The 133,960-nt window shown below is 47.9% G+C and overlaps 50 protein-coding genes across 50 annotated transcripts; 25 read left to right on the top strand and 25 right to left on the bottom strand.

Moving 5' to 3' along the window:
- Positions 1-887: 887 nt before the first annotated feature.
- Positions 888-3,741, bottom strand: FSUBG_3374 (2-hydroxyacylsphingosine 1-beta-galactosyltransferase; the record flags this gene model as incomplete). The annotated part of the gene is made up of 7 exons (XM_036681248.1): positions 888-1,003; positions 1,058-1,600; positions 1,662-1,736; positions 2,219-2,337; positions 2,389-2,648; positions 2,698-3,058; positions 3,104-3,741. 7 exons carry the CDS (start codon positions 3,739-3,741, stop codon positions 888-890), a joined length of 2,112 nt encoding a protein of 703 aa, XP_036541026.1.
- Positions 3,742-4,583: 842 nt separating this feature from the next.
- Positions 4,584-5,774, top strand: FSUBG_3373 (aminoadipate-semialdehyde dehydrogenase; the record flags this gene model as incomplete). The annotated part of the gene is made up of 1 exon (XM_036681247.1): positions 4,584-5,774. One exon carries the CDS (start codon positions 4,584-4,586, stop codon positions 5,772-5,774), a length of 1,191 nt encoding a protein of 396 aa, XP_036541025.1.
- Positions 5,775-6,034: 260 nt separating this feature from the next.
- FSUBG_3372 (Digeranylgeranylglyceryl phosphate synthase) lies at positions 6,035-6,804 on the bottom strand (the record flags this gene model as incomplete). Its single annotated transcript, XM_036681246.1, has 2 exons — positions 6,035-6,526; positions 6,577-6,804. 2 exons carry the CDS (start codon positions 6,802-6,804, stop codon positions 6,035-6,037), a joined length of 720 nt encoding a protein of 239 aa, XP_036541024.1.
- A 1,128-nt stretch (positions 6,805-7,932) lies between these two features.
- Positions 7,933-9,689, top strand: FSUBG_3371 (cytochrome P450 monooxygenase; the record flags this gene model as incomplete). The annotated part of the gene is made up of 4 exons (XM_036681245.1): positions 7,933-8,175; positions 8,223-8,722; positions 8,786-8,921; positions 8,973-9,689. 4 exons carry the CDS (start codon positions 7,933-7,935, stop codon positions 9,687-9,689), a joined length of 1,596 nt encoding a protein of 531 aa, XP_036541023.1.
- Positions 9,690-10,255: 566 nt separating this feature from the next.
- On the bottom strand, positions 10,256-11,291 carry FSUBG_3370 (epoxide hydrolase 2; the record flags this gene model as incomplete). Its single annotated transcript, XM_036681244.1, has 2 exons — positions 10,256-10,720; positions 10,770-11,291. 2 exons carry the CDS (start codon positions 11,289-11,291, stop codon positions 10,256-10,258), a joined length of 987 nt encoding a protein of 328 aa, XP_036541022.1.
- A 320-nt stretch (positions 11,292-11,611) lies between these two features.
- FSUBG_3369 (aromatic prenyltransferase) lies at positions 11,612-13,023 on the top strand (the record flags this gene model as incomplete). The annotated part of the gene is made up of 3 exons (XM_036681242.1): positions 11,612-11,697; positions 11,754-12,851; positions 12,897-13,023. The coding sequence occupies 3 exons, from the start codon at positions 11,612-11,614 to the stop codon at positions 13,021-13,023; spliced, it is 1,311 nt and encodes a 436-aa protein (XP_036541021.1).
- A 276-nt stretch (positions 13,024-13,299) lies between these two features.
- FSUBG_3368 (uncharacterized protein) lies at positions 13,300-14,962 on the bottom strand (the record flags this gene model as incomplete). Its single annotated transcript, XM_036681241.1, has 2 exons — positions 13,300-14,817; positions 14,870-14,962. The coding sequence occupies 2 exons, from the start codon at positions 14,960-14,962 to the stop codon at positions 13,300-13,302; spliced, it is 1,611 nt and encodes a 536-aa protein (XP_036541020.1).
- A 539-nt stretch (positions 14,963-15,501) lies between these two features.
- Positions 15,502-16,167, bottom strand: FSUBG_3367 (scytalone dehydratase; the record flags this gene model as incomplete). The annotated part of the gene is made up of 4 exons (XM_036681240.1): positions 15,502-15,873; positions 15,920-15,961; positions 16,014-16,069; positions 16,140-16,167. 4 exons carry the CDS (start codon positions 16,165-16,167, stop codon positions 15,502-15,504), a joined length of 498 nt encoding a protein of 165 aa, XP_036541019.1.
- Positions 16,168-16,643: 476 nt separating this feature from the next.
- On the top strand, positions 16,644-18,639 carry FSUBG_3366 (cocaine esterase; the record flags this gene model as incomplete). Its single annotated transcript, XM_036681239.1, has 3 exons — positions 16,644-17,625; positions 17,722-18,032; positions 18,082-18,639. 3 exons carry the CDS (start codon positions 16,644-16,646, stop codon positions 18,637-18,639), a joined length of 1,851 nt encoding a protein of 616 aa, XP_036541018.1.
- A 653-nt stretch (positions 18,640-19,292) lies between these two features.
- FSUBG_3365 (heterokaryon incompatibility 6 OR allele) lies at positions 19,293-22,397 on the bottom strand (the record flags this gene model as incomplete). Its single annotated transcript, XM_036681238.1, has 5 exons — positions 19,293-19,362; positions 19,729-19,787; positions 20,098-21,995; positions 22,054-22,146; positions 22,202-22,397. The coding sequence occupies 5 exons, from the start codon at positions 22,395-22,397 to the stop codon at positions 19,293-19,295; spliced, it is 2,316 nt and encodes a 771-aa protein (XP_036541017.1).
- A 566-nt stretch (positions 22,398-22,963) lies between these two features.
- Positions 22,964-24,082, top strand: FSUBG_3364 (uncharacterized protein; the record flags this gene model as incomplete). The annotated part of the gene is made up of 1 exon (XM_036681237.1): positions 22,964-24,082. The coding sequence occupies one exon, from the start codon at positions 22,964-22,966 to the stop codon at positions 24,080-24,082; it is 1,119 nt and encodes a 372-aa protein (XP_036541016.1).
- A 220-nt stretch (positions 24,083-24,302) lies between these two features.
- FSUBG_3363 (primary-amine oxidase) lies at positions 24,303-26,461 on the bottom strand (the record flags this gene model as incomplete). The annotated part of the gene is made up of 3 exons (XM_036681236.1): positions 24,303-25,865; positions 25,915-26,346; positions 26,405-26,461. 3 exons carry the CDS (start codon positions 26,459-26,461, stop codon positions 24,303-24,305), a joined length of 2,052 nt encoding a protein of 683 aa, XP_036541015.1.
- A 2,842-nt stretch (positions 26,462-29,303) lies between these two features.
- FSUBG_3362 (uncharacterized protein) lies at positions 29,304-30,982 on the top strand (the record flags this gene model as incomplete). Its single annotated transcript, XM_036681235.1, has 4 exons — positions 29,304-29,502; positions 29,555-29,655; positions 29,713-29,894; positions 29,950-30,982. 4 exons carry the CDS (start codon positions 29,304-29,306, stop codon positions 30,980-30,982), a joined length of 1,515 nt encoding a protein of 504 aa, XP_036541014.1.
- A 1,791-nt stretch (positions 30,983-32,773) lies between these two features.
- Positions 32,774-34,056, top strand: FSUBG_3361 (aldehyde reductase 2; the record flags this gene model as incomplete). The annotated part of the gene is made up of 5 exons (XM_036681234.1): positions 32,774-33,026; positions 33,085-33,453; positions 33,506-33,552; positions 33,608-33,686; positions 33,737-34,056. The coding sequence occupies 5 exons, from the start codon at positions 32,774-32,776 to the stop codon at positions 34,054-34,056; spliced, it is 1,068 nt and encodes a 355-aa protein (XP_036541013.1).
- A 409-nt stretch (positions 34,057-34,465) lies between these two features.
- Positions 34,466-36,415, bottom strand: FSUBG_3360 (heterokaryon incompatibility 6 OR allele; the record flags this gene model as incomplete). Its single annotated transcript, XM_036681233.1, has 1 exon — positions 34,466-36,415. The coding sequence occupies one exon, from the start codon at positions 36,413-36,415 to the stop codon at positions 34,466-34,468; it is 1,950 nt and encodes a 649-aa protein (XP_036541012.1).
- A 413-nt stretch (positions 36,416-36,828) lies between these two features.
- FSUBG_3359 (specific transcription factor domain protein) lies at positions 36,829-38,832 on the bottom strand (the record flags this gene model as incomplete). Its single annotated transcript, XM_036681231.1, has 1 exon — positions 36,829-38,832. The coding sequence occupies one exon, from the start codon at positions 38,830-38,832 to the stop codon at positions 36,829-36,831; it is 2,004 nt and encodes a 667-aa protein (XP_036541011.1).
- An 884-nt stretch (positions 38,833-39,716) lies between these two features.
- Positions 39,717-40,481, top strand: FSUBG_3358 (cysteine dioxygenase; the record flags this gene model as incomplete). Its single annotated transcript, XM_036681230.1, has 3 exons — positions 39,717-40,028; positions 40,077-40,332; positions 40,387-40,481. The coding sequence occupies 3 exons, from the start codon at positions 39,717-39,719 to the stop codon at positions 40,479-40,481; spliced, it is 663 nt and encodes a 220-aa protein (XP_036541010.1).
- Positions 40,482-40,877: 396 nt separating this feature from the next.
- On the bottom strand, positions 40,878-45,048 carry FSUBG_3357 (uncharacterized protein; the record flags this gene model as incomplete). The annotated part of the gene is made up of 10 exons (XM_036681229.1): positions 40,878-41,039; positions 41,089-41,253; positions 41,728-41,806; positions 41,988-42,271; positions 42,318-42,529; positions 42,576-42,812; positions 42,851-42,863; positions 43,307-44,296; positions 44,355-44,810; positions 44,860-45,048. The coding sequence occupies 10 exons, from the start codon at positions 45,046-45,048 to the stop codon at positions 40,878-40,880; spliced, it is 2,787 nt and encodes a 928-aa protein (XP_036541009.1).
- Positions 45,049-45,705: 657 nt separating this feature from the next.
- On the top strand, positions 45,706-46,833 carry FSUBG_3356 (alcohol dehydrogenase; the record flags this gene model as incomplete). The annotated part of the gene is made up of 1 exon (XM_036681228.1): positions 45,706-46,833. One exon carries the CDS (start codon positions 45,706-45,708, stop codon positions 46,831-46,833), a length of 1,128 nt encoding a protein of 375 aa, XP_036541008.1.
- A 1,263-nt stretch (positions 46,834-48,096) lies between these two features.
- On the top strand, positions 48,097-50,544 carry FSUBG_3355 (Disintegrin and metallo ase domain protein; the record flags this gene model as incomplete). The annotated part of the gene is made up of 4 exons (XM_036681227.1): positions 48,097-48,128; positions 48,314-48,451; positions 48,724-50,440; positions 50,494-50,544. 4 exons carry the CDS (start codon positions 48,097-48,099, stop codon positions 50,542-50,544), a joined length of 1,938 nt encoding a protein of 645 aa, XP_036541007.1.
- Positions 50,545-50,761: 217 nt separating this feature from the next.
- On the bottom strand, positions 50,762-51,469 carry FSUBG_3354 (Isochorismatase hydrolase; the record flags this gene model as incomplete). Its single annotated transcript, XM_036681226.1, has 1 exon — positions 50,762-51,469. The coding sequence occupies one exon, from the start codon at positions 51,467-51,469 to the stop codon at positions 50,762-50,764; it is 708 nt and encodes a 235-aa protein (XP_036541006.1).
- A 2,619-nt stretch (positions 51,470-54,088) lies between these two features.
- Positions 54,089-55,544, top strand: FSUBG_3353 (lipase B; the record flags this gene model as incomplete). The annotated part of the gene is made up of 2 exons (XM_036681225.1): positions 54,089-54,507; positions 54,560-55,544. The coding sequence occupies 2 exons, from the start codon at positions 54,089-54,091 to the stop codon at positions 55,542-55,544; spliced, it is 1,404 nt and encodes a 467-aa protein (XP_036541005.1).
- A 545-nt stretch (positions 55,545-56,089) lies between these two features.
- FSUBG_3352 (uncharacterized protein) lies at positions 56,090-57,788 on the bottom strand (the record flags this gene model as incomplete). The annotated part of the gene is made up of 2 exons (XM_036681224.1): positions 56,090-57,260; positions 57,307-57,788. 2 exons carry the CDS (start codon positions 57,786-57,788, stop codon positions 56,090-56,092), a joined length of 1,653 nt encoding a protein of 550 aa, XP_036541004.1.
- A 1,650-nt stretch (positions 57,789-59,438) lies between these two features.
- Positions 59,439-61,453, bottom strand: FSUBG_3351 (choline dehydrogenase; the record flags this gene model as incomplete). Its single annotated transcript, XM_036681223.1, has 2 exons — positions 59,439-60,849; positions 60,897-61,453. The coding sequence occupies 2 exons, from the start codon at positions 61,451-61,453 to the stop codon at positions 59,439-59,441; spliced, it is 1,968 nt and encodes a 655-aa protein (XP_036541003.1).
- A 2,865-nt stretch (positions 61,454-64,318) lies between these two features.
- Positions 64,319-67,450, top strand: FSUBG_3350 (hexose transporter; the record flags this gene model as incomplete). Its single annotated transcript, XM_036681222.1, has 6 exons — positions 64,319-64,470; positions 64,647-65,153; positions 65,712-66,521; positions 66,582-67,115; positions 67,165-67,233; positions 67,282-67,450. The coding sequence occupies 6 exons, from the start codon at positions 64,319-64,321 to the stop codon at positions 67,448-67,450; spliced, it is 2,241 nt and encodes a 746-aa protein (XP_036541002.1).
- An 893-nt stretch (positions 67,451-68,343) lies between these two features.
- On the top strand, positions 68,344-69,078 carry FSUBG_3349 (uncharacterized protein; the record flags this gene model as incomplete). The annotated part of the gene is made up of 1 exon (XM_036681220.1): positions 68,344-69,078. One exon carries the CDS (start codon positions 68,344-68,346, stop codon positions 69,076-69,078), a length of 735 nt encoding a protein of 244 aa, XP_036541001.1.
- A 306-nt stretch (positions 69,079-69,384) lies between these two features.
- On the top strand, positions 69,385-70,218 carry FSUBG_3348 (uncharacterized protein; the record flags this gene model as incomplete). The annotated part of the gene is made up of 1 exon (XM_036681219.1): positions 69,385-70,218. The coding sequence occupies one exon, from the start codon at positions 69,385-69,387 to the stop codon at positions 70,216-70,218; it is 834 nt and encodes a 277-aa protein (XP_036541000.1).
- Positions 70,219-71,758: 1,540 nt separating this feature from the next.
- Positions 71,759-73,468, top strand: FSUBG_3347 (proline-specific permease; the record flags this gene model as incomplete). The annotated part of the gene is made up of 1 exon (XM_036681218.1): positions 71,759-73,468. The coding sequence occupies one exon, from the start codon at positions 71,759-71,761 to the stop codon at positions 73,466-73,468; it is 1,710 nt and encodes a 569-aa protein (XP_036540999.1).
- Positions 73,469-73,768: 300 nt separating this feature from the next.
- On the bottom strand, positions 73,769-75,346 carry FSUBG_3346 (Allergen Pen n 13; the record flags this gene model as incomplete). The annotated part of the gene is made up of 7 exons (XM_036681217.1): positions 73,769-73,950; positions 73,998-74,211; positions 74,264-74,347; positions 74,448-74,687; positions 74,743-74,958; positions 75,008-75,121; positions 75,161-75,346. The coding sequence occupies 7 exons, from the start codon at positions 75,344-75,346 to the stop codon at positions 73,769-73,771; spliced, it is 1,236 nt and encodes a 411-aa protein (XP_036540998.1).
- An 894-nt stretch (positions 75,347-76,240) lies between these two features.
- FSUBG_3345 (uncharacterized protein) lies at positions 76,241-78,043 on the bottom strand (the record flags this gene model as incomplete). Its single annotated transcript, XM_036681216.1, has 3 exons — positions 76,241-77,268; positions 77,323-77,949; positions 78,001-78,043. The coding sequence occupies 3 exons, from the start codon at positions 78,041-78,043 to the stop codon at positions 76,241-76,243; spliced, it is 1,698 nt and encodes a 565-aa protein (XP_036540997.1).
- Positions 78,044-78,421: 378 nt separating this feature from the next.
- On the top strand, positions 78,422-79,181 carry FSUBG_3344 (uncharacterized protein; the record flags this gene model as incomplete). Its single annotated transcript, XM_036681215.1, has 3 exons — positions 78,422-78,445; positions 78,630-78,778; positions 78,821-79,181. 3 exons carry the CDS (start codon positions 78,422-78,424, stop codon positions 79,179-79,181), a joined length of 534 nt encoding a protein of 177 aa, XP_036540996.1.
- Positions 79,182-79,706: 525 nt separating this feature from the next.
- FSUBG_3343 (3-oxoacyl-reductase) lies at positions 79,707-80,499 on the bottom strand (the record flags this gene model as incomplete). Its single annotated transcript, XM_036681214.1, has 2 exons — positions 79,707-80,084; positions 80,137-80,499. 2 exons carry the CDS (start codon positions 80,497-80,499, stop codon positions 79,707-79,709), a joined length of 741 nt encoding a protein of 246 aa, XP_036540995.1.
- Positions 80,500-81,050: 551 nt separating this feature from the next.
- FSUBG_3342 (uncharacterized protein) lies at positions 81,051-82,727 on the bottom strand (the record flags this gene model as incomplete). The annotated part of the gene is made up of 1 exon (XM_036681213.1): positions 81,051-82,727. The coding sequence occupies one exon, from the start codon at positions 82,725-82,727 to the stop codon at positions 81,051-81,053; it is 1,677 nt and encodes a 558-aa protein (XP_036540994.1).
- Positions 82,728-83,787: 1,060 nt separating this feature from the next.
- Positions 83,788-84,969, top strand: FSUBG_3341 (uncharacterized protein; the record flags this gene model as incomplete). The annotated part of the gene is made up of 1 exon (XM_036681212.1): positions 83,788-84,969. One exon carries the CDS (start codon positions 83,788-83,790, stop codon positions 84,967-84,969), a length of 1,182 nt encoding a protein of 393 aa, XP_036540993.1.
- A 1,134-nt stretch (positions 84,970-86,103) lies between these two features.
- Positions 86,104-88,002, bottom strand: FSUBG_3340 (uncharacterized protein; the record flags this gene model as incomplete). Its single annotated transcript, XM_036681211.1, has 4 exons — positions 86,104-86,773; positions 86,825-87,425; positions 87,478-87,571; positions 87,619-88,002. The coding sequence occupies 4 exons, from the start codon at positions 88,000-88,002 to the stop codon at positions 86,104-86,106; spliced, it is 1,749 nt and encodes a 582-aa protein (XP_036540992.1).
- A 1,798-nt stretch (positions 88,003-89,800) lies between these two features.
- FSUBG_3339 (Superoxide-generating NADPH oxidase heavy chain subunit C) lies at positions 89,801-92,047 on the top strand (the record flags this gene model as incomplete). Its single annotated transcript, XM_036681209.1, has 1 exon — positions 89,801-92,047. The coding sequence occupies one exon, from the start codon at positions 89,801-89,803 to the stop codon at positions 92,045-92,047; it is 2,247 nt and encodes a 748-aa protein (XP_036540991.1).
- A 133-nt stretch (positions 92,048-92,180) lies between these two features.
- On the bottom strand, positions 92,181-94,143 carry FSUBG_3338 (phenol 2-monooxygenase; the record flags this gene model as incomplete). Its single annotated transcript, XM_036681208.1, has 5 exons — positions 92,181-92,260; positions 92,309-92,428; positions 92,482-92,647; positions 92,696-93,580; positions 93,634-94,143. The coding sequence occupies 5 exons, from the start codon at positions 94,141-94,143 to the stop codon at positions 92,181-92,183; spliced, it is 1,761 nt and encodes a 586-aa protein (XP_036540990.1).
- Positions 94,144-97,506: 3,363 nt separating this feature from the next.
- Positions 97,507-99,334, top strand: FSUBG_3337 (uncharacterized protein; the record flags this gene model as incomplete). Its single annotated transcript, XM_036681207.1, has 8 exons — positions 97,507-97,741; positions 97,794-98,072; positions 98,127-98,192; positions 98,247-98,612; positions 98,663-98,711; positions 98,769-98,908; positions 98,962-99,180; positions 99,234-99,334. 8 exons carry the CDS (start codon positions 97,507-97,509, stop codon positions 99,332-99,334), a joined length of 1,455 nt encoding a protein of 484 aa, XP_036540989.1.
- A 4,856-nt stretch (positions 99,335-104,190) lies between these two features.
- FSUBG_3336 (cupin domain protein) lies at positions 104,191-104,763 on the top strand (the record flags this gene model as incomplete). Its single annotated transcript, XM_036681206.1, has 1 exon — positions 104,191-104,763. One exon carries the CDS (start codon positions 104,191-104,193, stop codon positions 104,761-104,763), a length of 573 nt encoding a protein of 190 aa, XP_036540988.1.
- Positions 104,764-106,553: 1,790 nt separating this feature from the next.
- Positions 106,554-107,993, bottom strand: FSUBG_3335 (5-methylthioadenosine s-adenosylhomocysteine deaminase; the record flags this gene model as incomplete). The annotated part of the gene is made up of 1 exon (XM_036681205.1): positions 106,554-107,993. One exon carries the CDS (start codon positions 107,991-107,993, stop codon positions 106,554-106,556), a length of 1,440 nt encoding a protein of 479 aa, XP_036540987.1.
- Positions 107,994-108,415: 422 nt separating this feature from the next.
- Positions 108,416-109,939, top strand: FSUBG_3334 (fumarylacetoacetate hydrolase; the record flags this gene model as incomplete). Its single annotated transcript, XM_036681204.1, has 5 exons — positions 108,416-108,502; positions 108,561-108,668; positions 108,719-108,937; positions 108,992-109,499; positions 109,560-109,939. The coding sequence occupies 5 exons, from the start codon at positions 108,416-108,418 to the stop codon at positions 109,937-109,939; spliced, it is 1,302 nt and encodes a 433-aa protein (XP_036540986.1).
- Positions 109,940-109,991: 52 nt separating this feature from the next.
- On the bottom strand, positions 109,992-114,110 carry FSUBG_3333 (uncharacterized protein; the record flags this gene model as incomplete). The annotated part of the gene is made up of 7 exons (XM_036681203.1): positions 109,992-110,405; positions 110,462-110,588; positions 111,059-111,398; positions 111,461-111,693; positions 111,742-112,152; positions 112,636-112,848; positions 112,915-114,110. 7 exons carry the CDS (start codon positions 114,108-114,110, stop codon positions 109,992-109,994), a joined length of 2,934 nt encoding a protein of 977 aa, XP_036540985.1.
- Positions 114,111-115,646: 1,536 nt separating this feature from the next.
- Positions 115,647-116,380, top strand: FSUBG_3332 (uncharacterized protein; the record flags this gene model as incomplete). The annotated part of the gene is made up of 2 exons (XM_036681202.1): positions 115,647-116,176; positions 116,227-116,380. The coding sequence occupies 2 exons, from the start codon at positions 115,647-115,649 to the stop codon at positions 116,378-116,380; spliced, it is 684 nt and encodes a 227-aa protein (XP_036540984.1).
- A 1,600-nt stretch (positions 116,381-117,980) lies between these two features.
- FSUBG_3331 (asp Glu Hydantoin racemase domain protein) lies at positions 117,981-118,727 on the top strand (the record flags this gene model as incomplete). Its single annotated transcript, XM_036681201.1, has 1 exon — positions 117,981-118,727. The coding sequence occupies one exon, from the start codon at positions 117,981-117,983 to the stop codon at positions 118,725-118,727; it is 747 nt and encodes a 248-aa protein (XP_036540983.1).
- Positions 118,728-118,889: 162 nt separating this feature from the next.
- On the bottom strand, positions 118,890-121,356 carry FSUBG_3330 (uncharacterized protein; the record flags this gene model as incomplete). Its single annotated transcript, XM_036681200.1, has 3 exons — positions 118,890-120,904; positions 120,959-120,992; positions 121,054-121,356. The coding sequence occupies 3 exons, from the start codon at positions 121,354-121,356 to the stop codon at positions 118,890-118,892; spliced, it is 2,352 nt and encodes a 783-aa protein (XP_036540982.1).
- Positions 121,357-121,720: 364 nt separating this feature from the next.
- Positions 121,721-123,382, bottom strand: FSUBG_3329 (uncharacterized protein; the record flags this gene model as incomplete). Its single annotated transcript, XM_036681198.1, has 1 exon — positions 121,721-123,382. The coding sequence occupies one exon, from the start codon at positions 123,380-123,382 to the stop codon at positions 121,721-121,723; it is 1,662 nt and encodes a 553-aa protein (XP_036540981.1).
- Positions 123,383-124,159: 777 nt separating this feature from the next.
- FSUBG_3328 (major Facilitator Superfamily) lies at positions 124,160-125,782 on the top strand (the record flags this gene model as incomplete). The annotated part of the gene is made up of 1 exon (XM_036681197.1): positions 124,160-125,782. The coding sequence occupies one exon, from the start codon at positions 124,160-124,162 to the stop codon at positions 125,780-125,782; it is 1,623 nt and encodes a 540-aa protein (XP_036540980.1).
- Positions 125,783-125,853: 71 nt separating this feature from the next.
- On the bottom strand, positions 125,854-127,527 carry FSUBG_3327 (5-methylthioadenosine s-adenosylhomocysteine deaminase; the record flags this gene model as incomplete). Its single annotated transcript, XM_036681196.1, has 4 exons — positions 125,854-126,623; positions 126,699-126,998; positions 127,056-127,187; positions 127,242-127,527. 4 exons carry the CDS (start codon positions 127,525-127,527, stop codon positions 125,854-125,856), a joined length of 1,488 nt encoding a protein of 495 aa, XP_036540979.1.
- Positions 127,528-130,244: 2,717 nt separating this feature from the next.
- Positions 130,245-131,567, top strand: FSUBG_3326 (aspartic-type endopeptidase OPSB; the record flags this gene model as incomplete). Its single annotated transcript, XM_036681195.1, has 1 exon — positions 130,245-131,567. One exon carries the CDS (start codon positions 130,245-130,247, stop codon positions 131,565-131,567), a length of 1,323 nt encoding a protein of 440 aa, XP_036540978.1.
- A 636-nt stretch (positions 131,568-132,203) lies between these two features.
- On the bottom strand, positions 132,204-133,154 carry FSUBG_3325 (omega-amidase NIT2; the record flags this gene model as incomplete). The annotated part of the gene is made up of 1 exon (XM_036681194.1): positions 132,204-133,154. The coding sequence occupies one exon, from the start codon at positions 133,152-133,154 to the stop codon at positions 132,204-132,206; it is 951 nt and encodes a 316-aa protein (XP_036540977.1).
- Between the last annotated feature and the right edge of the window lie 806 nt (positions 133,155-133,960).

Raw genomic sequence — 133,960 nt, 5'->3', positions numbered from 1 at the left:
TCAGCGACGTTACCAGGCGATGAACCTATTCCCATCAATACCAGTCTTATAGACATGGTGCGCTTCAAATCCGTTCATGACGCGGGATTCCAGAAAGTTGTCAATGTAATGCAGCTGTGGATATCGGAAATTGGTGGGAAGCAACACCCTCATTCAGTCTCATATGATGCTTACCGTAACCAGAAGATATGCGAAACACACAGACACAGATTGATGGCTCCAATAACGACGCCATTCAAACCGGAAGGTCCCTGAACAGAGGCCGACTTTCACGCCGTGCGCTCCTTTTTCCTCCATCGGTCAGAGCACCAGTTCCACGACCTCCCAGCCCTCTCGAAAGCACCGATGTGCCCACAGAAAGGCCTTCCAGGTTTCGACGGCGACCATGCTATATCATGTGCTCTATCATGGCCCTCGTCGTTGTCGGAAGTGGTGTTCTGGGTATTTACTATACCATCCGTTTCGATAGGATGGGAGATGGCTTCACAGCTGCGAGCTGGATCGTTGCTATAGGCGCTATGGCGTTGGCTGGTCCGATGGCTCGACATTACCCCCATTGTTCATGCTGGCGCCCGATAACACCGTACTACCATGCGATGCATCGAATCAGCACACTGACAGTATCATGAGGTACATAGTTATGGGATACTGAAGGCATAAATAAATAGAACTAAAACTCAATACTATATTTACTTACCATAGCATGCTTCCTAAACCTTTTCCATCAGACAGTTCCATTGCACAGTTCCATAACGTACTTCTATAATAATATTAAGAACATAACTTATAGTTAATAATAATATCTTATCGCGGTGCATATTATGTCGTCCACCGATACATGTTGTTCATTTCAAGGCAAGGTGGCAGAACCGTCTTTTCAAGCTCAGTTAAGGCTTCCACCCAACCACCGCTCGAATAGCTTGAGTCATAGCACCGACTTGTTTATTCGTCTTGACCGATTTGCCTTTGTTATATCCCTCTCTGTACGCGATCCTGTCCTCGCCTACAATTCGTTAGCGTATGATATCAGGCCTCAAGTGACGGAGAGCGGTCTTACCAAGCAATGCTTTGACCCAATGCTTTGGTGCTGCCTTTTGTTGTTCATCCCACACAGTCAAAAGATAGAGCGCAGTAGTGCCGTATTCGGTCTGACGCTGATGCACGGAAGCATTAAACTCCGGATTGACACGTTTGGCGAGGTCGAGCCGAGTTTTGGTTGCTTTGGCCGCAGTTTCGATTGTTACGAACTTGTCTTTACGGCTGATATTATTCAGCCCAAGATCGCGTGACACGGGATCAAAGACAGTAGCATCGAAGTGCAAATCATCACCAAAGAAGATGTCGTTTCGAGTGAGAGAGCCATCGACCTCGATCTGGTCATGCTGAGCCAGGTCTCGGAGATGGAATGTTTCGCTGGGTCGGTTTGAGGTAGAAATATTGAGCTGAAACACCATGTTGACGGCATCGATGTAGAAGCCATCTTCGAAATTATAAGCGGCTTGGGCTGCATGGTTGATCATGTCGTAATTGATGTTTGCGCCATCGCGTGGAAGGTAACCGTGGTTGGCGAGAGCATTTAGGCCTGGGCATGGCGACCGACCTGTAGTAAGACACAATATTAGGATTTTGGCTAGATGTTCCAATTGATATGGAAGGCATACTGTCATAAGGCCCGGCGGCACGGAACTCATGGCCCTTTGGATCTGGCAGTGCAGAGGCCGCGATTGCGAAGAACGCTGAAGAAAAAAGAAAAGCTTTCATTCTACAAGACAGTACTACTTGGGGTTTCGAGTAATTATTGTTCTATAACCAGGGGGAAATGCACATATTTAATGCTTTTAATTTCTTTTATTACTGCGGTATCTTCCATTTTTGCATCTAATCCCGTCGAAAGAATACGCTGATCTTGGTCGGCGTATCGCGTATTCGAGGCGTATTACTAGCGGTAAGCGTATCGCAGGCGTATCGCCTCAGTTACGGGGGGGTTAGTGAATCGGACGCACCACTCTACAGGTAGTCCTGATTGAGGCGCGTGCATCCATTGTATGTACTTGAGTTCATCATTTCACGTACGCCAGTTTCGCAATCTCATCAGCTGCTACATCACGCCCCCTCTTCCCTGTTTTGATCCTATTACCCAGCCATTTTGCTCGTCGCTGTAAGAAACTCTCACCACAGCCATCTATTCCTCTCATGAAAGCACCCAACAAGCACTCACTCGTCCAATTGGGCGTTGATTCCTTGCAACCCCAAACCCCAATGCCTCTTGCCTCCGCTAGAGCAGCATAGTTGTAGAGGTCGGCCCACAGCGGAAGTATAACCTGCGTAACACCAGCCCTTAACATTGGTCAGTAATGGCCTGCCGTACAGTCTTGAGCATTTACTTACGCAAGGGCTTCATGGTAGCAGTTCGAGCCGCCATGATGCACTGAAGTAACAATATTTCCAGTATCGAGAAGTGATGACGGGTCTGCTACTAGCCAACTTGGCATCTTTAGTCGCTCGCTGTCGAGGTAGGGCTTCAAGTGCATCAGGAAATCATCAGAGAAGTCTCCTAGCTTGTTGAATTTCCACAAGACCTGATTCTCAGTAGATGATAGTAACGATGCTATGGCGACCGCCATAACTTCAGCACGGCTTTCGTCATACTACCAAACTTTAGCTGCCATTGCATTTCCTGTAACTTTTAAGACCTACAGCGAGATTACTGCCGAGGTTAATGAGCACTGTAGGAGCTTTCTTTAGCCAAGTTGCTGTTTCAGGATCCTGTTGCTCAGCCGCTGGTCCCGACAGAATAATCGGCCCAGCACAGGTGACGTTTGGTGGAAGAACCTCTACTGGGGTCATGGCGCCTTGCGTGTTTTGAGTAATCCACGGAACACCCGGTCGATGTATTCCGAACAAATTCATTGGTTCTCTCAGTCCAATCTGTTTAAGTCGAGCTTTCTTTTCTGACATATCTGGCGTAAACGTTGCGCCGTAGATATATCGAATATTCATGTATATGTTCTCCGGCAGCTTGAGCCAAGGAACTGGAAAGGGAAACCCTGACGACGGGCTATTGCTATTAGTGTGAGTTGATTTCTTGGATGAGATGACCTACGCAGGGTATTTCCAGAGCCTAGTAAAGAACGGCTGAATGCCCAAGAAGTGGTCTACAAGAGTATTTGGCGTGATGAAAGCATGTTGCCTATTTCTTGTGCGCGCGGCATCTATTGCTGGTCGGAACCAACTGTCGAGCACAATAACAGCCGGGTCAACCTCATCGATAATGATAACAAGCTCATTATACAAGTGTACATGATCTTCAAAAGTCCATGGCGATATCCAGAGCTGTATGTGCTCGGCCAAAGTAGCGATACCTCTCCATCCGGGCGGGGATATGAAGCTTCGGCCTTCTTTGGCGATTGCCTGCACAAATGTCAGACCTGTGAGACCGTGAAAGACAATGGTTCTAGCATGCGGAGTTTTAATCTTGGCGAACGAGGAAACCCGTTCCAGCTTTTGCTCGATGGCCGGAAATGAAGCAAAATGAACTTCTATATCTGAATAGTTCTCCAGTAATGCTGATGCAGTTGCAAGATGCACATTGGATAGACCATGCTCGCTGTTTGTGAGGAAGAGCACGGTTTTGTTTCTTCCTTGGACATATGGCGTATGTTCTGTTGAGGTCTGGTGGGATAGGAAGTAAGCGAGAGGCACAACGAGCAGGGCCGTGAATAAGAGAACACGGGCAAACATAGCGAGCCGTATGTTCACTGCAATTATTTCTGATACTATTCAGAGGTCAATTATAGCAGTAGTGATTTGCTTCATACTTTGCACAACAAGCTATGGCAAGTGTCTGCCTGCCCCCGCTTCAACTCATGTTCCGCATTGTACTTGGCGAACATCGTTTAGCCAATTCCACCAGCTCCTCCAGCTAGTCAGCCATTCAAAACACCTCGCTCTAGGAGCTCTGTCCTCTGAAAAGATTAGCTCATCCTTAAACTGCTGCCTTGCCGGGGCAGAGGAGGGGCACTGAAAACCCCGCACCACAGAGGAAGAGTAGGGAATGTAATCCTCTGCATGCTACCTTGCCATCTAGCTTGGCATTTCGCTTGTTATCATGGCGGCGATACGTACAGACCAACAAATTTCCCCCGCCTCATGGCATTCACTGCACCAATTTACGAAATCTGCAATCTCAACAGCAATGGCGGTTTTGCTCAATTACCTACCCTTCTTCAAGAAAGAAGAGCAACGTCCTCTCCCGGGCACTATTGAGTCAGATGACATCATTCCGGTGCATTTGTTCGACGATACTGCAGCGGCGCGGGGAATCGTGTTGGTATGGACTTTACAGTTCGAGGACGTATTATGCCCCAACAAACTGAACGATGCTTTATCCAAGCTCTTTGAAATGGACGGATGGCGGAGATTAGGTGGGAGATTTCGCCAAAGGGTACGGCTTCAAAACGCTCCCAAGTTTGTCACTATTGACCCGCATACAGTCAGACGGCGGACTCGAGATACATGTCCCGCGAGAATTTACAGAAGAGCGGCCAGCAGTTTATTTCACCAAAGAAGAGTTTGACACCCCAATGTCAGAACATCCGCTAGCTTCACGATTACCCAAGCCAACTGGTACTATGTCTACTTATACTGGACCGAAAGAATTCTGTGCTCTTGGACTCCGCCCTGAGACGCCTCGCAACATGGATGACTTTGTTCATTCTGATATACCTCAATTCTGTCTCCATGTTCAAACTTTCAAAGACGGCACTCTTGTCAACTTGACATTTTCCCATGTAACAACTGACCTGATGGGGCTGTCTGCCATATTCGAGGCTTGGAGTCAGGTCCTTGCTGGGAAGCCAGAAGCTGTCATCTCAATGCCGGGGTATCGAAAAGACGTGTTCGACGACATGATCAAATCGCCGCCCAAGGAGCGCCATGTCTTCGCAGGCAAGATTATTGATGGCTGGCGTTTCAAAGTCTGGGGCTTACGGAGCTTATATGAGTCGTGGAGATCCGGCAACATTCAGTCGCGGACTCTGTGTATGCCGAAAGAAACAGTTAGCAGGATGATGCAGCAAGCGAGAGGCCACCTGTTAGAGGAAACAACAAATGGCAAACCCTTTATCAGCGAGGGGGATGTCTTCGCCGCTCTCTCTTGCCTCATGTTAGCCAAGTACCAAGGCCGAGGTACGACTCGAGAGCTGGCAACTATCATGGCTGTCGACCCTCGAAGTCGAGCCCGATCAGTTTTCTTGCCAGACAAGGCATACGTACAGAACTCTCCTACCAATGCCTTTGTGTTCTGTCGCGCCACTGAGATCTTGGACCTGCCACTGGGGATCCTTGCTCTCCAAGTGCGAGAGGCCATACAAGCACAGACCACAGAGGAACAACTGAAAGCCTCCACGGCACTCTCAGTGGAGTCTATGAGGACAAACAACATGCCTGTAGTATTTGGAAGCACCAACATGGCTGCTCAGTTTATGTCGAATTGGAGCAAGGGAGATCTCGCTAAGAAGTTGGACTTCAGCCCCGCGATAGAGCAAGAGGTAAGCCCTGGGAATAGAAGGGGGAAGAGGGGACATCCTGTGTATTATCAAGCTTCTGATCCTGGACATAATACCGTCTCCGCCATATCGAGCGTGTTTGTGGTGGTTGGCAAGGATTATGAAGGCAACACTTGGTTTTCAAACTCGTTGCCGCAGAAGATGTGGACAGACTTGATGGATTACCTTGAACAGCTCAGCCATACTGATAGAGCGTCTAAACTGTGACCCTGATAGCTTGGATAGTTTCGGTTCAGCTTTTGGTTAAGATGAGAGAGCGGCTTTGTTTTGTTCAATGATGATCTTGATATAGGATGACACTTTCTCCGATGAAGACTGTGACACATTGACATGTGAGCGAACTGCACTCTATTCAATCGCTATCTATATCTAAGGACATTACCAGAACTCCCCGCTTGTTAGCACCACAGTGTTCATATAGTGTTGATAAAATTGCGCGATTTCCAGAATCTTCTTTGAGATGCTGTTCAGTCACGAAGGGCAGCCTGTGCAAAAAGCACCGGAGTCAGCCCCAGCAGTGACATAGATCCCCAAGCCCATGAATTCTGCCTGGGGAATCTTAAGACTTGCCAATACGCCGCCATCGTCAAACCAACTCGTAAGAATGCACGGGCAATCAGCGGGGCTTTCACGATAATTCCTGTGGCTGTTATATCGATGCCGTGCGTGAGAATTGATTCGGCTAGAACGCCAACCGTAGCCAAGAGTAGCACCGTGTTCTGCTTGCCTAGCTTGACAGGCAATGTTTTTAGGCCTTCTTTGGTATCTTCCGGAATATCTCTGATGTCGCAAGAGGTCTCACGGAAGAACTGGTACAAAACGGCGAGATAAAAGCTTCTCGCCCGTGTATTCCTGTCCGTATATTGGAACGCATCTTGTCGACAGTAATAGGCCATGCTGGCTTCAGAACAAACACTCGCCATACAGTAGGCCACAACCAATGACTTTGCCTCAAATAGCTGGGAACATTAGAGATATATAACAGATGAAAACTGAGTACTGTACTTACAAGAGTCTTGGGTTTGCTTAAAATCCAGCCCTTCGAGGTGGTGTACAATGGTACGCAGGGGATGCCCCAAGCCAAACCAAGAGGTAGGACACGGTATATGTCGTATATGGTGTGAACATCCAGCGTCGCAGTACAGACCAGGACGATGGACCAGAGGCCATATACCCAAAGGTTCCATATCCACTTTGCAGGTCGGTTTGATGGCGAGAGGTCTTTGTAGGTATCCATGGCTGGAGGGGAGGATGATTAGTAACATGTCCTTAAGATGGAGCTAAATAGGGTCAAGAGTATGACTTGCAGTCAACGACAGCTGATATAGTACCGATCAGTCCGAGTAGCCTCACAGGAAAGTGATACGAGCCGGTTGCAGTCTGTATAGCACCTATGGCTGGAGCCAGATGCCCCAGCCCCATCAATGCAGGCATTACACCGAGGCTATAGAAGGTATTCGTCCTGGACATGTTTGATGTTGAACAAAGCCGAGAGTGTGATCAGCAGATGGACAGGTTGTCAAAGAAAGGGTATTCGGTAAATAAACGTCATAAGGGCGAGAAGAAAAGGGAAATACAACTTAGGATGGGCTGCCATGATTTCACGCGCACAATCACTGACACCTCTGGGCTTAGGGTATCAGATAGCTAGCTTACCAGTGATCTACGGTCATTCCAACCCAACTCCTCTCGCCAAGCGGTTCCGTCATTGACCAAGAGCCATCAGAAGTCCCATCAGGCCCGAGCATCCCAAGCCTCCCACGTTATCACTGAACCTTCATCACACAATGAATGCCATCCAATCACTGACACCCTGTGACAAGGATATCTCCGAGCAAGGTTGCCCGCCCAAGGGCGTGCAATAAAGCTTAGGACCTCTATCTTAGGTGACAAAAGTCCTTAGGTAAGCTTAGATTAATTTTCTATAATTTAGTATAGATTTAGAGGATCTTAGACTAGATATTTTTGGCACCTCAATTTAATGTCAGAAGTCTTCTGGCACCCCGGGGCCGCCCTCGTGATGTAAGCGAAGTCGTGGAGCAGACTCTGAATCATGACAAGTTATATCCAAGAAGTCGATCCGACCCTGAATAAGACTCTTGCATACCGAACAAAATAGATCGTCACCAGGCGGCAGCATTCTCACAGAAACCATTGGCTACTCAGGTTCTTGGGGTTGGATCCTAAAAAGTGACGGTCGCATCCTCGAGGTGGGGCGGGGATTAACAAGATATTGTGGTCTTTACTCAGTCAAAGTTCTTTTACCCTTGGCCTCATTCCTCACTTTAGCGAGACCTTTACAAGCAGCTTTGACCTCCACTTTTGGGACAATTCATGATTCTTTCCAGTCCCAGGCTTTGTCACAATGGCCGTTGATCTCGCTACCACCGTCCGGGCATTTCTGCCTCGGATTATTGTTTACACAATCATTGGTACCACCGCAGCATGGCTGTTACACCTTATGCAACCCGCTTTTCAAGCGGCGCTCTCTAAGGATTACCACAAGTTCAACTGGGCTGGTGATAAGAAAGGTGTCGGTACATTCATGAAAGCCTCATATGAAGTTGCTCTCAAGTCTAGAGAGTACTTCAAAGAGACTCATCGCAAGGTCAGCTATGCCGTTTTTATTTTTGGGTCCAAAACTTATAAGATTAGATACTTGAAGCTGGCCATGGCGGTATTCAGCTCGTTCCAATCCCCCACTGCAGCACGGGCTTCATGCTCATGGTGCCCAAGCAGCTCCTCAATGAATATGTCAAACAACCCGAGAATGACATTTCTCTCAAAAGATACACACTACAAGCCCTCGTTCCTGATTACACTACCCTTGGTCCTCACATCGTCATTCATCCCGTCTACAGAAATGTTGTTCACAAAGAGCTCTACCAAAAGGTCGCGGATAAAATGCCTATGGTCAACGAGGAGATGAAGGCTGCTCTAGATGACAATGTCGCCTCAAAGCTTGACTCCAATGGTGTTGTGCAGATAAATATGTGGGATACAGCCAGTGCTATTCTCAGCAGATCTGCAAACCGGATTATCTCAGGTCAGCCTCTGTGTGACAACAAGGAGTACAGAGATGCTACCGCTGAATACGCCGCCACATTCTTTGCGTCAGCGCTGTACGCCCGCTTCATCCCACCATTTCTTCGCCCGTAAGCAGAACCAAGACATTGATTTCTTGTTATTTGTTATGATAGGATGCTGACACTCTACAGGCTTCTACTGCCTTACATGTGCCGCCCACTGTCGCGATGCATTGAGACCGCTGCCAAGCATGCGACGCCCGTGCTGAAGGAGCGTATGGCCATTATTGATGCAGCCGAAGAAAAGGACATTGAACCAGATCTGCCTGTAAGATTCATGATCTACCACTTATTCTTGACAGCGGCTGATATCTCCTAGAATGACATGCTGAGCGCCATCATCTTGGCCGCCAAAAAGGACCCCAACGGCCCGTCAGAGTACGAACCAATGGTCATCGTCGCCAGGATGATGGTTCTAAACTTTGTCCAATCGTACACTAACCTCGTGACAATGACCAATCTGGTATATGACCTCATCTCACTCCCCGCAGGCGACTACGAAGTCATGATCAGCGACTTGCGTGCCGAGATAAGCCAGGAAATGGCCAAAGGCGATGCATTTTCACATGAATTCTTCCAAAGGCTGACGCTAATGGACTCGCTCATCCGAGAGAGCATTCGCTACAACCCAATCGGCGAGACGGGCATTGAGCGAGCCGTGGGTAAACAGGGCGGCTTCACTTTCTCCAACGGCATCCATGTGCCGCAGGGTGCCATCCTTGCTGCACCTATCAAGGCCTATCAGAGGGATGAGCGGACATACCCTGGCGGGTTTAATCCCCGCCGATCAATGGAAGATCCGGAGCACCCTAAGATGACGGACATCTCACCGGATTTTTTGAACTTTGGGCTTGGAAGGGGAGCTTGTCCTGGAAGGTTCTTCACAAGTAACTTGCTTAAGCTTACGTTGACGCATTTGCTTATGGATTATGACTTTGAGAGACTGGATAAGAGGCCGGAGAATGTTCGGAAGGTCACTATTGACGAGCCATGCGGACGATTCCTCATTACGTTGAAGAAGAGGAACCATGCTTGAAATGGCATAGATAGATCTCGGCATGTGTATCTAACTAGAGAAAACTGCAGTAAGAAATTAGCCTCCTACACGGCTCGATACAGCAATTAGTGACCGAATCGTTAAGTCCGATCGCAGGTTACTACCAGATATGACAGGCCGAAGCCCAAATGTCTCAGCAGACAGACCCTCAAGCATGGACGATGATCTTGGAAGCTCAAAGCTTCAACTCCTCCTCTCTGGTCAATCGTTAGCCCCTCCAATGACATGATTCATTTCTATGATTTCGCTTTCCCAAGAGCTGGCCCCCGCTTACAACAGTGCTACCCCGCATACCTAAGGTAGATAAAACATGGGCGTTGATCCTTCACCCCGCATAGCACAAGGCAGCAGAATAAAAATCTTGGCAGAGAACATCAGAAAAGGACGAATGCAGCGGCCCATATGCATACTGTAATCTAATCCCTCAAACTTATGATCTTGATTGAGGATAATGCAAGCCAAGGTTCCAAGATAATTTGGTACTTTTGTAAATTCCCGCTTACTCCTCCCCTATGCCGTGGCAACTAGCATTGTAACCCAGCAGTTCATGATGAATCCTCACGGACAAACTCCAGCAGGGCATTTGTCACTTCGGCTCGTCTCTCAAGCATGACCCAGTGTCCTGCTCCTTCGAGAACCACTTCTTTGTAGCCCTTGCTCGCATATGGTGTGATACCCCTCCCAATCTGATCCGCCCGTGTAACCATATCTCCACCGCCGCAGATACCAAGAACTGGAACTTGGAGCATGCGTTGCTCATCTATCAGTGGATCCTCGTCCTCTGCTTGGATCCCACGCATGAGGGAGCGGTAGTAGTTGAGCAGGCCCTTGATGGTGTCCTTGCGTCTGTTTATCTCGAGCCAGCGGGTCTTGTCTTGGTCTGTGAGAAATGGGGGGAGGGGACATGTCTTGTCAGAGGTCAGCCATTCTCGTGTTCCGTTAATCGCTGCAAGACCTGTTATCCATAAGGCATTGTCGTCGGCGTATGCCAGGTGGAAGAATGACTCTAGCTACAGCAAGTCAGTGGATTAGTTCAACAGCACTGGGTCTAATACATACATGATCAAGAATAAGTCGCTCGGCATCATATGAGTTGAAGAAATACCAGTAACCCAACTGCATGTACCCAAGCTCCTTCTGACTCCAGACATTCAGCCCATCAATGTCAAAGAATACTCCAGGCGCTGTATAGCCAGCCGACATGAACACCAGCTTGGATAATCTCTCAGGATGCCAAACAACAACCCTAGACATGACCATAGATCCCCAGTCGTGTGAGACACCAATGACTTTGTCAATCTTCTCATGATCTAGCAATTCTATGAAGTGTCCACTGAGACGCTTCAAATTGTAAGCTTCGAGGTCAGCGCGCTTGTCGGAATCGCCGTATCCAAGACAGTCTGGAGCAATGACTCCATAACCTGCTTCTGAGAGGTCCTTAAATTGATATCGCCAGTCGTAGCGCGAAGACGGGCAACCGTGAATGAAGAGAAATGTTTCCTTGCTGTCTTTGGCGGGGATGTAGTCGTAGGCATAGGTATCACCGTCGCTGGTGGTGAATCGCTTATCAAAATTGCCCATGATCGAAAGGAAGTAAGCGCCAGCAATGAGATTTACGAACCAGAGGCGAAACGCTAATTGAACTGTGATTGTTTGAATCGCTTTGTCCGAGTCAAGAGAGCACTTAAAGTCAGAGCTATAAAAGCTGCGGGTAGCTATGCGCTAAATCTCAGTGAGCTGGTGCCTATTATTCACTGGCCCCGCCGTCAGATATTAGCCCCTACGGGTGTCTCGGACAGAGCATCACAGCAGTTACAAAACCATCCATCACCAGCAAAGCAGGCAGCGCTGATAACCTTCGCTCATGACCCAGTCTCGCTACCAGACTCACTCTTCGCAATATGGCATCAACATTAGAGCCTCCAACTCCTAAAATGCCTACAGCATCAACGGACCACGAAGAAGCTCTTCGAAGCACAGCCGAAAGGTGAGACAAAACTTCCGAGTATACCTCATATGCTGACCGAATTAACTTGCCAGTAGTAAGCCCTCAGATCTCAAAGCAAAAGAAGATGGTATAGTCTTCTGGACGAAGCACACCAAGCCAGTTCTCACCTCTCTTCTCAAATCCGTTGGGGATTACACTCCCGAACAACAAGCTGCTCATCTCGAGTTCCTTGAGAACTATATCATCCCTACCATGGGGCATGCGCCTGAAAAGGACCGCGCAAGATCACTCTTGACCCCAAATGGCTCACCATTCGAAACCAGCCTCAACAATAGTGACAGCGGCAAGTCATACGTCCGTTTCTGCTACGAACCCGTGTTTCCAGGCTCAGATGGTGTCACTGAAGATCCCATTCTAAGGATTGCCGAGAAGACAGGTGCTGATCTCCGCTGGTTCAATCAGTTTGCCGCGGAATTCTATCCTTCCGAGGAAGATGCTGTCATTTTAGCGGAGAAAATGCCCAAGGACACTATTCGCATCCCCAAGGTGTTTCTAGCCTTCGATCTCAAGGAGGACAAGCAGGCTATGAAGGCGTACTTCTACCCTGTTATCAAGTGGATGACAGCAAAGCAAAACTCAGATAGAGCTGGATTTGACCTCATCCGACGACTTGACCCTCTTGGTCCATCATTTGGGCCAGCTATCGACATGATCGAGCGGTACCAGAGCAAGCTGTACCAAGATCCACCATTAACCGTGGTTATTGGTATTGACTGCGTAAGTCCTGAAGAAGGTGCTCGAGTCAAGATCTACATTGAACCCCAGTCCAATACCTGGGAAGCAGTTGTACAGCACGTCACCCTGGGAGGCCAAGTCACAGATAAAACGACAATGGAAGGTCTAGCGATCCTTCGCGATATGTGGTATCTGCTCATAAACGAGCCAGAGGACAAGGAGTTTGATGAGAAGTTCTCAAAGAAAATATTAGAGGATAAACCTGATGTTAGCGGAGCGTGCTTCAGCTGGGAACTCAAGCCTGGCCAAGACATCCCCGATGTCAAGATTTATGTGCCTTTGAATCAATACTCCAAGAACGACAAGGACGCTACAGAAGCCATGGAGAAGGTGTTTCGGAAGAGAGGATGGGCTTGGGGCATAGAGGGCACATATAACAAGATTGTGTCGGATGCATAGTAAGTAACTACTGACAAAGACGGCTATGGAACTGACAGCTACAGTGGGAGTGATGTCATTGACGAAACGGTCACAACACCAACTGAGCATACCTTTGTCTCATTCAACTTCTCTCAAAAGAAGGGAGTGTACATGACAACATATGTGGCCCCATTTGTGAGGTTTCCTTAAATGGGCTTTATGACCTTGGAGAACAGTAGCTAGTAGTAAAAATATGGAGGTAGTAACTTTCATTACCGTATTAAGATCTAAAACTCTGAAATTCCCCTGTCACAGGATGTATGGCCACCTAAGCGGAGTTCCCTGAACTCTTTGTCCTATTCTCAATGTCTACAACATCTGTATCTGGTGAAATGGGCGCGTCGATCTGGGAAGTGAACTTTTCAGTTGGATCGCGGAGAAAGAAACCAGCTTAGACGAATAATTAGCAATAAACTCCACTGAGCTTCACTTGAAATCAATTATACACTCACCGATGCTAGCGACGAGACACAGACTCGCAGTGGTCAGCCAGACCCCGCGAAAGCTTACACGGTAAGCTTCCAGAAGACCATCAACACCAGCGCTAATTATCTCTGGAGAAATGCCGTTAATATTTCTGAGCGCCACTGTATCGTTGTGCGCAAGGGCGGGTATGAGTTGAGGCAACTCCTTTTCGGGAAAGCCAAGTGGCAAGACAGCATGAGATATCTTGGGTCCTAAGTTAGATGAGAGTCCATGAGAGAAGATGGCGTTGAAGACAGCCAGGCCAATAGATCCTCCCAGACTTCTAATAGAGATCATGAGACCGGATGTAATCGCGATCAGTTCTCGAGGTGTTGCAAAATGAGCTACTGTAATCAGCGCTGGCATGCAAACGCCCAATCCGAGACCTAAAGTTATGGGATATATCCAGATGAGAGCTTGAGGCGTGGACCTGGAGACAGTAGCCATCAGGATCATGAACAGGATCTTGAAGCCAAAAGCCAGGATGATCGGGAAACGTAAAGCCTTACTCATAGAACACCATACACCGCTCACGAGAGCAGAAATACCCAGAGCTATGAAGGCCATGCTGTACTGGGCACCGATGACAAGACTATCAGTTTCAAAGAGAACACTGACTTCAAAGGCGAAATAGTTGTTGCCACAGTGGAATGCCATGCCCTCGGCAAATATGCAGCCCAAAGCGAGTGCAAAGTTCCGATCGCGAAAGAGACGATGATGAAACATGCCGTTCTTTTTGACCACTGTCTCATAGACGATAAGGGCCACTCCAGAAAGTATGCCAATGAGGAATGTGGCCAGCACATGAGCATCAGTCCATGAATATGGATTCCCGCTCCAGGCGAGAGACATGCAGAAGAAGACAAGCGCTGGAGTCAAGAAGCCGTATCCAATCCAGTCTAGGTTTCTCAACTTTTCTGACACGCTGAGGACAATTTCCAAGGCTCTTGGAGGCGGGTTATAAAACAATTGACATGCGACTGTCGCGACTGCATATATGCCAGCGACCATGTACCAGTAGGCCCGGAAGCCATCATGATGTTCATGTCTAGTCAATACGCCACCTATTAAAAGACCAACTATTGCTCCTAGAGAAGCAGCAACATTGATACTTCCCTGTGCCCAAGGACGATACTTGCGAGCGACGACCTCAGAGGAAATGGCGTGGAGAAGTGGTTGCGCACCGAACGAAATACCTGAGAAGGCAAACCCAGCGATGGCCGTGCCGGAAGATGAAGCTTTAGCGATGATGAGGGAACCGATAAAGCCACAGCTCGTTAAGAAAACGAGTATCCTCTTGCGACCCCAGAGATCGGAGGCTTGAGAAGCGGGGATACCGAGAAGAGCTGTCAAGATTGCGATGACTTCACTGTACCAGACCGAGTCATTGGAGCCGCCAACAACAGCGGAGATGTCTCTGGTCAATGCACCAGATCCAACAACATTGGCAACTTGAACGAAGTAAACAAGGTTGATCGACTGAAAGTAGCTCGTCAGCTCGCAATTGTTCGAAGGATGAAGATGGACTTACAAGTAGTAACAGCAAACTCTTCTTAGAGACATTGTTCTTCTCCTTAGCTTCCCCAGCCCTTTCACTGTACTCGCACGAAGATCTGTCAGACATGATTAAAGAGTGTATAGGTTAAAAGAATGTCGTGGAGGAAATCAAGCCCATGAAGATTTCTGGAAACATGCCTTGGTAGTTATAAGCCATGAGGAGACGGCAAGCAAGGTCCTGCGCATTGACGTCGTATTTCCATCTTGAACCTTATTTTGGCGCATTAACGTTAGTCTCATGTGATTGATGTTTCGGACAGAAAAGGTCATGGCGCAAACTTGCCTACTGTGTTATGCCTTCTAGCCTGGGCGGGCGTAGTCTACGCGACGATAAGCAACGCGCTTTGACAGTCATAAGCTGTTTCCCTCTGTCCTAACTAAATTGACCAGCTTCAACTCTCTTTTGTTGATGCAATAACGATCCAGACCGTATTTACTCAAGCATGAAGTGAGGGAGATGAGTACCGCATTTTGTTTTAATCTTGAACGATCAGTCGCATCTCTCAATATAAGCGATCGGGATTTATCTGGCATCAAGAGCATGAACAACATTGATTAAAAAGGTGCTTGGACTCTATTTGAGCTATCGCGTGTTGTAAACACCCTTCACTGGCTTCCTTTGAAAATCTTGGAAAAATCATGCTCATTCCAGTACATGGTCGGCTTCAAGCCCGCCAACTTCCATTCCCCATCAACCTTTGCGTAAGTATGTTGCATAACGGCGTGGCAGTGGCCCTTGGCCTCAACAGTCTTCTTATCGGGCCCTGTGTATCGCTGGTGGGCAGCTCGGAGCTGGTGAGTGCCGATTATGCGGCCATCAGAGAGAGCTTCGTATTTAGAAGCTCCAATGAAATGCTGGCTGACAACAAGAGGGTCGCCGACAAACCCTGGGTCCGAAACCATGGCGACAAAGTCTCTGGCTGGCATGGCATCCCACTTCTCACCGGTTACGACGGTGTAATCAACCTTGAGGATATTCTATTAGCGGGAAAAATGGCTAAGTGCTTTTTTCAGGAACTCATACAACCAGTTCCGGGGCGACGATGCTGGCGAGGCGTTCCCAGTCCTGCGAGTCGGTTAGACGGGTTTGTTCTTGCCAATGGAATGGCTATACAAACCTTTGCGTCGAGGCTATCTCCCCAGTCGAAAGTGACTGCAGCAACCTGAAGGGCGTCTGTTTTATACCGTCTATTATTAGCGTTTGGCCGGAACGAAAGGTAGCCGATGGTTTGAGGGTGACTAACCGGCGGGATCAACTCTTGAAGCAACCATGGTGACAGTGGATGAGTGGTGAAAGATATACAGCTATTGATTATCGAGTATATATCTTAAGCAGGGAGTAATGATATTGATCAATTTAAGGACAAATCTGGGGAATTATCAGAAGTCAAGGAGAGAAGCAATCATTCTTATGAACTACGGAACTTCCGATCTCATTCCGTCCGTATCCCGATAGCCCATCTCCCCCGCCGCTAACTAAAATTGGTCAAGTCTGCCATACAACCTCATGTGTCCAGGCATGGGAAAACAAACTTTGAGCCGGCTTCGCAGTAACTGCCGAGAACCTTGGTATCAGCCCGGCAGGTCCGGCAGTGTAAGAGCGGAGAAGTCTTATCAGGACATGCCCAAATCAGAAGCATCTTATAAGATGGCCTTTACGTGCAATGGGTTATTCTACTCCATCTGTATCCTCAGGAGGATAGCACTAGATTAAATCAGCTCACCTTTGACTCTGTAAGTAAATCGAGATGATACCAACTACTCACCTACCTGCCAAACCCCAAAAAATCCAGGAATTATTCCCCGATGCCATCATATCCAAAATCACCCCAGCACCTGAGCATCCCCGTTTCAATTACGACGGCTTCGAACCAGGACGTCGAATCCTAGAAGCAGGCCATGTCCGCTATCCGGGTCGCCGGCCCTTCGGTGTACGAACTATGTACGAGCGAGACCAAGCCATTACGGTTCGCGATGGCGCTCGTTTATACGCAGACATCTTCCGCCCCGACTCATCAGATACACAGCCTGTCCCGTGTATCCTTCCGTGGAGCCCGTACGGTAAGACTGGTACTGGTCCTCAGAATTACGACTTCATGGCTCCTTATCGAGCCGGAATCGCGCTTGATCGCACATCGGGCTACGAAAAGTTCGAGGCTCCCGATCCTGCCGAGTGGGCCGAACGGGGCTATGCCGTTTTGAACATCGATGCTCGTGGTGCTGGGCATAGCGAAGGAGTTATTGCACGCTGGGGCATTCAAGAAGCAGAGGACGTTTACGACGTCATCGACTGGCTGTCTAAACAGCCTTGGTGCAACGGCTCTGTCGTTATGGCAGGGAACTCATGGTTGGCTATATCGCAGATCAACTTTGCTTCCAGAATGCACCATCCTGCACTGAAAGCGATTGCACCCTGGGAAGGCTATACGGATCTGTATCGTCACTATGTTGCCAGAGGTGGACGTCCCCATATTCCTGGCTTTCACCGGATGATCTCAAACGGGCTTGCGGGGCCCGAAGGCGTTGAGAATGTTGTTGCCATGCTTGAAAAACATCCGCTGTACGACGACTACTGGGAGGCTAAGAGAATTCCTGTTGAGAACATCGACAATATTCCTATGTACGTTGTTGCTTCGTACTCAAGTATGTTGCACACGTATGGCTCGTTCCAGACTTTCCGGAAAGCCAAGACAGACAAGAAGTGGCTTCGTGTCCATCCGTATCAAGAGTGTAAGGAAAGCTGGTTTCTTTAGTCCTTCTCATGGCACTGCGTGCAGTATGGGCCTATACTCATGGTTGAGCATCGCTAATCTGTTGACTGAAAAGGGTACGACATGTATCTGCCATCCGTCTCGGATGAACTTCAACGGTTTTTCGACTTCTATTGCAAGGCTGACATCTCCAAAACCGCCAACTGGGAATCCTCAACGCCTCGGGTCAGGCTTTCACTGCTTGGCTTCGAGGCAGATGGGAGTTCCGCTACGACTGTCATCGAAAGGCCTGAGGAGAGTTATCCACTTGCAAGACAAAGGCTCCGAACTCTATACCTCGATGGAACAACCGGAAAGCTCATGGATCTGAAGCCAGATCAGAAATGCATAAAGTCATATGAAGGACGGAGTTTAGGCGATGGGCTTGTGAGTCCTGTTATATCCAAAGCTTACGCAGGTACTTACCAAACTCTAGACCTTCACAGTTACCTTTGACGTCGCAACTGAGCTGGCTGGCTACCCAAAGGCAGTGCTACATATGTCATGTCCCGACTATGATGACTTCGACGTCGTCGTGCAGATCCGCAAGATCGACAACAAAGGCCGCCAACTCTCGCATCTCAACTACCCTTGTCCTGTTTCTATTGAAGAGGTACCCGAAGTAAACACAGCGAAGACTTTAGGTCCGCAGGGCTTCCTTCGAGCTTCGCACAGCGTCTCTCTACATGGAGATGGCGGGCCTGTTGTTTCCGACGATCTGTCGCGCGAGACAGACGTCTTGCACAGCCACCGCGTTCGAAAGCCCATCAGCCCGGGTACAATTGTCCGCCTAGAGATCCCAATTTGGCCGATTGGGATGGTGTTTGCTGCTGGAGAGGGGATAGCGCTGAAGGTTTCAGGGCATGATATGTGTCTGCCTGAAACTGACTTGTGTCGCTTGACGGAACCAGAGGATGAGAATGTCGGGCGACACTATGTTCATACAGGAGGTAATTACGACAGCCATTTGGTCATCCCTGTCATCATGGGATAGTGCAGTCAACTTCAGGTACATACATACATAGGAGCTGCTGCCTCTTGGTCTCGTCAACTGGGCGTGTTACAACCCACTATGTATCTGACTAAATAAGATATCTGTACCAGTGCAATTCACAATATTCACATTTCTTCCTCACTACCAAGGCAAGCCTCAGAAAGCAATGAAAAAAGAAGCCTGTCAGACGTCCATCAATGCCCGCCCTAAGAACGCGCCCGAAGGCAGACCATTCCAAGGGCCGAGATCATCAAGAGTAACATCTCTCTATACAGCAGCCACTCAAAAGAGCAACCACCGCCATCCTTGCGGACAGATCGAGAGGACCAGAAAAGGGTATTCACTCTAGGGCATCGAGGATATTCATTCATCAACCAGGGTGGGATCTGTGGCTCTTTTAGGGAACCAAGAGAAGGTCGAATACTATAGAAATGATTCTCTGAAGTATTGTCGACATGAAGAAGAAAAGAAGAAAAGTCCAAATGGTCGGCGGCAGAGCAGACTTTTATAGAGAGTTGTTGTGGATACAGTGACTAAGCGGTTTGTTTAGCGATTGCAGAGTTTTTTTACTGGGCTCGGCGAGATTGAGATGAGGCTGACTAGCCAACGTGCACGGTGGTGAAAACTCTTTCTGTCTTGCAAAAGAACGCTCCTTATTGGATACTTTGCTTCTTCTTGCTCATCTTGCTTGCTGTACCATTTTCTTTTTCTGGAGGTTTCCGGCTGTTCATTGTTTTCATTCGCCAGTTACCGTGTCTTAAGACAGGGCTCAACCTCTGGTTCTCCACTTTTAAACACTTTGAGTGCTGAGTGTAGGGTACCTAACAGTTAAATAATGTAACTGGGCACTTAGATATACTTTGTTCCCCATCCTTAAATGAATAAAATTTATATGTAAATTTTCTAAATTTGTTTCTCTATGGATAATACTAAAGAAAGTGACAGAAGGACATAGCTTGAGGAGGAAATGATCTATCTAAATCACGAATATATCTCTTAAGTAGCGACTGTTGAGACCTGGTGACATTTGGTTATAAGATTAACTTGGTGCAGGAGAGAGGCAGGAACACTAGTAGCTTTATGACGTACTGATCGTCATCATCACAGCACTTGAGGTACTGAGGTTTCCATGTTCCAATAGCGTCGCACTAGTAATAGGAAAGCACATAAGCTACGGGCTCTAGCCAAGTCAAAGTGTTGATCACCTGTCTCATATTACTATTCAGCAACCAAGAAATGATGAGTTTTAATCAAAGCATAGAGCAGACGGATAAGACCCTGACTCTACTTTAGAATAAATCGTCGTAAACTCGAGGATGCCCGTGCTTGGGACCTCCATTCCGACACGGCCTCTCCGAACATATATCCCGCGACATAGCACTCTCCGACAAAGTAGAACGTGTCATCACTCAAGGGTCGTAAAATATAAGGAACAGGGCCTCCAGCAACAACACATACCAAATCGCCTTTCTTGAGAAGATTAGGTCCAATTCCTAGCAAACTATTCGTCGCTCTGAATATCTGTCGGTCGCGACACACGTTGCTCACAGTCTGTCCGTATCTAATAGCCTCTTCATCGCAAAGCTTTGCGTTTTTGAAGTAATCCCGAATCCACTTTGAAAACGAAAAAATATGCTCATTTGTCTTGTTCTGCTCCCTCAAGATGTTACCGTACCAATCCTGACCAGCTGTCAAGACCAGAGACAGCCGAGCCTCTATACTACTATGGGTACGCACATGCACGTTCAGCCAGTGATTCAGCTCGGCATTGTGCTTTTTGAGTTTCTTATGACGGGATCGGCGATCCTTCGTGCTTGCTGTAGGGAACACCCGGTGAGCAGATGTTACTGATGCGAGGACAAATCCTTGGAGGATCAAATACCGCTCGTTTTGATTCCGAGTTAGCTTTGCAGGAGGATTCGGTTTCCAGCCAGCTGACGCATTAAACTTCATACTGGCTCTATGAGAGATACCAATGCTCCTAATCGGTTTCACGTGCCAACGTGGTATCCATGTTGGAAAATCAGGGTAAAATAGAGATGTATGCCGGACTGCAGAAAGGATTTCGAGCGGATTATCGTGAGTTTGATAGACCCAGTAGAAGAAGCGGCTGTATAAGCCATCTGGAAGTAGGCGATAATCTGGAGGTATGGACGTGCGCCCTGGCCCCGTATGTTGACTCGGAAGGCCCAAGATGGCGTATATTCGATCCAAACGTTCTGAAACGTCGAAATTTCGGGTTAGTCGAAGTACATCCAAAAATGACATTGAATCGCCCCGAAACTGATTTGAAGACATTCGGTACATGAGATAAGCGTTCATCAGACCCGTCCGAGCGTCTAAGCTTGCTTGGAAAGGACCAGGAGACTTCTTTGACTTGCTGACACGATTGAATATCGTCATCAATGTTTTGTTGTTCCTGATCAGAGTCGTTGCAAGCCCCAGCAAAGTCCAGGATATCTCGGCGTCTCCCCATCGAATGATCGCACGACGGGAGGAGACTAGCTCTTGGACAACCCATAATCGCTTCCAGTAGCCACTCTGAAATAGCTCAACGATTCTGCCCATAGAAGCCTCGTTCTGAACACAGCCATATATGTTATCGGGCGTCGCAGAGGACCTATCGTTCTGACCAAAGCTTTTCCGAACTTTGAACCATGCTGAAGTCAGAGCCTTGATGGCATTGAAGCACATACTCGCATGGGTATAGTCCTTGCCAACAAATCCGATCACTCTGGAAGCTTGGGAGTATATCCTTTGCATTATGCTAACTTGCTGAAGACGTTCCGCGTGGTCAGATTGGTTAATACACAATGCATCCGCCCATACAACCCGAATGTGTTGCTCGAGCCGAAGATGCAGCAGAATACCTCGAAGATACGCGTTGATAGATATGTTCTCGCCTACAAGACGCATAGACGCTTTCTGGCCACCACCCTCACTCCACTGATAAGAAATAGCCTCAAATCGAATGTTTGCTGCGTTCAGATCCAGGAGTTCGAACGAGGCCACCAGAGTGTCCTCAGTCAATCCAGGCTGGATGGAAAGCACCCGAATGTGCGAGGGCGAGGGTAAAGGGGCATATATATTTGGCTGGAAGAATGTACGTTGAAGGCGCCCTCCTAGGTACTCCAAGAACCCGGGATTGCGAGAGGTATCAACAAGTTGAGCAGTTGTTTCATAGTTTTGTGTTGGATACGGCATGCTTAAATGATCGAGACACATGTCATTGTAAACACTTGATTCCAACGCCCGTACAGCATTGGACAGTTGGCTTGCATGCAAAGCAGCTGTGTTGGTCACCGAGTGACTATCATTGCTACCAGGGTTCACATCGTCCAAGTCGTCTTCCGCGTCTGGCATTAGACTTAGACAAGGTTTAGCAAAAAGGTACAGGAATTGGGTTTGACATACCGGCAGTGTGGACCGTGGGCTGGTCTATAGTGTTATTGGTGTCGGAAGTATGGGCAATGGCACCAGTGATACTGCCGCCAGCGAAGAACAGTACTATAGTCCATTAATTTCCTCCCGATTATGGGATTGTGAACAGACTTATACACACAGTTGAAAGCACTTTCGGTTCCCTCAAGGAATACAGACTCCGAGAACTGATTGCCACCATCACTATCAGAGAACTGATGATCGATTTCGTCGAAGCCCGACTCTTCGTCCCCCTCAGATTCGCTGACAATGCTTTCGGTATCCGAGTCATCAGAGACAGTGATACCACTGTCTGAGTCATCATCTGAACTTGACATTTTGGTTGAGACGTATCTTGGGATGGCTGAGAGCTTAAATCAGCACAGCGAACTTAGATCACTTTTCGTGAGGACAGAGTTCCTTCTCATCTTCTTAATATCTCAGAAAAAGCGGGGAAGTAATTTCTTATCACAATTTTTCAGCTGAGCTGTAGCCTGTAACGCCACTTTCTGCCTCACCGTGGTTCGCAAATGAGGCTGACACTGCTGCATAAGACGAGACTAAGCAAGCAAGATTAGCCTTGTCCTAAGAAAACTTGTTTTTGTCTTGCCCATAGGGTTCATTCGACTGCACATCAAGGTTTGATTTTGGGCAATAACAGAGAGCCAATTTTTATAGAGCGCACATCTCCACAAACTTATAAAAGCGGACATCCTTCTACCTGCACATCTGTTCATCTGTTCATCTTACAACAACTCAAAGCAACAGCAACTCTTGAATACCTCCACAAGCTTTAGTAAGCATGGATGGTTTCTCATCTCTTCCCCCCGAGATCAGTGTGATGATCTTACTCTGCCTCAGGTCCAGATCGAGCATCAGACCGCTTCTCTCTGCATCACCTACAATGCTCCAACATTATCTTGGATCGAAAGAGCATATCCAACGGGCTCACCTTGAAGCTGAGCTTCCTGGAACCCTACTCCAAGACGCTCTGGCCGTTGCAAATTTCCCTTCGAAGAACCGACTCTTACACATCGAGAAATGGAGTAAAGGACACCTTCCGAACCCATTCCTACACCGCGATTCGGCTACCATCGATCGACTTGACAGGCTCTACGCTCAACTTGAGATATACATTGAGGACTATATCACAAAGGCCACATCGATCTTCCCGCCTCGCGCTTATATGTGTATCCCAAACCCTTACTCCAATGCCAACCAGCTGCAGTTTAGAGGTAACCCAATTGGCATCGATATCCTCAGGGTTGATTCGCTCACAGACGTTGAGAGAAATCGCCTATTCCGAGCATTTATCAGATATGAGCTGGCATCTAAAGCACGTGGTGATGAACTCTCGGGGTCGGTTACCTCAGCTTTCAAGAACTTGAGCCACGGGGAGGCTGAAGGACTTCGATGCGTTCACTATTATATGAGGGACCTTTGTGGTGGTGTTTTCGCTCATCATGCCAATTCTCGACTTCCCGACATACCAGCGAAAACAGCCGCGGAGAAAGGCAATTTAAACCCAGAGGGCGGATTGATATTCCCTAATAATATATGGTTTTCGCCTGACACATTTTTGAGGGATGCATTTGCTAAGAAACAAGTACCGCGTCAACTTGGATTCCTTGGATTTAATCTGATGACTCGGCTTCTTAGCGGCCCCAGAGACAACAGGGGATGTCCGATACGGTTGATGGCTGAGATACCCATGCGCCTACAGCAATTGGATTGGACTAGGGTTCCGCTAACGTCTGATATCTTCGAAGAAGGAGAATACTCCTCTCCGCTACATGACAGACAATGGGACGATTGGTCAGAGGTCGGCCAAGCACTCCGGGACAACGGTAGCATCACATTCGCTTATGGGATGCAGAGATTTTCTGTTTATTCTGCCCTACAGAGGAAAATCTACCGACAAAGAGCATGGGCATTTTTCGATCGTGCTGACTATTATCCGGATGGTAGTGTATCTCGACATTTTCCAACCCTGCGTCAGCTTAACGGTGGGTTAAGAACTTGAGCAACTAGGTAACATTTGTGGTATTTCTTTTTGAGGCTTAATTATAAGCTAGAAGCAAGGCAGAACAAAGAATATATCAAGTTTATCTAGAACTATTCTAAGTTACTCTAAGTTACCTTAAGCTTACCTAGATAAAATCCGAAAGACCAATAACTTCAATTTCGAAGCCTCTATTCATCAAGAATCCTACCCCGAACCGGATTCTAACCGTTGTCAGTCTTTAGAGTTTGGAACTACAGCATGCAGAGTCTTTCTTATCCTCTCCTATGTAGAGCACACTCTGATTCTTCTCCTGCGTCGAAGGCGCGACATCCAACCCCGGATTTCCAGAGAAGAAGTTCACGGGCTTCAAGCCAACCATCATCTTCTCACTCGGCATAACAGGCCAATCTTCAATACGCGGGTTATGAGTGGAACCGAAAGTATGCCAAATGACAATATCCTCGTTCCGCACGGAGTGAGCAACTCCGGTGTTTCGGCGCCTCGCAATTACAGATGCCAAGCCGTCGCCTCCGGCTGATTGCATCGTGTAATTTCCCGCAGGGAAATGATCATTGTCTTCATACCTGGTTACCCACACTGCATGCTCCGCAAACTCCGAGCGCTTGGCATGGAAGGATTCAGGGTGCGCCAGAAGCATCTGGCTGTAGAAGGGCATGAGCTTGAAGCCGACTGGGGTGCCGGTAATAGGATTGATCTTGTTCTCGTTGACGAATTTAAAGGTGCGCGCTTTCGTAAAGTCAAGATCAAAGCCTCCTTCCTCTTCGATGGTCTGACTCTCGGTGACGTAGCCTACGCCGAAAGGATTGTGCACGGCTGGATCATCGATGGGAAGTGGCTTGGACTCTTCGACCACGAGGGAGTTGATATGACCGTCAATCGCAGGGTCAATGCGAAGGCTGAAGAGATGCTGGTGGTATGGAGCTAGAACACCAGGTGCCACGATATTTCCATAAGGATATGTTCCCTTGTGATCCATGGAGGTTGGTGCCGTGGAGAGAATACCTGTTGCCCGAACCTCGTAGAAGATGGAAGCATCTTGACCGAAGTGCCAGGCAAAGATGTACTCGTAGTTGGTGACCGTTATGATAGTCTGCAGGACCAAAATTCGAGAACGAGTTACGACTGGAACATTCGTGCGGAAGTTGGTATGCTTCCAAAGAATTCCGTCGTCCTGTTCATGGCAGCAGACGACATTCGGTAGCTTTAAAGGCTCACCGGACGACGTATTGTGATAAGCATCGAAGTACTTAATTGTTCCAAGACAATCACAGCCAAGCTGGAGATTATTGGCATTGATACCAGCGCCATCGTTACCAAGATCGAACGCAGCCTTTCGTGGATATGGGGCTCGTGGATCGCCGTATGGTACGAACATCTCGGCCAATGAAAGGCGATAGAACAAGCTTCGCCCATCATATCGAACGTCATGGAGAGTGAGGCCTTCTCGGTAGTTGAAGCCAACTCGAAGTTCCCATTTCTCCCAAGTTAGACGATTGCCTTCAATATGGAATGAAGGACCTTCGGGCTGGGTTACATGTAGTGGCTTGGTGGTAGTCCTGGGGTTTGGTCGCAAGTCGGGATGATATTCGCTAGTGGCAGCAGAGTGGACTCTTCGACGATCAAACGGCCTTTTCTCGTTGTTTGCTCTTTCGTCCGGTGTAGTTGGTAGTCGGTAAACTTTCATGACCCCAAGAGACTCCGATACCTCGGCGCATACATCCAAAGGATAAGCGTAATAGTTCGCATTAGGGTTCTCCAACAATCGTACGTAGAACCAACACTGTTCAGATTTAGTATACCAGGCACCCACAGCGCAAAGAGAGGCTTACCATGCTGACTCGATGGGTCATATCATTCATTCCATCCGTCGCATAGGCCCATGGTTCAACGACAACAGTCGCTCCTTCAGGCAGATCAAGAGTTTTTATGAGAGCCTGGACCTCTTCATTGGCAAGACAAGCCGCTTCAACAGCTTTCATGTAATCAGTATCGATATATGAATGCTTCCCTTCAACATGCTGCTTCTTGACAACTTTGTTGGTGTCAAGATCGACAATAAGTTCAAAAAGGTGATTCCCTTCGGTTTCGGCCTTGATGGAAGCCTCCACCCGAGCATGACGAGTTGGCGCATGGTCGATGGGTTGATTGAGATGCTCTTTTTCGAGATATGCGATCATTTCCTTCTTGGCGGGCTCAAGAAGAGTGATGACGCGGAAGTTGGGGTCATGATCGCCAAAGTGGGGGCGCACGATCCGTGAAGCCTAGATATCTCAGCTAATTGTTGCTAAGATTGAGAATTATTCATTGATAAAGACTGACCCTCGAAATCTCCTCGGGCGACAGAGGGTCAAATGGGTGAGGCGATGCAGCGGTCATTGTTGTGGTGTCGATAGTCTACAAGCTCAAATGCAATGGCGGAGTGTTTCAGGATGAACATAAAATATCACCAAAGAGTCTGAAGTTTATATATGAACAGAAGAAAGTTGGCCAAGTGCGGTGGTAGGTAGCTGATCACGTTGCGCCTTCTAATGACATAGACGATGCAAGATAAACTTCACGACCGGCCCGGTTGGTGTTTTTTGAGATTTGTTCCTGATATGCCACCAAAGCCCCAATGTATTGCCCAAGAGAGGGGAAACGTCACCAAAGCCTTGCCTTTGGAGGTTATAAAACGCGGCTCTCCTCTTGCCTCCAAAGGTAACGCGTCGCGCTAGCGATTGTCATGTGTAGTGCTTTTTGCTGATCGAGCCTCTAAAGGAAATATCGGTTCCGGCCCGGAACCGATAGCTTATCTTTGTAACGGCCCGGCATCTTATCACAGATCATGAATGAACTGTGATAGATCGCTCTGACTCATTCTCAACACTTGGTAGAATGTTCGCAAGCGCTGGTGCGGTCGCAATGCCGACTTGATCTCACGAAGCGCGCTCCAAGAACAGCCTGGCAAAGCCCACTGCCGTGCATAAAGGACTGAGACAGTAGCTGAAAGGCTTTCAAAAATAGGTTTCCGAAATTTGCGCCGTGAAATTCGTATTAAAATTAAAATGTTGCACCAATTCAGCCTCGCTCGTGAGACCCAACTTCATTTCCAACCCTAACAGCCACGCTGTACAACATAAGCATTTCGCCAAGCCATTACCCAAGATCCCGTACCCATTTTTGGGGCTCATACAAGAACTTAATCTCGATACAAAGCAACTTGCTCCTAAACGTTATAATCTGGGGCAGATAAGCGGATTCCGTGATAGTGGACCTTCGATTTCGAGGGCCGTGCTACGGAGTATAAGTGACCGTCCCATCAGTTCATCACCATTTTTGACAAGAGCTTGGACAGTGAGATGGTACCTCTGCAACTGCCAATGACAAGACCCGGGGGCTATGTTGATATTAGGGGTTATTGCCAAGCAATGCATGTAACCTTGATCTTGTTGAGAAATGCATGTCTCACCAAGATATTCTGAATTCTCTAGACTGAGGTAAGCGCCCGTCAATTGGCTCACCGTAACTCCGAGTCCTGGATCATCACATCCGAAGGGACATGGCATGGATCAAGATTTTCATGTCGACAACTGCAACCCCAACCCTTGCCCCGGAAACGGTGAATGAGCCGTCCGGCGGCGATGGGGTCTAAAAACGCCGGTAACCGAAGACATGGATGGAAAATACCGATAGTTTGGCCAATCAGTATTGACGCAAACAAGGTGAGCGCGTTGGTTGTTAGGTGGCTGGCAGTTTGAACAGCTTCCAGTGAGTTCGATGTTATTCCCATGAGCGTGACAAGTGAATCATCAAGCCCTCAATCGGCAATCAAGAAAAAAAATTGTTGACTTTGATGGCAAATTCCGAATTTCCATTACAAATTGTATTCGCATTTTTTAATTTTTGGTGTATAGCAATGATCTACTGAGGGTGACATCTGTCAAATCTGCAATGTTGCGAATCTCACATCTCGACAACCAAGCATCATCAGCGCCTGGGCGCATTACGAAACAACCCCAACACTTCAATCAGATTTGATTTGCTCCGCTCGTCCGGGATCAAGATCTGTCCAAAACCTCGGTAACAAATTCTTGGAAGATGAGCGCCTCTCTCTTGGCTTCCAAGACAAACCCCAAGTCTGATGCTGTAATGAATGTCTGGGCTCTGCTATACAAGAAAAATTAAGGCTCAATCTAGGGCTCGTTTAGCGTCTCGGGCATTGATTGCCGGATGCGGAGAAGGCCAGAAACGTGGTCGGAGAATTGCCACCCGAGCCTTGTTTTAGCCCGCCCTATGAGGAGTTAGATCTTGCAACTCTCACATATAACAAAGATAAACTCATTAGCTAAAATGCTACCGAGAGACAAACCGGGATCGGAGAGGAGAAAGAATCTAAGCCACGCGGATTCCACGTGTCACCTAAAGGCTAAAAGCATCAGCGTGCATCGTTGGGACATGTCAAGAGGGTGAGGGGAAGGGGAATATCACATCCTTCCCAGCACGTGGAGGCAAAGATTGTCATTCTTGGAAGAGATGTCATCACTGACACAGCAGAGACTTTTGGATGCATATAACCGCCAAGTTTATTGACCATCTTGCCTAAATAAGAGTGAATTCCATTTGACCGAGTCATTGCAGCCAAGAGTAGCAAACAGCATCGACGAACCAACCAAGCTTACTCGCCAAGATTGGGATGCGTTATTATGACTTCCTCGTACAAGATGCCAAGTTCCGCCAAGTTGCTGGGGTAATGCTCACCTGATAACGAGCTCCAATGCTTTATATTTTGTGTGGGTATCAGATTCATATTCGTTCCCACCCACTAACACCTTGGCTATTGCTTGGCGAAATTGGTATTCCCGTCGTAACAGGATTTACTCCGCGTGCTCCGCAAAAGCTTAGCCCCCCCTATTGCATCCCTCTCTCTTCCCCAGCTTTCGACTCTTGTTCTCTCCCCCAAAAGACCACTGACGATGACTGCTTCTTCTTGGCGGTCTGGGGGATTCCAGGATCCTCCTTTGGACCGGGTTTCCTTCGTAATCTGGATTAGAATGTCTGGGCATTGATACCCCGCGCGGTCGTTGCTGTAACCATTACATTACGACACACGCGTTTGCTTATAAAAAAGGAGCCTGGTGTCCCAGTCGCGTGGTCTCGCTCTGCACCTGCATCTTCTCTTCTTCCAGACCCCTTCCTTGCCAATTCTCCTTCTCCAGCTTTTCTGTCTCATCTCTTCACCATGTCGATCGGATCTAGTGATCGACACTCTCCTTCCAAGGAGGAGGAGGGTGGCATTGCTACTCAGAGCGATGGTCCCACCAACGAGCGATCTGTCCCTTATGTCAGTGAGCAGACCGAGAAGCGTATTCTGAAGAAGCTTGATCGACGTATCATTCCTTGTGTCTGCTGGATCTACCTCATGAATTTCATGGATCGAGGTGAGTCTGATCTAAAATATTTAGCCCTACCGACATTGACAATTCTATATAGTTAGTATCGGCAATGCTCGTCTCTACGGTCTCGAGGATGAGCTTGGTCTCACAAGAGATCAATTCCAAATCTGCGTGTCGATTCTCTTTGTTACCTATTGTGTAAGTTGAAGCAACACTATACCAATCTCACTAGAAAGCCCACTGACTTGTGCTTAGCTGTTTGAAACTCCCTCCAACCTCATCATCAAGAAGTTGCAGCCTGCCCGATACATTGCCGGTCTCGTTTTCTTCTGGGGCGTTGTGGCCATTTGCACAGGTTTCGTCAACAACTTTGGCTCAATGGTTGCTTGCCGCCTGCTTCTTGGTTTCTTTGAGGCTGGTCTCTTCCCAGGCATCATGTGAGTGCTGGACTTCTCCATTTCGTGATACGCATCTGACCGTGACTTTTTCCAGGCTCTACCTGACCACCTTCTATCACAAGAAGCACATCTCACTTCGCAATGCCTACTTCTATTCTATCTCTGCTATCTCTGGAGCTGTCGGTGGTCTCGTTGCCCTCGGTATCGGTGAGCTTGACAACTGGGATGGAGAAGATCAGGGTGCTGCTGGGTGGCGAGCCTGGCGATGGATCCTCACCATCAACGGTATCCCCACCGTCGTGACAGCCTTTTTCATCCCCTGGATCCTGCCAAACACTCCTGCAACCGCCAAGTTCCTCACTGAGGAGGACCGACAGAACCTCTTGGACCTGCGAGCAGCGGAGATTGGTCAAACGACATCTGGTCAGGAGATGCACAAGGAAGACGTCATCGCTGGAGCTAAGGACTGGACCATTTGGGCACTCTCAATTGCTCAGTACTGCAGTCACTCTGTCCTGTACAGCTTCAGTGTCTTCTTGCCAACCATTATCAAGCAGATGGGTCAATGGTCCGACAAGCAAGTCCAGGGTCTTACAGTCCCTGTTTACGCCGTGGGCTTCGTTACCTATCTGATCTGTGCCAACATCAGTGACCGAACTCAACAGCGAGGACTTTTCTGCATTGGAGGAGGCTTGACTATGATGCTCGGCTACATTCTTTTAATTGCCAACCAAAGCACAGCCATGAGCTATGCTGGATGCTTCATTGTTGCTATTGGACTCTGGACCGGCTCTGGATCTGGTATGGCTTGGATAACTGTCAACCAGCCACGATATGGCAAGCGTGCCTTCGCCAGTGGTATTTTTATCACCATTGGAAACTCAGCTGGTGTTGCCGCCCCTTTCCTATTCAGCAACGATTACGAGCCACATTATCGTCCCGGCTACGGTGCCTCCATTGGCATGCTCGCCCTTGCTGTCTGCATTCACACCACCGTCTACCTCCACTTCAAGCGCCTTAACAAGAGAAAGCTTTCGGGTCAAGAGGACTGGCGCATGGAGGGCAAGACTGAGGAGGAGATTGCTGAGCTCGGCGAGTACAACCCTCGATATCTGTATACTCTCTAGAGACTTGAATCTGCTTTCTGTCTTGAATTGACTGGAAGAGAACCGAGTTAGTACATTTCATACCGTCGATACATTAGTTTGATGAAGTCTTAGATAGATATTTGAGCTAAATTGAAAAGTTTTGTCCAATCTCTAACTCGCATGTTATCCCGTCCCACCACCATCTTCGCATGCAGCATATACCGTTACTGTATGAACTTTCTTGTAGAAAATGCTGTTGTATCCAGACAAATCGACATGTATGTGATTTGATCTGGCCAATCTGGTACATGCTCACCCCCCTACTTAATCAAGATTCAGTACCAGCAAAGAAGCCATTAAGAATGAGATCATCTATGGCATTCGAATATTGATTCAAGCCACCCTTCAGGAGCGCTATGGTTTTACAAGATCGCTCCCTTCTCCAACCATATATTCAGCACCTTAGTTTCGCACCTTGATCATTCGGTGACCCGGATGATGCAATATAATCACCCTCATGTCAACTTTTGCTTTCAGGTCATCTGCAATGCCAAGCATTTACCGTCATCTCTCTAGGAGGTCCTATGTGGCAACCCTTCGTGCCATGACGCAATGAAGCTTAAGCCATGTCTTGGTGATTTTTTTGGTGACTGCAAATTACATCAATTGCAAGCCCTGATGCATTGTCATGCTTGGAAATTGTCGTGGCTTGAGGTATGATGAAAGCGGCGTAAATAAGCGTGGAAATGATCGAAAGCCAAGACTTGAATGGGGTCGCGGGGATCGCCTACGATCTGAGATTGGGGAAAACTCAAAGAGCGAAATGGAGAAGATGTTGAATGCGGAGAAACGAGACTGACCCAGATTCAGTATAGTCGCGAGCTATTAATATTTTCAAAGATTTCTCAGCTGATGTAGAGATCTCCTGGGGTTAGGATGACGAGTGGGGAGTCCGATGCTATACTCAGAGAGTGTAGTTTAAGTACAGGTTGTCAGACCGCGCTGTCAATTGAGTATCATGCTGCTTGATTGAATGACCTTGGTTTCGATTGTGAGGCTGACAGAGTTCAATGTCACTTGACAAAGGAGCTTTCCTTGCATGTTATCTAACAAGAGGTTAGATAAGAACGATAGGAAAGTCGACAAGTTGGACACAGTGCAGCCAGGAATGCTAGATCAACGGAACATGAACCCTACTGCTCAGACGTGTTGACACGCCTTTAGAGCCTTGGGACATACTCAAAGCTAAAGAAACGGCGATGCTGGTAGTAACTTGAGGCCCTATAGTATCAGCCCGTTGAGGCTGAATGTTGTATTGGTTGAGGGATATTGCTTTTTGTTACGACTCAGAACCCCTCCGACAAAGCATAAAAGTCCACTATTCGCTCGCCGCGGGCTCCGCCCGTCCCCCGGCAAAGCCGAGGGAGCGAAAATACGAAGGGAAGAAGTCGAAGTCGCAAGAATTAATGCTACAAATGGTTATGATGACCTAGAAGAGTTGATGAGTAATACTTTCGTTCGTGTAGTCATAACCCCGTCCCGGGTGTTTCAATCTTGCCGACCGAGGTAGATTATAAATTGAAACTTAGCGCGCAGCACCAGCACAAATCAGGCATTACGCCCGCGGATAGGGCTCCAAAACACGCGAAACTCTGAACTCTGAGCGGACTTGCGGACAATTCAGTCACACTAGGGCCATATTGCATCAACAGCCGAGCGGGGGTTATGCGGTGTATCTTTTGACAGCGAGGTATATAAATGCGCCAAGTATCCACACGATAGAGTCAGTTCTAGTTACTCTCATCATTTAGACAACCAACATCTAACAAAATGGCCCCTCTTGACAACCCCGCTATCCCCAAAGGCTCTCTAGTCCTCGTGACTGGAGTCAACGGCCTTCTTGGGTCTCATGTCGCCAAACAATTCCTCGAGTATGGCTACAAGGTCCGCGGAACTGTCCGAGATGTCGAGAAGAATTCGTGGCTCACAGCGGCGTTTGATAAACAATATGGCCAAGGAAACTTCGAGCTCGTTGCGGTGGCAGACTTGACAGATGAGAAAGCTTTGACTGAGGCCGCCAAGGGTAGGAAACCAGTTCTTTACGTCGATAGAGTGATATGAGACTAACACGGCAACTACAGGGACTGCTGTCATTGCGCATACCGCCTCAATCATGACCATGGATGCTGATCCTAACAATGTTATTCCTGCCGTCATTGACTTCGCCGTCGCGGCAATCAAGGCCGCTTATGCAGAGCCCAGCGTGAAGCGATTCGTCTTCACTTCATCATCCTCTGCGGCCGTCGTTTCTCAGCGCGATGTCCCTGGTGTCAAGGTGACTGAAGAGAGCTGGTCTGAAGGTGCCATCAAGAAGGCTTGGGCTGATCCTCCTTACACGCCCGACCGACGTGGTGCTGTGTATGCGGCAAGCAAAGCGCAGGCGGAACAGGCTATCTGGAAGTATCAGAAGGAACACCGAAGCGAGAAGCCTGAACTGGTCGTCAACGCCGGTAAGATATCCAACAGAAATATTTCTTGCTACCACTGACTTACTGATGATAGTCCTTCCCAACTTCAATTGGGGCCCTTCTATCGACCCTACCAGCCAGGTCAGTGTCATTTACCGAACTTCACCATGATTAATGATTAACTCTGGACGCACAGGGGTACCCTAGTAGCTCTGGCCTCCCAGTTCTTCTCTTCAAGGGACAAGTAACACCATTCCACAGCTTCGTCGTTCCTCGTAAGTCTCGAGTATCTCCCGAAACAGCTCATGTACTGACATCAGCTTAGAATATTTCATTGATGTCGAGGACACGGGCAGACTTCATGTCGCAGCTGCCATCTTCGACCATGTCAAAGAACAGCGTATCTTTGGCTTCGCCGGTCGCTTTAGCTGGGACGCTATCCTTGACATTCTCCGAAAGAACTTTCCCAACAGGACATTCCCCGAGAACTTCTCAGGTGGAGAGGACCCCAATGAGATCGAGCCAAGAGACAAGGCTGAGCAGCTTCTCAAGGATCTTGGCCGACCTGGTTGGACAAGCTTGGAGGAGTCTATTTTGTCCAACGTAGAAGCGGTTGCAAAGGCGGAAGAGGATCCCAAGCTTTAAGATTAATAGACCTAGTATAATAATTTACCTTTACAGAGTGTAAAGAATTAAATTTAAGTCCAGCCCGGCGGGCAGACGTTGACAAAACGGTCGGACCGTCGGATCTAAAAGCCAATTCTATCTTAACAGCAATAAATCATTGCCAAACACAAGTTCCTATTTCGTAGTGAAAAATGCAAAAAGAATGACCTGCGTATCGCAGGTGGCTGGATCTCTCCCGCCGGGAATTGAACCCGGGTCTCAAGCGTGACAAGCTTGCATACTGACCACTATACTACGGAAGATAACAGGCTAGAGCCTGCTGTAGTGGGTTGTGATAGAAAGTGGCGCGGTAGTATATATAATCGTAGGGAAAGCATCACGTAAAGTTCCAGTGGATGGATCTTAATTACAGAATACGCTCAACAACCTACACTAGATGAAACGTCTCGATACCCACCTCTTTATCCTCAACCTTCCTCTTGATGTACAAATCCGTGATTCCATAAGCCATACAGGGTCCAACATATTCATACTCATCTCCGCGTTGTCGCAGCAGAACAAGATCCTCATACCCATCGATAACGCAGATCACATCTCCAACCTTACAGTTCTGTGGCCCCATACCCAAATATCCAGCATTAGTCTCGAACAATTTAGTATGGTAGTTTCGCTTCATCATAAACACTTGTTGAGCGTCGACGTCAAACATCCTCGCCTTCAGTTCATCAGGTCCCCCTAAGAACGGCGAAATGCACCCCATCATGTCAGGGTTGTTCCCTCCATCTTGAACTATCATGACTGAGAGACCATCTGCCTCAGACGTCTGAAAGTATCTGGTAACACCCCGTGGCCGATCGCTTTCCGGAATTTGGAGATCTAGTCGCTTCGTGAAGTTAAGCAATAGCAACATGCTCGGTGTATCCAGTGCCAGTTTCTGCATCCTTGCAACAACTAAGAAAAGTGCCCAAATTGAAGGGATTTTAGTTGGATAGAATGGTATACGAGTGATGTAGTCTTGTACCCAATCGGCGAGACTACCTCCCTTTTGTAAATTCTGGATCTCTGGGTTTCCGCCGATCTTCTTTAATGTCTGCAATTTCACGCCGGATAAGTGTAACTTGGCATCCGAGATACTTGGTCGTGGAACTTTAGGGGCGAGACGAGAAAGCTTAAACTCTCCGTCAAATATCAGTGTCGGATTATCGGTCGCCCTCGATGGAAATTGCGGTGCCCATGATGGCAACCCAAGAGGATCCTGAAAAACACCAGAGCCAGCATCTCGTAGAAATTGCAGTTCTCTTTTGCCACTGTTCCCGATCATATCGAGCACAGCCTTGCAGTAGTCTACGTAAACGTCTCTGACGCTCTTGGTGTAGTCTGGGCTGAGGGGTAATGAGCTGAGGCCTAGGAGGCCATAGATGTGATCTTTCGGATCCGTAGCTTCAAGAGTGCCACCAAAGACCGAAAGTTGAACCGCCGTTCGTTGTTGCTCTTCTTGACTCTCTGTAAGCCTGTCCCTGTACATAGTCTTGGCAATATCGAAGCGCAAGATGTTTCGCAGCTGGATGAAACCGGTGCCCTTGGGTGGACAAAATTTCATCCAAATATGGCTTGGGACAAAGTTTGGTTTCGTAGCTTGCTTCTCACTCAGCTTGAGTGAAAGTATCTCGAACATATGGCACGCGTTCATGAGAGAGCTGTACTCGATGCAGACTCGCGGGGCAATGTAGAACAATGTAGAGGCCAGAACGTTTTCCTGCAAGATCCACACCCGCCGCCAATACGGTAATAACGCAAGGTCATCTAGGGATGCCCAGAACTTGTCACATTCTGGTTCTTTTGTAAGACCACAAGTTCTCAGCCACTCCAGATCCATCAGGTTATCAACGTCCCATCTTGCTGCCCTGAAGGCCTTATTCAAGACCATAATGGTTGTGATAGCTCTCAAGATCTTATCACTCTCTTCGGAACCCAGCCATCCAAGTACCAGATCAGCTGAGGAGTAGATATCGCGCATGAGCTTGACCTGCTCAGTCCGTTCTGCAGCGTCGGCTTGGTTGATGCAAACGGCGTCGACCCAGATTCTGAACTTGGATTGATCTCTATCGGGAAACTCGTATTGCCAATAGCCTCGAACTTCTTTCAACGCGCGGGCGAGACTTTTCGAAACGGGAACTTCAACGCCGTCGATGTTGATGTTGACCCTGTCAGCTGCACTCCCCCATACATATGATAGCGCCGCAAAGTGTAGTTGTTTGCTAAATGTGACTGTGTGCAATTTACAAGAGACGACATCTTTGTACTCGACTATTTCCAGTAGTCTTATCTCGGGTTTTGAGGTGTCGAGCGGGGTCTGATACAGGTCTTGAGTGGACATATCGGGAGGATGAAACGAGGACCGGGAAACACTGGCAAAGGAACTGTATCAGAGGACTACAAGTGCCTAACACCCATTAAATTGATTTCAAGCGATACGAAAACAAAGCATAGGTCAGAGGAGCCTTATGGGAAAATCCAAAGGTCAAAAGACAATGGGCTGTGATGAGGCTGTGAGTACGCCTGGCAAAATGCCTTCTGGCGCTTAGCATTATTAGGTACGCCCTGCGACCAATGAAATGGCCTTGAAAATTTGGTAGCTGCATGATGGTCAATCGGAAGGCATTTTCTGAGACATTCTTTTAGGAATTATTTATTGAGGAAAGATCACACATCGATGCGCCAAAAATGAGTAGAGTCAATTTCGCCTTGCAGGGTATCCTTTTTCCACTTTTCCAAACAGTAAAACACAATCTAAGAGCTATGAAAGTCGGGCAAAGCGCTGAACAACGAATAATCATAACAAACAGGATCCAGAAAAAGAGGATCAAACCGTGGCAATCCCGAGTCAGCGTTCCCGCGCGTCGGCGACACTAAAGTTAGATCACCTCCTTGGTCAGATGTTGTAGGCATTGAAGATGAGTTAGGTATTGTCTGTGATAAAGGCAGTGCATTCATCCTGTCCATGGCGTCGGCGATGAGCTCAGAAGCGCAGCAGCGAAGGCGGTCGTATTCTGCTTCTGCCATGCGCCACATGCGCCGGGCGCTCTTGAGACATCCGAGAACGAGAGTGACGCGGTTGTAGTGGTGTTCAAAGCATTCGTCGGGATGGCCTTGAGAGGTTGCTATTTGGATGAAGCCGCATAGTGCCAGCGCTGGAATGACAAATGGTGTATGTTTTGGGACATTAGGGCAGAGCGATATGCAATCTGATATCCTTCTTGAAGCGTCGGTTGCTTTGATACCTTGGATAAGACTCGTTGATGATGAAAGAGGATGGTTCTGGCCAAACGGCAGGAAGGGATCCTTGATATCTGCTAGCAGCGGGTACAAGTTGCTGCGCGGGAGATGTAATAGCATGCTGGCCAACGCTATAATCATATGTGCCTGGAACATCATCTCATCGATGTTACCATACGAGTCAACGATCTCCAACTTTCCGGAGGGCAAGTGGTTTGACCAGCTCAGGAGAGCGTTCTCGATGGACTGGGTATGATCGTGACTTGTGTTCTTCAACTGATTTAGGAGTAAGACACGCCCTAGAATCGTCGCAGCCTCGATGCGATAGCTGAATGACGAGAAAGCAACATCGCCGGTCGACAGCACCCGCCTTTTGAACTCAAGAACATGGTGTGATGGGGGAATGTCCAACCGACCATTGTAGAAGACTTCCTCGCATGGCAAGAGAACCTTTGGTGGTGTACTGCTGCATCGCAAAATCATTGTCTTGGGAGGAATGGCCATGGAGATGTCAGTGACGTAAATCTCCCACCAAGTTCTCCTCAAGCTTTCAGCCTCAATTGGATTATCGAGTTGTCTCGATGATGCAAAGTCTTCAAGATGCATGCCCAAGTCCATGGCCATTTGCGTACATTGGCCGAAAGTTCTGTTCGCGGTATCTAGGTCGCGACTGAAGAATAGGAGAATAGAGTAGATCAACAGCGACTGAACCATATATGTTGAGGTTTCAATGGCAGACATCATATCAGTCGCGACTTCGGCGCGTAGTTGCGCATCTGGCCCCGATGAAGCATAATGTGAACCTGCGAATTCAACCATTCGCCGCAAATATGGAGGGTAGTTCCGTGATGTGAACACCGAACTTGGAACGAGGAAGGGATGGGCATTGTGAAAGTTCTCGTAGTACAGTCGAAGGAGACGATCTCCATCTGAACAAGGCTGCACGGGAGCATTGAGACTTCCCAAACTATTGCTGCCAAAGGTTTGCGTAATGATATTAGGGTCAAGATGGGTTAGATATGACATGACATTATCGTTTTGGGGTTGAGGCTGTTGAGCAGGGGTTTGGTCGTCGCTAATCCGTCGTTGAGTCTGCACATTTTCGCCCCGAGGTGATTGTCGGGTGTGTCGGGTGACACTCCCAACCAAGTCATTGCTGGTAGCTGTATTCTGACTTATTCCAGATGACGGTAACTCCTGGGAAGACGACGTAGGTGTAATAGGTAGACTGATAGGATTAACAGTCACACAATCCACATATGAAGATTGCTGATCGCCTGGAGAAGCTTGAATCCCGGGCTGTCTACTCCTCTGCTGAAGCTCCTCAGCTGGCGAACGATGCTTCTTGCGACGTCCACCACGTCGCGATGGCTCGTAGTAGCATACTTGCTCTGTCTCTTTGCAACGCGAACACGAGGGTTTCCCCGCATCGCACTTGAGGTGCTGCTTTCTGCAGACGACGCAAGCGAGACTTGCTATGCCGGTCGCTTTGACTGATCCGTTTGTTGAGACTGTCATGATTGATCTGCGGTGAGTCGGTACGGATGCGATATCAGAAGGAGGTGGATTCGGGTGAGTCGGCGATCGAAAGATAGGCAGGGTTTGAGCAGGACAGATTGCGCAACCACGGCATGAGCCTCATGTAAGATCGTTAGATTACCCCAAGCATATGATCCAATCTTCAGCGGTCAAAATGAAATGGATGGTGAGACGAATGATTGAATGGATGTGCATATGTATCATGCTATCTCAACCACAGAAGCAAACACGAAGTTGAGGAATGTTGAGTGGAGACAGGATGATCTGACTCGAGCTTGTGAGTGGTCAATGCACTGATAAGCTGATATCAGGCCACGTCTTGACCAGTCGATAACAACCGATAAGCCGAAGATATCCACATGATCTACAATCTCAAGCCGAGAATCCCATTGTTCGTTCATTGTTCTCTTTCCCATTCATCGTTCTACATTGTTTTCATAGAAAAGTCAATCCCAAAAAACTCTTAGACTTATAACCCTCTCATTTTAAACGGAGGTAATACATCTCCTTTGTTCTATCGCGATGTGGCTTGGCTCAATGGACGGTTAGCATGTTTCTATTTTCGTGCAGGGTCTTCAATCGCCGAACAAGATCCAGGCGGGCATCTCCGTTATCTGAAGTTTGGGTCATTAGCCAATCAATGTAGCGCTTGAATCCCCGAACGTACTGACACAAAGTTAACCCTTGACTGACGACTCGGCGATTGAAGATGCGGCTCTACTATAGATAGCACGTTGATAACATTGTGCAAATCGGCCTGTAACTAAACAGTTCGCGATAGCCAAGTACACTTCCGCGCCTCAAGATCGAAGATTTTTTATCTGATATACTCATTTCATACGAAACATCAGAAATCTATCACAATGGCTGCAGTGTCAACAAGATTTGCCCCTCTGCCACTTACAACGTGTCAATCATCTCACCAAGGTTTTACTTCCTACACCAACTTTGAAGAGCCCGAGGTGTACTCTCTGGATGATTTCGTCCGCGATGTCAAAGCTCATTTAGGAAAGGGGGGCGGCATTGGCTGCGATGACATCGACGAGGATTACCTGATTTCCCTGGCAAAAAAGTACACATCGAACCCCAACGACTGGGCACGCTATTATCACAACTGCCCAGAGAAGAACTACACACGCAATGCGATTGTCAATATCAATCACAAAGCCAATATTGTGAGTATTTTCGATTAACAATTGTCTACAATGCTGACCTCCCCAAAGCTCCTATTAGTCTGGAACCCAGGAAAGGGATCACCAATTCACGACCACGCCAATGCCCACTGTATCCTCAAAGTGCTGGCAGGGGAGTTGACAGAAACTGTCTATAACATGCCTGAGAAGGGCTGCGAAGACCGTCCTCTGTCAATCAAAAGTGCCAACACTCATCAGGCCGATCAAGTCACATACATCTCAGACGACATTGGTCTTCACCGAGTGCACAACCCTCACCCTACCCAAGTGGCCGTCTCATTGCATAGTAAGTTCCAAAGCTTCTACGATTACCATTGATTCTCTTACTGACATTTATTAGTATACACTCCGCCAAATGCTGCTGATATCGGTTATAATGTCTTCGACGAGTCAACGGGTCGTGCAAGCTTCATGGCAAAAGCCGAAGCTCGTTAAGTAATATCTGGAAGAGTTTGAGATAGTCCTTACATACAGTGATACCCTGCCATAAAATACACAAAGAATAGACAATGATTCAATTTCGCGACCATGTAAATCTATGTGAAGAATAACACAGAACATTTTTAACCTTGTCAAATTTGAGAGCGGGCACCAGCAAGGCAGCAGATCTTGACAGGTCTGCCCCTCATATGGGTACACCGTCAAGAATCACTTTGAGAATAAAAGAGTCTTCAATCTCATCGGCCCAAGCCTTTGACTCGTCGATATCAAAACTCACCCGACAAATTTGCCCTTGTGAACCTCCCTCCGCCTCCGGTGACGCAAGCCAAACAAAGAAATGAGCTCCAAGCAAAGCGACATATAGACAATCAGCTAGTAATCCACAAAAGTTTAGGGTGACTTACGGTCATCCTGGCCAACAATATCAAAGCTCTCGTTCAGCTCCACACGAACGAGGCCAAGCTGAATCTGAACAAAGCGCCACTCGGGATTATCGTCCTGCAGGTACTCGCACATCTTTAAGGTAGCGGCTTTGATGGCAGTATACCTAGCCTTGAGCGATTGGTCTCAGGTGCACCAGTTCGGTTGATGTATTGAAGACATAGGCATTGCTGGTTAGGAAAGGTCTGAAGGACTGGAGGGTATTGAAGGAGCCAATGACTCTGAGTTCGATGCCCCGACGAAACTCGGCTTCTTCGAAACCGACGATTGCTCCCACATCGGCAGGAACGCCGGCGTTGCTGATGAGGATAGGTTTTGGCGCAACCTGCTTTCTTCACTAGGCTTATGACCGCAGCATCTAATTTGCTAGGCTGCCTGATGTCGACCGTCTCGAAAATGACAACTGGAAAGCTTTAGTACCATCACATTTCGACGCTACTAACGTCATTACAACTACGAGTAATAACCCTTCAATCGATGCTTACTTCTGCATTCTTCATACATGGGATGAGCAATAGGTCGTTGTTTTACGTGATCACGGCAGAGCACTGGGTACATTACAACTGCCAAGCGGTTGGATCTCATTGGTAGGAGAAGCACGAGACTTCATGATCTTATTCGAGTAGGTTGCGCCGAGATATTGCTGGATGAATGGTAAGTCCTCCCACACGACGTCATTTAATGAGTACTAATGTGTATAGGGTCTCGACTGTACCTACATTTCTTCAATGGTACTCCTGACTGCGAACAATCTACATGATCTGCAGCACGCGGCCTTTGAGCGGGATAGCAATCTCACTGAGAGAGCTCTGGCATGGTTTGGAGAAATTGCTAAAGAGTTGCCCTTGCGGGTGACGGAAGCACTGGAGAACATTTGCCTTGGAACAGTTCAAGCGATGAAGACTAGACGTGCGCATAAGATTGACGTGAAGTTCGGGTGCGATTGGCTCATTGGGTCCCTCAATAGTCTGGAGCCTTCTTGGTGACGTTGAAGAGGTATACCAAAGTATTATTATCTCTCTACTGTTCTCATATACTTCTTACAATATCCCAAGTTACCAAGGAACTTGCTGGAAGCTACCATTCTCATACTCCCAAAATGTCCCAGGTTCAATGTCCCCCTTGGCCGACTCAAGCAGCCTCACGACTGCCTCGGCTCCTTCTAGGGGATCCTTCCTACCCCTGTAGCCGTTAAAAGCCGTCTTGCAGTGTCCTGGACTCACAGCCCAGAATTTTATCTTGGGTTCATCCTCACTGTGGTTCTCGGCAGCTTGTAAATGCAACATGAGCATGTTAAGACCGACTTTGGAGACGCAATAGTCAATGTTTGCCACAGGAGGGAGCTGAAAAGGATGAGCGTTTGCACATAATGTCTCTTGGGTCACGAACCTCTTTGTTGTTTGTCCTGGCCATACTGCCGCGAGCGCTGGAGATCATGATGACTCTTGGCTCAGAGCTCCTTCTTAGCAGTTTTCCAAAGGCATGTGTGACAACAGCGTTGCTGGTAATGAGGTTGTTGAAGCAAGAGTTGGACGCCGCTCGGATATCAGCCAGATTATCTGATGGCCTTCGCTCGACTTTGCCAGCGTTATTGATGAGAACTGTCGTGGTCAGTCCTCCGGTTCAGGCAATGATCAGAACGCATACCGTCCAGTTTCCCATATTCCCGGTCCAGAGATACCACTGCTGCTTCAATAGAAGCGTCGTTCTCAATATCCAACTCAACGTAGCCTAGTTTGTTCTTAATTCCACTATCAATTAGTGATTCAAACGCTTCTTTTGCTGCGTTCTTGCTGCGACACCCAAGCACGATGGTGGATGAAGGGAGTCGGGTAGCGATGGCTTGCACAATGGCATAGCCAATCCCCCGGTTGGCACCAGTAACTAGAATAGTAGTCATCGCTTGTAGTATGTAAACTTACACAGGAAGATCAGCTTAAATTCCGGTGCATCTAGTATTCATCACCTTATAAGTTAAGGGGTCGGATTTACGGACTTCGGATTTAAGGAAGTGGCTCTGCAATGCCGTGACGGCCACAGTCCGGAATGAGCTTACTGCAGTCCCTCACACTGTGATGCTGTTTCTGGTGCCGTATTTTTATATAATGGCTATTAAATCACCTGCTTTAGGGAAGAGAGAAAACTTAGCAACCCAGTCCTAAGTAATACAATAATTTAAATAACTCTAGTTTAAACTTCGTAGACTCTTCACTAAGTGTATTTTAATACCTCTTCTAAAGTCTTAAATCTTCTTGCTCCCCAAGGCCTCTATGACGATACATCTCAGAGTCAGAAGAGAATTGCCTATCGGCTTATTGAAATAACGGTTGATCCGCATGAAATCCCTGAAGGAGCGAAGTCCACGATGACCATGGAACTCCATCTTCAAAAACCTCGTCATCAAAATTGAAGCCTTCAATAAATTTTAAAGGGTCTTCAATATGTTCCATGTCAGTCGGCATGGCAGGATCTGTGTTGCATTCAGCTTTCTTCCGAAGTGTTTCGGCCTTGGTCCTCAGCGCCTTCAGAACAGCCGGTTTAGCGCCAGTACAACCTATGATGTCCAAAGCCATTTCCTGCTCGAAGATGCTATCAATAAGCAGCCATGCGCGCTCGACGTGCAAACCTTGCGGCTTAGTGCACAAATACCACAGAACATATAATGTTACGTGGTATTGTGGATGAACCTTCCTAGCCCAGGCGAACTGCGCTAGAAAAGGATCATCGCCCGCCGTCCTCGCCTCCAGAATGTTCAAAGCAGCGACAAATGTTTCTTCTTTTAGCACAGAGGCATCTGACCCTCTCTTCTGCGATAAGAGCCACTGTTGGTTTGTGACGAAGTCGAGCTTCCGTAGGAGATAGTCTGTGCAGTGGACCGTAAGTCTTTGGTGGGGTGTTACTGGGTTGTAGTTCTCCAGTCTGGCCTTTGTCTTGGTATACACTTCTTGAACGACTTTGTCTCTCCATTCTTTGCTGAGTATTGGAACTGACGCGTTGCCAGGCTTGAGCTTTTCCATAGCCCTAGCCAAGTCGAAATTGACCAAGGAGAACGTCATACAGGTCCATTCGGCCCGCTCAACTGGCAACTCCTCCATTTCAGGAAAGATATCAGCATCATTAATATTTAAGGGGAGCTTGACGTCTGATGTCGACAGCAGGTCATTGGGGTCTTCCAAGCCGAAGTCTTCCCCAGATCTGCTATCTCTGGTAATAATATGCCACCAAAGTCTTCGACGGAGCTCCGACTCAAAAGGTGGCAACCCAAGCTTAGTCCCATCCTTATGGAGTCCAATAGATTGAGCTATTCGGATTACAAGGCCATCTAGAATCCAAACAGACTTCCCTCGGTTATGAACGCGGATTGCGGACTTAAAACCAGATGATTAGGCATGAGGCTAGGACTAGATTGTGGTTGAGTAAACTCACGAGGTATATAGCTAAAGCTCGTAGACCAGTCAATGTAGGCCGATTAAGAAAGTCTCCATGAGAGAAGGCCTGTTCGATGCCCATTTTGAAACGCCGGAGCTCAAGGGTCTTATCCAGGAACAGCGACGTCGGCTCTTCAAGCGACACAGCCGCTGCAAAGTAGATACTATAGCAAAATGCAAGGTCGTCAAGTTTTGCAGTGACAGGGTCATCTATTGTTGAATAAACTGTGACTTCATCGGTAAGGATGTGCGTCAACTTCATTCCCAGGATGATTTCGACATTGTTCAGGTAGATATTCCAAAGCTCGATGGCAGTAGCTTTGCCAGGGTGAAATGCAGAAGGATGCTGGATATGGCAGGGAGAAGACATGATTCCCATTACATCAAAGGGAGAGCTTGGAAGATCTCTTTGCTCTTGCTGCGATGTCGCAAGAGCAGTCGCAATACTTTCGTCCTGAAACCTGTTAGTGCTACGATCATCTGAAAGCATTAGCATGGCTCACTTCACCAACGACTCGAGATACCAGTATTTCGTTAAGGTACTGGCCAGTTGAACCCTTATGTAATAGCAAGTCTTTGGGCGAGTCTTGCTCATCTGCAATCGTGCGTGGTTTGATGCTGTTGCTGGACAGATTGCCAAGCGTAGTCGCCTCGGCAAGGCTGCGCTCCAAACTCGCAATTCGACCAGCCATCTCGGCCAGAATTGTTTTCTTCGTCCGTCTCACCCGCTGCCCAATTGGTGGGTAAGTGCATGTTCTGCCTGAAGAAACGCATGACGAACATGGCGTGTTCTTGTCACATCGCGTCTTCTTACTTTTGCAGGTGTTGCACGAGCGAATTTGGAACCGTCCGGGCCCGGCATTAATTAAGGAAGCTTTAGAGGCCATTTATACTTGTAACCATTGGTCGGAGACATGAACAGAGAAATAAAGCGGCCTATGAATCACAGAGTTGATGGAACTTATGCGCTATACGGCGTCGGGCTTAAAACACTGTTAAGTCCGGGTGCCCCGGGGAGGATCAGATATGGAATGACGGGCAGTAGACTGATTTTAAACCCGGGCCCGGCTCCGCCATTGATTATTGCTAGATTACGGAGTACAGCGAATCCTTTCTGATCTGACCGTATTTTGCCAGCGCCTGCGGAATGCCCTGAGAGTAGCAGCTTGACTGGTGTCGACTAGATGGACAACCATAGTCAAGGGGTAGTTTCTTTTAGAGGCTATAAAGAGGAAATGCATATAAGGGCATGCCTCGCACGAGAAGGGAGAAAGAAAAACCACTCCTTTGGGCACAGAGCATAAAATACCCTGTCTTCAACAACTTAGCAACGATCGACTCTGCTCATCATGGCAACTACAGCAGCACTTCCCAAAACCCACCGAGCGCTTGTCCTTCATTCCACTCGAGATCCTTATGATATCTCAGTAGTCACTCAGGGTACTCCTCAGCCATGTCCCGGAAGTGCTGTGATCCGTGTTCTGTCAGCTGGGGTTCTGACCTACGCAGACCGAGTGTACAGTGGCCATAAGCCTTATCCCTACCCTGAACCTTTCGTCATAGGCTCTAGTGCCATCGGCCGTGTTGCCGCTGTCGGGCCCGATGCAACTTCTCTTAAGCCTGGACAGTTGGTCTTTTTCGACAGCTTTATTCAGGCGCGAGATAATCCCAACTCCCTTATCCTCCATGGTCTCTCCGGGGGCTTTGATACCGCGAGTAATAAGCTCATGGAGGGTGAGTGGCGAGACGGTACCTATGCCGAGTACGCCAAAGTTCCTCTGGAGAACTGCTTCCCATTGGACGAGAATCGGCTCACAAACAACCGAGATGAAGGGTGTCTCGGATACTCAATGGCAGATTTGGCCTATCTCTGGACTATCTCGGTTCCATTTGGAGGACTCCAAGATATAGCCATCAGATCTGGCGACAATGTCATCATTAGCCCTGCTGCTGGGACTTTCGGAAGCGCTGCTGTTCTCGCTGCTCTTGCCATGGGGGCTCAGGTTATCGCCGTCGGTCGCAACCACGAAACTCTGACCAAGGTGAAGGCTTTGGACCCTGAACGAATTCGAACAGTTCTGAACACCGGAAACATCGAGAACGACGTTAAAGAGCTGACCAAGAATGGTCCTGCGGATGCTTTCTTCGACATCTCTCCTGGCAAAGCTATCACTAGCACTCATTTCAAGAGTTGTATTTTGTCGCTTCGTCGTGGTGGACGAGTCAGCTTGATGGGTGCACATGAAGAATTGAAGTTGCCGACTCAGTTCATCATGCTCAATGACATCACGGTCAAGGGGAAGTGGATGTACACCAAGGATGATATGCGCAACATGATCAAGCTGCTGGAGGCAGGTTATCTAAAGATTGGTACGGTACAGACTGTTGGTGATTTTCCCATGGAGAAATTTGCGGAGGCATTCGATACGGCAGCCAAAATCAGTAGCCCTTTGTCGCATGTCCTTATTTCACCCTGAATTCTGGTCAAGTATCGCGCACTGGGCTTATAAGTAACATGACATAGCTGTATCCCACTCAATAGTTATCAGGAAGAGTGTTTTGAATAAGATTAGTATATATCCTGGCAGATATCTCCAATAATTTTGCTCAATCAATGGAAGTTAGTGTTCAACGTAAGGCATTGTTTACAGGGTAGATTGTTTGACTGATGTCTTATCTCACCTGATAAGAGCATGAAATGGGGTCAGTGTTATTCTCTGACTGGTCCGTCCGCTATGGTATCGGCCGAGATCAGTCTGGCTCTGACAATGGCATATCTCATTTCAGTAATGATTGAGCAGAAAGGGTTCATAAAATTCGCGGGTGACGATGCGATTCTACACCCGAGTATCCGAAACTCTTACCATACACTGCTTACAAAAAGAAGACCGATGACACAAAGCGTCCTTGGCCGCTCAGACCGCCGAGACATCTCCCACCAAGAAGATGACGACGATCATGCCAAGCACCGTAGACCATGTCTTGTCTGACGATTGTCCAGTCTGGCAGTTCAGATTGCCATCGAAGGATTCTTTTTGTACATGAATACCCAGTCGCGGATCACAGGCACTTCACTTTATCGGCGTCATAGAGTTTTGTGGATTCCTTCGGTGCATTCTTCGGTGCAGAGACCCTGACGCATCCGGGCGATGCCGTTTCTTCGCCTACACTCTAACGCTTTGAGCTTGCAGAATTTAGCGCATCAGCAGCTTGCATATGATGCTACTGCCGTAGGATAAACGTTGCAGGGGTACTTGGCTGCCTCTCTGCCGGTTTCACCGCTGTTTCTTTTAATTCTTTATCCAGACTTTCATGTTGCATTGCTGGTAAACGTTGCGATTGTCTGCCCTCGTGGCTTGGTCTATCCCCCAGCCTTCTTTCGACATGACCATTTGAATCACCAATGAAACAAGAAATAATCCGAGATTAAGCTTAAACTCTTCTGACACTTAATTCCAATGGAGAAAGTGGCTTTAGTGATGCCCACGCGGCCTTAATTTGTGATGCTGACAATTCAATGCCAAGACGGTATACGTCAGCTCAGGCGTCATTGAAACCCTGTGAGTGGATAAGGTTCTCGCCTTTCGGATTTAGGAGGCGTCGCCTTGTAAGCATCTCCGATGTCATCCTCCCATGGCGGGGTCCGGAGCCCGGGCTTCCCGCACACAATCATTTAAGCTTAATATGAGGATGTAACTGAGACTATCAGGGTATCAACAATAACGATAAACTCAAACATTATGAATGCAAAAAAGTCACAGAATGGTGATCAGTTAGTACATACAGTTTCAGTATAACAGAGCAATACAAGGCTGAGACAGTAACACTCAAATCAATACCACATAAACTTGTATCCATGGAGAGAGCCGTGAAAAAAGAACCCTCGCACAACCCGCACTCCGAAATCTGTGTAACAAAGAAAAACAAAACACACTAATACCTTAATTACGAGGCCAGAGTGGCTCAGCTGCCTTGGAAGAAGCCGAACCCGCCCAGACGCACCCAGGTCTTGGCTTCGCTAACTGGCCAAGAGAACGCGTACAGTCCCCGTGTCATAGATGGGGGCCATGCCGCTCTGAAACTGCTAGATCCGACGTAAGATCTTCATATATGGTTCTCCAAAATTCCACTCTGGTATGTCTGTTTCAAAGGGATTGTGCCGGTGAACTCCTGTAGACAGCTGATAGCTATGAGTTTCTTGACCTTTTTCTTGATCCTTTTTCAGGTCTGCTCTCATAATTCCGTACAAGGTATGCCGACGTCGATGTTATGATGATGGAGTACTGACATGTGCATCAAGCGTTATCTGTTGCTAGAGATACCATCGATCGATCATCAACGATTGAGAAATTGGACTTTTCTCAAAGTCCACATACTCTCGACTCTGCATCTTCGTTCCATGTCGAATTTGAAGTTCCGTATGAGCGCCAAAGGATCACTCTGAACCTGCAGCCTTCCAAGAATGTTGTGTCGCGCCTCACTACCGTTCAGCACATTAATTCCACAGACAATCATGGTGTCATCACTGATATTCAGAGTCAACGTCCGTTGCTTTACAAGGGTGTAGCATTTGTAAACGACATTGAGAAACAGACACAGAGAAGAGTAGGATGGGCAAGAGTAATGATGCGATATCGCCAAGACCGACACGTCATTGAGGGCACTTTCACAAATGACGGTACTTATCACCATATCTCACTGGATTCGAATTACCGCCAGGCGCGACAAATTCAGGACGGGCATTTCAGAAAGAGATCTGAGCGAATGGTAGTATGGAAGCAAACAAGGGATAAAAGCGAAGGAGCTATTTCGCAAAGGTCACCCTCGGATGAGCCGACATGTCAGGCGCATAGATACAATGATCGACGTCGCCAGGCTCCCGATGACGATGACCAGGATACCCACCGACCTCTACTAGCCCGACAAGATGTCAACGATTGGTTCGACCCCAGAGATGTGATCGGATCTACAGAAGGATGCCCTAACTCACGAAGAGTCGCTTTGATAGGCATCGCCGCCGACTGCTCATACACGGCAGAATTCGACAACATGCAAGATGCGCGAGATAACATCATTTCTCAAGTTAACATCGCATCGCAAGTCTACGAAGACACCTTGAACATCGCACTGGCCATTCAGAATTTGACCATCAGCGACCCATCTTGTCCTTCTGACGCACCGCGATCAATGCCTTGGAATCTTCCCTGCACAGCAAGCGTCGACATAAACGACCGCCTGAACTTGTTCACACAATGGAGGGGCAGACTACGCGACGATAACGCTGTATGGTCTCTTTTCAGCGCCTGTCGAAGCGGCTCAACTGTTGGCATCGCCTGGATCGGAAGTCTGTGTAATCGATCACGAGGATCATCATGGGGTCGTGGCGGTACAGCCTCTGCGAACGTGGTTGTCCGCACTGCTTCGGAATGGCAGGTCTTTGCGCATGAGCTGGCGCATAACCTTGGAGCTTCTCATGACTGTACATCGGGCGATTGTGGGACATCAGGATACTCGCCTTCCGATGACTGCTGTCCCCGGAGTGAGACCACTTGCGATGCCCGAAACCAGTACATCATGAACCCTCAAAGCTCTCCTGGTCTGGAGGAGTTCTCGCCCTGTACTATTGGCACCATCTGCACAGGTATTGGCGAGGAGCACATCGATACAAGTTGCCTTGTCAGTGAGAACGAGGTCCCCGACATTAACGACAGCCAATGTGGCAACGGCATCGTCGAGCCTGGAGAGTCATGCGACTGCGGAGGTGAAGATCGATGCCCAGCAGATTCCTGCTGCAACCCTTCGACTTGCCAGCTCCGTAGCGGTGCCGAGTGCGATCCACTCACAGATGGATGTTGCACTGACGAATGCCGGGTCGCTTCAAGCGGCTTAGTCTGCCGTGAAAGTACATCCTCCTGTGATCCCGAGGAGACATGTGACGGAAGTTCAAGCCAGTGTCCGGTTGACGTACAAAACTGCGACGATGATGAGGACTCAGGTAGTAGAGGAGGAGGAGGAGGAGGAGGAGGATCAGCAGGGAGTTGGTTCGATAGGAACAGGACGGCTGTCATTGCGACCGCGTCTTCTGTTGGTGGAGTCATTGTGATCTTGGTCCTTTGCGTGATATTCTCTTGTATCAGGAAGAGGAGAAGAAGGCAGAGGGGAGCGCCCTTGCAGAGTGGAAATATTAGTGACGGATCAAATGCGCCAGCTCTTGAGCATACGAGAAGTGTTACACAGATGCCAAGTGCACCACGTTTGGTACATAGGTATGCATAGTTTGGCTTGGAGTTTATGAGATAAGTTTTATGATAGACATGGCTGGCGTCAATACTGTTAAGATATTTATTGGCATAAGAATATGTATTATGAATTGAAGCGATGGTCTTGTCTCGAGTCGAATACCATCTAGCCACTTGACTTTTCCTTTCCTAGGTTCACGACATCCTTGGCCGTGACAACATCAACAAATTTAGGTAGAATACGCTTCATGATGAACTCATGAATCTCAGGGTCATCGTCAATAATCCCATCCTCAACACAGATAACATGAAAGTCCAGCTCCGCACCAGCTCTTGCACTGCTTAGAATGCTGCCCATAGTCGTTAACCCAACCAGCACAACATGTCTGATCCCACGTGCCCGCAGATAAGCGAGTAAATCTGAGGACCCAAAACAATTTGGTTGTAGTTTGCCGAGCAAAATCTCATCCTTTCCGCCCCAGCCCCCGGGAGGCACTAGCTCCGAAGGAACAGCATAGTGAGGACGATGGGGATCAGAGGGCGCGTAGGCAAATGCACCGCCAGCTTCGAGCTTGGCTACCCAGCTTGCGAGTGTATTGTAAGGTGACACGAACGCGTTTGAGTTGATGTTGAAGGGAAGTGTATGGTGGACGATCAGCGGCACATCGTCATAGAGGGAACGGGATTTCTTTGGCTTGGCTGAGGCACGACGGGATTTGATCTCTGAGCGGAAGAAGTTCAGAAGTTTTAGGACTTTGCCAAGATAAGCAGCCTGGTCTTCCTGAGAGAAACGTCGGAGGATTTGAGATTGGACATCGGAGAGGAGAAGGGCGGTATGATTGAGCGAGACTGGAACATAATATGGAGATGACATGGTGAAATCTTGTTCAATCTTGAAAGGATGTAATAAACAGTTCAATACGAGGCAGAGAGACATAGATCAAGAACTCACTTATAAGTCAACTGCCTCGATAACGAGAATCGCCTCAAAGCTCGCTCGGCTTATTAGATCTCAGTTGTCCGTACTACCCTCATTAATCGATTTTGACAATTGCTTCCATGATATTGCTGCTGCTGTGTCAGCTTTTAGTAAGGGTTCATGGCGGCATTTTGCAAAAGAGCGAGCCGCTATTCTCGGTCTTTTCCCAACCTCGGGCGACTACTACGTGAAACACTCTACTAGAAATAGAATACAAGACGACAAACTTGCAGAAAATTCAGTGGGTCTTAATGGCAGAATTCCCAATCTGTACCGGAATTTATATAACAACTGCTTTGGCGCTTTCAACCAACCATGCAGTCTCACTTAAGTTGTGAGACCTTTGGCGTGACAGAGGCTATGAGTAATATGTTGATGGAAAGAGTTCTTGGAGGAGAATTGTGCGCGGCGAAGTTGATAATAAATTCTCAGCCTTAATTAAAGAGTGTGAGACTTTGTCTGAATAATGATAGAAATACAGATGGTGCGTGGAGATCCAAAGAACGTATTACTCCAAACAATAGGCGCAAATAGGATTTCAGCTTGTTAGTATGAGGAGACCCACTGGGATTTATCGTAGGCAGCACTAGCTTCTCTTATACCTTTTGACGCTTCTATACCAGCCGCGTTATGCAAGTTTCGTATATGGACCTTTCCTCGTCGTAAGCTCTAACCAATTCCTGATATCACAGCTTCCGGAGGAAGTCCGCTCTCAAGAATAACATAATGCACTCATTCGTCACCAGACTGTGATCTACATAACTGCAGTAGCCTATGCCATAGCGTACTTGATCAGGTGTTCACCTTCGAATTGAGTTTAACTGAAGACCTTTCACCTATGCACGCCCACCTTACGGCAGATACTTAAGTCTACTGCAGGGCCAAGCGCGCATTATGCCCGCATAAGCACACAAATGGCAATTCATATATTAGAGATATAAGGCTAAGTCAACGGTCAAGAAGGGCTACTAGTGTAAGCTATCATTCTTGGCGCCTATCCGGAGATATGGTTTGCTAACTAGAATGGAGAATCTGTCAAATTGGGAAGCCCTGTGCCCCATGGTCTCTGAGGAATCAATAGCTGGAAGATGCCACGATAGAAGGCGCTTCTGAAATGCTGAGAATTACAATGTCTCGGGGATAGATTCGTGTTATGGAATTATTTAACTGAGACATAAGAGTAATATAGAATATTATTAATATATGTTAATTCCAAAGAGAGAATTTAGTAAGTAAAATATAAAAAAGAAAAAATAAAAGTAAAGTTAAGGTATATAAATAGAAAATTAGATAAAATTTAAGCTATTTATTATTATTATTTATCTAAAGTAACTATATATCTTACTTTCTAATTTTCTTTATATCCTATTTTTTATAATAAAAGTCTATGTATTATTTTAGCTTATAGTAATCTACTTATTATTAATAGCTTTTATATTTCTTTAAATAGGCCTTAAGTAGCTTAAGACTTATTATAAGTATATAAAGTAAATCCCTTTAGCTTACCCTTATTCCTAAAAAGAGAAGAGTAATATAAGCTAGTGCCTCTTTCAAAAGGAGAAGCAAGCGGTAAAGTTTAAGGCCAAGAAATAATATATTAGTATTTTTAATAAGGACGAGTTCTAGCCCCCTAATTTCGAGGCCGGCGATTAAAGAAGTAAGTTATCCTATCCTTAGCATGGGGTAAATATTAATGGGCTGCCAAGGACCTTGCCCTGGACTCAATGCCTTGGCTAACCATGGGTGCCTTCCGAGAAGCGGCGTTGCAGATATGTAGACTATTACCAAGGCTAATAACGAGGTTTATAGCATGAGCCTTGACCTCGATGGTTTCCTTGCCGTCTATTGCACCGTTTTCAACGGCAACCCAGTCTCCCTTAAACCCTTGCTACTCCGAAAATATTTGATTTTGCGCAACAGCCGATGTATACCGAAGCTATCTATAGAAGGTGTATAGTGGTGAACCACCGAGAAACCTATCATTCCTTGTGAACGGACAATGCAGCTCGCAAACTTTACTCCCTTCAGCTCTGCAATCCCACTACAAATCTCAACTGCCGGTGCGGAGTCAATGCCTATGCCGAGGCGCTTGACTTGTTGGGGTTTGATAGTTCCAAGGACCGAGCGCGTACCACTAAGGCCAGCCAGCAGAGTCAGGTCAAAGCGACTATAGATCCCGACTCCTCCACTATCAGCGGATGGTGATCATCTCGAGAATAACATGGAAATGGAATGGTGTGCTGAGGATAGTCACATGAATCGCGGTTCTCGCGTCGTAGATCAAAGGGTGTACGACCGAGCACAGCGCTTGAAGCGGTACAGCCAGAAGAAGGTTACCTTTATTGCGGGTTGAGTTTAATAATTGCATGTGTAATCTGTTGCATCTTCTCATAAAGAGTGGAGGTCTCCCCGCAAAAGGGATTTTCTAGTTAAGTGCAAGCTTCACCATCTCTCGGCAGTCCATTGACCATTGTTTTCTTATCTATGAGCCAATTGCCTTCTGATCTATCAGCTATGCGCTTGTCGACACTGCTTGTAGCCTTTGGATTGACCGTCGTTGGACTTGCAGCGCCATACAATTCGAATGGAGCGTCGCTTGTTGACAGACGGCAAGCTTTGAGTGGACTCTTCAATGGCGTTAATAATGCCCTTGCTGTGGCAGTCAGCGGGCTGCTCGATGAACTTGGCGACGCTTTGAACAAAGGAGATAGGGAAAAGACACTTGATACACTGCAGAAGCTGGAGCCTACCAAAAACCCCAAGAACGTTGCCGAGGCCTTGTCTATCACTGAAAAGGTCGCAAAGTCAGAACCCGATAATATCGTCGAGTACAGCGCGCGATTGATAGCGAACGGTATCATCTCGGGATCAACGGACGACCTACTGAGCTACGCCCATGGCCTTGGCTCTGCAGAGAATGGATATGACAACCAGTATGCCAGCTTACGCTTTCCATTCCCAGCATGGTCATCTAACATTGTGTAGAAACCCTGACCCGCCAAAGAGCGTCTACCCAAAGGCGGCAAGCTGCGATGCGCGTTACACAGTAAGCGAGGACAAGCTCAGGTCTGCTATCTACATCCCAGACACATTCACCTACGGTGAAAAGCTACCTGTGGTTCTCTTTCCTGGTACCGGAGCCACCGGATGGACCTCATTTCGGGGCAGCTTCATCCCATTGCTTACCGGTGTTGACTGGGCCGATCCCGTATGGGTCAACGTACCTGAACTTCTTTTTGGTGATGCGCAGGTCAATGCCGAGTACGCTGCATACGCGCTCAACTACATTGCTTCCATCTCAAAGCGAAGCGTTGCTATCATCGGTTGGTCGCAGGGCAATATCGATGCTCAATGGGCGTTCAAGTACTGGCCATCAACTTGCAAAGTCACGACCGATCATGTCGCCATCAGCGCGGACTACAAGGGCACCGTTCTAGCCAATTTTGTCGACCTTTCAGGCATTACCAACACGCCATCTGTTGTTCAGCAAGAAGCTGGAAGTGACTTTATCAAGACTCTTCGGTCGGACGGCGGCGACTCAGGATATGTACCAACTACAAGCCTGTACTCCAGCTTCCTAGACGAGATCGTTCAGCCGCAAGAGGGCACCGGCGCTTCGGCTTACCTGCTCGACGAACGAAACGTCGGCGTCACAAATGCTGAAGTGCAAAAGGTGTGCGCTGGGAAGCCAGGGGGTTCATTTTATACGCATGAGAGCATGCTTATAAACCCCCTCAGTTTCGCTCTGGCTAAAGACGCCCTCACCCACGACGGTCCTGGAGAGATCTCCAGGCTGGACTTGGGGACAGTCTGCGCCTCATCTTTGGCACCTGGGCTTGGATTGGAAGACCTTTTGATCACCGAGAACGCAATTGTCATTGCGGGTATTTCAGTTGTTACATATTTGCCAAAGGTGAAGCAAGAGCCGGCGATTAAGGAATATGCTTTGAAGGCAGCGGGGACCTGTTAGTTATTGTGGGACAGCACTGTCAGCAATTGAAGTCTTGTCATCATTGGCAATAGGTGTCGTACTCCGTCTATTCTCACTTCATAAGATCCAGATCTTACCTACAATACAACAGTGCGTTTCAAAAAGTAAAAAGCAATTGCAACTGAACGACCGAAATATCAAAAGAGCACACTAGATATCTCGTCGCAGAACAAATCTGTAGTTGTCTGACAAAAGGTAATTTGCGTGCCTCCACACCGGATTGAACGATGGACCTTTGCATTACAAGTGCAACGCTCTACCACTGAGCTATAGAGGCGGCTCACTTTAGTTATCAACAATCCATTCAATTTGACATCATGTTTACTACACTTTGCTAAGCAGTATCTACATTGATTGCCAAGATGTCCTTCCGCTCAATGCACGCTTTGCAAAAGTCTCCAGTGAATTTTCCCATCTCTCTCAATTGACTGCCTGATACCCATAGCGCTCCCTCTGTCAGAATGATCCACCGCTGAATGGTATCTCCTCACACCTCCCAGTAAACCGTCGAATCAATGTGAACATTATAGACGGAAATGGAGATAGTCCAGATCGAATTCTTTGCCCATCCACTCCACATCATATCCATGTCCTCTAATATCCTCCAATAGCCACTCGATAGGTGTTGCATACGAGACATCATGGATTCCTCGGTTACATCCCAGGGCACCACTGCCACCACAGGTCAGAATTGCCACGACACGGCCATCGTCTGCCATGATACTGGCACCCGAATCTCCCTGCTTAGAGAAATGCTTCCTCTTCTCATGTTGAATAGGACCCAAAATACACCATTCTTCGGAAACCATCGGGACCCCACCAACAAATCTTCGGACAACAGACCTGGCTGTGTTGGTGACACCGTGGCTTACTCCGCTAGCGCTACCATACATGCATACTCGCATGAATTCCTCATCAACAGCAGTCTTTCCTGTCACTACGAACTCAAAGTCAGGGCATCTCATTTCAGCTTCTGGCATCACACCAGTCTGCGTGAATGTATCACACCCGGCGAGGGAGAAATGCATTCGCTTTCGTCCTGGGATTACATACTCCCATAGCATGAATTGGTACCGACCAATTGCGCGACGCATCTCGGGTACCTTATTTGTCAACTTCTTCAACGGCGTCTGGTGCTTCTTCTGATCCAGCTCTATCAAAGCCCAGTCACGGAAATGGGCCGGCGAAGAACTGCTTAACCCGAGTTTTGGTGAAAAAAGGACGTGGCCGATAGTTCGTGATTCCATTGACTCGAAAGACTCAAGCCGCTTTAGGCTACCCTCTAGTTCGACCTTATAGTCACGAAGGTATTCGATCTCTTTGTCGGGGACTGGTGTGGAGGACTCGCGAAGGTCGATCGCCGTTTTGGTACGTCTGATTTGGTCACGGAGGAACTCTGGCGTGTCTTGATACGTCTTGTTTCCAGGCTGAACAATACCTCGACTGTTATGAGGGTCGTGACAAACGTCAATGTTCTCTTCCTCCGGTTCGACGACGACATGTCGGCAGGTCAAAGCAACCACAGTTTCGGTATTCCGGATTCTGAGGTAAAGACCTTTGGTGCCTTCACGTGATGGATCTCGAGAGGGGGCGACCTTGGTACCCAGGAACTCAGAGACCTGAATACTATCCCTTCTGTGGCCCTCTTCTTGGAGGGTCGGAATGTGCGGACTGAGTTTTGCTGTTGACGGTTCACTATCTTTGGTCAGCATAAATTTGAATTTGGGGCAATGAGTCTTACCTTTCTATTTGATCCTGATCACTCGAGCAGCACTGCGTGATTCTGGACTCCTTGATTTCGACTTCAACGTCGTTGATACCGTGCTCTCGCAGAATGTCACGGCATTTGAGGGCCACGGCTCTTCCGTTTAACCACGTTGTTGATTTGGGCTCTACCGATACGAAAAGGATGACCGGTCGAACAAGGTCACGATCTTTGAAATGTGTTGAACTGCAACGGAGGATGTCGATTGCGTTCCAGTCGATATCCGCCACGGCTTCAAGAATCTCGTGACGCAGTGGACCTGTAGAGTCATTCCATAGGGTAACAACAGCGTGCTTTTCGACAGGGTCAAGTATTCGTCCGTATTCATCAAATTCACTAAATGGACCGTCCCATGGAGTCGTGGTAGATCGCGCAACCAGACGTGGAATACCTGGAAGCCCTCTATAGTAGCTGCGGGATTCCTCTCGACTTGGGGGGGTGGCGAGTAGTTCATCCATTTTCAGTGAGGTTGTTCATCAGAGGTGTGAGGATGAGTGGTGGTGAGAGAGAAAGAGAAAGGAGAGACAGGATGGAAGCAATATTTATTGAGTTAGTAAGTGGGGGCTTTCAAGAGTCCAATGGATTAATCACGGTCGGTGAAAGCTTGATTGTTCTTCAAATACCACTGGGACTTGTTGGTTCCACCATGAGTCACTGACCTTACAGTATTCGTAAGATGTTCAGCAAAACTGGACTGCCAGTGTGATAAGCACGTCTGTGGCCAAAGCTAACAGGAGCACCAATCACGGCCACAAAGTATAGACAATGAAACAAAATGGAATGTGCTACCACTGAAGTGATAGGAGCTATGATCAGCAAACAGATAAACTCAGACGCCAAACAGACATGCTTTAAACACGAGCTTCATAGTATAATATGCAAGATAGATGTGACATTTTATTTGGCAGGCGTATTGGAAAACTCGACCTTCCACCAAAGCCTTCGTTATTAGGCGAAATGCTATTTCAAGACTTAACTTTGTGGAGAATTGAGATGGGGGGGAAGTGTTAGTAGCGAGCAGCCTAGTGTAGCTTTCTAGATTAGGCTTCCGTGTTAGGTCTTGCTTCTAAGTATTGGTGCCTTTACACACAGTTAAGGGTAAACAACTTTGACTCGACATCAACGTCCAAAGCTGCTCGGCCTTGAACTTGCACGATTGCCAGAATCAGGAACATGGAGACTGATTCCGAATTACAACAGTCAACCATTACAAGGATCGATAGCTCAGTGGTATGAGCGAGGGATTGCAGATCCCTAGGTCGCGTGTTCGATCCACGCTCGGTCCTAGCACTTGCTTTTTGCGAAGTTAAGCGTATTAGCCGTGGTTCTGGCCCCGCCTTCAATTTTTGCCTCGAGTTCTTGTGAGGGTGGTCATTCTGGCTGACTTTGCGTTGAGAACGAGAGGTCTTTCCTTGATTTACTTACAAGGTTGAGCGTAAACCGAAGCTCTGACTTTCAACGTGGGAAGCTAAACAACCCATAATTAATTTGGCAGAGTCTAATTGCTTTTGTTGTCTTTTATTAAAACATAATTTCTTTTTATTACTATTAACCCCGGTTTGATAAATCTCCTAGATGTGAATGGTGACTGAGATCGTGACGCTCATTGTCAGGTTGGCTTCGGGATTTCTGCTCATAAGGTAATTAAGAACCCGGACGACAACCAACATTGGGGGGCTGGCGCAACGGTAGCGCGTTAGATTCCAGCGAAGCATCTTCAAGATTCTCTTGAAGAGATCGTGACTCCTAAAGGTTATCAGTTCAAATCTGGTGTCCCTCATTTTTGGCCATCCGCACTTTTTCTCGTACCAAGCAGTGCAAGGTTCCACCTAGCTCCACATACAGTTTGTGGATGAGGGCTGGGTCAGTCAATAGGAATTACAATAAATGGCGCAGTTGATTATTCTGTATGGATCAAGACTCGAGGCATACAAAGAGTCCGATCAGTAACGACGGAGACGGGCTGAACCTTGGACCAATCATAAGGGGTAGAAATTGCTTCAGTTCATATTCAAGGTTTCTAAGTGAATGTTTCTATGTACGTCTAAAAGGAATAGGGTAAGTCTAGCTAAAGATTAAAAAAATAGTTAAAGAATGCTTCATGAAACTTATACATCAACATCAACCTCGTATGAAGAGCCCTCACTCTTCTCTTCCGTAATGATCTCATGAGCAATCTTCTCGGCCAACGCATACACGGTACCGACAGGATGGCCAGGAATGAGGACAGGGAAAGCAGAGGCATCAACAACCCGCAGTCCCTTGACACCATACACACGGGCCTTGGAGTCAAGAACAGCCATGTCATCATCCTTCTTGCCCATCTTGCAAGTACAAGCAGCGTGCCAAACAGTCATGAGAGTGTCACGAAGGACAGCAAGAATTTGTTCATCGGTTTCGTGCTGCTCTCCAGGATACACCTCCTTCAGTACGGTGTCTTTCAGAGGAGTCGACTTGGCGATTTCTCGGAGACGACGGAACAGCGCGACGGCAACTTCTTGGTCGGCCTTCTTGGTGAGGAAGTTGGGGTTGATGAGAGGAGCGTCGGTAGTCGAGTTTGTTCGAAGAGTGATGTTGCCACGGGATAGAGGGGCAACCAAGGCGCCGTTGAGACTGGTGTACTTCTTTCCATCGGTGGGCTGCTGCAGGATAGGGAATGACCAGTCCTCAGAGTAGACGTTGAGAGGAATGATCTCCATCTCAGGCCAGTCATCAGGGAAAGTCGCAAGATCTCTGAGAGTCTCATTGGAGAACTTGGATCGGTACTTCTCAGGAGCCTTCTCCCAACCCAGGAGCTCAACCTGGTTGGAAGTCAGAGGACCGGCTTGCTGCTGAGCATAAGCATCCAGTGCGCCTTGGAAAATAGTGTCATTGTTGATCGCAGCGCTGAGAGTGTCTTCGAGACCTTGGACTTCAAATGAGGGTCCGAAGAGGACGTGATCCCAGAGGTTCTGGCCAACACCAGGAAGATCGGCCACGACAGGAATGTCAAGCTCTTCCAAATGCTCCTTAGGTCCAACACCAGAAACCATGAGAACCTGCGGTGACTGAAAAGCCCCACCACTGACGATGACCTCCTTCTTGACCTTGAGGGTGTAGTCAATTCCAAGAGAGCTGACCTCAACACCAGTTGCCTTCTTGTCATCATCGAATGTCACCTTCTTGGCAAGACTCTCAGTGTACACCTTGAGTGTCTTTAGCTTCTCACTTCGGGCAGTCTTGACAAAGTCATCGGAAGCACTTCGGGTAGCGGTCTTGGGCTGAACGGTTGTTGTGGTGTATGAGTAGCCGAGAAGACTACCACTGCTGAAACCATCGATGCCTTTGATTCCAAGGGACTTGAGTCCCTTTTCCACAAGGACGGCCCAAGAGGGGACGTAGTTGGCGTAGCTGATTTGGAGAGGGCCCTTCTCTTTGGAGAATGCGGAAGCGTCGTAGTCGGTTGTCACGTTGCGCTTCTCATTATCCGGTGGTGTAAATGAGGGGCTCTTCTGGAAGTGAGGCAACATCTGCTCCCATCTGGTTTATGTTAGTGAAATTTCGGCTAAGTCTTCTTTGTCACCCACGTATAGCTATCATCTCCGACATCCTCAGCCCATCTGGCCATAGTACCGTTCGTTGGTCGGTGATACACCAGAAAGTTGAGCTGAGACGAGCCACCAAGAACCTTTCCGCGAGCGTAATGAATCTCGCGATCATCAGCGCCTGTCTGCGCCGTTGTCGTGAATCTCCAATCGCGAAGAGGGTTAGAGTCCAGAAGACTTGCGCCACTGCCAGCCGTCACTCCACCAGGCGATGTCGCGAGAATAGGCTTGGCGATCTCAAGAAAAGGCCCAGCTTCAACAATGGCCACGCTATAACCAGCCTTTGCGAGTCTGTAGCCAATAGTGTTTCCCGCTGTGCCTCCTCCTACGACAACGTAGTCGTATTCGGCGTCGACACCTGGGATGCCACCCAATTCGCCAAGGTGTCCAACCTTGAGTCCATCACCAGCATAAGCAGACTTGACGATATGCTGCAAGGGGTCGAGGAGTGTACTGATGAAAGGAATCTCAGGACGAGCAGTGACACTGGTCGAAAGGCTGAGCGCCAAGAGCGAAGGTGACAAGACGTTGCAGCGCATGGTGACAGACGATCTGGACGAGAAAGTTTGTGTGCAGATCTCAGAAACGAGGAGGGATTGATGCTACCCTTATATCTACTTGGACTAGGGTTCGCTAGCTGCCTGTCAAAAACATCAAGCATTTACCTAGCAGCCCAATGTCATATCACCGCGGACGTTACACCGTCCCGCAATCATTTTTGGTACCAAAGTCCGTGCTGACCCGCGGCGTTGACGCTACTTGTCGACTAAAGTGAAGGATGTGAACAAAGTCGGAGGGTTTCTGAGTCAGCGGTGATAACAAGACGAGATAAATGTCTCAGCTCAAGGTCCTGGGATATGCGGTGACGGACCAGGGTTATTTGTCATGCCAATGCGTAAACGGGGGGTCAGAAAGCTGCCACGACAGGTAACGCAATGCAATAGATTCACAATAGCTAAAGATAGTCAAGAATAAAGGGTACTAATGGAGAATGGAACACGTTTTGGTCAAACTAAGCTTGTTGTCCGGTCCTTTAGAGTTTCAACAAGGTCGGGGAGGCATCCACGAGAAGCTATGCGAGCAACTTTTTTGAGCAATAACAAGGATTCATGTTACAGCTCGACCTTGGCGCGTCGAATTAAATTGCCTAGTCATGAGCCTTATGCAGCGGCAGAGCCCGTCTAGCTCAGCTTGCATATATTGCTCGGGCTAAAGTCCAGGGGTCGTTCCGCGTCGTTCCACTGATAACCAGTGATTGCAAAGCACAGACTGCCGATCCCTTCTCTGAAGAATCACCATGCATTGTGCTAAACGCAATAGTTCACGTGTGGTAAATCATCTGTGCGTGCGTAACCGTTCATCCGGTTTTTGTTCAAGATTCTTGATTTCATATTCGGAGACTTAAACATGTCATATGATGCTATGATAGGATCGGTCAGCGCGTAGTATAACCCCGGCTTATGCGCTGAGGATCCGGAACCGCACTGCCAAATGCCGCAACGCCCATCTTCCTCGGCGGTCGACCACTAAGCCCGAAGTGTACGTCTTGTGAGGAGTAAATCCATTTTCCAGGGCCTTCCGGACTCTTCCCCGTTGCCGACCCCGTCTGCCGTGTGGGTTCCTCGAGAGCCAAATGTCGGGGAACGAAAGGTGTGCCGCCTGAGCGAGTCATGTGTATAGCGGGGGCCTTCTAAGACTTCATGCATGTCTTGGACAATATCACTTCTCATCAGATTTCCCACGTTGGCGCTGTACAGTAGGGCGCATTTGACAGTTCGTAAGATGTAATGACTGCGATTTGATGGATAACGCCAGAAGGGGACCAACGGTTTGGTTCTAGAATGAACGCCACTCAGCGGATCTAGCTACTTCGAGGCATAAGCTATATACCCCATGATTTCGGGCGACCTCAATAAAGGCCATCGCGAAGAGGAGCTTCAAGACATAGCATCTTGAAATGAATCTAGTCAATAAGCGGTAATTGATTCTTGTATTCGACGAATAACAAACCAGTCGCATGTCCGAGGTGGGCGAGACCCAATGCCCAAGCGCAATTCCTACTCATACAATGAGAACAGCGCTATTCCCATGCCTTCTCTAATACTGGTTACTTTCGTTCTATCTTTTGACCCTTCCAGCATTTTACCATGTGGCATGACGATGGCAACTTGATAGGCTGCGAAAGTCTAGAACAGCTACAAGGGGCCTACAAATGGAATCCATTACAGAAAAGCCCGTTCCTCAACTCAATATTCGGGCCCAGAATAAAATATGCATGAAGTTAATATCGGGTTCATGGTAAAAAGGGTTCCGGGGTAGCACGTTTTGAGTATATTAATAGCTCAATATCGCATGTTTTATAGCCCTATGGCTTCAATATTATAATTCAGCAGAGTATACCCTATAGAAGGATACCACAGCAGCCTGATAAAGTATAGTCAACTGAACTCTATTCAATTCGTCTTGTGTCATTTGCACACTCGTTCGACATTGATGGATATTGTAGACAAATGTCACCCTGGGCATGCGCTCAATCAATTCCATGCTGGAGCATTGTTCCAGTAGAATTTGGCGGGGAGTGAACAAACGCTTCAAGCATCAAATCTGCATGATATGTCCTACTACTTCTTCCTGGTTGCGATGTCATTCCCTCAAGCTGACGATCAATCAGAACTCGCTTCCAAGGCAGCATTCTACTCTTTCTTTTTTCTTTCTTTTCAGAGCGGGAGAGGAATTGATGGATTGCAACTACTTATCATAACCGAATAACAACAACGAATGATAGGACAGTCCCGTCGGAAATAGACAAGGATCTTGTTGCTCAAGGGCCATCCGTCAGTTTGCGGTCTTCATGCCTATTGGCCGTTCAAGTCACATTCTTGGTATCTCCACTCGTCAACAATTGACCCTTTTCCGAAGCACGAATCGCGGGCTCGGGTATCGGCACAATAACTCGTTCAACTGTTTTGTCAGTCAGAAAGCGACAGCTGTAACCTACCTGTATGGTACCAGCACCACATTATTTGTCATCAGTTCTATTATCCATGAGATCAACCTCATGTTCATGAGAGCAGGAGTGAGTATATCCCGGATAATGTCAAGAATGCATTTGTTCGGTGTACAGAAGTGAAGACCGTTCATGAGTTCCCCTCATGCTAGCGGATTTATCGCGGGCATACGACAGCCTCGGTGACATTTCCGTGTTAGGATCAGCGAACCCATTGGTCGAGAGAGAACACGGGTAATCAGTGCATAATTGACATAAAAATCATGTCGTAGTGAACAAAGAGTGTCTCTGATAGAAAGCAGCTATCTAATTGCGGATAGCTCGATTAAGACACAAAAGACCGAGTAACTGGCCATAAGTCATCGTTACCAAGAGACACTCATCTCAACAGTTTGTCATGGCATCAAAGAAACCCATCGTTCTCCGCATAGGCGAGGATATCAAGTATAATCATGACTTTTACAACAATGTCTTTACGAAGCGATATGACGTTGTCGCGAACGAAGAACCCGACAGAGAATCATTCATCAAAGCACTAAAGGAGAACAAGTGAGTTAGGCCACCCGTTCACTACCTGAGGGAATGTTGACTGTTGCTAGATATGGCCAATTCTCGGCGATATATCGTCCACATTTCCAAACTGGTGGTGAGATGGGCCAATGGGATGAAGAACTCATATATTGTCGGTCTTGGTAACATCAGCAAACTAGTTGCCCGCAAAGCAGGTTTGGCTCTTGGTATGAAATTCACTACTACGATGTGGTTCGCTCGCCTCCAGAAGCCGAGAAAGAGCTACAAGCGACATATCATTCATCCCTCCACGAGCTACTGGGCATTGCGGATTGCATTACTCTACATACTCCGCTCAACGCTCATACTCAAGACCTCATCAACAAAGAAGCATTTTCCGCCATGAAAGATGGCGCGAGACTTGTCAACACAGCTCGAGGTCAGATCGTTAATGAAGAAGCGCTGATTGAAGCCCTAAAGAGTGGCAAAATCTCGGCTGCTGGTCTGGATGTTCATTACCACGAACCTCAGGTTTCGAAAGAACTTGCAGCTATGGATAACGTCACGCTGACTTGTCATAATGGAGGAGCGGCTATTACGAATAGAATTAATTTCGAGCTTATGGCCATGGAAAATATTCTGAGAGTGGTGGATGAGAATGGGGAGTTTTGTGGCGAGCCGACTACGGCAGTGAACCGCAAGGCCTTTGAAGAGGCTTCTTCGTGAGCTTGTTTTTAGGCATTACAAGCCTTAAAATCGTCGTTTATTGATCACTGCTGTCCATACATTATCTAGATTCCTACTCTTCCTTACTTAGCTGTCTGAATACGCATATCCGGATCATGCGGACCAAGGCATCGAAGTTCTTCTGTCAAGAACGGCGCACACCGCAAAGGAATCCCTTACAGCGTTCCCATAGCCTTGGGTTAGCCTCGAACTACTATTATCAAGACTAATGTAGACGATGTGGGCGCAAGGGAGTGGCAGTGGGCGTATCTCCGGAAGCATACACCCTTCCATCCCGGACATCAATCCGTCTAACAACCTGGACTTTTGTTCGATCAGTCGGCCATCCGTCGACTGGCGGATCAAATAATGTAACCGAACTTGTAACCATGTCGAGAAAGGATCAGCCCATGGTCATGGTTATCCGCTACCCCAGGTTTACCCCAGGTCTACCCCGCAGAGACTGAAGCTTCGACCCAAGGCGATGGGTTCCGTCGCGAGGATATATAAGTGACTGAGAACTAATCATCAAATCGCACTTCGTCTGGTCGTAGCTCCTTCATCACCTTGATCGGTAAGCTTTTAAAGATGTACAAGGCAGTGGCGGAGTTCTTTAGGCCAAAGGCCACCAGAACCTTGCACTATGCTCATCTCAAAAACAACACTCATCCAACGTGGTACAAGGACTCCGGCTTGCGTAAGAATGTCTGGCACTGCGTCGGTTTCTACTTCGCTGTCTTCTACCTTGGCTTCGATGCCTCCCTCATGAACGGTCTTCAAGCGATCCCCCAATGGGAAGAATACTTCAACTATCCATCCGGAGACACCCTAGGTCTGATCTCGGCCAGTTTGTTTCTCCCAGCGATCATTACTCCCTTTGCAGCGTCGTGGATCAATGGACTTTGGGGAAGGAAGTGGTGCTTAGCTGTTGGCTCAGTGCTGTTAATCCTCGGTGCTTTCCTTAACGTTTTTGCGAAGAATCTCGGAACGTTTATTGGTGGCAGAGTCATTATCGGCGCAGCTGGGCCTTTCGGAAAGATCACCGGCATTGCACTGCTTCAGGAACTGGCACATCCTCGTCTAAGACCATATGTTGCGACGGCGTATTACAGCAACTATTATGTCGGTCAAATCGTCGCTGCATGGTTTTGCTATGGCACACTATCTTGGCCAGATACCGAGTGGAGATGGCGAGCACCCTGCCTGTTCCAAGCCTTTGCTCCAGCTATTGTACTTGTACACCTTCTTTTTGTACCGGAAAGCCCTCGATGGCTCATCGACCACGACCGATCCGAAAAAGCCCTCAAAGTTCTTGCCGACGAACATGCCAACGGCGATCTCAACGACGAACTAGTTCGATACGAGTTTGACGAAATCTGCCAAGCATTACAGTTGGAGAAAGAGAGCAACAACTCCAAGTAAAGCGACTTCCTCAAGACTCCAGGCAACCGACGCCGGCTCCTTGTTCTTGTCACCATGGGCACTGGTTCCAACTGGGTTGGCAATGGTATCATTGCTTATTACCTGTCACCAGCCCTCAAGCTTGTGGGCATCACTTCTTCAAGCGCGATCGCGGGCATCAACGGTGGCATGGCGATCTGGTCTCTTATGTGGGCTTATGCAGGAGCCATGAGTGCAGAGCGTCTTGGTAGACGTACGCTTTGGATCACAGGCACGGTTGGTATGTGTGTCGCTTATACAATCATAACTGGTCTCAGTGGCTCCTTTGCTGAGAACCCATCACACGGCGTCGGTATTGCTGTGGTCCCGATGATGTACCTCTTCAAGACGTTTTACTGCATCAGTTGGTCGCCACTACCGTTTGCTTATGGCGCTGAGATTCTGCCTTATAACCTCAGGCTGAAGGGTTTGAGTATTGAACTGAGTGTTCAGAGTGTTGCGCTAGCTTTCAATCAATGGGTAAATCCTGTTGCACTTGAGGCAATTGCATGGAAATAGTGAGTCATTTTAGGAAATCTTCGTAGAATCACTACTGACCTGAGATAGCTACATCGTCTACATTGCGGTCATTGCCATGTATCTGGTTCTTATCCTATTCTTCTTCCCTGAGACAAGGTATGTTTCTGTTCACTGTAGCACTTGAATTGCCGCTGACAATATCAGAAATATGACAATTGAGGAGGTTTCCGTCCTCTTTGATACAGGACGAAAAGGCGATGCGGCAGCAGCTACTAGCAAGTTTCACAACAACCAGTCGAAGATAAATGATATGCTTGATGATGGAGATGATGCCGATAAGGAACTCACTGTTTCGCGAGTAGAGAGAGCTTAACCGGGCTAACGGAAGCCGACATAAATGGCGGTAAGGATGAAGAGTGAGGGCGCATAGCAGAGTCATCTTCTTCTATTCTGATAAGCATCATTCACCTTTGTCATTAATAGTATATGGTATGATATCACAATATCTCCAGTGGTATAGCTGTCCAGCCAATCCAAGTGCTATGAATCCTGCAATATGAAGTCGCTGATCACTTATGTTATGGGCAGGTCTCGTGGAGCAAGGAAACAGCGGAGCTTGCGGCACAGTTGCAGTTGATGATCAAATATGGGGAGGTTGGGGATAGCAATGGGAATAACTCAACAGCGATGATTAGAAACAAAACTCACCACAAACCAGTAAGACATGTTAAATCCGGACAAGCTCATGACCTACCCCTCAACTTATATCAGTCTCGTAGTATTACAGTTAGCATCAAGCGCTATTGTCCACGCGATCAATAGTTCCGTCATCAAGCATACAAAGCAAGCTTCCCCGACCATGACCCCTGTCAGATAAGCTGCAAGGCCCTCGACCCGCCATTCCCGTGTGAATCTCTAAGCGAGCCAAGATAAAGACTCTCGTATAATGCAGCAGGCGTCATGGAATGGGCTGCATTGGTGGCACATTCTGCGGTGATCACCGGCATTAATGTACTGCCGGAAAGAAAAGACACCAATGAGCTTATACCACGAGATCTTGCTTGCATCAAATGGCCGACCGGCCTGCATTCTACTCATATGAGGGTTGTTAAGATGATGTCAAGAGAGGGAGATGGCGATTCTTGGTGAGGCTATTTATTTGGGTAATGCTCTCATTCGACGCCACTTTCTGAAATCCCGAGGCCCTATCGTGTAGTCAGATCTCAACACCATCTTACAGTGCAGCTAACTTCAGCCTTATTCGAAATGCATTCTCCAATTTGGAATACGCTTACCGTTTTGGCGGTGCTTATGGCAACGTCCATTTCACCAGCTGTTGCACTTCCCAACATCCGAGTTCTACCACTCGGCGACTCCATCACAAAAGGCACCGGCTCCACAGGCTTAGTTGGATACCGTCTCCCGTTGCGACAAAAGATTTTGAAGCAGGGCGTGAAAGTTAATATGGTCGGGACATTGAAGAACGGCAACATGGTGGATGGACACCACGAGGGTCACAGTGGGAAAATGCTGGCCGACATAAACGGCTACTGGCAAAAGCCGATCCAAGCCCGTCCTAATGTCGTTCTCATCCACGCCGGCACAAACAACATGGACCAAGGAATAGATCTCGATATCGCCGCATCCATTCTCGCAGACATCGTCGACGGTATCTTCAAAGTCGCACCAGATGTTACCATCTGTCTCGCGCCGGTGATTTGGGCCAACGATAAGGAGATGCAAGCAAATACAGATAAATTCAACCCTCAAGTGCGGTCACTTATTTCAGCAAGGCAAAAGAAGGGAAAACATATTCTTGAGGTGCCGATCGATATTAAAAAGGAAGATCTTGGCGATTCCAAACATCCGAACGATGATGGTTATGAGAAGATGGCGAATGCTTGGTTGAAGGCGATCCTAGAGGCTGATAAGAAGGGTTGGTTGAAGATGCCTGTTAAGATGAGTCCTGAAGATGCACCAGGGACTGGGCTTGGAGCGTGAAATATGATGAGGGTCAATGTATCGCAATGGCGACTGCGTAAGTGGATAACAAAGATGCTTATTATTTGAACCATAACTTTATCGGTACGGATACGAAAATGGACACTGTTCTCTCATGAAAGTGAGTGGTGATTGGTTCTGCGGAGTGGCTTGTGCATGGTTGCGGAGCGGAGAGGCAGATAAATCCGGAGTTTAGCGTAAAAGCATAAAGTCCGAAGTTATATGGCGTCAGCATCAGCTACATAAAGACACGGCCCACGACAAGTTCATCCCTCAGTCATCTCAGAACCAAAGAAACGAAACATCATGGCAGCAAAGTCTCTCGTCGTCGGCGGAACTGGCGGTATCGGCTACGGCATCGCCTGTCGCCTCGCCGCCAACTCCCCCTCATCCACCGTCATCATCAGCGGCCGCACCGAGCCAAAGAACATTCCCCACTCAAACATCCAGTTCAAGCAACTAGACGCGTCTTCCATGCGCGCCATCAAAACTTACACCGATGAGCTGAAGGCATCGCAAGATCGGTTCAGCACCCTTGTTCTCTCGCAGGGCATTCTCACAACCGCTGGGAGAACAGAGACGCCTGAGGGCATTGATCGCAAGATGGCGCTTCATTACTACGGACGACAACTCCTCATCCGCGAACTTCTTCCGTCACTTACAGACGACGCCAAGGTTTTGATTGTGCTTGATAGCACTAGTGGAAGTCCTGATAAACTTAATTGGGATGATCTTGATCTGAAGAACAACTTCAGCCTCGGAAACGCAGCGACTCACTGTCTTTCCATGACGGACGCTATGATTCAGAACCACGCAGCCGAGGGAAAGGCCGAGGGAAAGAATCGACATTTCGTTCATGCGCTACCCGGTATTGTCAACACCAACATCATGAATGGACTCCCTTGGTACATACGACTCCCTTCAATTGGTGTAGCCTCTCTCTTGGGTGTTTCGCCCGACACTTGTGCTGAGTACATGCTAAACGGTGTTGACGAAGCCGTGAAGATTAAGGATAAGAATTATGCGTTTGTGAGTCGGAAGGGAAAGGTTTTTGAGAAGCCGGCTTGGAGTGAGGAACAGATTCGGAAAGTGAGGGATCATACCTGGCAAATTGTCGATGGGGCATTGGCAAAGGCTTGATTCTGAGAATAGGGTCTATGAGATATGTGACTCTCTGTATTTTCATTTGTACTATAGGTCATACCAATCTGAACGACATATGTTTATCATTAACCGCAGAAGTAGCTGCTTTCAATTTTTAAGAAAACAGCCAATAATTTGGAATGGCAAAATGGTAAGCTATACGCTCTCGAGACGAACATGAGAGATACGTGTTGATTACTCAAAGACAAAAAGCAATGTGATGTGACGCCATCAATTTGAATAACTTGCCCCGTACTGGAATCGAACCAGTGATCTTATCATTTCGTGGTAGTTTACTAGTGATACGCTTTACCACTGAGCCAACGGGGCTTTGTGTTATTGGTTGAGATCCACCTCTCCTGGCACGCATCATGGACGCGACACTACTGCATGCATTTATTCTCCCTTAGATTCATTGTTATCATCCCCAAGTTGCTTCAGTTTGGAGATAAAAACATCGTTTTAATCCAAGTTGTCTTAGCCGATATCATTCTTATATGATCTTGGCAACCATGACGCGAACTGTAATTAAGTCGCACTGTATAAAGTTCAAGAATGGCAGCATTGGTAAGGTTTTACAAAAGAATTGTATTCCAAGGTTGGAAACTTCTAACAAAACATTCATATTGTTCAGCAGATACGCAGACTAGCTTACATGAACTAACTGTTAAATCTCATTGTTCATCTACAATTGACACATGTGCTCATGAGGGCGCTATAACATAATTACAAGTATTGCCTTGGTTGCCATAGGGTAGCATGAAGCGTAGCGGCCTTGCATTGCGCGTTGGCTAACTACGCGACAACGCGACTCGGTAATCTCAACCCAATGCATTGACAGAAGAGACCTGGGTTCCAAATAGTCACCATCTTGTAAGTTCTTGTCCGTTGGTTGAAACATCTGCATGATTTCCTGAGACCAATCTCAAATAAGCCCCACGTCGCCGTACACTATCAGATCTCGAGCTTGAGACATTAAAATCACAAGCAACACCTTCGGCAGACAGTGGAGCCAGCCGCGGAACAATGGCTTGATCTCTGCAGATTGATACGCATCTTCCGCGAGATCCTTGCCTCGTCATCTTATCAATCAGTGCATCACCGACCTCGGATCAGTTGCCAAGCCGGTTATCACGGCTCAATCCCTCGATCATTGGCTCCGAGAGACGAGCTTCCCTTTTAGGTTATGGGCCCGCATCCAAGGGTCATTTAGTCTGCAGATCTTGCTATTAGAGCACTAACAGAATCAAACTCATATTTAGTGGTAGTATGTTAATCAATTATTATCGGGTGATCATCAACTTATCGCCAAAAATGCATCTGCACAAACATGAAAATTCTTGCAGGTCCATCGCCATCCATTGGACTAACCCTTGTACCAACCCTCACAACCGTTTGTCATAGCGTGGGGAGCACTCACCATCATCACCGGCTCAAGCACCAATTTTGCTACCTGCCCACGGAGCTTTTCTAGTACGAATGACGAGTAGAGAGAGACTTTTTATGCTTAATACCTCAAGAGCCTCCTCTTTCCACGATGTCTCCTCACTCATCGCCAGGAGAGCTACAACCACTGCTGCAGAACATGGATATCGACAAGAAGAACCCCGATATAGAAGCTGGCAGGGAGTCACCCACCATTGAACCAACACTGCCGACCAACAACGTCGATGCTAAGGCTGATGATTACGAGAACCGAAATGTCGGTACTTTGAACCGCAGGCTCAAGTCTCGGCATGTTCAGTTCCTTGCTTTGTCTGGTGCCATTGGCACGGGCCTTTTTGTTGGTAGTGGTCAGGTTCTGTCACTTGCTGGACCCCTCTCAGCGTTTTTGGCGTACACTATCACGGGCTTCAACATCTACTGTGTGTTGAATAGTGTTGGTGAGATGGCATCATGGCTGCCTATCCCTGGCCCCGTCCCCATCTTTGCTGCCCGTTTCGTCGACCCAGCCCTTGGTTTCGCTCTTGCTTGGAACTATTGGTACCAATTTGCTATTGGTGTTCCCATTGAGGTCACTGTCTCGGCTGTCATCGTCAATTACTGGCACCACAACGTTCCCCAAGTCGCGTTGATCACACTGTTCTATTTCACCATGGTCTTTCTCAACTGTCTACCTGTTCGGGTATACGGAGAAGCCGAGTTTGTCTTTGGAGCTATTAAGCTCTTGACTATCGTCGGTCTCATCATCCTCATGTTCATCATCACTGTCGGCGGCGGTCCAAATGGCGAGGCAATCGGCTTCCGATATTGGAATCACCCCGGCCCCATGAATGAGTACCTCAAAGATGGTGCTCTCGGCCGATTCCTCGCCTTTGTCAAGGTGTTCATCACTGCAACCTTCTCCTACGGTGGTAGTGAAATGGTCGTCATGGCATCCGGCGAAACTGAGAACCCTCGTCGCAACATTCCCAAGGCTATCCGTCGTGTCTTTTGGAGAATTGCCATCTTCTATGTCCTATCCATCTTCCTTGTCGGTCTTTGCGTCTCATCCAAAGACCCCAACCTTCTCAACGCCATCAACAAGTCTGCTCCCGGCGCTGCCCAAAGCCCTTTCGTCATTGCCATCCGCAACAGCGGCATCAAGATTCTTCCGTCGATCATAAACGCAGTCATACTTACATCGGCTTGGTCTTCCGGCAATTCTCTCTTCTACGCCGCCACGCGAGTACTTTATGCCGCGGCGCTTGATGGTAAAGCGCCTCGCATTCTGGCCTGGGAAAGGTTCGGTGTTCCGTATCTCTGTGTTGGTGTCACCACTATCTTTGGGCTTTTGGTGTATCTCAATGTTAGCAATAGCGGCTCCGAGGTCTTCTTCTGGTTAAGCAACCTCAGCGGTGTTGGAGCCCTCATCATCTGGGCCAGCGTCTCCTTCACCTACCTCCGCTTCTACTACTGCCTCAGCCACCATGGCATCGACCGAAATACCCTACCATTCAAATCACCCTTTCAACCATTCCTGGCATACTTCTCCTTCTGCTTCTGTACCATCGTTGCATTCTTCAACGGCTTTGATGCCTTCTTCCCAGGGCGCTTCAGCGCAAAGACATTCCTGCCTCCATACATCAACATTCCCATCTTTCTTGTTTTGATCTTCGGATACAAGTGGATCAAGAAGTCCAAGTATGTCAAGTACTCTGAGATGGATATTTGGTCTGGCAAAGCGGAAATTGATCGCTTGGAACATACTTGGCCGGTTATCCAACCAAGAAACTGGCTTGAGCGCATCTGGTTCTGGATTGCTTGAGAGCCTTGTTAAAAGTTATGAAAAATGGTGGTCGTTTGTGTTGTAGTAGTGCTCTAGATGCCAAAAGGTTTAGATCAATGCCTGTGATATATCTATACTATGATAACTTTGAGCTTCTAGCTTAGTATGAGACTTCACCTAAGTAAGATGAATTTGAAAGAACTAGGTTTGCCTTCTACTGTGATACAACCCACCAGTAGCCGGCCGAGGTTAAACTCCGTTGGAGAACTCCATACAACGACTGAAACAACGCCTCAATCTCTCTTCTGCACCACTAACGTAGTAGTGCACACAGACTAATCAGTTTCTCACAAGAGTTTGAGCGTTCCATGCAACCTTGGGTCCACCTGAGACGCGAGCGTAGTGATGCTCCTGAATAAGAGCCTTGACGTTCCTAGCAACAGAACCAGGGACTTGAAGTCGAGGTCTCAAGGAGTCGAGTGATAGAAAGTAGGCTGCCAGTCCAGCAACGGCGGGTGTAGCTATAGATGTCAGTCGAGCACTAGCCCGGTAGAGGATCATCACTTACAGAAGGATGTTCCAGTTGACTCTTGGCCAGCCTGGTAAGCTGATGTGCCACTCATAGCAGCGCACTTGACGGCGACTCCGGGTGCGGTGGTCGTGACGAGAGGACCGCCCTGGGAGAATCGAGCAAGCTTTCCCTCGTTATCAACAGCTCCAGTAACAATGATTGGAGTTCGGTCGGCGAAAAGCGATGGGTATGTGCTGACATCAATATGAGTCTGACTGATGTTAGCGGATGACCAACATGTGGAATGCTGCTCATGAACTTACGCCAAAGTTTCCTGACGAGCTGACGACAACAACATCAAGAGCCTCCAGGTTCTTGAGGAGAGTCTCGAGTGCATCTCGGAACCACTTTTCGTTACGGTCGACAGTTCAACCAATCGCTATTCCATTAGCAATGACCTCAGCCTTGAGCATATGTTGGAAACTTACAAGCCTTTGAGTTGCTCACGACAGCCTTTCCTTGGAGTTTGTTTTGCTTAACATCCAAGACAACTGCTTGCCAAGCCTTGAGAAGCGACCAAGAAGTCAACTTAAGTTTGACAGCGACGAGATTCGCTTTCGGCGCGACTCCAACCGTGCTACCCAGTGCTTTAGATGCACAGCAGGAGCCGTGGCCGTCAGGGTCATTCTCACCAGAGGCGCCCTTGGAGAAGATCCACCTCTTAGTGCCAGGCGACGAAGTAAATTCCTGTGTCGAAGCTGGTCAGTCGTGTCATTACCTAGTCAGGTTGGCAGCCGCTTACCTTGTGCTTGAGGTTGAAGCCTTCATCAAGGACATAGATAGTGACGCCTTGACCGGCCTTCTCATCATAAGTGTAACCAGAAGGCTTCTTCCCGGGAGCAGTAGAGAACATCTGAAGCTCAGGCTGAGCCTTTTTGTCGGTCTTGAGAGCGCGTTTGGCAATGCCGGTCGATTTTGCCTTGGTCTTCAGTGGTGCATCAGGAGCAACTGACCCGACCTTATTTAATATGTTAATGGAGGACTTTAATTATAGATGATGTACTTACAATGTTGCTTTTATTGATAGCGGCAACCTGGCTTGCGTTCAGCGTAGCGTACCAAGCCAGAAGCTTGCCATTCAGATCGGTGAGAGTGTCAACCTTGGTCTTGCCTGCTTGCGACTAAAGGCTTTTGGTGAATGCTTCGACATCTTTCTTGACTGCATTGGCCTTTGGGTACATAAGGTAGTTGGCAGAGCCACTGGGAGCTCGGCCTTCGAGGATTAAGGAGTCAGAACTTAGTTCAAGAATTGCATCTCTCACTACCAACTCGTCGTTTCCCATAGGAGATGCAACAGCTGAAGTGACTAGGGCTAGGCCTATGAGGTTTAAAAGAGTGAATCTCATGTTGTTGAGTAAAGAGCGTAGTGTAATGAGCGAATATAAAACGAATGTGCTGTAGTTGTTGACTGAGAAGACATCCTGATGGCATTATATAGAACTTTTGATCAGCAACTGCCGATGTCAGGTCTTCCCTTCATGGCGAACGCATGAATAGGTCCAGTTTCAAACTCATGAGATCCAGGAATAGAGTTGCCGAACACCATGGCGATTAGAGTTTGTGAGGCTATTCCCAGCTGAAGACGTCAGCTTTCACTTAGGATCGACGTTTGGAAGAGCATTTACAGTTTGTGACACAATCCCTGCCCCCAATCTGGTTGGACTGTAAAGATCCTGTTGCAAAATTTAAAGTTTCTCCTTAATATCGATCGAAACGCGTCAATCCACTGTTCCTATATTGAGGGTATAGCTAGGAAATAAGTTGCTTCTCAAAGTAGTTAGATTCTTGAGTAACAATTATCCTACTACTTTGACTTGGGGCTATGCAGTTCAGTATACGATCAATGCTTCCATGGAAGCCTCGGGACTGGATACACTGCTTCCAGAAGGTGGTGTTCGTTTGCCAACCTGTTCCTGAAACAAACCTTGAAATTGTCGGTCCGACACCAAAATCACGCCCTTCGACATGGAGATGATGACGGCAATTTCCGCACAATCTTATGCTTTTGAGATAGAGAGACAAACCCGCAAGGTCCCCGGGGAAAAGAACTAACCGTCTGTCTTGTCGATCGTCGGCAGAAGCCTCTTTCATTTGTGCGGAGCTGAAGAAGTTTCTCCACCAATAATAACACTTGGTGCTATGCTCAAAAACTCTTTGCTATCACTATGAGATTACAGATAAGTACTAAATGGAATCATGCGCTATGTTAAACTGTTCCAATCCTGCGAACAAGTCTGCTTTCAGTCCGAGTAATAACCACTGTTTCTGCTACTCTCGACATCCTTCTCGCCCCTCTCACTTTTCGCCTTCTTAATCAGCTTATCTCTCCAAGCCTGAACATCCTTCTGCACGACCCAACCCAACAAGACAACAGTGAGTGGCATGGCGACGCACCAATAGACATAGAAAAGAGGTTCACCAGCTGCAAAGTCACCATTCATGGATAGGATAGATGCCGCAACAGTGCACGGCACAGCAACTGTCGCGATCTTTGCGAGCTGGCCAGAGCTTCTAGCTGTACGATTCGCTGCTGCCGCCTGCTCGTTGGCGGCTTTTGTCTGCGTGTAAGAATCGTATGCTTGGATCCTTGTTGCGAATGCTTCGTCCATTGCCGCTCGCTGTGCATACATGGTCATGTTACCAGAAATTAGCTCGTCCAGAACCTTCATGTGATTTTGAAGTTGGCTCCAGCGTCGTGACTCTTGTGATATTTGGATGCGAAGTCTCTCGATAGTCTGTGAGGCCAGGTAGTGGGCATCATCGCAGCGAAAAGCCTCATGGATTTGCTGGACTAGGAATGCCGCTTCTTGCAGACGCTGACGCGAGTGTCGGAGTTTCTGGTAATCCGCAGCGATTGTTCGACTTCGCTCAATCAGGAGGTTGGGGCTTTTGATGTCCAGCGCCTTTTGTGCTTCTACCAGTGGCGATGTCCATACCGTCTGACTGAGATTCCATTCGTAACTGATTTGATCTTCCCATTTCCAGAAGACAAAGTTGCGTATTATGAGAGTCGCGGAAAAAGGGTCATCAGTAGTAATGATCTTCTCATTTTCGTATGCCTGCACAGCCACGTCCCATAGTGAGAGTCGAGCCGGAGAAACTTGTCGGTTGATTGAACTCTTGAACTCTGATATCACGTAACAGGCCCAATCAGATATCGCGATTTGACTCTCATCAACCTTTTCTAGGCCGTATGGACTTGGTAGTACAGGATCTGGCTCATGTCGAGGAAGAAGACACCCGTTAGGCATATCCATTAAGACGAGCGCTAATTTAAGAAATCTCAGTCGATCTAAGTAGTCTACCGGAAACGGAAACGTACCTATCCACCCGTCTGGAGTGTATTTACCCAAAAATGAAATAAAAAGGTTCGTGTCAACGAACTCAGTCTCTGAGGATAGCACCAACTCACCGGTGCGAGGACAGCTGCCATTGTAAGAGTCAAAGCACCAGTTTTCAGGCTCATCAAGCATCTCGTTCCATACAATCGAAAGTTGCGAGGGAGCTTTGATTTTCCAGTATGTAGAGTCTGTAGAGTCAAAGCCTGACGGGTTGATGAGCCTGAGCCGTGATTCTGGGAAATAGTGGGCTGTCCAGAACTCATGAGGTATGTCAAGCTTGACACTCAGAGCCTCAGCTATCCTGGCGTCCATGCCTTCCATAAGGATTAAACTTCGCGGAGAGTTCTGAGAGGGCTTCTTCTCTAAAGCCTGTTCGATATCCAGCCAGAGCTGCTGGGGATCGTTGCTACGGTCCAGACGAGGAGATTCGGACCTCAAATTTTCGTTGTCAAAGTGAAAGACACGAAGTTGTGATTCCCAGCCATGATCACGATCTTGCCACGGATGCAGGGGGTATGAGTATGAAGCCATTCTATCTTTCATAATGTCTCGGTATTCTCGTATCTTGTTGACAGTTTCTTTCAGTGCAGGGATCTCTGGGATCCCATCTACCAATGAAGTCAGATCATCTCTTGATTAACATTTCGAAAACTTTATACCTTCGACTCCTGCTGGAGCTATTGGTCTCTCAAGGTCAGACATGATTTATGACAACAGTCGGGAAATGGAAAAACTCGTCAAAAATCAAGAGTAAGGCCTTGTTATAATGTTACTGGGCCAGGACGGCAAAACGTTAAGTTGCAAGAGAGAAGAATACTGTCAGCTCCAAAAGAGCGTAAGCAGAGGTAGATAAGCGCGGGGTCTGAAAACAACAGGGGTCTAGAGCTGAAAGCAAGGACTACATATCAGATCTGATTGGCCATGGCTCAAGAACCATCTGTCAAGTTCCACTATTCTAGGAGACAAGATCTCGATGTGAAACAAGGCTGCAGAAAGAGCCAATTCTGCATCTTCTAAGCATATTCATCGCCGCGTTAGCGCCAACGACTCTCATCAATTGCCTTCCTATCCAAGGCAACAATGAACAAAACAACGCCTCCACTTGTAACAGCACTATCGTGTCACATGTTCGAGCCAGGCGTGATATCCCATTGACCACTTGAGACGTTGAAGAAGCTGTTCGACACAACGTGGATCTCAACAAGAGTAAGTCAACCCGAGATAAGCTGGACATGAACTATTGACTGACGCTGAGCTTTTGTTAGTATAAAAACACTCTATCCGAAAGCACGTGAATTGTGGTAACTACTCTATCTGGGTCCACAACTCATTCGACCCTGACATTAAGGGTCACGAAGAGAGTGCAAATGACATCCCAGCTTTGGAGAAGCGCAGCTGGGAGGAGGACGCAGACGCGAACGACAGAATGCCCAACAGGTTCGAGTTCGATGAGCACACGGATACATGGGCATAACCAAGCCTCAAAAAGAAAACTAACAATCCCTCGCCATTCGCCGACGGAGCTGATGCCTTTATTGAGTGGACCAATAAGAACAAGGGTGGCTGGAGAATTGGAGTTCAGGACGCTTACTACAGCACCGATATTCTGATCGGGGGCAGCAACACGGGTGCAAGCATGAGATTCTTAGTCCGAAAGGAACAAGGTCGTGTTGTTATCCTCGGGACTAAGGATGTTGGGGATGCCGTTGGTGGGGCCTATCACAAATTCAAGAAGACAATTAAGGGTGTGGCACGTATGGCTGGCAAGGGACAGATGAAATGCTGGAATGGGGATGGCGACTATAAGAACATGCTTCATTGGGAGATTGACCGAAGCTGAGTCACAGGAACAACTAATCCGGGAGCTAACATCTCAGGAGAAACAGCACCAAGAGCCACAGTTCCAAGGGCCACAGCATCGGCCAATATACCTCCCATTCCCCGTTATCCCCGCTGCCCCCGTTACTGTTACAGTCCCCGCTGACCCACGGCCAGTAATAGAACATAGGTACCTAACTAGTAGTTAGATATTGGCTAATTGTAGATTGTGTATTTGAGATATGCTGCCTGAAGCTTGTTTCTCTTCCCTGACTTGCTAAAAGAAGAAGCATCCCTGTAATAGCTATGATACATTTCTTTTCCAAATTTTGTTACCAGCGTGAAGATAGATCTACTAGTAGTAAAGTGCTGCTGACGTTTTACGGTATTCTCATGATACAGCAGAGGTTCAACGTTCAATAGTAGATCCAATCTCACTCATTGTCTTTTTATTGCAGGCAGTCATTGCATTACACGAGTGAAATCGACGCATTTAATCTGCAAAGTCCATAACACTAATGTAAAATGATTATGACAAGGTCCCATTTTACACAAAGGAACCCCCATTGGCCCCAATTACCTGCCTAGACACCCAGGAACTGGTTGGACCAGCAAGAAAGGCAGCCAAAGCAGCAATTTCCTCCGGCCTTCCCAAGCGCCCAAGCGGGCTAAAGCCGGCGATAGTGTCGATAAGTTCCTGCGATTTGCCCTGGAAGAACATTTCTGTGGCCGTCGGACCGGGGGCGATGGCATTGACAGTGATACCCTTCGGTCCGAGGTCTTTGGCGAGAATTCGTGTCATCTGCTCAATGGAGCCTTTCGATGATGCGTAGAGAAGATAACGAGGTGCCACTTGAGATTGGTGAAGAACACCACTTGATACGAGGATGACTCGGCCATCTCGTGGCATGTGCTTAACTGCTTTCTGATGGTTGTTAGGTGGACTGTGGCCGGACTAGCCAGACAAAAAGACTCACCTGAACGAGAAAGTAAGGTCCCTTCACATTCAGGTTGAAGGCCTTGTCGAAGCCTTCCTCTGTTGTACTCTCGAGATCATTCATGGGGGCGCATGCAGCATTTGCCATTACACAGTCGATCTTGCCGAACTTCTCAACCGTCGCTTGTACCAGCTTCTCGATCTCAGCGATGTTCGAGACATCAGCTTTAAAAGCAAGAGCTCTGTCGGGACCTATCTTGGAGACTAGCTCTTCCACGGGTTTGCTATCGCTGGAGTAGTTGATGACAACGCTCGCACCGTCAGCTGCAACACGCTCTATGACGGCTTTCCCTATTCCCTTGGAGCCACCTGTAACCAGGACGACTTTTCCGTCAAGAGACATGATGTTTTGAGGCTTGGTCTGAGTGTAATTAATGGGTGGAAGTAATGCCGGGACAAGTTGGGTAAAACTTGGAAGGGGGGTGAGTGCTCAGATATATAGCAAGATGTTGTCACCAAGCCCTTATCCTTTCAAACCTGTGGCGCTTCTAAAATCGATTTCTCCTCAAGAAAATACTAAGCATCGGTGTCGAAATTCCGGAGATACGAGCTTTAACCCATGTGCCGGCGGCCATCGTCGAAAATGTTAACAAAACCGCGACTTTCGCTCTTAGGTCAATGGGTTGACGACATGGAGGTAACGGCTCGACCCGCCTTGAGTAAGCACTAACGCATGCAGGGACATTTAGTGTATATACTCGATGAGGAATAGCGCTCATAAATGAGGAAGGCTCATTGATGGTGATGACGCTTACATCTCTGAAAGTGGACGCAGGCTTCGTGATGTGACTCCGAAACTGCCCGGGGTGAGCTGCCTGTCGTTTACTTTCATCCTTGGCCTAACTACTTGAGGTTGACTTTCTTGGTGGAAGAGCTGCTAATAGCCTTCTGGACTTATCCACATATAGTCCCCAGCATCGTTGACCATGTTGTCCTGCCCCAAGTCCAAGAGGTCTCGTCCACGACTCCTCGGACATCACGCCACGCCCTTTCCGCTGCAGTATCGCAGGCGACGTAAGACCACAGAATAGGCTCAAGTGATTCTTTCCTGACCTCATCCCAATCCCTCGCGCCCTCAGCGACTCTGCGCTTCTGCTCTACCCTATCAAGGAATCCAACGAACCACTCTCGAAGCCCAGACCCAACTTGTTCCGTACAAAGTATTCCCAACATCCCAAGCCAGATCAACAGGTCAGATAACCCTAGATATACCGCTCGCTCCTTATACAGGATGAGCTGTGCCTGTAACCTCTGTGCAGCATAATGATAAGGAGGCGCGTAGGAGATAGGACAAGTAACTCCCAATGAGAATATCAGAAGAGCTGTCTGAAGGATCTCGTTGATCCAGTGGTCTGCGGTAGTTTCTGGTGACCTAGACGCGTCTCTTTGCACGGGCTTCTTGCCATCATACCCGTCTGGGAGAGTTGCAAGAAGACGCTGTTGGATGAGATCCCTGTGAGCAGCTAGAAGTGAGAGATCAGGGTTTGTCAAGGCGTTGTGATGGTATGCCTCTATGACCTTGACCCAAACTCGCATGTCACATATTACTTCTCTGACATCTTCTTCTAAACCGATCACAATAAGTCTGTTAAGTGTAGCAGAAGATTCCCCAAATGGAGAATGTTCGACAAAATCGGAAGCGTAACCAAAGAACTTGGTTCTATCATGGGTCTCCTTGACACGACCGTAGAGTTGAGAAACCGGAAGCTGAGGTTTGACAAGCTTCTGCGTGGCGCGTACAAGGTCCATGTAGTTGAAGGAAGCTTGGAAACCAGCGTACTTGACATTATGAATACCACCTTTCAAATCTACCAGATTCATCAAGGCCTTTGCGTGCGAATCGATGAGAAGTCTGCTGACAAAGACGTGGATCCAAGACAGCTCCGCTAACGGTGGATCAAACGCCTTTTTGGTGATGCCATTTCCATCGTCTGGTGACATCTCAGGACCACACAGACTGAGGATAGCATAAAGAGTCTGCTCAGGGATCTCCGCAACAGGTTTCGTGATGTCTTTCGAGATATGCACTATGGCTTGGTTGTAGTGCAGTAAGCTTTGCTTATCGGTAACACGCGAGTTTCTCTTGAAAGCGAGGTTCACAGCAGCTTGCCACAGACAAGCATGCACTAATGCTGGACCTTGAGCAACAAGAGTGTTGTAATCGAGAGCGAAGGGTGGAATGTGGAACGCAGCTGACCCAATCTCGAATCCTGGCCAGAAAGATTGCGTGCAGTAGTGAAGCAGCATCTTGGTGTGCGGATCCACTATCCTGTCGGGGATAACGCACATGCTGAGTTGTCCAGAGGTAAGCAGAAGGTGTCTATCATTTCTCTTGGTTCTCCCCTCCACAATCGCCATACCCTCACTGGCCCTGTGTAATTCGATGTCGGCTTGGTCTGGTGGTAGTTTCTTGCTGGCTTGTTTACGGCGATGCATGGATTTGGCGAGATGTGACCTGGCACTTGATTGTCGCAGCTCAACCTCGCGGCGACTATTGGGCTCTGCTGTTATCGCCGGTAAGAAATGAAAGGACATTTCTTTCCTAGCGCTCGAGTCGGAGCTCCAATTCATCTTGGGCCATCCGAATCATACAGCCGTTCTCGTTTCATGCGTCTTTCTTGGTTCATCTGCATTTGCTTACATCAAGACGGGATTGGGATGAGGGGATCGTCATTGATGGAGCCTGGAATGAGTTTGGCTGACTAAGACGATAAGTACCAGGTACGATCCTTGCCGACCCTCTGACCACGGTTGACAGGTACACGCTAATTGCCATCTGAGCGGATTTTATAAACAGGATTTGCAAGTCAATGGAACTTTTTCTAGTAATGCGATTCTTGTACAACCTTTGGCTGCCTGCCTCGTGATGCTTCCCTCTATAATCAACGCTGTTGCTGTATTTGCATTCGTCAAAGAGAGAACATCACGTTCAGGGGAAATCCCAAATACCACAGAAGCGACCACAGCGGACATTTGTAGAGTGTAATAAACCTACGTATTTCATCTCATCGATCGTATTGTATCAAATGTTCATCCGATGTTCATATCTTGGTATCAGGAGTGCGCACTTGTGTTGTGCGCTGTTCAGCATCTTGAGTCCCGACAGTGTGGAAGGTAACTGACGCGAACAACGCGTATGGCGCCGTGATTCATGCCCCAGTAGTCCGAGTTCTACGTGACCAACAAGAACTAAATACTAGGTTCCCACTGTCAGTTGGAGGCAAACGCCTTCTGCCATTCACCCGTGGTCCCGCTTTTCGTGATGCCTGGCAGAGTTGCGCTGACACTAAAACTCCTAGGAGACTGAAGTTCTAACACTCGAATCTCAGATGCATACACTAGACCCCAAGGCTGTGCCAGTGTCAAAACGTCTCGCGCGAGTGCTTATTTTCTGATATTCCTTCGCCATTCTTCACCGGCTTTCCTTTCTTCAAACTTTCCTCTCCTCATACCCAAACTTTCGTCTGCCCTTCACCTAAACGTTCGTCTAACTTTACCTAAACTTTCATCTAACCTGACCTAAACCTTTGCCTAGGGTACCCTCACAAAAGCCCATCACCACTGTGTGGTGCCCCGAATTTAACACAGAATCTCTACGCCATCAAGCAAAAGTCTTGCTCCCTCGGGAAACATGGCTCTGATCCCTTATACCAAGGAGCAGCTGGATGACTGCATCCTCATGCCTCTTGATCCACCGACCACCACGTTCTACCTATTCAACAATCTCCCTGTTGAAATGCGCCTTAAGATTTGGGAGTCCGCACTTTCGAACCCTCGACAAGTCAAGGTCGTCGTGGCCGATAATAACATCTGCGAGTTCTCAATTTGGAACTGTCATCATGAACGAATCTTCCATGCCGATGATGTCGATGATGACCAGCCCTACGGCGTCTTCATCAAGAAGAGTGCGACATACCACCCGCTTCTAAACACAACATCCGAGTCGCGCAACGTCGCCAAGAAGTTCTACCGTGTCCAGCTCCCCTGCCGACGACTTGGACCTAACGGAAGCAGCGAGGGCACCCTGTTCCTTTGCCCTGAATTGGATACCATTCATCTCGAAACCGACATCTTGCCACTTCGGCATTTTGAGAAGTTTGCTGATGCTGTTTTTGCCGCAGACAAGCACAAAGTCGGCCTCGTCAACTTGGCCCTCGACTGCGAACTCCGTCACGACGAGAATGAGTTTCCCATCTCTGACGACGAACGTCTCCTTTTCATTGAGGCCATTCGTCGATTGGAAGTCTTGACCATTGTTGGGCGCGTGCCCAACAAATGCACCCAGCTCCTAACATACGGAAGTGACCTGCGGGTCATCAATCAATCCCCTCGCTTTGTTGACAAATGTATCAACACCGAGGAATATGATCAAGGTTTCTTCGACTATAAATCGGGTCTGTACGAAAACGAGTTGACAGCCGTTCGCATCGGAGGCGAGGACCCCCGTCGTGGGTATTATTCCTTTCGCAATCTGATGCAGGTGTTGGAAATCCCCAATGATGTTTACACGGCCAACGAGATTTTCAAGCTCACCCACAACCATGAGCCACATTTCATCTGCATTAACGGTGATCCGGATGAGTATAGAATCGCCAGCAACACACAGCGGGAGTACCGAGAGTACAGCAAGGAGCCCCCTGCTGTTGGATTTTGGCTTTTCCCGCTCAGTGCCATCGGTCCATTCTACCTTCACGACATCAAGCCATGGAATGGGCTTCCTTCGCATCCCAAAGCGGACATTGAGGTGAAAGACCGGGTCATTGACCTCAGTGGCTGTTACTCGCGCTTTTGCTTTTTTCGTCCTGCATATTAGAGGATGTTAAACTAAACTCCACAAAAGGTATACTAAATCTATCCTAAACTTGTGCTAAACTTAGGCTAACTTACCTAAGTCTTTGTTCCATTTAGGATCGAGTTCTCGAATTTTCTTTCCTCCCTTGGAAAATGACTGGATGTTTAACGGCTGGTCGACCTAGGCTAGATTGAGCATAAGAGGGTTGGACGGGCGGGTTTTTGTCTCATTGTGAAAGACATTTTGTATTATAGTGTAGCAGACTTGACCACAAAATCTCAACTCTTAACTTACATAGTGCTCCTATATACCGTATCCCTAAACGTGATGGTCTCTCTTTGACGAAGTAATCATGCCGTAATTTCAACTTACAAGAAAGAAATAGGAAGCGACAGAATCTTTCAAGCGTGCCTGATAGCTGGTTGTTTCCATTCCAATTCTTGCTAGTCGTCCCACATTGATTTCTCTAGATAATAGGGGAAATACTGACCATAAAATGCATAATCAAATAGGCACTACGGCATGATCTCCCCGTCAATGTCAAGTCCAAACGGATGGTTCTTCTAAAATTGATAAGGAAGACACGAGTTCAAGACTCAACCATCTACAAATGTATTTGAAGCCCCCTTCTCGATCCTGAGCGACCGTCACATACCCATCTAGTCGAGACGTCAGGTTCTCAGCAGTTGGAGCAGTTCTTCCACCAACCTCTCCCGCTGATTGTTCAAAACGGGCTATAAGTCGGTGTTGAAGATCAAGAACGAGATCCTGAACTCTTGGAAATTTTCTCTTTCCTGCATCCTCAGCGTCGGACTGAAGGAGGGTTTTAAACTTCCATCAAACGGCTTGAAGAGACTCTCGGCGAGAAAGCACAGTAAAAATAGCAGGCGTGCCGGACTTAGATGGCCTTGTTCACTCTGGTGGCCAGCTCTTCATGTTGGTTCTTGAAATATGAACACACAAATCCACGTAGTTCATTAGGATGTGGCCTTTTTCCAAGCTTCGATCTTTGACCTTCCTTAACGTGACCAGCTCCATGGTCGTTATTGGGTCTGTTCGCATTCTCCACTGAGAATTCCGATGGCCCTCTTGCTCAAGACAAGTCAATAGGCTCATGAAAATATTATAGATATTTGTATTAAATATATTCAGAAACTAATAATTAAATCTCTCTCCCTTGGACGGATTCCTCACTAAGCCAGCCCCCGCAAACCCAAGTCTGACAACACCATCGCTCATCTCCCATGCACCGTATCTGACAGGCCCAATATCATTAACCGCGTTCACAATTCCTCCAACGTTTTGATTCGGGTCAACGTTTCTCATAATATGCGATTCCTGCCCAACAGTTCCAAACGCATTCGCAATCTCGAGCGGGTTAAGACTGACATCTCGGCCGAGCTCCCACCAGCCCCAGAAAGTTGGAAGGACGGCGAAAATACCAACCAGCGAGACTGCAATCGCGATCCACATCTTGTCGTAATTCGTCACGTATACTAGCGTCGTCGTGCCGCTGTCGTACTCGACTTTTTGCTTGTCTGTCATGTTGTACTTGGCGTACTGCAGACTTGCTCGGAAGCCGATGTCGCGGGTGAGTTCGATGATGTCGTCCATCGGGTTTTCCCACCGGTCTCCGCATCCCGGGGTTGTCCCGTTCATGGTGAGATACTGGGTTGCTGGTAAACCCGTTGAGCTGACATCATAGCCAGTAGCGCCCGTAAACCGCATGAAAGCTTGAGACTCGTAGAGCGATTTTGCAATCATGCTAAAGCCTCCTAGGATATTTCCTGAGCCTGGCATGACCAAATCAGCGGGCAACATGTATCTTGGCTCTAGTTAGTGAACAGCTAGGCGGTATAGAAGGGGTAGTACATACTTCCTTTCGATAAACTTGTCATCCTTCCACGTTCCCTGAAGCTCGACTGTCTTCCCATCCATTCGCACGGGGAACTTGGTAATTCCACCGTGAAGATCACACGTCTGGACTTTGATCTTTCCATTGCACTTGTCCGTGTCCTTGTAGAGCGTCGTGTATCGTAGGAATGACCCATTGGCCAGGTCGTTGACGCCCCAGTCACTATACTCCGTAACGTTCACCTGGAAGAAATATACTCCATCCATAGCTCTCAACATACTTGCCCTATCCGTGCCAATTGTGAGATTGAAATCCTTTGTCGTGTCGGTGCAATTGACATCGAAACCGAAACCTTCCACTGCAGTGGTGCAGTTGTTGCAGGAAGTATCGAAAACAGCCATGTCAGATCGACGACTGTAGCTTTGGGCGACGTCGCTGAAGTTCTTGGTGAGTAGCGAAGCGGAATGAGTGCGACCAGTCATAATGCACGCATAGTTCTCGGGAAGCTGTCTCGCGATATGAAAAGTCACGGCTCCTCGTTGAGCTTGGTAGTGATTCGTCGTTGATGAGGCGCGCTGCATGAGAGGACCACGCAGGACAGATAGTGTCATGAGAATAGATGCTATCACAATCAGTACCCAAGCCAACGTTACAGAATTATATGTCAATCATACCCAGACCCAGTGTCTTCGACTTCCAGGTGAATAAGTTCACGGCTGCTTGTATGATGCCAGTCGAGGAGCCGTAGACAGCTTGTAATTGTTGCAGCTGACCTACATCAGTAACGAACTTCCTGGCAGTATGAGTTTACTCACAGTTACCGGCTTGCCAGCTGTTCTCCAATAAGAAATGGCCGCTCCCTCAGTAAAAGCACAAGCAAGAAAAGCTCCTGACAACGCAGATGTCAAAGCCAGCCATACCGTAGGCTGTATCCGCTCATCCCAATGATCAACAGGCACTCCATCGCTATAAACGAGGATCATAACAGCCGCGATAGTTCCCAGCAACGCCAAGAGCCACATGCCAAGGCCGCGATAGGGGAACCGAATCCAGAAGCCGGGAAGCCAAGGCTGACTGAGTCTGGCATATTGTTCCGCAAATGGTGCCGGGAGATTCTCGAGACGATGCCAGGGTGCTTTATCGCGGTCGCGGTCGCTATTACTTATGAATTCATCCTTTAGTGGCCACGGTGAGGCCATGTTTTGAGTATTAAGCATTCTCGGGGCTTAGTATTAGACTCTGGCGGTAAAAGTACTGCATTGAGGACCAAGAAAAGAATGTGTCGAGGGACAGTAAAAAACACAAGCCAATCCAATGCCTCAAAGAAGTGAACACCTTTAGAATGACAGGCTGAAAGGTAACCAAATGAAAGAAAAAGAATCTTCGGTTTCAAGACCCAAAGGGAGTAAAAACAAAGGACCCTGGAACTAAACGTTGCATGAAACAACCAGGGTTCGGATCTTCAATTGCCAAATCAGAAGTGCCACCCTGATCTGTTTTGGCCATGAAAACCGGAGATCTCAATCTTCAATACGAGAATTAGCCTTCTCCATGACTTCATTCGCCCCGCTGCTGTGGAATTCCGACTCGTGTTTCCGGCAGTTGTTCCCACAATGATTGTGATCGCCGCGTTTTATGAACGAGCTAGCATAATATGTATAACTATGTCGTAGCACTATTTCACCGCCGGTTCTTCCGCGCTCGGGAGTCGTTTGATTGGGAATATTCATACGTGATGGAGAATATGGACGAAACTCTCAAGATTTTGACCCTAAGTGATGAAAGTATTTAGGCAATTCAGAGTAAGTTTAAGTAACTCTTTACTGAGTTTATTTTGGCATCCTCTTTCCAAGTCATGGGTGTTCTAATCCCCGAGAACGGTATCTTCTTGATGCGATAAGATACAGAAGCAAGAATAGATTTATCTCAGGTTTGTGAACGGCGAGTCGTTTAGATACTCTTAATCATCTTGAAGATAAAAGCACCAGCCTGGATCATCGGTTCAATGTCGAAATTCAGGGTGTTTTTATCTTTCATTGCAGCTTAAGGAGTAAATAGAAAATGAAAAGATGTGGCAAACTTTCGAGATGTTCCCAAATGCACCCAACTGGAACTTACTCCAATAAGATAACCAAAATGCGAGTTGTCATTCACCCAGAAACTCCAGTCAAGTAGAGCTCAGATCACATTTCTACTCGTAGACTATCCAAATTCATAGATTGACAGTAATTTTAGCACCGGCAGACCTGGCAAAAGGCATCTTCATTTGTGAAGTTTGCTTATTGTGCTTTGCCACGATGACCTACCCGAGACCCGATGTATGTATGGTGCCCTATATGGGCTTTCATCGGCGGAGCCGCGAGACGCCCCGTAAGTCGCGCCCAGGTTAGAGGAAGGATAGTTCAGAGAGCCTTGAAAAAGTCATTACTACTGGAAGATTACATAATAGATAATTTTCTCTGAACAAGGCCATTGTACAATGAGTTCTTTCCCGACCCTCATCTCATGTTCAAGAGGTCTGATGTAATTACCTCGTCCCTGATAAGCGAAGCCCTTTCTCACCCAATCATGTCCCCGCGATAAGCCAAACTAAAGCCAAGATCGCCAAGTCCCCCAGAAGCTTAACCAAGAAACTGGGCACAATCAGCAAAACTCCAATTGGTCAAGTTCGTTGCGTGCAATTAAGCCTCGTTTCTGGGCGCCGTCATCCACGAGACGAAAATCAGGGCATTCGAGGCCTTGGCTGCGTATTAAATGCGAAATCGCATGTGAAACGGGAGCTCGCCGTGAAATTAAAGTTGCGTTGAGGGTTGAGTTGTTCAACGCTTGGGACTTGGCGTGGCTCGACGCTGACGTACTCTGTTCTTGGGCGTCATCTTGGTGTTTTATTTCCAGTTGCTAAATTTCTTGCAACCCCCCTCTGAACACGATGTGAAGTTGTTCTTGTTCCATTGTTCAGATCTTCCCTGGTCAATTCCACTTCACTCAGTCCCTGCAATGGCAGAGTCCAACCCTCATCGAAAATCCATCGTAGCCGACCATCCAATCCGTACATCCAACAACATCCAATACCTAACCGACGACGAGATCTCCGAATTTCTCGACGATCTCGACCACAATAACGATGGCTTCATAAACTACAACGAAGTCGAGCGAAAGCTCGATCAAGAGCACGCCGAGCTAGTCCCTAAACCGAGCGCCCACCACGTCATACAGCGGGACCATACCGAAGATGACCGTGCGCGCCATCAGTTCCTGCGCAGTATGATGGGCTCCGACGCGGAGAAGATCCCGAGGGATGAGTTTGCCAAGATGGTGAAGGAGTGGAAGATCCCCTCGTTGAAGCAGGCGAAGAAGGAGGAGGATGAGGATAAGAGCTACATTAAGCGTTTGCCTGGTTGGAGACGAATTCGCTCATACTGGGCTGTCCATGGGCCGGAGATTGTATTTCTAGGAGTCGTTATTGGTATGCAGTTCGCGTTTGGCATCTGGCAATTGGTCAAGTACCAGACCACGCCTGGATATCGTGAAGCCTTCGGTTGGGGTGTCGTCATGGCCAAAACTTGCGCTGGTGCGCTGTATCCGACGTTCTTCTTTCTGATTCTCAGCATGTCGCGATACTTTTCGACGTGGCTGCGCAGGTCGTATCACATCTCGCGATTCTTCAACTGGGACTTGTCGCAGGAGTTCCATATCCGAATCTCTTGTGTTGCGATTCTGTTGGCGACGCTGCATGCCATTGGCCACTTGACTGGATCTTTTGTGCACGGCAGCGATCCCAAGAATGAAGACGCTGTCGCAGAAGCTCTTGGTCCAGACATGGTCCCCCGCCCGTACATCGACTACGTCCGCTCGCTACCAGGCTTCACGGGAATTACTGCCCTCGGCCTCTTCTACATCCTCTCACTACTTAGCATTCCCCAAGTTCGAAAATGGAACTACGAGATCTTCCAGCTGGGCCATTTACTCATGTATCCCATCATTGGTCTGATGATGGCCCATGGCACAGCCGCATTGCTCCAGTGGCCCATGTTCGGATACTTTCTCGCCTTCCCAACCCTCCTCGTTCTCGTTGAGCGCGCCGTCCGTGTCTGTCTTGGCTTTCATCGCATCAAAGCCACGATGAAGGTTCTTGACAAAGAAACCGTCGAGATCACTGTCGTCATCCCCAGCGAGCGACTCTGGAAGTACAAGGCTGGCCAGTACATCTTCCTCCAGGTTCCCAAGATCAGCTTCTTCCAGTGGCACCCATTCACCGTCTCTTTCTGTCGCGGCAACAAGATGATGTTGCACATCAAGACGGACGGCAACTGGACTGCGAAGCTTCGAGAGCTCGGTGGTGAGTCTGGGGAGTCTGAGATTGAGGTCGGCATCAATGGGCCGTTTGGTGCACCTGCCCAACGATTTTACGACTTTAACCACTCAATCATCATTGGCGCTGGTATTGGAGTAACTCCATTCTCCGGCATCTTGGCTGATCTGCAGTACAACGATGATCTCGATCACGGCGGTCCGAACCACGAAGTAGACCATCCTCGCCATGACTCCGATGTCACTGCTATTTCTCCTGAGCACCGCGCTTCAGCATCAATCACTAGCACGGATGCTGAGAACAGCGACAACGTCCCTGAATCTCCAACGAGGCAAGGAAGTGTTGGCCCCGACCTCATCAACAAAGAGAAGCAGCCCCAAACCGACCGCGCTGCCACTTTTGCAGATGACTATCGACGCGTTGACTTCCACTGGATGGTGCGAGACCGTAACTACCTCCTCTGGCTCTCAGATCTACTCAATGATGTATCAATGAGCCAAGACTGGCATCGCGAGCATGAGGTCCACCCTCATCTCGACATTCGTATCAATACCCACGTCACAGCGAAACGCAAGAAGCTCACAACCCACGTATACCGTTGGCTACTGGAGATGCATCGTACAGATGAGCACCCAGCCTCTCCTCTCACCGGTCTTCTCAACCCTACGCATTTCGGAAGACCTGACTTCGACCAGATCTTGGATGAGCATTATGAGGAGATGCTCAAGTTCAGGGCCAGTAAAAGGAGGAACAGACGGGATAAGGAAGATGAAAACTATCAAGGAGACGAGGAGCTCAAGGTTGGCGTGTTTTACTGTGGTGCGCCTGTTGTTGGAGAGATTTTAGCGGACAAGTGTCGCGAGCTTACGTTGAGAGGTTGGCAAGATGGTAGTAAGCTGGAGTACCACTTCATGATCGAGGTGTTTGGATAGATATGATCTTGTAATATGCATGAGTACACGAACAAGGACTTTTCTTTATGAATACAACGATGGCTCCGAATTCGGGATGCAATGGGCAGCTGCAGGACAAATAAGCATTCGTGACGTTCTACGTCTTGACTACCTAACCAATGCTGTTCAAACAACCTTTGAAGAACGTGAACAGGCCGGTGACTTTAGACAGGCTAAGAACGCGTGCAGTATCTGAAGTGGTATTAGTATGAGCTAAGGGTTGGAACATCGAAGACTCACATAAGTCAGGCCGAACAACAACAATGGCGCCTTGTTCCGCGTCGATACCATATTTCGAAAAGGCTTGTCCGCAGCCTAGCATGTATGGATTTGTATCATCGACAAAGACCCGGTGAACATCTGTCGGAGGTCTTGTTAGTATATCACACGTCAACGCAGGGCGATTCCCTTACTTCGCAGATTATATGGACTTGTATGAGGGAAGAATACTTCCGGTAGTTGGTCGATCTCGATAGTCTTTCGCTCCCCCTTGATAAGAAGAGTATGGCTGAAAACCTTATCCGACGGCTCTCCAGCAGGGGTGAACATCTTGCTGAGGTTACCAAGCTCTCTGGCGACCTGAGGAGAGGTTAGTTGTTGAAAAAGCTACGAAGTTGGAATACTCACCTCATGCAATCCCTTTCTCGCGAAATCTCCAGAGCAAAAGGTCAGAACATGCCACCGTCCATCTGCAGCAAGGTTCTTGTTCAACTGCATCGGCTTTGTATCAGATAGTCTCACAACAGGTGCGCTTGGGAATCTCATCCCGACAGTCAATCCCGACGCAATACTGTTGTCACCTTCATCCGAACATGTAAGAATGGAAGGCTTGTACTTGGTAGCCATACCAGCTGTATATCGTCCCGCCTCGACAAACTTGTCGCGAAAGTCCTTTGCTGTGATGCCATTCGCTTTTCGGTGTTCGGATGAGAATAGCTTGCTGAACGAGCGATCGAACTCGATGAGTTGTTGAGCCGTCTGCTGTCTCTCGAGAACATATGTCTCTAGCACTGAAGGTGGTGCTCGGCCGGTGAGGACATGGGCCATCTTCCATCCGATGTTGAAGCCATCCTGCAGACTAACGTTCATACCCTGCCCAGCCTTGGGCGAGTGAGTGTGACAAGCATCACCAGTCAGAAAGATACGATGGTCCTTGGTGAAGTGATCCGCGAGACGCTGGCCAATGACATAAGCAGACCACCAGACCGTTCGGGCGATGTCGATATCGAAAGGGTGAAAGATTCGCTTGACTTTGTTGATGAGGTCCTGCTCGGTGACGTCGCGAGCCGAGGTTCCGGGAAGTTCGATGTAGAACCGTACAAGTTCGTCGCCTTCTCTAGGAATGATCATGAGGTTTCCGTCGTTTTTGCTCTGAAGCATGGCCTTTTTGCGGATGTCGGGGAAGTTGGTGATGGGGTAGATGTCCATGACGCCCCAGACGGAGTCGCTTGAGTCGCCGACCATTTTGAAGCCGAGAGATTTGCGGACAGTGCTGTGAGCGCCATCGCAGCCCTGTTCGCAGTCTGTAAGAAGAGTAACTGGAAAAGCTGAGGGCGAGAACTTACAATGGCATATTTTGCACAATACTTGTAAGGCTCTCCATTGCGCATGGTGACAACCTCAACAGGGTACTCCTCATCATCAACAATCCTCACACTCTCAACCTGAGAATTGTACAAGACTCCACTTGTTCCGTTCCCCCTCAACCTGATGATCTCTTGTAGCATCAAATCATTGATTCTAGCTTGGTTGAGAATGACATGCGGTTGGTGACTCAGGCCCTCTTCTGTATCATAAGCAAGATCTTTTCGCACAAGCCCTTCATTACCCTCAGGTGACCAAAAGGCTACCTCCATGACATGATACGCCTCTTCCAGAAGACGCTCAGAAATACCCAAGTTCTCAAAGATCTCGACAGTGCGACACTGAACGCCGTCTGCTTGGCCGATCTCGAGGGGGCCTGGGCGACGCTCGAGGATCTTGAAGTCGATGTTGAAGCGGGCGAGCCAAATTGCTGCTGTGAGGCCAGCGGAACCGCCGCCGCAGATGATGACTTGGACTTTTTCGGACTCCATTGCTGATTTGATGCGTTGCGATATTATTCCATGATCTCGTTCATTCATTATATCTTCATGGCGTACACTGGCATGTTGGTGAACGGTAGTTGGTCCAGGTGCATGAAAGTGGAGCTTCCGCTGGATTTCCACGGCAGATCTTATCGGCATCCGAGTTCCACGGAATCAGCGGAGCAAGGGAAATAAGCCCGGATCTTACTACGGCAGCCTCGGGGAGCAAAAAAACCCAGACCTGGATATAGGGCATCAAAAATAAACTCAGTAAAAGATATCCTAAATTTAGTAAAGTTACCCTAACTTTATCCCAAGTTACCTAAGCTTTTTTATTATTTAGGATCAAGGTCCTGAGTATTCTTTCCTCCCCTAGGGCAGCCACCCACATTGCTATGTTAGGTGGGGATGGAGTAAGCAAACACAGGGCGAGAACGGGCGTGATTTCACACTCACTGTGAGACCACCAACCGATATTTGGAGCCCCAAGAACTACTCGGAAGTTGCTTTTCAAGTGACTGTTTCCCGAGATTTATTGTGGTTTTCAAGTAGCCATCGTGTTGCAAACATGGGAGATGCATTCAATGATTTGCGATCACACGTTCAATACTGCATGGTATTGCCAAGCTTCGATCGTTGTTGGAAATGAGGTAGAACTTGTCAAGTCTAGTGGCAGAATGCCGGACGATCATGTCCGCGAGAGCTATCAAAGATACTGGTAGAAGTTGTCTAAAGTTCCTCCAAGAGCGCACCCCACGTGTCTCTTCCCTTCCCCGATACGAGAGAGAATCATGGTCGAGTGAGGATTGCAGTCTGCACAGCCGTAGATTTGAAGAATCGTGAGGTGTCGAAGACGGTCAAGGTGCTTATATGTCTCTCTTTCGCGGTCAGGTTATCTCGCCCACTTGTATATCTCAATCTTGAGGACAATTCGATTCGGTAGACCACATTGTTGGGAGGCAGTGTCGAGTCTGCAAACGAAAGGCCCTTAGTAAGATTGAGAGAAACCTAAGCTCGAAAAGTGTGCTGAGCAACGCAGCAGTAAGACTCGGACGGTCGTGGTCGGGAAGCAGCAACGGTAGTCGTGGCGATCGAGCGAATAGGTTGGAGGTCCTTGATGGAGGTTAGCGGTTGAGCCATGAGCGGGATTTGACACAAAGAGGACTTACAATAGTCTGAGCTGGAGCCGGTCCAGACCCGAACGATGAGGGTGTTGGCAAACACAGGAGGGCTTGATGTTCTTATGTGTTGCCAGTCGGGGGTTAGTCGACCACTCTGGCGCTGCGCATCGAACCGTGGAACATTGACTTTCCCAAGTGACACGAGCCACCGTGTCCTGCGCCTCACATTGTGTTCCTAGCAAGACAAAACAGCTGAAGGCGGCAAGGTACGATGGAGAAATAGAGAAGCGCCTTACTAGTATGTAGTTCCTGGCAGGGATAGGCTCTCCCAGTAAGGAGCTATGTGGGTACGTATCCCCTGTTTCCCCTTCGCTGCCAGGCCCCACGCAATGTACGAGCAATTCTATCGCAAATCCAAGCCCATAAGTACGATGTCCTGCTACTTTCTGGTTCTGTGACGCTGTTCTCTTTGCAACGCCGAGCTGATCCAATGGAAGTTCCTTTCCCCCAAGACCGCCCGTAGACCACTGGGATTTACCCGCCGCTTTGGTTACCACAGTTATTACCGCGTTTCGACATTGACATCGCCATTTGCGCTCTTCATCTCATGGGAATCCCCTTGCGGCATGGCTTGCTGACACTGCATCGATCAACGCACCAGGAGAGCCTGTTCCGCCACTGCGACTGCGATTACCACTGGGCCACGATCAGTGCCATTGGAAAGCTCAAGCATCAACTGCATGTTATTGTGACCTGTAGCATAGTTAGGCGTCAATGAGTCATTGGCCCTCGGTGTGATGTTTGCGATCAAGGCATGCATTGCAAGTTGTGGGAGTGATCAGGGTGAGTGGGGCGACTGTTCAATGATCTCACACTGCTTCCAGGCAACTGCTGAAAGCTCTGAGTTGCCTGACAGGTACCTTGATGCTGATAGTTCCATGGAAAGAAGCTAGAAGCCTCGAGAAGGACCTGCGCGATGCTTGCATGTCAGTGGTCTTGATGAGAGTGTTCTCGGTGAGGGGGAAGCCCGGAAGATGGCGGGGTGCAGTGAGTTCTAGACCGAAGTGGTTCACAATCACAAGCAGTTGCTGGGGCTAGATTGGGTGCTCTAGCTCTCACTGTTAAGCACGCTCTTATGGTTCATCTTCGTGCACAATACTGGGTGTTCTCATGATTGTTCGACGGTTAATACTCTCTTTGGAAGCACGAGCAAGTAGCGTAGGGCACTATCATAGGATACAAATGTGTTCTCCAGCACTAAGGGAACAACAGGCACGTTATAGTGCTAGGCCAATGTGAAACATGTTGGATTTTGCTCCTCGGAGCCAAGGCCAGTGAATCGAGGCTGGGGTGACCGTTCTGTAAACCCCGGATTCTTCGAACACAATTGTTGACATCCCACGCATGCCACTTGGCAATCATTCCACCTTTCCTCAACGTACTAGGATGCTTCATTCCGCGGCTATCATGAAAGCCCGAGCTTGTACAAAGCGGAGTGAAGCTAGAGTGTACTCTTACTAGTCCTGTTGGCTACCTCAAACTTGATCTCGATGCATATCACGGGATGAATGGCCTCCTCCAGGACCGCCTATGGTTCAACATTAGTCGTACCATTGGCAAAATATATGTAGCACATAGAGTGATATGCATCCTGGCCGCCACAGGTAACACGAAGTAACATTGTGCACTGCGAGCTTGAACCACTGCCAGACAGATGGTGGAGTCACAGCAGCAGCGCACGCACAGTCCAGCCGTCCCTATAAATTTCGTGTTTCTCCCTCAACCTCTTCCTTCACTCAACCTCCTCCTCCATCGACACACTTCCTCCATCAACACACTTCCTTCATCAAAATTCCTTCTTCATCAGAGCGCCCTTCCATCCTTGAGTTGCGGGCGCAGCGCATCAATCTTGCCAAACACAGCAAGCAACTGTGCGCTTTAACTCAGCGCCATTCCTTGCACCTGAGTCCTGAGGTAAGTTGCGTCAGATTTCTCATGGTCTTCTCCCATCCCCATGGCTTCCCATCTTACTGCCCACTCGCGTGTTGATTCATGTTCCCGTCTCCCCTTCTTCTCGCTTCCTATCTTTTTCAGTTTGAGCCGGCGCCCTAGACTGAGGCACAGGCTCTCGTCACCAGCAGGCATACGCTCACGATAGCCTCCAATATCAGTTACGTGTTATGCTAACGCAGTCTTCGACAGTTTTCCGAAACAAGAATCGATGAGCTCCAAGGCCAGTGAGAAGAACGACATGGCTGCCGAGAAGCCCTCCAAGCAAGCTGGGGAGATTCTCTCCAAGGAGGTAAACGGACGGCGTTTTACTTTTCGCTTCCGCGATAGCGATGGCTCTTTGCGTCTAACGGATGAGCGTTGGCTCGACGAAGACGGAAACTCCATTGAGTGGTGGGAAAAGAAGTCTCTTCTACGGGATTGGATCTATGGTCGCATGTCTCCCGAAGAATTCGATACTCACTTTCCTTACTACTGTAAGTTCAACGTGTTAAGAATCTTGTATCTGCTTTTGCTAATTATTAACAGCGGGTAGTCCTAAAGAATGGTATAGGATCGAAAAAGAAACACATGCGATGCCGCAGCAAGAAAAAGAACCTTCTGAGCCTAAGGAAAGTGATGAGACCTGCACTCAGCGTTATGCAGAGCGCTACGGCGATGGCAGTGGTCTCCCACTTCGACCGGGCATGGGACCCCCTATGACCGACGAGGAGTTCCAGGAGTCGGAGAAAGAGATGTCGCTTATACGTGATCGTGTTCCTGGCCACATGTCCGCCGAAGAATTCGATGCCCGCTTTCCTACTTACAGTAAGTTCCATCAGTTAAGAACCTCGGAACTCGTTTCTTGCTAACTGTTTACAGCTGGCCCGAAATATGAGTTTAGTCGTGAGAAAGAGGACGCATCTGACGTCCGATCTTCACATTCCGGTAAGTTCATCTCTACAAGGATCCTGAAACCTTTCGAGACCTAACCACCTACAGATGAATCCTATGACGAGTGGGGCCCAGAAGCATATTTTCAGGTGATGGATAGCACGGACATTATGCTGCGCCACGAATACTATGCTTGCCTCTACGAGGATGATGGTGACATTCCGCGTCAACCGAGCATCGGACCCTCCAAAGCTGAGGGAGGTCTCGAGGAAGAGCCGATGAAGGAGGATGACAAAGAAAAGCCCCGCTACGCCCAGCACTATGGAGATGGCAGTGGCCTCCCGCTTCGACCTGGGATGGGACCACCTATGACTAAGGAAGAGCAGGAGGAGTCATGGAAGGAGTGGCAGGCTGAGTCTAAACGTCTCTGGAACATGACCGATGAGGAGTTTTACGCGCAGTATCCAGAATACAGTAAGTTTGCGAATCTCAACCCTTTGAAATACTTTACTGACTGCCTTCAGAGGCGACAAAGGATCACCGCTTCGCTGAAGGAGAAGCCGAAGAGTGGTCGTAGCGGGAGGATAAAAAAGAAAATCCTATATATGCCTCCTACTATGGAGATGGCAGCGGACTTCCCCTCCGACCTGGTATGGGACCTCCTCCGAATGTGGAAGAGGACGAAGAGTCGTTGAAGAAATTGCGGGCTGAATATGATGAGATCATGAACATGTCGGAGGAGGAGTTCAACGCCGAGTTTCCGGAATACAGTAAGTTTGTTACTCTCGATTCTTCAAAGTAATACCGTACTGATTTATCTCAGAAGCTCTGAAGGATGAAGAGTTGCTGGAAGGCAACGATGACGAACAGCCCCGCTATGCCCACCGCTTCGGTGATGGCAGTGGTCTTCCCCTCCGACCTGGTATGGGGCCCCCCAAGACCAAGGAGGAGTTCGAGGAAGAGTATAAGAAGATCGAGGCTGAAGAGGATAAGATTTTCAATATGTCTGAGGAGGAGTTCAATGCCAAGTTTCCGGAGTACAGTAAGTTCACCAGTTCACTTCCTTCAAACTAATATTTTGCTAACAGTCGACAGAGGACATGCCGAAATACTCCTGTACCGACCATGAATCGTGGAGAATCATGGAGGAGTGTGACAAAGCTGAAGGCCGGAATCATTTTGAAGGAAAGGAGTGATTGGTACATGGAGAAATGATCAAAGCACAGCCTGAAATTGTTCCAGGAAAGACACACTGTGGGTTGACACATCGGAATTTGATTTCAATGACCTGTACGCCGTACTGCCAGTATGCGAGGGTCATTGAACGGTCTGGGGAGAAAGGCTTAGCGGAAAGACCATTAGGGGTCAATCAACCTAGTATAAAACAGACAACCTTTCCCCCGTTCTATGTATTTCCAAAACGTTATTGACATTGGACTTCTTCTAAAGTCCTTCTCCGTATCGATTTACTAAATTTGTCATTCATTCACTAAATAACAATGTTTTCATCAAGTTTGACAAGGAAATGCTTCAAAGAGACATCATACCAGCTGTTGGCAGAATGTTTGGGGTAACTCAATGAGGGTGAGACCTGAACCAAAACCATAACATTGAGCAAGTAAATAGATGCTGCTGAGTATAAGGTGTGAGCTGAATCTAGCGAGACGGGATGTGGTTTCTGAATAAAGGAAACTGGACTTTCATTGGATAAGAGGAAGCCTGGAGCCCTGAACTTGATCCAGCGAAACAAAGCCTAAGCTCTGGGTCTTTCGTCTATCATCCTCACTGTGGAATACGGTGACTCTCCATGGGCCTCATTATACGCCCGAGTTCCGACTGCATCTTTTCTTGTCTTGGCTGACATTTTGTGGCTTCCAGAGTTCACTGTATGCCGAAGAACTCTGTGACGTCGACTTCCTGTGTTTTGTGCTGCTATTGAGGATGATAGAGCTTTGATAGAGTCAGATGAAAGAAGGGAAGGTATTGCACCAGTTGGCTAAAAGGACAGAAAAAGAATGGTTTGATACCCAATAGGATACAAAAAAGCACTTACCGACTCTGATATTCGGGATGGAAGAGACAGACGACCGACTCTGATAGTGAATATCGAAGAAAGAGTGTCGAGCAAGATGGCAAGATTGACAGGTGGGAATATATCGAGTGGCACGTGGGCGATGTCGAACCAGCTATCAAGTCCAATGTCAAGATGAAAATTGAAGAGTTGACACTAAATGAATAAAATGTCGATAGGCTTTTGTTGACTGTGGACATCGACTGCACAAGGTGTAATGGAACCAAAAAGTGTGGTAAGTTTGAGAGTAGCCCCGATGGTATTTATACCCCTTGTGCGGCTTTTGCATCTCGGGCGTGGGGCACCCTAAAACCGCGTCAACAGTCGCGTTCTCCTTGGATTGCCAGTGGCAGACTCTGAGCATGTCATGTGATGGGCCAGAGCTTGTTGCCTCATCGCCGGTCACGTCATCCTTCGCGCTTCTCTCGCGTCTGCTCGGCCTGAGGCTATGCCTAGCGCTTGGACCGGAGTCACAGGCCGGAGTTCTGAGCCTATGATAGGCTCTTCAACTCCGCTGCGATCATTCACCTCAGTCCCGTCGTCACAGCGACCGCCTGAGGCTGCAGTCACGTCCATCCGGGTCCCACCGCTACGTCCATTTGGGCCTCGCCGGTGGAACGCGTTCCTGCTGTGGTACAGAAGGGCGGAGTGACTAAAGACGAAGAGGTGCGGGTGTATCGCGGTGCCAGGACTCGTGTTTGCTGTCACTAGGTGATCCGACCAAGCACCCGCAGATCTTGGCCCCGAGGCAGAAGCAGGAGTTCGAGACAACAAAGGACAGGAAGAATGGGTAGTTTTGAGTCAAGGGGTCTTGTAAATATCGTCCTAAACTCTCCTAAACTATCCTTAACTATCCTAAATTATCCTAAATTATCCTAAAGTTGCTAAAACCGTCGGTGCTTTAGGATCGTGAAAACTGGTTACTCGGTGGTCAAGATCATGCCCAGCTCATTCACGTGATGGCTGGAAATTCGCTAGCGTTCAACAAACCCACTGAACTAAAGTGGCATGGATGTGTCGTGTTGACGAGTAGCATTACATGGCAAGAGACATGGGCACCTTGGATGGGTTAGAGCAGATCGACGTGAGTTGTCAAGCGAGAGCCGCATCTGTCTCGATGGCGGCTGATGTAACTTGGCCCCCCGGGATCATGTCACTGTGCACCCTTGCGTAACATCATCACTGCATCATGTTTATTCTATTTCTCGGATACGGGTCAACTGCGGCTCGTATTCGAAAGGGCTCGTGTTGTGGTTACGGTGTTATCTTCGCTGTGCTTGGCAACTCGGTGTGGGCTGGCGGCAGCTCCGTCTCGGTTGGTTTCGATCGGAGGGAGGGAAGTATTTGTTTCGCTCGTCAGTACACGCGTGTCCTATTGATCGTAATCACGGTTGCGGTCGCGGTCGCGGTCGTAGTCGTGGTCAAGATTTCGCTTGATGTCGATTCTCCGCCTGCAAGACTGTTGACTGTAGTCCGACAACTGTACCATCGTTCGACAGCAGATCCAGACTCCAAGTGCGAAACTCGGTGGCGAAAACGCTGCTCATTGTTCCCCAGTCTGGGATCTTCGTTGTCAGCATGCACGTCATCGACCTCAGCCTCGTAGCTGTCCCTGTGTCTCTTGGCCATTTGACTTCGATTTCTCACCTTTCATCCACTCCGTTTTCATCGCAGCGGCGGCAGGACAATTTTCTCGTCTTTCGATGCCGTACTGCTTGTGATGTTTAGATGGAAATGCGAAAAGGAAAAGAGCTGGGTACATCAAAGATCAGGCTCCGAGACGCAGCGCGGGGAATCAACTGAACCTGTTCCCTACCGCCACATACCTTGTCCTACCCCGAGCTGACCACTGTGACTGTACCTTGAGATTAGCAATCAATATCACTGAAACGTATTGGACAACCAGGGTCACTTGGTGGTACTGACCCAAAGAAAAACATTCCGTACAGTGAGATCTCAGCGTAACATTCCAATACATCAAACACAGTCGCTATTCACCTGTGACCCATCTGCTCCCAGCAAATCCCCCAGACCGCGACATTCCTATGCTGTCAGCCCAAGTCACTGACTCCTGCGCTTTGAATCCTTCTCCTACGGGATCCGACAAAGCAACATTGCAAACCCTGTACCTCCTTGCCCCGTCCGCTTTCCCCTCAGCCGAAGCTCGAGAGAGGTTCTGATCATTCAGCTTCGCCCACAGCACCGTCGTCCCCAGCTTTGAACGCCGCCCCCGATCCCAACCGACGATGTCTTCTTGACGCTCCTTTCTCCGAAAACCTCGTGGTGGTCTCCGTGGCGAAACCTCCGCGTTGAACACTATAGTAGGAACCATCGGTGGTAGTCTTCGTCAACGACGAGAGCCTGATAATAAAATGCCTCAACACTTGGAAAAGGCCTCACATTATGAGGTCTCAAGAGCCCTTGTTCCGTTGAGCTTGCACTTTGTCTCTTCACTTCTTCATTCTGACCAGATCCCTTGTGAGCCCCAGTTCATTTCCCTGTCTCCTGTTCAGTTCACTTCGACGATTGCACCGCTCTCCTTGTTTACATTGCGTAACCACATCGCTTCTTGCCCGCCTGTACCCTCTTCGTGGCTGCCTGCTGACCCAAATGCCACGCCGTGGTCGCTTCTCAAGGCTCCTTGAAACGGATCCCTCCCTCGATCGAACGATTTCTCGCTCTCGACACTGTCTTCACCTTCGTCCCGTTACCAAGACTCACAAGAGGCTTCAACTCGTACTACCAGAATGCCAGGTCCTCGCCGCTCCCAACCAGCGCTCTTCGACACCACTGCAAGGCTGTCTGGCGTTTCAACGTCGTGACGCCGATCGACGCAAACCGAGTCAACAATTTCTTCAAAGCGGCGCGTTTCTTCTCTTAATGGCCACTTCATTCTTAATAAGAGTTCCGCCGGTCGCGCTCAAGTCACGATGACATCGGACCCTTCGACAGATACCGCAGAGCCGAAAGAGCACCTGGCAAGATCTTGGCCAAATCCATGCCATTCGCAGCAGCGGCGGTCCTTGATACGAATAATTCACGACTTGCGCAGTCATTGCTCATGCGTTGGGCTTCCGTTCCGTATCTGCTCTGAAGTCCGACGACGTCAAAGACCAAGGAAGCTTCTCGGACTCCTTCTTTGATTTGTTCCGACAAGCGATCAGTGAGGCAATTCGCGACTGCCTGTTGTTGTTGTAGTTCGCCGATACTTGTCAAGTTGCGATGAACACTTCACTGGCACTGTCCCAGCGCGCGTTTGTGAGAATGCTATGCTATTGATGGTCAGTTGTGTTTCGACAAACTACTATCGTGACATTCCTTGTCGTTGTCGCAGTGATTCAGCAATCATACCCAGAAGAACTGCCCAGCTGTGGCTGTAGTTGAAGCTGTCTACCGAGCTTGGGTTGCCAGGTACAACTGCCGCTGCCGACTCGTTTATTGCGGCGTCCGACTAGCCATGCTGAAAGGTCACAGCACACATGGCATGATGCAAACGCTGTAGCGGATCGAGTAAACCTGTTCCGGAACTCTTCGACCACTGCCACTCGACTTACATCGGGAAATAACGAAGTCTCGACCGATCACGATGACAGGCAAGTTGCTTGGCTGACTTTGTTGTCCAGTGTGTCCTTCTGCGACCACCAGAAACTGCGAACCTGTCGGTACAGGAATGCGACCGAAAGTATAACGACTACAACCTCACCCCGATAAGCCTGCAATTGTCTGGGCCATAAAGACGGCATCGTCACTATGGTCAAGCGCCAAAATTGTAAACGCTCGGGCCGACTTTGTTATTGCCCCCCAGTCAAGCCAGTGCCATCGGGCCGTGTTTCGGACGACACTAAGAACGATCCCGCGCTCGAGACTATTCTCCACATCCCGAACCCTACACAAGATATAAGGTGGGAATTTGATACTGCTTGATCTCCCATGCTCTGAGAAATATCCGAACACCAAAGAACAACCCTCCAACCAATCGCCATGACTTCAAACTCCGAACCCCCGAAAGCCCTTCCCTCCATCCACCGCTTCATCACTACGCATGACTCGAGCGGCAAATCATGTTACTCCAAAGACCTCGATGAGCCGTTGAACTTCTGGAAGGTCAGTGCAGGCGAGGGAAACTCTGCCGACTTTGAGCTCGGCTACGTCACCGAAGGGCTACCCGTACCACTGGCAAACGACAAAGACCTTTCAACATTCAAGGAGGCCTATGCCAACAAACAGAAATCAGGACTGGTAAAGCATGGCGGGACCATCTTACGATACTGTGATATTCCTCCAGGCTCAAAGTCGCAGATGCATCGTACCGTCAGTCTCGACTACGGCATTCTTATCAATGGCGAACTGGAATGTCTGCTGGACTCGGGTGAGGCTCGGACGATCCACCCGGGAGATCTTGTGATCCAGAGAGGTACAAATCACCAATGGTTCAACAGAACTGAGCAATGGGCTAGGATTGTGTTCATCTTATTCCATGCGGCGCCGGTCGAGATCAATGGCCGTGCATTGGGAGAAGACCAAGGAGGAATGGAGCTGCCTGATTCGCATTAGATTCCTCTCAACAGAGTGCAATGAGTGCACAGTTGTTTCTCTGAGCCCCACCTGTGCTCCGATTCATGAAGATGTATACACAGCCATTTGTGCGACCGGTGAGAATATATGCCGTCAGTCTAACTTAACTCACTAAAAGACCTCCCCGTACCCTCGCGCATTAGAGGAACCCTACAGACATCGCTTGGATATTGTGTGCAAGACCAGCATCCGTGTATCGAACTTCTTGCTAAGGGAGACCGTGAAAGAACGGCTCCAAAGTAGTAAGTGCAGCTGACGTCGGTCTTATAACTTCTCAGATAGTTAATATGTCGTGCCTAACTTGGTAAAAAAGTCTTCTAAAGAGTATCCTAAATTATCTCAAGTTATCCTAAATTTATCCTAAACTTATATAAAAACTTCAGGAGTGTAAAGAGGGTTTTAAAATCAGTAAGCACTACTAACTATATAGTTTCACAAAATATTCTAATATCTATTTACTAAACGCCCCTGACTGCAAAAAGACTTTACCTTAATGACTTGGGCAGATAGTCTGGCTTCCTCCATCCACAAAGTCGCAAAAGATTGCAAGCTAGTCACCCTTTCGGTATGCTTTTGTTTTAGTAGATAGTTACAGTTTATTCACATTAGGTCTTTAGTTTCCATACGGACGGTCAACGCCTCTTAGAGGCTTGATAAAGTGGTACATGGAAGGCGACAACAAGTCTCGCGACCCCATCGTGAGGTACCTCAAGCTCTCACTATTCAAGAACGCTCAGTCAACTCAGCGAATCATCTCACGAGGGTATCAAGGGTGTCGAAGATGATGTTGGAACACCGAACACAAACCAACAATGCTTGGCTATGGTCCACGCGTTTGTGGTAAATCATGGCGATCTGGAACAGTGGAAGGATTGCGAGCTTGTCCACATGAAGATCCGAGACGCTCTTGTAGAGCTGTATCCGGTGCTGGTCCATCTCATCAAGAGTAGTGTGTTATGCGGTTTTCCAACACCCAGCAAATACCAGCTCTGCTATTTCAGCATCATAAACCCAGAAGCACAGCGTACCCAAGGTGTCAGGCCCTTCAAAGATCACCACCGTCTCAAGCAACTGTGAAAGTCGGGGGTTATAGGGGGTCCGTTGACTTTGTCCAATCAGAGGGCTAGCTGTAGTGGGCTGGGAACAGAGGAAGAGCTATGATTGGTCCGGATCAAATAAAGCCCGATTTCCCGTGCCTTAGAGGTTAAACGGCGATGGCGTTAAGAGGGTGAAAAGGAATTGAGTCAGATCATATTGTGCGGAGCGGATACCCTAGATTACTACAGGCAGCTAATAAGACTCCATTCACGTGGTCTCATTATTTAGGAGAATAGGAACCCCTGGCGAGGCGATCACTGCTTAGCCCTCAACTCTGAAATCAGAATCTTTCTCAGTGTGGGGACCAGCATGGGGTCGTATCGTCCAACTGGAAAAAGGCACCGTCGTGCAACCGGTCGTAGCCAAGGTCAGAGCACCAACCAAGGCAGTCAAAGCCATGAAAGAGATCGCCACAGCATGGGAAGAGCTTGGTTTTGTGTGTTACTAGGTTGCGAAAGATGGTCGGTATACTTCGGTTGGAGTAATCTTCGGTTGTTGGTGAGAGATGGGAAGGTGAAGATGTATAGAGTGAAACATGCAGCGTAAAAGAGAGAGGTCAAAGTAGAAACTCGGAGAATCGGTCCATCAGTTGAAGAGTTTCCTCTTTATCATATCGGTCAAAGTCAATTGTCAAGATTTATTCTTTTTGCAAAGAGAGTAAAATCCAAGTTTCATTCTGATGTGTCTTTAACGTGGAAGATTTCCATCCAACGGTTCCTGGCTGCTGTCAGATCAATCTTAGCTGCCTCTGTCTTGATGCGGTCTGCACGGAGAATGACCTCCTCCTTTAGCCTCTCCCACTCAACGGTCGACTTTCCGTTCCGTTTTTTAATCTCACCATCGATGTTGACTGTATCGATATCCTTCACTGAAGAATGAAACACGACTGACCCAACTGGATCGCCAACAGGAGTATTCTCAATATCGTCGCAGCGAATGAGAACAAGGTCTGCTTTCATCCCAACTGTAATGGAGCCGATGAGATCTTCCATTCTCATCACCTCTGCACCTCCCAGCGTCCCCATTCGAAGAACGTTTGCTGTCTTACGGTTGATGGATAGTGGAAACTCTTGTTCGTTTTCCTGAGCTCGACGAGCCTGTAGTGCGAGCCGCATCTGCGCAATGAAGTCATTTCCTTGATTGGATGTAATGTCTATACCCAAGCATGTCCGACATCCGCGGTCAGAAGCTTCGAAAACTATGGGAAATCCCATACCCATCTGTAACTCTGTATCTGGCGTACCGAAAATGGAAGCAACTGACTCCTTGATCGCCTGGAGCTCACTCTCGGTGAAGGATGAGCCATGGCTGAAGACGAGGTCTGGGCCCATGATACCCTCATTTGTGAGATTCTGCACAATTTGACGTCGAGATAAGTCGTAGGGCCCCATAGCGATATGCATGGTAATTATGCGTGCTCCAAGCTCTCTCGACTGCTTGATCTGCGTGATGGTGTCTTCGATGGGCATAGATTCTGGCTCATCTGGAGCTACACCGAATGTGAGAAGCTGCTGAGCTGGATCGTTCTGGCCAAAGAATTTGTGCCTTATCCTGGCAGCATCGATCAGCCGCGACGCTTGAGAGAAGCATTTTGGATCGAGCTGATCGGGCAGAGGCGGGTTGGCATAGAAGCCATAACAGAATGTTCCTCTGATCCCAGCGTCTTGGAGTGCCTTTACAGCTGCATCGGCATGATCTGGCGAGTTGATGATATGGCAGTGCTCAAGAACAGAAGTCACGCCATTGTTGATCAGACTCAATGCTGCAATATAGGTAGACAGGTAGACATCTTCAGGTGTATATAAGCTTCCATAAATGGTTCGCATATTGATAGTGTAGTCAAAAAGTGACCAGTCCGTTGCAACACCCCGCAAAAGTTGCTGCCACATATGATGGTGACCATCGACAAAGCCAGGCGTAACGATGCATCCTTGGCCATCGATGACGGTGACATTGCTTTCGGATGGGTTTGGCAAGGCTTGTCCAATCGCAACCATTTGGTCATCTTGGATGAGAATGTCGGAGTTTGCAAGGGTACCATTCAGTGGGTCCACGGTCAATACCGTCACATTCTTGATGAGGATGAAGTTTGGAGATGATGTATGGGACATTTCGAAGTTATTCCTGCTAAATTAATGGTAATAAAACTAACCATTTCCCTGTAAGCATTGGGATTATCTCTATATGTGATCAGGCCTATTATAAGCGGACACAGAATGAATTATGAGTTGGTGTAGCGTGACCCCGTCTCCAACGCCGAGTCCGAGGTCCGAAGCTCCACTCCAACAGACTCCGGCCCGAACGGACATCACGCACGACTTGAGGAAGGATTGCGCCGGCTTACCTCAGATGACGTAGATCTTATGTAAATGCTATATGAGTTGTCGGAGTGATTTCAGGCTCATTCCTTTGAAAGTCTTTTAAAACGTCCGTCGCTGCTTGATCTTCTTGGATTCTTCCCGTATTTACGGCACTAACGTGATTGCCGATTGCCGCTCCCCAGAATCGAATACGGTCGCAAGAGTCTACAATCATGGTTCAATATCCATTTCCGATACCAAATGGATCGCCATTCCCTATATCAAACATTCCGTTCGGTATTTTTCACACCGAGGATAATGTAAGGAAATGGAATACTCAATAAAGCTCGGTGTTTGCTAATATTACTCCTTGTACAGCTTGATCCGCGACCGGGCACGGCAATCGGTGACCATGTTTTAGACCTTAGAATCCTCATCCAGAACGGCCTGCCCGTAGATAAGTCCGTGAAAGAAGCACTGGAATCGGTTAGTTATACTGAAACTGAGAAGAGGCATAGTAAATCTGGCTAATATAGAGATCTACTGGACAGTCTTCACTGAATGCTTTTGCTGCGCTCGCAGCTAATGTACGCAACTCTCTTCGAAAGGCCATTCAAGAGGCTTTGCGAGATGAATCTTCCATACTCTACCGAGATGATACCGGTGTCATCGCAGCCGACCAAGTCACAATGCATGTCCCAATGAGGATTGGTGGCTTCACGGACTTCATGTGCTCGCTAGAGCACGTTCAAACCGTATGTCAGGCTATTTTACTACCATCTTACTACACTCTGACTCGAACATGATAGATGGGCAAAATGGCAGGATACAATGAAGTCCCTCAGAACTTCTTCGATCTACCAGCAGCATACAACGGCCGAGCATCATCCGTCATCGTCAGTGGCCAGAACGTAACGAGACCTCATGGTATCGTTCCTGGGCCGAATGGCGCAACGTACGCTCCCAGCCAGAAGTTTGACTTTGAGCTGGAAATGGGCGTTTTCATCTCCAATCCAATCAAGTATGGTGAACCGACTCCAGCGTCAAGAGCTCGTGACCATATCTTTGGGTTTGTACTTCTGAATGACTGGAGTGCTAGAGATATACAATTCTATGAGATGGCTCCGCTGGGACCATTCAATGGTAAGGCCACAGCGACAAGTATTTCACCTTGGATCGTGACGGTTGAGGCGCTGGAGGAGGTTGGTGCACTACTGACTACCGAAGATCTGGGTTTGAGAGGAGGAAAGAGCACCACAATACCGTTTCTTCAATGTCAAGATGATGTCGCAGTAAGGGTTTCTACATCATTGTCTCGTAAGTTCTCAAAAATATCAGTGACATCCTAGACTCCAAACTTTCTAAGATACAAAACAGGAAACGGAGTTACCGAAGACCTGCTCGGAAGATCTGATCTTAAACACCTCCACTGGTCTCCATTTCAGATGGTAGCCCACCACAGTAGCTCTGGATGCGGTCTGGGAACTGGTGATTTGCTCGGCACTGGTACTCTCTCATCCAGCACGGAGCAGATCAAAGAATTTGGAAGCCATCACGACCCAACTCGTAGATCAGGATGTTTGGCTGAGCTTGTGTTGGGTGGCACTCGGCCTTTCACCTTAACAAATGGGTCTGAATTGGTTTGGTTGGAAGACGGCGATGTTGTTACTATGGAAGGATGGGCTGGTTCGGGAGATCGTGTGATAGGATTTGGAAGGGTATCAGCCAAGATCTTGCCCGCCAAAGAATTCCCTTGATGCACCCTCTGGGCACATGGGCTGCATAGATATATATATGTACATACTGACATCATGCCATCTGTGAGGAGAAACCAGTTAACAGGTTCAAGTCCATGTTCCAATCGACCGAAGCGCCAAGATCCAAGAAATCGTCTCCAATATCGAGCAGTCCTTCTGTCTGACACCATTCAAACAGATCATTATGATGCCAATCAGGAGTCTCATCCATGCTCTGAGTTACATGTTCCACAGCCCTGTCTGTAACTGCAAAATGGGTATTTGTGTAGGAGCTCGCTAAATTCTGGGCATTCGAATACTCTGGAGACTCGATATAAGTGGTTGTAATGACATCTTCCTCGCGTGCTGGACTGTTGACTCCTGTCATTGGGACTTCGATTGTTCTTGACTCAACCCCGGCAACATTTTGACCAATACGCTCGAAAGTTCCCAATATTTGGTCGGCAGCCTGCTGGATGCTCCTAGTCTATTCGTTCATGTCAGGATATTATCCTGCCCAAGTCAGATGTTGGGTTGACTTACCATTGGTTCTAAATGCTCCCAGAAAGTCTGGAGAATTCTAAGTATATCGATACTATCCTGGATCAGTGTCGCAAGTGCCTGTGACACATGGGACCGTGTAATTCCATCATCGTGATGGCGGCGGGCCCTGGATCTCAAGAGAGTGAGGATGATTGAGGTCGACACAAAGCTAGCAAAGCCGACATGGGAACTAAGTTTAGATATATCCTGCTTTCTAGCGATATAATCCCGAATCATATGCCCGTGCTGAATGGCGTGCTTGGTGATTGTTTCTGCGTGGTTTTGAGTCGTTTCTCCTGTGATGCCCCGTCGGCCAGAGAAAAGAGTCACCAGAGGACATAGAAGGACTATTTGGCACAGATGGTACAATGAGTGTAGTCCTAGCAGCCGGGATAAGTCGGGGCCAGTACTCTCATTACCTGTAAGGTAAGGAGGAAACTGGTTCGATTCATAAATACGTTTCGCCAAGCGAGACAAATGTAGTATCTGTATGACCTCTGGACTTTCCTGATTGTCTCTATTGATAAGCTGGATTTTAACCCTAGACAATGAATGGAACATTAGTGGCGTCATAGAAGGTTGTGATAGGGAACTAACCAAACCCCCATGAGTCGCATGTGTTCTGCCATTATTGATGAAGGGGGATTCTGCTCGTCGTTGAGCGCTTCTGGCTCCCATTCCACATTCATGCAGTACTGACGCATAGCATTTCCTTCACCAACGAAGGCATCTGATGCGACAGGAAGTGGCACATTGCAAGCTTCTTCCCAGGCGTTTTTTGCATATGCTTCAGGAAAGGAAGAGATGCACATCGTTGACCAGCATGCCCAAAAACAGCCATACTTTCTTTCTATAAGCTGTAGCTCGTCCTTTGTCTTAATCCCGTTGGTTGAGTGGTTAGCAGAGCGAAATGTAGTGGCTGATGCATAAGCCATAACTAGTTCGGGATATGTTTAGCTCGGGAGATTAAAAATTCTATTCATAGATTGCTGCACATACCTGCATTGATCCGAGCTCGGCCTCGATTTCTCGTCGCAAACCAATACAGGTTGAGACACGAAAGAGCTTGAACCACTTGGACGGTTGGTCGATCTGTGAGAAGCCAAGCCTCGCGCCTTGCTGCCTCAGCCCAGGCGTCCCCATAGCCAGCGTATGTGGCAAACGCTGCAAGCTCGGGTGACACCGCATGAGTACCTAGTCTAGGTGGCTGATGTCGTGGTTTACGAAGAAATCTGTGACCATGTTAGTTTTGCAGGACGATATTTGAGGAAGAGGCGTACAATGAAGACAGGGCAAATATGCTTCTCAATAGATATGGAGGCATACTACCGTCCAAATAAGACTCAAAGAGCTGAGTACGGTTAAAAAGCAAGGTAGCATTGTATAACCGTTCAAAGTAGATATCCAAGAGCGCGAGCCCTATGGCTCGTGGCGGTAGGTCATCGAACTTAGCACCGGTAGATCCTGAGACTGCATGTTCTGTTCTTGGTGGTCCAATATCGACGAAGCCAACGCTGTGGGTTCTCGGAGTCACTGAAGGACTTCTGACTGCGCAAACATTGAGCTCTGTCGACTCTGGAGTCACTGGGCCAGCATCAGGACGGGAGTGTTCGGCCCGCACCGATTCGCGACGAGCTGCGAGACGTCTGCGGTCAGCTAGCTCGGGATAGGTGCAGGCGACCGAGAAGCGGCTACATCGCGTGCAGGTTGGACGTTGACGACTGCAGCGAAGCTGTCGGCCCGAGCGTCAGCAGAGGGTCTTTCGGGAGAGGACGTGACGAACCTTTTGTCTGCGGCATCTCTCACATGCTGTACGTGAGAGAGAGAATTCAGACCCTGGACGCGGAGAGTTAGTGTCCGCTGCGCTCATTTTTACTTGCAGATAAGATAAATCGCGTTTGTTGATGAACGGATGAAGCGTTGCTGATGAATCGGGGATTCAGTTGTCCAGAAACAGCTCGGGCCGAAAGACGCGCCGAGACTAAAGGCCCGCGAAAATGTTATTTCCGATGGCAGGACCATTTACAGCAATGCCGCACCTTACTCCCACTAACAAAAGCATAACGACTGATGCCACAGCCAAAAGACCTGTCAAATAATGCAAATAGCACCGAAGAAGCCAAAATAAAAATTGCTTGTGTATAATCTAACGTCCTTAAAGGCTGATCGCACACCGTCCCGCTTTGGGAACTATAAAGAACTCTCCAATCTGTGCCATCATCTCGTCCTTCATGGTATGATGTAACTGTAGGCCTCTACACTCACGAAAAAGAACTGCCAAAGTGACAAGGATCTCCATCCGAGCCACGTGCATGCCGACACATCTTCGGGCACCAATATTGAATGGGACATGTGCTCGTTTCATATCTGGGGTTGGGTTCAGGAACCTGGTAGCATCAAATCTTCTCAAGTCAGCAATAGCACCCATACCTTAAGAGGTAGAAGTCACGTACCTATCAGGATCGGGAAAGACACCTTCTAGTCGAGAAATGAGCCATCCAGTTGTGTAGACCATTATACCTCCAGGGATATCCCAGTCATGAACGGAGATACCATTAGGAGGTACGAGTCTCTCTACTAGTGCTCCTGCAGGATTATACATCCTAAGAACCTCTTCCAAGACACTATTCAAGAGGGGCAGATCCTCAACATCCTTGGCTGAAAAGTCTACAGGCAGGCTGCCAACTTCCTCCTCGATCTGTCTCCGGAGGTCAGGATCTCTGACGATCTCCCATGTCGCATAAGTCAAAGTTGTAGCTGTACTATCCGATCCCGCAACGAGTAGCATGCCCACCTCAGAGCTCAACTCATCATCGTTCAAACTGGGTTTGTTGCCCTTCACCTCATGACTCAACAAGTGACGGGCGATGCTCGGGCCGCAATTGGATGAAACTCGGAGTTCTCCGAGGGCTGCTGTTACTCGATTGAAGATGATTTCAGCCACTTCACTAACGTCTCTAAGCCAGGTAATAGGAGACCACTTGAAGAGAGATATGAGCCTCCGAGGAAGTACGGCTTGGAACACAACACAAGGACCAGCGTTGCTTAAAGCCTTATATAGTGTTAGGCCTTTCCCACCTGAATGTAACAAATTGAAGGATTTTCCGAAAGACATCTCGCTGACTACATCAACAGCCAGGCAGCGCCACCATTTGTAGACATCCGCTTGGCCTTTCTCGGCCTCGTTTTTGATGTTGGCTACCGCCTTACTAGCCAGTCGACGAATCTTCATTTCCTGCTCTTCCCTTATTGACGCGAAACCCCTGCCAACGATCCGTTTACGTTCGGAGTGAATACGAGGATCTCGCATGGTGAAGAGCATAGACGAGTGGCTGAAGCGGATACGGTCAAAGACGGGTGCTTTGAGGCAATGGCTGCCCACGCCGTGCACTTTGTAGTAGCCATCGACGCTGTTGATTGAAACCTCCCTTGGTCCAACCCTAACTACTGGACCGTGGACATTGTGAAGATGGCGAAGATACTGACGGCTGGTTCCAACGGCCCTTGTGTATAGCAGTGAAAGACCAGTGAAGTGGGTGTACCACGGCCCAGGAAGGTGTGAAAGTGGACCACGGTAGTAGTTAAACGCAGCACTAAGCCCAAAGGCTAAGAGGACAACAGAAAAAACAGGTATGACCGAGAGAAACATTGCTCCAGCGACAAGCGGTAGTGGTTATCGTCAAGTGAATCGTTTGAAGTTATGTCGATCTGTGGATCCAAGCTACTTTATGTACGACAGCATTATCTGTATTCTAGTCTAAAATTCATGGTCACAGATTTCACCATGATGCCCTCAGGTCTGGAACAGCTTCTAATCTTTGGGGGCTGACTCGCTCAGCCCTGAGAGTCAAGGGTAAAGTCCCATAAGCGCCGCTGAATAACCCGACTCTGTCATGATACCCGCGATGTAACTTATCTCATGCACGATCGGGGTCTAAAATGCCAGCTGGCATGGTATCATGTGTACTATTTTAGTGCCTTGCGGACGGGCCAGGCCGCGTCTACGGGTCTTCTTCACATGCCAGGACCTCAGAAAGCTTGATATTGCTGAATCAAAGGGACATCTGAAACCTATAAGCCACTATGTAGTACAAGAATAGCCACTTAAAATGAGGGAATTTCTCCCGGCCTTCTAGAAATGGTAGTACACGGAAGTGATCGATGATGTTGTTACTCCTTCCGGCCTGTATTCCGCAGATCCACTCTCTTTCTGCAAGATACCTTGTAAAAATATCGGTCAATGCCCTACAGCTGCATATGCACTGCGCCTTGTAAGCCTTACGAATACCCCAGTAGTCCAAATGTGGCCCGAGATACCCGAAACTGTCGAATTTTGAGGGCTTTTCTATCAGTCATATTCTGGTGATCCAGATATCTAAGGTCACTTTAGGCGCTTACTAACAAGCTTTATGACCCTTGCTGCATTGGCCTCGCATAGACACACTCATCATTGGCTTCGTTTAGCTACTCCGTATTGGAGGTAATGATGCTCCGCCACGCGGTACTGGAAAAGTCGGGATGCTGCAGAGTAAAATCTCTTCCGATGACTTGGATGGTTGGACAAGATGGCATGTGAAACCACTCATGTAACCTGGGATCTCAGCCGCAGCTATCTTATCTTCGGTCCCCCTTTGGACTAATAATTGGTAGAAAACAACAAAACTCTTACGGACTGTTATCGGGTCTCTTGTATCATTTCACCCAGATGCACCATTTCCTGCAAGTTCGGTATCGCCAGCTGAAAGCTTGTCTTCAAGCCACAACAGCACATTGCTAAACTGTTCAAAGGGTCCGCCAACAGCGCTTACGTTTTACGCAAGTGTATTTTTCTTACTATTATCGGGTCATTCACTGCTTTCTACTTGAGCCCGCTCATGTAAGAGAATGGCGACGAATCTGCACGAGACACGAGCTATTTTCGCTCCACCGGAAAAATAAGCACTAAATCTGCTACACGATTACACCCATGCAATTGGCACCCAACCTTGCTGTGATCTTATCTGTACCCCTGGAGCTGAGCCTTAGTCGTGGACTTTGTAGTCTGCTAGAAATTTTTGCTGCAGCTTGTTGTTATTAATAGATATCGGCGTATGGTCTTATTCATAGCATCCAACGTCTGATAAATTTGCGATATCCTGTGACCGCCATCTTGGTATCTTCACTTCCTGAATGTCAGCCAAGGAACATGGCATACACTATTGTAAGCGATTCGCCGATGCAGGCTAGCCCAACCAAGACCTTTTTACATGGTCTTGGAACACTCTCCTTTTCCTATAGCTTTTACCTCTTGACAACATGGGACTCGGCATACTCTGATTCTTTCGGGTGGTACTTTCAGCTTCTCACTGTCGTGGGCCTCACCTTATCTCTTATCACCTTTACGCTTGGCCTTATCGCAGATCTTACTAAACATGATGGCTTCTCAAGAACCAAAGACGCTATCATACTGCTTGCGACGCCTCTCGAAGTCATGATTGCTGTCCTATACTGGTCCATCAAATTTCACGATCCATCATTACTCATGCCAGCCGACCTTGTCATCAATCCTTGGGCTGATCTTGGATACCACCTGGTACCCGCAGTGCTCCTGGTACCGGACTTACTGTTGTACAGTCCTCAAGCAACTATTACGACGAGGAGCATGATGTTCACCAGTACCATTTTAGCTGTTGTTTATTGGTGCTGGATTGAGTTGTGCTATTACCAAAATGGCTGGTAAGAAAAGCTGTCAACATATAGTCTGGTTCGCCAGCTAACACTTATAGGTATCCATATCCCATGATGGATCAGTTTAGTGCCTATCAGCGTGTTGCAGTCTTCGTTTGTTCATCAGGCTTACTTACCTTGGCATCTTCTGCTCTCCAGTGGGTACACGACAAGGTGCACAGTCTTAATGTGATGAAGAGCAAGCCGAACTAAGGATGCTAGCACAGGCAAGGTCACTGTGTGCTCGGGAAGAGGTACCTAAAAGAATGATGGAAAGACAGAAATCCATTCCAGCTTTACGCTGGTCAATTTGGCGAGTCAGTGCTCTGTAGGAATAAGCGCACTATAGGTTTCATTAGTTAAATGGCAGACAGCAAAACAAACGCATTCGAAATTAGCCGCCGTACTCATGAAGACTAGTGCTCATGCTCCAGTAAATGAGGCTGACTAGTTTACTGTATTGAATGGTTTAATCCTGCAGGAATATTAATTTTGCGAGATCAAAGATTAGAACAATAAACTGGAAATAGTAAGAACGCACCTGAATATATTTACTATAACATCACTCTTCCCCCTCTTTAAGGGAACTTAATATAATTTTAACTATATTTATTTATACTATATATAACTCTATTAGTAGCTATATCTAAAAGATTAAGCTTTTATATTAAAGTCTATTTACTTATTCTAAAAGCTAGATTAGATAATATATCCTTTTTACCTATTTCTCTATACTACTATATACTTAATAAGTAAGCTTTATAGCTATAGCTTATTACTTCTTAAGCTTACTAAGAAAGTCCTATTAAAAGGACCTTTTATTTTATCTTTAACCTTTTTAATAAGCTTACCTAGCTTATTTCTTTAATTATTAAGAAATTTATATTAGTTAAAATCTTACCTAAACTAAAAGGTAAGGTAATAATAGCTAAAGATTATTAATTTAAGCCTTATAAGGTTACTCTTTTTATTATTTAGTATTTTAAAAAGAATAAAATACTTCTTAAACTTTTTAAAGAGATTCTTAATAAGTATTTAAAGAAGCTTATAGTTTTTAACTAATAGACCTATAAATAGCTAGTAATTCTTATAGTTTTATTAGTAACTATTAGCTAGTAGTTAGAAAGTAATTCTTTTACTTAATAATAGTATTTTTATAGTTTTATAGGTTTTTTTTATAGTTTTTTTTTATATAAGAATTACTTTTACTTTTAATAATAAGGGATTAGAAAGGCTTTTTATACCTTAATTACTGCTAATAAGGTTACTAATTAAGTTATTATAAAAGTATATTATTCTATTTTTTATTACGAGACTTATCTTTATTAAGGCTATATATATATTACCTTCTAAAAGTTAAAGTTAAATGGGATTTTTTAGTGTATTGGCTTAATATGCTTTGTAAAGGCGTTATAAGCTTTAGGCATTAATTAACATTACTCTCCCGGGCCTCTAGAGTTTCAGTAAATATTCTTTAAGATACTGGGCTTGGGAGAGAATATTGCTTCTAATGAACAATGTATCTCGTGTAGTAAATTTTGTCGACAGATATTTCGAAAAGGGATAAATAAAATAGGGAAAAGGTTACATCGGTTCTTTTTGGACATAACGTTAAAGATGAGAGCGTGGCTACTGTGGCTATCAAAGAAGCGAGGTTGTGAGATTGACGTCAGCATTGTGTACCCAAATTTGCGCCCTTTCACTGTTATGTTCCTACTTGAGTCATAATCGCTGCAATTCTTACTTCTCAAGTTTACCTGTCGCACATCTTTTCTCTCCTCGAACATGCCACAATCAGAATAAGCAAGTCAAGATGAGGACTCTTCTATTGCTTGGAGGCATGACACCAGATGTCACAGCCCTCTACTACAACATCATCAACAAAGTCGTTAGAACCAAACTCGGTGATCGAGCGTCAGCCCCGTTATATCTGTACAGCGCCAACCTCGAAGAAATGATTCAGCATGCCATGAAAGGAGACTGGGACGAGTTCACAAAGGTCTACAAGAAACCAATTCAATCCCTCAGCGACAGAGTTGACGGCATTGCGATCTGTGCCATCTTGGCACAAAAGGTCGCCAAAAAGCTATTCGATGACTCCTTGGCGGCTCATGTTCCACTCTTTCACATCGCGGACTGCCTCGCACTCCATATTACCAACAATCATCCATCGATGAAGAAGCTTGGCCTGCTCGGGCCTAAAATCTCAATGCTCGATTCTGACGATCCTGATTTCTTTGTGGCTATGCTACAAAAGGCTGGCTTTGAGATTCTGATCCCGGAAACACCAGAGGATATTGAGGAAGTTAATAGAGGCATGCTTCAAGAAGTAGCGAAAGGAATTACTTCTGTGACAGACTCAACAAGAAAGATGTTCATCGAACAAGCGAATAAACTTATTGACAGAGGAGCTCAAGGAATTGTACTGGGTAGTACAGATTTGGGCTTTGTGCTGAGGCAAGAAGATGTTGGGGATATTCCGCTGTTTGAACCAGCTGCCATTCATGCGCAGGAGCTAGGAGTATGGATTTGTGAAGCAGAGGATGACGAATCGCCGTAGTTTGTCGATGTTGAGAATAGGTATCGCAGTGCCATTGCAGATGAATTATGATCGATCTCTACTAAACTTATGCTAAATTACCTAAGCCTTTTTATCATTTGGGATTAAGCTCTTGAGTTTTCCTTTCTCTCTAAGTATGCCTTATTTGCCATCGTATATAGACTATGCTTCGGTGCTTATGACATCTCTCAATAAGGCATCCAGGTCCAACATGTCTGTACTCTCAAAGTTTATAGGTAGATCATTTCCTGAAGAACTTTCCCCAAATGCTGGCTCCTCAAGAAATGCCGTTCCCCATAGCTCATCCTCGGTGTCATCCTGCACAACCCTAGGAAGCCATGAAGTTGTGGTTGGCAATTGTGACTCTGTACTTCTGCTCGGTCTGTAAAAGCTTTCAACCATAGAACTACCCCTCCCGTCTTCAGTCATCCGGTTTACATCACTAGAGCTACTAGGATGATTATCGTGGCTTGTTTGACCTTCAGTAGTTGATTCTTGCTGAAGCGATACTCCATTATCTGGCTCCAAAGCTTGGCTGAGAATTGGCTCTTCTGTTTCAGAACTTTGGTCGCCCCTGACAGAGTAGCTTCTGAATATCGACACCATGGCCCTCTGTACAGTCGATTGGAGGAGTTGGTTAGATGCATTCGGTCGCACTACAAGTCCATTAGACTCCAGTTCCTCCAGCATAATAGCAACTCCTTCTCGTTGCGCAAACTCTTGAATCCGGCAAAAGTCTTCAGACTGAGTCGAATAAATGTAAATCGTAGCGGGCGGTTCCATTTCAGGAAAGAGGATCGACCATACTGTATACCACTGTTGTTCTACTGACCCCTTACTCTTGAGAGACAGCTGATTCTTTTGTTGCTGAGATATCCCTTCCAATTTTGTTGAGGGGCTTCTTGTGCACGATCTTTCCAGCACGTGTGAGTCAAATAGATCGTAATCTTTAAAGGTTTGGTAACAGATTTGACAGTAATACTTGGGTGTGTGACGGCGCGTCAGATGTTGCTTTAAGTGTGCGATCGTGTCGTTCTTCTTCAAGAAACAATCCCAATACCTTTTCGAATCCGCTTTCCAGTACGGGCATGCTAGAAACTGCGACCGTTCGTCACAGTGGGATTGACTTATCTTGCCTTTCTTCTTGGGTGGCTCGTTCTGTCTATCCCTGCTTTCATCTCGAAGATCGCCGTCTTGCCGCCGGTTCTTCCGTCCGCCTCTCGTGCTCGCTGCATTGTTTGTCCCAGAAGAGCTTCCAGATCCACCCTTTGCAACTTGTTTTCCCTTTGAACTATTGTAACTCGATTCGCCTCTTGCCGTCATTTCATTCTGACCGAGAATCGCTAGACGGCTGAAAACTCGGCTGAAGACGCAGTACCCTTGGCTGTTCCGATCAAGCTTACCTTCTGAATCCGCAGATATTGAGTCAACGTCTATATCAGATGATACAGTTGGGGAAGATGAAGGGGTAGGGGAACTTATTCGTAACCTTGCTGGATCAGGTAGCTTGATAGGTTCGTTTGCGGCCTGAGCTAGCTTTGTCATGCTGACTTTGAGTTGTTTCAGGTTTGGATATTTCCAGTCATGATCCTGTAATACTTCCGGTGAGACCGCCGGAGATTGAGGTTGAAGGCCTCGAGGATGTGGTAAACTCGGGATGGCCCAAGGGGCCTGCAGCTCACGATCTTGTAATGTCTCAACAGTCTTTTCTGGGTGCTTAGAACTCTGGCTTTTCCAGGTCTCTGAAACATGATAATCATCGACCGTTGTATCTAAGTTGATGGGCACAACAGATTCGGTATCAGATAAAGTTTCGCCGTCTAGCTCAGTGCGGTCACTGGCTCGGCTATCACTGAAGCTGTAGATTATTCCTTGCGAAAAGTTCCCCGGGGCGGCGTAGGATTTAAGGGAGTCCTGGTGGTTTGGCCTTTGTCCATATAATGGACGTGGAACATCGCGATAACCACCCCGATAGTCCGGTGGGGGAGGACTAGAGACGCTATGCTGATGATAATAATCGTGCGTCAAACTTGGGTAGGATCCGTAGTTAGAGATACTGACGTCGAGGTCCTGGTGTTGTGCTTGGACGTACGGTTCTCCCAAGGGACCATAAGTAGAACCCCTCGGTGGAACAGACCCGGGTGCAAATGGAGCAGGCAAAAAGGCTGGGGCACGTTCTATGTCTGATAATATGCATTCCTGGCTCATTCTCGCACAGTTTTGACATTTACCATCAGGTGTATTGGCTTTACCACTACATCTGATCTGCAAAGTATTAGTAACTTGCTACTAAATAGAATGTACTTCGCCTCATTGTTAAACATACTTTTCTCTTGCGGCAATATCTGCAGGCAATTGAGGTTCTCTGTCTAGGAGCAGGCGCTGTCCCGACTTCGTAAACAGGGAAGGGCGCAGGGGGGTTATATGCATGAGCCGCAAAGGGTGCAGAAGGGGGAAGCGAGTACTGGTGCTGAGGAACTGGCGGAGGTGGGCCATAGGTCGGTATATTTGGTTGAATGACCCCGGGAGGGCTGTTTGGTGGAGGGTAGTTGTGAGAAGAATACTGAGGCTGTGCCGATGGGCCCGACTCTACTGTCGAAGCACCGTTGTCGGGCGTAGATCCAAGCATATTGGTGACAGTTTGCGGTTGGGATGCTTAGATGGTTGAAGTTTGTGTATGGCGCCAATCGGTAGTTCGGCAGTCGGTGAAGGCAATCGAGGATAATATTTTCACCTTTGAAACGGCGATGGACTCCTCAGCTAATCGCTCACTTCTGGCGATATTATTCAAGTCGATAATCGGAGATTTAACATGACACAAATATTGACTGTTTTGTGTATCAGCGGAAAATTGATACACAGTAATATGTTTTGGGGGAATGGAAACAATGCTAAGGCACATGCTGGCCGCACATATGTGCTTATCACTCTGGTTGGCTACGCATCGACCAATCACACCTCATGTTTCAAAGGTCCAATAAATCCTTCAATTATTACTTATTTATGACCTTGTCAATCTCCGTCGTCGCTGCAAAAAGATCATTGTCATAATATTTCCTCGCCACCACCTGCAAATTGATAGGCGCTCCCTCAAAATCGCCCTCATCCCAGAATTGTCTGACATGCTCCTCTTCCTTACTCAATGGAACACTATTCGGCGGATAGCTCTCAGTTCCTTTCGCACCAGCCTTGATCGGCGTAGGGATCACAATACCGGGGTAGTCAACATAGTTCCATAGCGCGGTGTAGTTCCAGTAGAGCGCTGTCTCGTGAGAACATGCCGGGCCAACAAAGACGGGGCAAATTACAAAGTCCACATCTTGTGACTCCCAGTGTTCTGCGAAACGACATCTGAAGTCATCGCGCTCTACACGGAGTTTGAGAACGCCATTGGCATCGAGTCCTGGACCTTCAGCGTCTTGGATGATCCATTTAGTCAAGGGGCTCATGGGTTCATTCGTGGCTGAAAGATACTCTTCGACTGTTTTGCCACCGTCAGGCCAGTATGCACGGCGAATACCATTCATTGCTTCTGCCATCCCATAGGGTAGGAAGGGTTTGACATCGAGCCCTTTGGATCGGAGCTCGCGGGCTGCCCACTCAAGAGCTCTTGTTACCGGAGGCTGGGGAGTGATGATCCCATCATTGATCATGAGTCCAATCTTTAACGGCTTGTTTTCCGTCAACCTTCCTGTCCAATGAAGAGGGACGAGTCGAGGGTCTTTCAGCCAAGGGCGAGTACCGGAAACGATCGACATGAGCAGGTCAACGTCACGAAGAGAGGTACACATCGGCCCTGCTGAGCATAAGACGTTCAGTTCAGCGGCGAAACCACCCTGTAAGAAATCTTTCTGTGGGAACACGTAGGACGTCGTCTTGAGACCATAGATGCCGCAGAAGCCCGCTGGTCCACGAACACTTCCTCCAATATCTGTACCAATGCCCAAGACAGATCCACGAAGAGCAATAAGAGCAGCTTCGCCACCCGTGGACCCTCCAGCAGATAGATTGATATTATGAGGATTCAGGGTCCTTCCCCAGGGCGACGTGGTCTCAAGATGCATGATCGACTGCGGTTGGTTCGTCTTACAAAACAGCACAGCACCCGCGTCCCTAAGGATCTTGACCATCTGGCAATCCTTTCTGTCGAGTTTTCGAGTCGCCAAGTATCCATCATTTGACCAATGGTTGCTGGCAGGCATGTGTTCCTTGATGCTGACTGGTACACCATGCAAAGGACCGGAGGTCAATCCCGTGTTGTCTTGATATTGATCAAGAAGCTGAGCATTTAGTACTGCGTCTTTGAACCACCATTGCGTTAAACAGCATGTAAGCTGATGAGCAATGATAGCTCTTTTCGCAAAGGCAGTGACGACAACGACAGATGTGAACTTTCGCGATGCGATTGCAGCAGCGAGTGCTGTAGCGTCGTAGTTCTCTGTGATGTCAATTTCTTGATCGGTCAAGATACCACAGGTCTTGGGGATGTCGGTAACGTTTTTGGGCGGGTTATCGATGAGGCTTTTTGGAAGACGAAGTTCGTCTGGGACAGTACTGCCGAACTCTTCGAGGATGGAGGTACGGAGAGCTTCATACTCTGGCGGACCTGTTTGGAGAGGGACTGTTTGAATGACAGGGACGATTTTGGATGACATGATGGCGAGGACCTTCTGATTAGAGGATAGATAAGGGTTACGATGCAGTAGAGGGTGTCATGACAGGCTGCGTTTATATACGTAATCGCGGAGTTTTCATCATGCCGACTTGAGCGGTAGAAGATAGCAATAACAACACGAGCAATCAAGCTCCCCATTTTATTCAGCGGCTCTGACGACTCCAGCACTTCACGAACCATGATAAGCATCCCTGCCGATCGCTGGTCTAGGAATGATGCCTAGCTTCGCGGCAACCAATGAGATGTATTTGCGCGTATCACCTTGGCCACCAACAAGTTCCCCGCATGATGTTCATGATCGCGGTCTCATAGACTTTCCCGTTTCGTCAACTCTTGCCGTAAGCGATTTGCATTAGACCTAATGTTATCTGGTGAAGCATCGGTAGTTGATGATCCAAGATAGCGGTAATCTCCACGTACGCTTGTCAGCGCGGTTATCATGCTTTACCCCGCGTTTTGCTTCTGTGACTAGCGGAGATAACCTAGACGGTGGAGGTCTAATCTAGAAGTGATAAGGTGTTCATCGGGGGCTTTTATCTGGGCTGGAACTGCCGCGTGAGGGATCATTGCCAGAAGCGCTCCTTACGTCCGAGAACTGATACCGATCTCATGATGGAGTGGATCGTGATATCTTGAGATTAGCAACGTGCCTATCATACCACACGCATATATACCGAGGCTTTGGTACCTACTACCTGTGGATCACAACGTCTCTCTTCACTCATTGTAACCTCTCCAAAACCACATCATTTACACCATGGCTCAGGCCTACTCTGAAGTCGTCCCCGGCACTGTCCACCTGGTCGATGCTGGTCGCAGCGGTGGCAATGACATTGAACTTGTCCCCCGTCCCAGCGCCGATCCAGAGGATCCCCTCAATTGGAGCAGACGTCGCAAGCTCATCTCAGCTGCCATGGTGTTCGTCTACACCCTTGGCGTGGGTCTTCCCTCTACACTTCAGTACTCTGTCCTCGTAGAGATCTCCCAAGACACGGGCATCTCCGTCGCCGACTTAGTTCAAGGCACTGGTGTCATGTTCCTCTTTCTCGGTTGGAGCTGTCTCTTCTGGCAGCCTATTGCCTTGACTTATGGTAGACGCGGCGTTTATCTCATTTCTACTATCGCTGCTGTGCCCTTGATGGTCTGGACTGCTTATTCACGATCTGCTGGGGAGTGGTACGCTCACCGTATCCTTCTCGGCTTCTTCGTCTCGCCTATCGAATCTCTTCCAGAAGTCAGCATTCCTGATATTTTCTTTGCACACGAGAGAGGAACATGGATGAGTTTATATGTCTTTGTTTTGTTCGGCTCCAACTTCTTAGCACCAGTGGTTGCTGGCTTTTTCGCCGATGCGTACGGCTGGCGGTGGACTATGCATTTCGGTGCTATTTTTGCTGCAGTCAGCTTTGTTATCCTCTTCTTCTTTATGGAGGAGACAATCTATTTCCGACCGACTTTTGAGGGTCTTGAGGATCAAGATGAACATGTGAAGGGTCAAGCCGAGAATGATGTTGGCTCTGCACAGAACAACCCTGAGAGACCTACAGAGAAGGGGGGTGCTGGTGCTATCGTCAACAGTGATCAACTCCAAGGCACTGTTCACACAAAGAAGAGCCTCGCCACTCACCTCAAGCTCTTTGCTCGAAAGGATGGCCGTCCAACCAAAGCAACCATGTTCAAGTCCATGTTGGCTCCACTTCCGCTCATGGTCCTGTTCCCCAACGTCGCATGGGCGGGGTTCATCTACGGCATTAACCTTTGTTGGTACAATGTCTTGAACGCCACCACTAGCCCTATCCTCAGTGCATCCCCCTACAACTGGTCTACCAGCATGGTCGGCTTGATCTATGTCGGCCCCATCATTGGCGCTGTTCTTGGATGTCTCTGGGCTGGTGTCATTGCCGATCGCATCACTCTCTCCCTCGCTCGAAGAAACAATGGTGTGCGAGAGCCCGAGCAGCGACTTTGGCCATTGGCTCTATCGGCCTTCTTGTCTTGCGTCGGGCTCATTGTTTGGGGCGTCGGTGCTGACAAGGATATTCACTGGGCTGGACTAGCTATTGGATTGATGGTACTCACGTTCAGCTGCGTCACCGGCGGCTCAATTGCTTTGTCTTACAACGTCGATTGTTTCAAGGACATTAGCGGCGACACCACTACTTCTATCATTATTATTCGCAATACGTTAGGCTTTGCTATCTCATACGGAATCACGCCTTGGTATGTCAACATGGGTCTACAGAATTGTTTTATTATGGCAGGTTTCCTCTCTCTTGGATGTACTAGCACATTTTTGTTCATGATCTGGAAGGGCAAGAGTCTGCGACGCCATGCTGCACCAAGGTACTGGGAGCATGTTCAGAAGACGTTGCAGCACTAGGATCAATATTATGAGGATAGCCGAAGTCATTCATTTCTATAGCTAGCAAGCAACCTTAAACCGCCATCTATTTAATAAACCAGCTTGTCCTTGTCGGTCCCGAATATTCTCAATATGTTCTCAAACCCTGCCTCTCGATCATCAGCTCCACTGGCCTTCTCCCTGTCCAAGATGCTCTGACGGCTCTTCAAAAGTTCGGTTGCAACATCACACCACTGTACTTCAGACCTCTCCTGCTCCATATTGGGCATGAGTTCTAGGTCCAGCTTAGTAGTTACCAGCTTTCCGTTTCGCTTTCTGAATTGACCATCAACAATAACAGCATCAATGTCGGAGGGAGCGGAGTGCAGAATGATAGCAGCGATTGGATCTTCCTCGGCAGCACAGATCATCGCAGGACTCAACGTATCCCAGATTACAAGATCGGCAATTTTGCCCTCTTCTAAAGATCCAATTTGATCGCTCATCTTGATGGCCCTTGCGCCGCCAATTGTCCCAAGCTGGAACGCATCTTGAGTAGAGACCTGGACTTTCGCAGGGATCTTCCCTGCTTCGTGTATTCGTTCATTGCGGCGAGCACGTTCAGCTTGGAGACCAACCTTCATCTGGGCAACGATGCTGCCTGTGTTGTTGCTGTGGCAGTCGATGCCGAGAGAACTGATTGACCTGGCGTTTTTCTGAAAGCAAACGGGCCAGCCGTGACCCATCTGCAGCTCAGTGTCTGGTGTCGAGGAGATCGATGCTCCGACGCTCTGTAGTTTCTGTGCGTCCGAGTCATTCAGTGGAGTTGCGTGAGAAAGAAGAATGTCCTTGTCCAGAAGCCCATAACTTTCAAGTAGGTCTACCGTTGAACCAGCTGTCGTTTATTCCATCAGTACTGGGACATATGAAGAGGAAGAGATACTTGTGTACTTACGGAGAAGGCTTGGGACATAGTGAGAAGTTATGGTCTTGATACCCAGTCCACGAACCTGATTGAAAATGTTGACAACAACCTCCTTTGGAAGGTAGAAGGAGTCGAACGCGAAGCCCATCGTCACTCGACCGTCGGCAAATGGGCCAGCTTTACACAGTGATGTTAGCTGTTCGAACAGCCAGGCTGGAAGAAACTCTTCCTCCATTTTGAATGGCTTCCAGGTCTTGACCCTTCCGGTAGGGCAGTAACAAAAGATAGACCTGATACCAGATGAGATTGTTGCTGAAAGAGCCGCATTATCTTGAGATCACTATTAGTCACCAGTGCTTGGCTTAGATATTGTCCCAGGATACTCACTGTGCTCGGGAGTGTATGAGATATGGGCGTGGTCCACAATTGTAGTCGTCCCTGCCTCGAGGGCTTCGAGACATCCCCCAAGCTGGCCCCAGAACACATCTTCAGGCTTGTAGCTGTGCGATGCCATGTTTCCTGGTACATGCAGTGTTAGTTACCCATCTCCTGAGGCAGCCAGATGTTACCAACCTGGTACCATGTACTCCAGCAGCGAGTGATCAGCATGCCGTCCTTTGAGCTGAGTCTGCCAAACATGGTGGTGAGTGTCGACAAATCCCGGCGAGATGATCTTTGCCGAGCAATCAACAACCTCGGTTGATTCAGATGGGGGATCAATGCGAGGTGCAATACGGGCAATTCTGTTGCCCTCAATCAGCAATGAATGGTTCTTCAACGGAATGACATGATCGTCCCCAGGAACCTCTGGAACAAGGAGAGTAGCGTTTTTCAGTAGAATAGACTTGTGTGAAGGCATCTTTGAAGTAAAAGGCCAGTTGAGAGAAAGGTGAAGAAGCAGAGAAGTGGTCTTGAACAGTTCTTAAGGGAATTCTCGTACACTCTGACTTATATCATGAATGCCGTGAATGCCGAGAACAAAGAAGGAAGCCACAGCCACATTCCCGGGTGAGGGGCTATCACTGCCATGTGGATAACATGATTCAGTGTTTGCCAATAACGAGGCGTTTTGATTCGCTTCCACCATCCTCCGCTTGGCATAACCAACAACTTGGTGCACCACCAACAAAAGCACCGATTTAGCTTCCAAATAACAATATCACGTCAGCCACCATCTCAGAAAGGCTTTTCCACAGGTGGTTGGCAGCTCCGCATCGATGACTCAATGTGGCTTCCAGTAAAGTAGGGATTAAATACGAGATTAAAAAGATAACTGCTATGATTGTCGTTTACGGCTAGCTATGTCACAGTCGGCAACAGAACTACTCCGAGGTCCATACTCTTTTCTTTATCTGGAACTTTGACTAACAATTGCTTACAAACCCTACTCGTCGGAATGCCCTGAAATGCCGGAGGATGCAGAACCTCGTTCTTTTCGAACATTTTTTATAAATTAGCTAACGTTATGCTGGGCCACTCTAAGAATACTACAATTTACACAACGGCGGCACCATTCTATCACTGAATCTAATCGATCAATGCAGGGCGATGGCAGCTACAAACTTCAACTAAACAGTTAATTGCAATACGGAGGTCTTGTTCCATACATCAGCGCCACTAACTGACTCAATATGTATTGCCAGTAAACCTGGGGATTCTTTGCCAGTTTCTATTTATGATTGCCAATTCTCTTAAGAATTCAGCAAGACCACGTCCTCTTTACGCGAGAGTTACCTTCGACCTCACTGTTCTACGTGAAGTGTTGCGCAGCTCAGCTCGCCTCGCAATCATAGTGCTCAGTTAGCGTCTGACTCAGCATCCAACGGGGGGCTTGGTGTAGGGGGATCACGTTCGCTTTGCATTGTTTCAAATGCTTGCGAAAGGTCGGGGGTTCAAATCCCTCAGCCTCCATTTTTGCATTGTTTTTAGGCTGTAACAGATAAAAGGCATTCGGTGTTGCAGTTGCGAAAAATTGGCATTTTTTATTTTCCCTTTGCAATAGATAATTGGTCTGCTTTTTTACATTCAATGCTGTAGCGCAAGCCTTTTGTTCAACCCTTGTGAATTCTCACTCTCCAAATGTCCAGCCCGTCAACCCATCCAAACAAATCGGTGGCGTATTGGTCAGTGCTATTAGCTATGTGATCAGATTGGCCGTAATTGTTATTGGCGTGTCTCTTCTCTGACTTGGCCAAGGCCTAGCCGTCACTCTATGGAACGACGCCGAACGAAATGCATGATAAATGCCTCAAAGAACAACAAAAAAGCACAGAAAATGCAAAAGTAAACTCCGATGGAGGGAGTCGAACCCTCCTCGCCGCGGCACTTTTTCGTAATGAAAACGCGGAATGATAACCGATACACCACACCGGATGTTTGGATATTCACCAATGAGTTTGTTCCACTCCATATTGGCTGGACATGCCTCGTCAAGGGCTGCTAAGCTATATCGAGCAGCGTATGTGGCTCCTGGGCTTACAGTTGGCCCGTCCATGCGTGTAGATCTTTCATTTTCTCCTTTGTCTCACGTCAGGCTCTCCTTGAGTGGGCGTGATGATTCATCACTTAGCGCACGCAATGGTTCTCAGATGAACTTAAGAAACCACAAAATACTCCACCTGGGAGTAAAAGTTTCCAACAGGTCAGTATCTGATTCTTCTGTGTAACCTATTAGGCAATATCTCAAACATCATAGTTATATAGAGCCCGCCCTTCTGTAGTCAGTTCGTTGTACCAATCCGCTGACTGCAAATGTCAAGCTCCAGGGTATGGTCATGAGAACCGACTGCAAGGATTGCCCCTAGCGTTATGGGGCACAGTCGGTAATTGTCAACTTTAGCACAAAGGTTCATTCAAAAAAATCACGGTTAATTCAGTCAAACAAGCCCTATCGAAACCGGGTAGGTAACAAATTTTTGGACCTCTGGAAAATGCAAGAGATGGATCAGGGGTCTAACGTCGACCGTCGCCACTTCCGAAGGTGCATCTATGATCCCTGCTCGGTAAGGCTGAGATCACAACGTCGTAAATTGATGCTTCGGGACCGAGAAGATGCCCTCCCAACTTCTTTTTCAAGCTGGAGCCTAAAGTCGCAAGGATCGGCCCGGGGAACTAGCCAGCGTGTCCATGTGTTTTGCATGTCATGACTGGTTGGAGAACGATCGGAGGTTAATGAAAAAGAATTGAAACGGCGCCGTTTCCACTGCAATCTAATGTGCATCTCCAAAGTCCCAACACTTCGGTCCCGAATCGAAGGGCGAGTGGGGTGAAGATGAGGAAGATCGCCGAGAACAGCAAGTAAACAAAATATATATCTGTGAGGAGCTGTATAACGTGGGCGAGAGTGCGTCATTTGGTACAGCTTCTTCTAGTCTTTCATCGTTTTTTTGCTTTCTAACCATCACTTCGTTCGCAATAAAGGTCTCACTTGTTCTATGTTGCAATCTCCTGAGTTGCGTCAACGCTCTTCAACTCTATAAACGCCACAATGCATCTATCGTCTCAGTCAACTTTGAGAAGCGAACAAAAGATGCCTTCCCCAGTCACGAGAAAAGAGACAGCGGTGCCGTCGTTGAGATGACGGTGGACCAGCAAGGCTCCAGCTTACTCTACTGGGCCAACTTCACCATTAGAAACCCGCCGCAGAAGCTTTCCGCAGAAATTGATACTGGAAGTGCTGACTTGCTTGTTCTCACGAATCAGATCGAGACTTGCAAGGAAAATGAATGCCAGGGTGGCATCTTCAAACCAGAAAAGTCAGACAGTTTCGAGTGGGGTGAAGAGCAGGTGTCTAATAGTTTCGGCAGTGGCCAAAGCTGGAAGGGTGAATATGCTAACGACACATTTACACTTGGCTCATCCACTCTGGACTCTTTCCAATTTGTTGGCGTGACCGAGTACAATGCCACGAACGGTCTTATCTTTAGTGTCTTTGGCGTTGGTATCGACAGCCTGGAAAATGCTGACACAAAATACCCCAACCTGCCTTATGCTCTGGCCAATGCAGGAGAGATCAACACTCCCGCTTTCAGCTTATGGCTCAGCAACGAGACGCATGGAGAGTTCCTGTTTGGTGGCGTCAACAAAGCCAAGTATACAGGCCCCCTCGTCACCTATCCTGTTGCGGGCGACAACACATTTGATATGCGGGACAGAGCCCTCGTGGTTATGACAGGCTTCGGAACAACCTCTGAGGGCAAGACTTCAGAGCTAGACTTTAAAGCCCGACCGGCACTCCTCGACTCGGGCACTGTACAGAGCAGACTGAGTCTTAACATGACCCTGCATCTGATCAAGACCATGAAGTTCTCCATGGATGAGAAGTTGGGTGTCGTAGCGCCTTGTAACACAAGCTCCAAGGAAACGCTGGACTTCACGTTTGGCGACCTGACTCTGAATATGCCCCTAGCAAACTTCCTCGCAAAAACCCCAGTCAAGAGCGGTGTCGACGGTGTTGCGTACTGCAAAGTCGTCTATTACGAAGATTCCACTAGCATCATACTCGGGGACGATTTCCTACGAGGTGCCTATGTTGTTTACGACTGGGGTAACATGGAGATATCTCTCGCTTCATACAACTCTGAGGAGGCTGAAGATGATATTTACGAGATTGTACGAGATGTGCCTGGGGCTTCTGCCGCCACTGGTGTCCCCACGATGTATCTGAAGTTCGATCAGCCTGCAGAGTCAGCGGGTACTGAAGTCCCGACTGAGTTGCCGACTATTAGTGCAACCCCTCTCAACACTGCGACTAGTTCAGGTACAGGTTCGGCGGTAGCTTCGTCGACTGCGGCTGAGGCTGGAGATGATGAGGATAATGGAGCGACGAGTAGCCTGCCAGCAAACTTGACGTACGTGATGCTGCTTGGTTTGATCTTCAACTTTATAGCATTCGCATAGTCATGGCTGGGATCTAATTAGTGGCCTTGGTATTAAATAGATTGTGTTCTTCATTTCTTTTTCTGACTTTTCTCATGAATGTCGCCGAACACCGTAGCCGTCATTGGATACCACGGTCCACCGAGAGGCTATACAACCACTTGCAGCTTTCATTATCGTTGGAATTATTGTATGCAATAGATGGACCTATATAGACCACTCTAGATTCCCAACCTTATCGCCAAGGCCAACAAAGTCAGAAAAGAATATGGCATAGGGCCAGCCGCAACCAAACTACTGGGTCCAAGAAAAGCCCACTAATCCAGGAACCTCTTCCACTAACCGCCGCCACCCGCAACTCTCTCGCATTCCTTCTGCTGCAGGCATTCAAATCGTATCGGGACCGAAACACTTGGGACGCACTAACAACGGGACCGAGCGGATGGAATGCAGAATAAGCTTTATGACTAGAAGTGCAGTGATCGGCCCGACAGGCAAAAAGATGCTGGGGATCGAACCCAGAATCTTGATCGAACCCAGAATCTTCTGATTCGTAGTCAGACGCCTTGCCATTGGGCCACGCGACCGTTGCTAGTTGATGAAGTAACCAGTCGCCAGCCAGGACTCATCATCGCCAGCCTAGACTTCCAGGAAGTCCTACTTGCCCAACCAGGAAACATTCAGAGAGGAGTTATGATCCGAGCCTATGATGCTTTGGTATAGCTCGGGTCTTCTGGCTTGTTTATACCGAAATCCGCCAGCCAGTTGAAGCTTCTCTTTGCTGCAAGTCGCAACAGCCATATCCTCTCCAAACAGAGAGCACTCACTCAAGATATCCCCGAATGGATCAAGAATCATGGAGCACCCGTTCTTCAATTGATCATCATCCATACCGATAGGATTTGAGAAGACGACGTATACTGCGTTATCGTAGGCTCTTGCGGGTAGCCATTTCATCAGCCATTGCCTGCCTTTCAAACCGTTGAACTCGGCCCGTAGAGAAGTTGGATCTTGATCTCGATTAGTCCAAAGCGACGGATCCACGAAGCCAGCGCCTGGGCGAGTTGACGGAGTGCACATTGTAACATGTGGCATGAATATGATCTCTGCACCGAGAAGAGCTGTTGCCCGAACGTTTTCGACAACGTTGTTATCGTAGCATATCAGAATACCACATTTCCAACCAAGAAGGTCAAAAACCACATACTCATTGCCTGGACTCAGATGAGGGCTGATGAAAGGGTGCAATTTGCGAAACTTGGCCACAAAGCCTCTGGTGCTGTCAACGCATATGTAGGTATTGTAAATGCGGCCATTTTCATCTTTTTCGAAGAGGCCTGCCAGGATAGCAATGCCCAACTCGCGGGCTATTTCAATCAAAGAGCCACTGCTTGGCCCGGCGGGGACTTCTTCGGCAAGATGAAGGAGCTCTTCTTTAGAGAGACGGCTAGCGAAGGTATAGCCGGTAACCGAGCATTCATGAAATGCAACAACATTGCAGCCGCGATTTGCCGCATCGCTTGCCATTCGGCGGATGATGGCTAGGTTTTTATCCTTGCTTCCGGACCAGTTCTCGAACTGAACTGAGGCAATCTTGAGTTGAGACATAGCTGATAGTGGGTTTGTGTAGCAGGCCTTGATATCCGAGTTTCTTGACCTGAACTTGCGACTACGGATTATAGTAGCTATTGTTATATGTCGCGCAGATAGCCTTGGATCTGATGACTTCCCAATGGCTTTGAGAGCCTTGTTATGTTACCTGAGGTTACTCGAGGCGACCATGCCATTACTTGACACCTGTACATGAAATCAGTACAGCAACGTTACACTTGCTTGTGGTACCAGGCAGGAAAGCGAATTGTATGCAAGCCCAGTGGATACTTTAAGCAGCTATCGTATAAGCAGTCCCAATCGAGCTGAGGCGCGCCCTACATATGACTCATCGGGCTACAGGCCTCAAAGAGCTGAAGGCACGAAATTTGCGGTTGGATGGTTCGTTAGTAGCTCATTTCGTGGTCTAGAATGAAAAGGTGTTTAGAATGATAGACTCTTTGACCAGTATTGATATTTATATGTTTGCTCGCGATGAAACCTGGCAAAGGCAGATATGGACAGCTTGAAGTCATGCGGGATGACAGTTAACCCGGTTGTACAGAAGTCTGTAGGGGGCACTGTCCATAAACTTAATAGGTATTATAAAATTATAAAATTATACCTCCTGTATTGCCCTGTTAAGGGTATTATTATAGAATTATATTTTTATTATTACTATTAGAAACCTAAAGTAATTTTAATTTACTAGTTATATAACCTAGCATTTATATAATTTATAATTATCTTTACTTTACTAATTTAGCTTTATTTATAACTTTTAAGATTAATACTAATTTTAAGGTAAGGATAACCCTTTCCTT

The sequence above is a fragment of the Fusarium subglutinans genome (genome assembly GCF_013396075.1).
Source record: "Fusarium subglutinans strain NRRL 66333 chromosome Unknown NRRL66333_c0000029, whole genome shotgun sequence".
Classification (NCBI taxonomy): domain Eukaryota; kingdom Fungi; phylum Ascomycota; class Sordariomycetes; order Hypocreales; family Nectriaceae; genus Fusarium; species Fusarium subglutinans.
Note: the sequence above shows the minus strand (reverse complement) of the source record. Positions and strands in the feature narration are given on the sequence as shown.